This window comes from Mya arenaria, chromosome 1, assembly GCF_026914265.1.
Source record: "Mya arenaria isolate MELC-2E11 chromosome 1, ASM2691426v1".
NCBI lineage: Eukaryota > Metazoa > Mollusca > Bivalvia > Myida > Myidae > Mya > Mya arenaria.
In genome coordinates, this window is record NC_069122.1 from 49200779 (window position 1) to 49344957 (window position 144179).

At 34.1% G+C, this 144179-nt stretch overlaps 4 protein-coding genes, 1 long non-coding RNA gene and 1 pseudogene across 7 annotated transcripts; 5 read left to right on the forward strand and 1 right to left on the reverse strand.

Annotated features, from left to right (window-relative positions):
- The first annotated feature begins 27880 nt into the window (after window positions 1-27880).
- Window positions 27881-30854, forward strand: LOC128233937 (toll-like receptor 4). The gene has a single exon (XM_052947837.1). It carries the CDS (start codon window positions 27989-27991, stop codon window positions 30200-30202), a length of 2214 nt encoding a protein of 737 aa, XP_052803797.1. The 5' UTR covers window positions 27881-27988; the 3' UTR covers window positions 30203-30854.
- Window positions 30081-46013, forward strand: LOC128216950 (cell surface hyaluronidase-like). 2 transcript variants are annotated; one of them, XM_052923742.1, is made up of 11 exons: window positions 30081-30218; window positions 32601-32736; window positions 33467-33649; window positions 33963-34169; window positions 40584-40694; window positions 41411-41565; window positions 41886-42049; window positions 42493-42638; window positions 43556-43759; window positions 44092-44221; window positions 45907-46013. In XM_052923742.1, the coding sequence occupies exons 1-8, from the start codon at window positions 30216-30218 to the stop codon at window positions 42497-42499; spliced, it is 966 nt and encodes a 321-aa protein (XP_052779702.1). In that variant the 5' UTR covers window positions 30081-30215; the 3' UTR covers window positions 42500-42638; window positions 43556-43759; window positions 44092-44221; window positions 45907-46013. The 2 variants fall into 2 exon arrangements, with proteins under 2 accessions (XP_052779702.1, XP_052779789.1); XM_052923829.1 differs by lacking the exon at window positions 45907-46013 and adding an exon at window positions 44853-45109.
- On the forward strand, window positions 34661-37723 carry LOC128217177 (uncharacterized). The gene is made up of 3 exons (XR_008258202.1): window positions 34661-34766; window positions 35216-35332; window positions 37497-37723. It is a non-coding gene; the product is annotated as an uncharacterized LOC128217177 (long non-coding RNA).
- Window positions 46014-48363: 2350 nt separating the features above from the next.
- LOC128217066 (coadhesin-like) lies at window positions 48364-53005 on the forward strand. Of its 2 annotated transcripts, none has more exons than XM_052923957.1 (6): window positions 48364-48456; window positions 48667-48840; window positions 49812-49888; window positions 50180-50239; window positions 51804-51906; window positions 52789-53005. In XM_052923957.1, the coding sequence occupies exons 1-6, from the start codon at window positions 48378-48380 to the stop codon at window positions 52899-52901; spliced, it is 606 nt and encodes a 201-aa protein (XP_052779917.1). In that variant the 5' UTR covers window positions 48364-48377; the 3' UTR covers window positions 52902-53005. The 2 variants fall into 2 exon arrangements, with proteins under 2 accessions (XP_052779917.1, XP_052780000.1); XM_052924040.1 differs by having other exon boundaries at window positions 52792-53005.
- Window positions 53006-123907: 70902 nt separating this feature from the next.
- LOC128227687 (uncharacterized) lies at window positions 123908-126993 on the forward strand. Its single transcript, XM_052938453.1, has 5 exons — window positions 123908-124110; window positions 124763-124900; window positions 125177-125322; window positions 125778-125835; window positions 126297-126993. Exons 1-5 carry the CDS (start codon window positions 123908-123910, stop codon window positions 126991-126993), a joined length of 1242 nt encoding a protein of 413 aa, XP_052794413.1.
- A 660-nt stretch (window positions 126994-127653) lies between these two features.
- LOC128227695 (uncharacterized) lies at window positions 127654-132045 on the reverse strand (annotated as a pseudogene).
- Between the last annotated feature and the right edge of the window lie 12134 nt (window positions 132046-144179).

Sequence of the window (144179 nt, forward strand, 5' to 3'; positions counted from 1 at the left end):
GTCAATATCGGAGAATATAATAATAAAAAACGCTCAAAATGCGGGCGAAAAGTAAATGGTTACACCCCTAAGTTACGCCCCCCTCTCACATCAAAGCCTGGATCCGCCACTGGTTGTGTGGTTACAACGAAGTGATTTCATGGTTTATTTTTACCACATACTAAATACTTTTCCAGTACAGAAATTATTAGAAACTTGAAAGACTGATTCGTCAAGCAAAGGGTCGTGTTGACATTTCCTTTGAAGAAGACTTTGATTCATACACTGACTTAAAAACCCGGCGGTTTAAAACAAACGAAACCATCATGAAAATACCTTGGCATGCTGTCAAAATAACAAAGAGATAGGCCACCACGGTTTCATGAGTTAGTTGGTATATATATCCAAACAGCCAAGCAATTCCGGTTAGGGAAGACAGTTTTACAAATATCTTTAACGTACTAATGTTCCGTCGCGTTGAATGTGGTTTAACGCTTGAGTGTTTCGAAATAGTATACAACGCGTATACTAGCATCGCAATATTCATAACAATAATACAACCTAATGGAATAGCAGCTGTATACAGTATGAGAAACGGTTTTGCTATGAAACACGGTTGCCCACCATATCCAAGGGAGTTGTCATCTAATGTTATGTAACTTATAGAAATGTTGATAAGGACAACGACAGACGCCGCGGTTAACACGAAAATAATGTATCTCAGAAACTGTTTCTTGATACTTAAAGATACTGAAAAGCTTATATCAGATGTGACCATCAATGTGAAATGGAATGTACATGTGAGCATCCAGAATATGGACGCAAGAAAAGAGAAATGTAATGCAGCACCTAGAACTTGACAAGTAATTAAGGATATATCAAAATTAACAAAGCTTATCATAGCAAACACATAAAATAGAATCAGGCATGCTGATAACGCGATGTTGTTCAGGCCAGGAAGATGTCGCATTGTTGGCACACTCATGTACACAGCTATGGTTACAACAAGAGAAATAATCGAACAGCTCATACTGATAACTGTTATCCATGCTAAAGCATTCTGGTCTGAACTGGGGTAACTTGGTTTTATCGGAGTGCCAATTTTATTCTTGATGAAATCATCATAACATACGAGTCCACGCTTTTCAGATTTGTCTTCTTCGTTATATGCGGATAACAGCACTTCAATAGTATTCTCTTGGGTTTCACCCGAAAGGAGATTAATTCTTGGACATGTTGGATTCGGCCAGACTTCTATTTCAAGACTTGAAAAAGGTTGGTGATATCCGTAAGGGTCACCTTGCTCAAACACTAGTATGTCATTACCGTGTTCGTCAGCAAACGAGTTTTCAATCCCAGACCTAATCCATAAGGGTATTGATAGCATATCAATGTGATTGCGGCTTATGTTATTGTATGAAATTTGTCCAAAATCTAGGGCTGTTGTGTATTGCAAGTCAAATACAAGGTAAAGATCATCTGAGGCAGTATAAACCTGAGCCATACCATGCAGCATTTCACCGACTTCACTTATAGTTGGATTTGTCATCACTAGAATCGATACAGAAACATATGTCTGTTTAATGTGTGGCCAAATATCTTCATCGTCGGTTTTATTTAAAACATCCAGCAGCTCTACGACACTGGTGTTTAGTTGTGTATACATATAGAACTTTAAACCTGATATTAGAAACGGCAAAAACTCCAGTTTAGTGTAAACATCTTCTATGGCAACTGTCTGTAGCTTATAATAATGTGGACGGTTAATTGAAGCGAAATCTTTCTTCAAAGTTAGTGCATAGCTCAAATGAAAGTTTACCGCAATCGACTCAACTGCAGTTTCAAATGCCAACTCACATCGAATATTTGTTCCATCTTTCACAAGAATTTGTCCTTTGGCGCAAGAGATACGTCTACACACACCCTGTAATACAACAAGTAGGCAATACAACCTCCTAAGAAATATATATTTATATATCTATCGTTATGTGTATTAGTTAATACATTCGGAACTCCTCGGCCATTTTCAATCGAAAACAACCTCAGATGTATGCCGGTGAATCAGTGAAAGTATTTCGTAAATTTTAGAATAATAGTGTAAACTAACTGTAGTGTTTTAAGTTAACATGTTTGTTGGACATATATATATATATATATATATATATATATGCTATATTTAGAAAATTATAACGATTCTCAAGGGTATGTCATAATTAAAAAAAGTTAAATTGAAAATTGAAATTACTACCCGAAGTTTAAATGTAAAGATTTCTGACATTGCAAACCGTTCATATACATCTGAGGTTGTTTTCGATGGGAAATGGCCGATGAGTTCTGAATGGGGGTTAATGCTGGTAGGTACCAAGCGACATTAGAGCAAAGATGCTCTCATCTCATTTGGTTTATACACTTGCATCACATGTTTCCACATCGAATTCGACGTCATACAGGACGCCAGAAAAGCGTCAGATCATAACAGTTCTATTCGTTTTGTGAACTTCTTATTCCAACTTTGAAAAATAACTCAAAGAGCTTACTTATTACATATCAGACTTTATGTTACGTGTGACTTGCATTTTTAAATAGATTGTGCAAACGCTAAATAACTTACCTCAGTAGGATCTTGTATATAGCCCTGATCACAGTTTTCATCAGCCAACATTGCCCTTTCCGCTTGCATGGGTTTTTCAAGGTCATTAAAATCAAGGAACGAGATGAATGAGTACATTGGAGCAGGATCGGTACTTCCGTCCTGGTCAGTACAATAGGTAGAGACAGATGATGCATCTCCACCATTACACAAGAAACAATGAACGTTGTTGTAGTCATAGTAAACAGAACGGTATGACAGACAGGCTGCCTCAATATCGGGGTCATACGTCGTCCATCTTCCCGTTACGTTGCATCTGTTGGTGTATTCAGGGCAATATTCTAACCCTGCATTTAAATCTTTTGGTGGTTGGAAGAAAATATAGCAGTCCGTCCGGTCATCAAGAAGGGCTAAAACAAACGTTTTTGAACAGGAATCTTTTTAAACTATGTACATTGTATCGTATATCTCCCTATCAGATAAAAATAAAATTGATGAAATATCTATTTCCGAAACATATATTAAATGTAGAATATGTTCAAAAACACAAGCTTTGCTATTATTTATGCATATGTCACAATACTATTATAATATAATATATTTTCTCGATATCTTTTGAATCTTAATCTTAGTTAATACTAATAAATCGTTGCTTTCAAGTTTGATTCGCCCTATATATTTTTTATTTAAAAACTAAAATAAATTCAATTCATATCGTTACAAGTCTTCGGCGGAATGTTTGTATTTTACCATGTATATATATATTGAATATGTTGTAACTAAACCGTGCAGCGTGCTCGTAAATGAACAAGTGTTAAAACTGATTAAGTGTGAATTGTAAAGGGCTCTTATAACTTACATGGGATATCCGTAAACCTGTTCAATAACGCGTTGCCATATTCACATGCCAGATTCATACCCCATGGTATAAGATCACCATCCGTTTCCCCTTGACATTCTGCACAATACCTATTTCTGTACGTCCTATTAGTAAACCTAGAATACACTGGCACAAAGTACCGCGGACCTTCCACAAATTCATAATCGTCGTACTCCTGCATACATTTTTCACTCACGTCTTGGCTGTTGACCGTGCTTGGGCATTGTCCAACAAGCATTAAAGAATTATAGTCATAAATGTAACCATTTGCCGACTTTCTGTATTGCGTATGGACACACTGCCACTGGCGGGTCGCTTCTACCTCAGCAGGACCCATAAAGTCCTCCAGAACATTAGGACAGCAATCAAAGCCACAGTTGGAATCACATGAACAATCAAAACAACAAACGTATGAGCCACGAGGCGCCGACTCCTCTGCGGTGTGCCACTCCGGGGGAACATTGTAATATTCCATGGGATGCGAGTCATAGAGCTCATAGTTTAAATCCGGTATGCTAGAAGTGTTTGTAAATGCCACTGTTGATGCTGTACTAGTAGTAGTTGTTGTTGTTTTTGCTGTTGTTGTTGGTGTCGTCGTCGAGCGCGATTGGCATATCGGCGTTAGTGGGCACAATTCTTTAAATTCCCTTACTGCTCTTTCGGCCACCTCATCCCCAAACACAACACCGCAACGCATAATAAGAATAAACCACAGTAAAGTCATGTTTAACTTTGATAAATGGATTTCTTGCAAAATATTTACTTCATTCTTCTTAATCACAAATGTCTCGTGAGTTTGTAGCTCACGAATGTCGGAAATTGTGATAAATAAAGATTTAAAAATGCAACCAATTGCCTAAACGTATAGAAAAGAACAATTTCAAAAAGTTTACAAAAATACTCTCGCAGGCATCCTAGTAAGCGAGACCGAGCCACAATTATGATAAAAACGCGTGAAAGGAGTATTTAAACTGCGTAAAATGACGTATACTGTAAAGCGGTGTATTTCCGAAAGTTTTAATTTGCGTGTACACGTGTGTTGTCCTATACTATAAGTATTCAAATCAGAAAGGTAGCTAAATTTTTGGTGTCAGCTTGATTGACATTGCATTTGTGTCTGCTTTGGTCGCATTATATCATATGTTTTGGTTTTTCAATGCTTAACATCGCCTGCCTTAACACAAATTGTGTTTACGCTATGTATTAATCTTAAACAAAGAGAGTTGCAATATCGCAAATTTGTTTATTTTAGTTTTCATTGGAATGGCTATATCCCAGAACTAACGATTCGTTTAAACCATAACAAAGATGTCACGTAAAGTGACTAGATGTATTTTTCAAGTTCAATTATGTGATTTTATTAGGGATGGAAACCGGATACGAAATCGGTATCTGGATATTCGTCATTCGGAACTCCTCGGCCATTTTATCGAAAACAACCTCGGATGTATTTGGATGGTTTACACACTCAAAAAGTGGTACGTTTAAGTCCGCTGCAAGTAGATCGCGTAGTAATTTTATTTAGCAGTTAAACTTTGTGACTTAACTCTTGGGATTCTTCATTATGTTTGCTATAATACAATTCAATGACAACAAATTTAAACTTAGATCAATAAATACAACTCTAAAACACTACATTTAACTAATGATATAATTCAAAATTTTACGAACTACTTCAACAGATGTACCGGCATACATCCGAGGTTGTTTTCGATAAAATGGCCGAGGAGTTCCGAATGGATATTCGTATCAAGTATTCGAATACTATCCGGATACTCGTATCAAATTGTTTTCATAATAAGTAAATTTCCTATCATATGTCACCCACCTTCTGTTATTTGACATAATTGTCCACTTAATTTATAATTCGTCATATGGCAATTTCACTTTTTCATTCATTCTTTCTCAGTCTTAATAATTTATAATGTTATAATCAAAGCTAAACAACTCATTTTACGTCATAAAACTCATGATGAATACCACATAAACACCTCGCGAATTTGATAGTCACTTCGGCCGAGGTGGTTGCTTGGTTACTGCCACTTGCTTTCGAGTTTGTTATTTATCAGCAGGTTTCATGTTAAATGACGCTTTGATTATTTGATAGTCGATTGTAATTTTATTTCATAACATTGTTTGATTTAATGCAATACCTACAATTTCTGCGGTGTTTTGTAATGAAGGATATAATTGCGGAAAAGATAAGAAGACAAAAAGACGACAACACTTTTACCATCCTCGGATTTTGTGAAATACTTCCAAACACTCGAAGTCAATGTTGGAGGCATATTTCCGTAGTCATGATACAGGAATAACGATTAATTATTCAAAACACAATTACAAGATGCGAAAGGATGGACATTTGATTGAAAAGTGAAAAGATAAACAAATTTGTATTTATTGTTTAGATAGCAATAATTTCTTCATGCATATTCATCAAAAATACGATTGGTCATTAATAGCTTTGCACGACCCTTAACTTGTGATTGGACGATCAATTCCTACGGATTAATGATCAATCCGTTTAATATCAACTAGTGCCAATTAGTGTCTATTAAGCACATCTGAGATTATAAAACAACACTTGTCATTGTAAACAAGGTCATAGAACTTCACAGGGTGCTGCACTAGGACACAGGTACGTATACTATATTCAAGACGTACCATCGTTGACGAGGACAACTTTCAATATCACGCCTCCAACATAAATGACGTAACGCAATAAATCCAGGACTGGTCATGCGGTGACCCCATATTTTCCCATATTGGGTCACCGAATTTATATTGCACCAAAATGGCGTTTATTTTCCTATTCCGATGAATAAATGAAAAAAATAAACATGGAAACAAGTTGTTGACGTGATATATATGTAAATGGCTTAGTAGATGACCCGATATGGGATATACGGGGCGCAAGAAACCATAATATTCGGATTCGAGCTTCGCTCTCACCCGATGTGGTTTCCTTTGCCCCGTATATCCCATATCGGGTGAATTACTAAACCAGTAACTTATAATATATAGCATTCGGTATATAAGAACAGCTTTGTATTTTATCAGCATGCTAACTACTAAAGAGTTAAAATCGACCTGATTGTTACAATTCTGATATGAGAGTTAATGTACAGACCAAGCGATATGTGGGTTATTGCATAGACGAAACGATATGGGAGTTAATGTATAGACAAAACGATATTGGAGTTAATGTGAAGACCAAACGATATGGGAGTTAATGTATAGACAAAACGATATGGGAGTTAATGTATAGACAAAACGATATTGGAGTTAATGTGAAGACCAAACGATATGGGAGTTATTGTATAGACGAAACGATATGGGAGTTAATGTATAGACAAAACGATATTGGAGTTAATGTGAAGACCAAACGATATTGGAGTTAATGTGAAGACCAAACGATATGGGAGTTAATGTATAGACAAAACGATATGGGAGTTAATGTATAGACAAAACGATATGGGAGTTAATGTATAGACAAAACGATATTGGAGTTAATGTGAAGACCAAACGATATGGGAGTTATTGTATAGACGAAACGATATGGGAGTTAATGTAAAGACGATGATAATTGGTAGTAAATGTATACACGAAGCAAAGTGGGAGTTTATGTAGAAACGAAACGAAGTAGGAGTTAATGTATAGACGAAAGGATATGTAAGTTAATGAATAAACTAACGCCTCTAATCAATAACACTAAGTAGGTGTCTCCTGCCCTCTGGTAGCCATTTAAATGTATATTATATGACTAACCTGTTCTGAAAGATTTTCACTGCGTTCGGAGCAACGTTTTATGCACATGACGAGTTTTGGCGACTCTATCTAAACTCCCTCTTGAAAGATTAAGTTTATAACAAACATTTAATTTTCATTTAAGGATCAATAAAAAAATATTGGAACCACAAAATATTCCAAGTTACAGTAATTGATAGTCCACTCCATAAGTCGAACAGAAACGACAGAGATTTTATCTAAGGGTATAATGCAGATTGAAACAATTGTCTAGGGGGTAGTCTGGCGATCAAATAAATTAATAATTCATTGTGTTTATCCAATTTGTAAAGTTCATCAACGCAGGGAAACACAATAACGTCAATAACATGCAGACCATAGCAACATTTGTTAATGTGATATATGAATATAACTGTAATTCACAACAGCTCACATTGAGCTTCAAAACATGGGGACCACTAATGTAACAAAAATACCCTCTGGCTTAACGTCATCTAGAAAATTGGAAGCAATCATATTAATGTCATCCCATGTTGAATAATTAAAGTTTCAGGTATTCGATAGTCAATTATATGCATTTCGAATGGTCTTTGACTCAATATTAGTTTAGTATCAATTGAAAGCGTTATTATGTACAAGAAGAAACTATCAATTTATTTAAGAAGAAGCACTTCTATGTTACTAAAGAAGCCATCTGAAGTTCAATTTCATTCGAATAAAAAACACTAACACTACAATACTTTTTCTTTATTTGCAAATGTTAATTTAATTTATTCTTTTTGTTCTTCTCACGGGCCATGTGACTTATTGAACCTGTATTCAAAATAAACCACATGTATCTATCATATCTATTCCGTTTGTTCGCTATTTTATATAGCACATAGGATACAGCAGGCACTACCGTTTTATATGATACTTAAATTATATGGGGTCAGCACAGCTTCAAAATGAAACTTTATTATTTATAGAACTATTCGAGATTCATTATTAGTTTCTTTTTGGTTTTGATTTTGGAATATTACGATATTCTTTTTTTTACCGGTGAGTTTCTGATAAGTTTACATGTTGAAATACTCAACGGAACTCTCTTCGACGCGACCATACAAATACTGTTAAAAACGTTTGGAACGAAATTTAGACATATTGTTAAGGTCTAAAAACACTGCAATATAAGTTATTGCTAATTCAGTCATTAACACCGCTAAACTCTGCAAGTTTATGAATATGAAAAATGTATATTTCTACATCGTTTTCGTTTATTTAAGGATTAAAATTCGACATGTTGCATTTTATTGGGGTATGGTATGCAATGGGGCTGTTCAAAATGGAAAATTGAACTTTTGATACCCCAATAAAATGCAACATGTCGAATTTTAATACTTATATTTACATTCATTTAAATCTACATTTCTGCTAAAATAAATTGATTATTCAAGAGCATTTTCTCTTTTTTCTTTCTCTCGTTGTTCTCAACGGTGGGTAAATTAGAACAGCTATCGCAACCTAATTTTATATCACAATGAATGCACAGATAAAATAGTTCCTTATTTATATGATTACTTTCTATCTTTTCAAGGTCAAGAATATTATAAATACGTATTATTGCTTAAAATGTGTGTTTTCGGTCCGTTATCGTGGTGTATTAAAACGCAAAAACCCGGGCGTTATCGGTAGAAAACGTGCATTATTCAGTAAATTCACGTGCCGTTAATGCCCGGTTTTTTGCTTTACATATGCGCTATCAGGGCCCGCATCATAACAATGAAGGCTGAGCGACCAGGTTTTTGACCGAAAGTTGGTCAACGAAACTTTTGCACAAACATTTTTTTTAGCATATATAACGTAGCTGCATACAATTACCAAAACATGAAATAAACCACATATAACTTACATATTTTCTACTGAATTGTCTTTTCCTGGCAAGCTGATGTGTTCACTAAATAGTTTTTTCTGCAATTGTTTTGACTATTAAAAGCACTTAATTATGTCTAAAACGACTAACTCCTCCGAAATGTAGTTATTTCTGTCGATTTTATTCAGAACATACGACTTATATGGACATGATTCCATTACGTCGTATGCAATGAACAAAGAAATTTCAAATATGTTTTCTCTGATGCTGAAGATGCTGTTCATTTTATCAAGAACATGTTTACCAAATTTTCAGGCTTAAATTAGTTATCAAAACAAACAATGGTTAAAGTATGACTGAATAGGTAATTAATTGATTACCCAATAAGCATTGCGTGTAAATAATCCCAGTAATCCAGTCAATTTTCGAAAAAACAACACTTTCAAAACGAATGAACACTGCAAAAAATGGCGTCGAAACAAAATGCAGCTGCCGAGTTATGTTGCGGCCCGAATCGAGCTTAATGTAAAACTTTTTCAATGACATCACTCATGACGTCATACAAGCACCCGTCATAGAGGTTATTTTGAACTAACTGTTTTTGCATTTTCGTGACATTTAACAGCCTTTTTAAACACCAACGTTTCTTCAACTGTTCCATCCATCATGAAACCATCTACATTAAAATCAATCAAATTATCGTTGCTTATCTTTTTTTAACTGCTTTACTGCAGATTACAGTTTTGCATGTTGCCAATATTGGCAAAAATTTTACTACGATTTCATTGAAAAAAATAGATCCGTAGTAAATATGCCCCGCCCCTTGGTATTATTGCGCCCAATGACAGGACAGAAGTATCGAACAAACGCACGCGATATCGATGGGAAATGCCATTGCACTTTATACAGAAATAAAGTGCAATTGATAAACAACAACCATCGTTTAGGAATGAAGTGTGAATGTAAATATACCCTATTTGATAGTGTTTACTTTATATTAACAGAAGAAGAACAGACGTTTATTTCGACTTATGCAAAAAAGCATCTCGTCAAACAAATATATACAATTAAAAATAATATTCATGCGTGTGATCATTGTTACAAGGTACCCAATATCAATAACAATTCAAGAAATATGGAGAATGTTCACGTATAACAATATTGTGAATAATAATAGATATAAGAAGCTGTATATCTATTTATTAAGATACATTATGGAAATGCAGATGATTAGTGGTCACGACAGTGATTATACGGTTACGACTTAAACAATATCATTGAATAATAGGTTTCTTCTATTATTTGCCTGTACCAAAAATGTACATAAAATTTACTATAGTTGTTTTGTTATTACTGCTAACTAGTTAAGTAATTTTACACATGCCGGGTTTTACATAAAATACTTCTCAATAAAATTGAACGTCGAAACAATTACATCTTAAAACAAATGAAATTGATCCTCAATTTCCTGTGTGTGGCACAATAAACATAATCTTTCTTTTCTAAGCAGTCTGTTTTGTCCGTACCTGCCAGTTTCAATACGTAGCCTGTGTGCTGATACACGTAATTGAGTGAGGTATTTTGTATTAGTTTCGTTATATAATAAATTAATACGGGCTCTAAACCGAGCGAAGCTCGGCAGAGCCCTATTACGGTCACATATAGCACTACTTTCGTTCAAAAGTTGCGCATACTATCAGCCTGAAAAAAATACGTAAAGGTGATGGAACCAGTATTTTTTCTGCTCATAAACTATATTGAGCGCGTGCATGCCGGACACCAACGTCATCAGAGAGTGACGATACGGAAGAATGAAATTTAAATTAAGAGATGCGGCGAAATAGCGCCCTACTAGTTATTAAAATAATTCAAAATATGCTTATAAGCAATTACTATGAATACTTTTGGTAAACTCAAAAACACAAATAAAACATATTTCTATAGATTGTCTGATATATACAGTACAGTATACTTTGTTTTCACTTGTTTATTTAAGATATTCATACGCATTGTTTACGAAGGTCACACTTGACAGTTAGTAGTTGTCATTTTAGGCTTTACAATATCAATACTATTTAGATGTTTGACAGTTGTTGATCGGATAGAAATTGCGAAGAATTAATTCCTGTTGGATTACCGATTTAATTACGACCATGGATTATACCGGTACACATAGCAGAGCTTGTCACGTCAGCCAGGTACAGACTACAGTATGATTATTTTGTAAAAATGTAAAACCACTTTTCAGTAAATCATACAATGAAGATATCAATTTCATAAACTTATGACATGCGATTGACCAGTTCAGAAATAGCTATGGCTGAGCGAGATATTGTCACTGAAAAGATGGATGGGGTGTACCGTCTGTGAACCTCAACAATGGATGAGTGAGATGTTTTGACTGAGATCAAAGGATGGGAACACCTTTCAATTACCAACACGCTGGTTGAGAGATTGAAACTAAAAATATATACAGGAATTGTGTGACAGGTGAACTTTTGTGCCATGCAACACCACTTTTTTGTAAATTAAGAAGTTGGGCGGGGAGGATGCGGGAGGGGTATCCCCTCCTGCCAAGTGAAACCATGGCGGAGCGCAAGATTATGACTGAAAAGATCAATGGACGGTTGCGGTCCGACACCATGTGAATGATAAAGATTGTATGTAACATTAAAATATTTAATATGTAAAAATATACGACCAAAAGTGGATTATTAGTTTATTATATGTATCATAGAGTACACAGTGACAAACACATTTTTTATAATTCTCAGACCAAGAGATCACCCAAGGGACCGAATCGCCCCAATCAGATAGCTCGACTGGCCACAACTGCAGTCCAAATACCAGGTAACTGAAATGCAACACCACTTTTTTGTGACAGATGTTATTAAATTAAGAATTAAATTAAGAAGTTGGAAGGGGAGGGTGCGGGAGTGGTTTCCCCTCCTGCCAAAAAACCCATGGCGGAGTGCAAGATTATGACTGAAAAGATAAATGGACGGTTGCGGTCCAACACCATGGCTTTGTGAGCTATTGTGACTGTAAAGATGAATGGTTTTGCTTTGATCCACAGATTGTGTGAAAGATTGCAAATAAATAGTGCCGAGTGACCCCTCGTGCCAAGCAAAACTATGGGAGATGAGAGATTGTGACTGAATATGTTGAGAGGAAGGCTGACACCATAAGAGTGCAAGATTGTGATTGAAAGACAAATCGGCAAATGCGGGTTGATGGTTTTGCTGTGGGCCACAGATCGTGTGAAATATTGGAATAGTCAGTCCAGGGTGTGGAGAAGGCGAACCATCCTGCCAAACAACCTCCATGACTGAGTGAGAGTTGCCATACCCTTACAATGAAACAACATGGCTTTGTGAGAGAATCATCAATGTTACTAAAATACACTTACTTTACAGGTGCACCTGTATATTATCAAGCTGTGCAATTCTTTATTTATACGTTCTGTTCTATATATATTTTAAAACTTGGAGGTGCACCTCTTACATAAATACAACTGCACCTCTATATTTAAGATGGAGGTGCACATCTTTAATATACAACTGTACCTCTATATTTAGACCGTCATGCCTTTTCTTATTCCTGAACCTTAAAAAATTAGGTGCAACTCCATTTCTTCAATTTACATCAAACTGTACTGGCTTGCTCACACTCAATTTCATGGTCAAGTTTGTTATAATATTGCCATTGTGTCAAAATTTCTGCTTGTTAATAAGTAAAAAAGTCTAAATGAGATGCCTAAAGAAGTTTGTGTTGTTGACAGTAAATTCTGTAAACACTCTCTGCGATTAACTCAAATCTGCATGCGATAATGCACCAGTCAATTGTACCCCCCCAGGTCTGGGGAATAGTGGGGACTTTGACATTTGGTCCAGTCAACACTGCCAAAAATCCCCGCCCTGTTGGGACGAATAGATGGTAAGATCCCTGCCAAATGCCACTGCACCCCAGGGACCCTAGGTAAGGCCCATTACCCGTTAACTTTAAAGCGAAGACAAAACCACCGCATTTACCCGGCACTGAGGGCCACCTGAAAGGTAAACACACGGCCCATTTCCCCGTCTATCCCCTGTATACCCCCGGACCTTGGGGGGGGGGGGGGCGTGGTTACAATTGAATGGTGCATAAGACCCCAGCTTCTCGATAAATCTTAAGCGTAACGGACTTAAAAAGCTTGAACCTGTTATTAAATATTTCCATAAATTGGGGCAAAGAAACATGACATACAAAATAAAAAAAGTCATGTACATACAGTGTACTAATGCTCAATAGCAATATGTTTGGTCATAAAGAAGTTGTATTACTATAGTTTAGATTTCAGTGTAAATCACTTGTAAATGGGATATGTAAGATTAGCACAAATTACAGACTTTTTTGTATTTCAGAATGCATTCATGCCACCTGGTTTTTGACATTACTGCTGTGGACAGATTTTCAGCAATGCAGGTATTGCCATGTTATGTATTACTGGGGGCAATAAGTTTGGAAATAAACCAGACTTTTGTCAAGGTTTCCCTGAAATAAATTGCCAGTATGTTTCTTGCTCTTTGATATTAACATTCCCTTGTTATGAATTTCTTTCAGGCCGTTTTTGTTGCGGCTTTGAGATATTATCATTTTCTAATAAAACTGCTGACCTTTATTGGTCTTTGGACTGTATTGTGCATCTATTCGCACATTTTGTTTGCTCTTTTAAGCAAACATTGCATTAATTGCAAACAAGTATCACAACTTACTACAAAGGATGCAGAATTATGTTTCATTTAGTGTGCATATATATGATTTTTAGCTTATGAACATGAAAAACATCTACTTAAACAATCACAGCAACACAATGAGATCTCTATCTAAAGAAATATTGCTACTTTTCATTCATTCATACTGTCAATCATTCATGAATATATTCATTTACTTGAAGTTAATACATTGAAAAATTTGCATCTCAACTCTGATGGCAAAAGCAATAAAAAGTGAGCAGGGGGATTGAGATAAGTACCTTTTCCCTTTATGCATTAAAGAAAAAACCTAAATACACTCAAAATGCCTTAAAGGGTACACCAGATTGGCACCAAAAATATTATTTTCTGAATCTCGGTACAATTGTTTCATAAAATTTGATCAAAACGTTCAATCTGTGAGAGTGCAGTTTTTATAACAATATAACACTTTAACACTTTCGGTATTATTGCAGCCATCAAATGGAGAAAAGTTCAAAACAACTTGATATCGACGAATCGATAGAGCTGTCCAATATCACCATAACAACTGACGCCGTTTTAACCTTTGATCCCATGGTTGACATTGAGGTCAAGGCCAAGAATATTTACATAAACGGAGCAATGGAAATAGGTCACGAAGATTGCCATTACACGGGGAAATTGATCATTACTATAACTGGTTTGTAATTAAAGAACTAAAAAAAATATTATTCCATCAAATTTGTTATATATCAGGATAAGACATATGAATACAAATTAATACAGCTGTATAACGTATGCAAGCGAACAGAATCTCGATCTCTATTCAAATTTCAAATAAATTGCAAACTTTTCTGCTAAAACGTAGATATTTATGATGTAAGTACTCAATTCTTTTTTGTTTGTGCAAAGATATGACGACAGCCCATTGAAACATAATATACATTTTAGCAGTATACTCGAATATTATTTTTCAATCAAAATGAGCGTTTGCATTTTTTTGGAAATTTCTTGGCACAGAATAAACATGTTTCTGTGTCATAAAAGTCAATACTACCAAATCAACAATGTTTCGGGATTTTGAGATGATTGCAGCCATTTCAGGAAATATATTTGTTTTTGTTAAAGGAAAACAATTGAAATAAACACAGATAAATGCCTAGAAATTAATGCCAAATTTGTGTTCATACAGAAGAGTGAAACATAGGGTGCAAAGATTTTCATAGAACATAAGCATACCGCATGCCCATACGACGCTACTGAACCTTTGAATGTTTTTTCTTATACGGTAAACTGTACTCAAAATGGTAAGGTATCCGTAAACTACTTCAAACATTCAGTATGAGCATTGTTCTGCTGACAGTTCTTAAAATTATTTATTAATGGGATATTAGGATATTTTAATTTCTACGTTCTCTGTCTGTATTGTGACGTGAAACTCATGCCTGTATGGATATCGGTAAATTTGGGATTCTGGGATCGTGCCTTCAGTTTTCATTGTATAAGTTTAGGGATCCAATGGTCTTGAGTGTAAACCTAAATTTATACAATGAAAAATCTCTCCAAAATTTATTGACAGGTTGCAATATTTTGTTTTGCGACTAGTTATTATGGCTGTAAACATTACTGTTGACAATTGATTAGTTTTTTTTTATTATATTTAAACTGAATGGTTACATTAACAGGGGACACAAATGAGCACGCGGGTGAGGCGGAGCCAAAGGTGATCCAGGTGAACGCTGGCGGCCGACTCGAGATGCACGGGGAAAGGAAGAGGTCATGGACCAAACTGGCCACCACACTGGTCAAGGACAGTGACCGTGCCGTGGTGTTCGACCATAAGGTATGTGAAATAGAACGGTGTAGGTGTATATTTTATAGCATGGGTCCTAAGAGTTCATTTAAATCATTTAAATGACAACAGTTTGGTGTTCTTGTTAAATACTATTTGCCCTACATTTGGCCGGGACAGTGACGGTTTTGTGGTTTTTGACCATTATGGGCGCTTTTGTTGGTCACAAACTAGTTTTGGTTTTAAATCGGTATCACGATCTGTGTTTTGTTGTAATAGTTTCAAATAAATGAAAACCAGCTTTATCGTTTGGACGTTACAAGGTGAAATTTGATTGCTGGTTTGAAATTGCTCTTACAGATTTGGCAGTATCGGTCGGCAATGTTAAAATAAATTGTAGATTATAGATGATAATACTTATGCAGTACACAAATATATCAATTTGTTTTCAATATCATTAATGGATATTTTGACTTATGGGCTCTAATAAATGAATCATATTTCAATAACCTATTGGCTCTAATACAGGAATCCTTAAGGTAGCCTATGGGCTCTAATACATGAATCATTACAGTAACCTATGTGCTCTAATACATGAATCAGTAACAGTAACCTATGGGCTCTAATACATGAATCATTTAATAGCCTACGGGCTCTAATACATTAATCATTTCAGTAGCCTATGGGCTCTTATATGAAATCACTACAGTTACCTATGGGCTCTAATACATGAATCATATCAGTAGCCTATGGGCTCTAATACATGAATCATTTCAGTAACCTATGGGCTCTAATATGAAATCACTACAGTTACCTATGGGCTCTAATACATGAATCATTTCAGTAACCTATGGGCTCTAATACATGAATCATTTCAGTAACCTATGGGCTCTAATACATGAATCATATCAGTAGCCTATGGGCTCTAATACATGAATCATTTCAGTAACCTATGGGCTCTAATATGAAATCACTACAGTTACCTATGGGCTCTAATACATGAATCATATCAGTTACCTATGGGCTCTAATACATGAATCATTTCAGTAACCTATGGGCTCTAATACATGAATCATATCAGTAGCCTATGGGCTCTAATACATGAATCATTTCAGTAACCTATGGGCTCTAATATGAAATCACTACAGTTACCTATGGGCTCTAATACATGAATCATTTCAGTTACCTATGGGCTCTAATACATGAATCATATCAGTAGCCTATGGGCTCTAATACATGAATCATTTCAGTAACCTATGGGCTCTAATATGAAATCACTACAGTTACCTATGGGCTCTAATACATGAATCATTTCAGTAACCCATGGGCTCTAATACATGAATCATTTCAGTAACCTATGGGCTCTAATACATAAATCATTTCAGTTACCTATGGGCTCTAATACATGAATCATATCAGTAGCCTATGGGCTCTAATACATGAATCATTTCAGTAACCTATGGGCTCTAATATGAAATCACTACAGTTACCTATGGGCTCTAATACGTGAATCATTACAGTTACCTATGAGCTCTAATACATGAATCATTTCAGTAGGCTATGGGCTCTAATACATGAATCATTTCAGTAGGCTATGGGCTCTAACACATGAATCATTTCAGTTACTTATGGGCTCTAATACATGAATCATTTCAGTAGCCCATGGGCTCTAATACATGAATCATTTCAGTTACCTATGGGGTCTAATATGAAATAACTACAGTTACCTATGGGCTCTAATACATGAATCATTTCAGTAACCTATGTGCTCTAATACATGAATCATTTAATAGCCTACGGGCTCTAATACATGAATCATTTCAGTAGCCTATGTGCTCTTATATGAAATCACTACAGTTACCTACGGGCTCTAATACATGAATCATTTCAGTAGCCTATGGGCTCTAATACATGAATCATTTCAGTAACCTATGGGCTCTAATACATGAATCATTTCAGTAGCCTATGAGCTCTTATATGAAATCACTACAGTTATCTATGGGCTCTAATACATGAATCATTTCAGTAACCTATGGGCTGTAATACATGAATCATTTCAGTAGGCAATGGGCTCTAATACATGAATCATTTCAGTTACTTATGGGCTCTAATACATGAATCATTTCAGTAACCTATGGGCTCTTATACATCAATCATTTCAGTAACCTATGTGCTCTAATACATGAATCATTTCAGTTACCTGTGAGCTCTAATACATGAATCATTTCAGTAACCTATGGGCTCTAATACATGAATCATTACAGTAACCAATGGGCTCTAATACATGAATCATTACAGTAACTTATGGGCTCTAATACATGAATCATTACAGTAACCTATGGGCTCTAATACATGAATCAGTAACAGTAAACTATGGGCTCTAATACATGAATCATTACAGTAACTTATGGGCTCTAATACATGAATCATTACAGTAACCTATGGGCTCTAATACATGAATCATTTCAATTACCTATGGGCTCTAATACATGAATCATTTCAATTACCTATAGGATATAATACATAAATCATTACAGTTACCTATGGGCTCTAATACATGAATCATTACAGTAACCTATGGGCTCTAATACATGAATCATTACAGTAACCTATGGGCTCTAATACATGAATCATTTCAATTACCTATAGGATATAATACATAAATCATTACAGTAACCTATGGGCTCTAATACATGAATCAGTAACAGTAACCTATGGGCTCTAATACATGAATCATTACAGTAACTTATGGGCTCTAATACATGAATCATTACAGTAACCTATGGGCTCTAATACATGAATCATTTCAATTACCTATAGGATATAATACATAAATCATTACAGTTACCTATGGGCTCTAATACATGAATCAGTAACAGTAACTTATGGGCTCTAATACATGAATCATTACAGTTACCTATGGGCTCTAATACATGAATCATTACAGTAACCTATGGGCTCTAATACATGAATCATTAAAGTTACCTATGGGCTCTAATACATGAATCATTACAGTTACCTATGGGCTCTAATACATGAATCATTTCAATTACCTATAGGATATAATACATAAATCATTACAGTTACCTATGGGCTCTAATACATGAATCAGTAACAGTAACTTATGGGCTCTAATACATGAATCATTACAGTAACCTATGGGCTCTAATACATGAATCATTTCAATTACCTATGGGCTCTAATACATGAATCATTTCAATTACCTATGGGCTCTAATACATGAATCATTTCAATTACCTATGGGCTCTAATACATGAATCATTTCAATTACCTATAGGATATAATACATAAATCATTTCAGTAACCTATGGGCTCTAATACATGAATCATTACAGTTACCTATGGGCTCTAATACATGAATCATTACAGTAACCTATGGGCTCTAATGCATGAATCATTACAGTAACCTATGGGCTCTAATACATGAATCATTTCAATTACCTATAGGATATAATACATAAATCATTACAGTTACCTATGGGCTCTAATACATGAATCAGTAACAGTAACTTATGGGCTCTAATACATGAATCATTACAGTTACCTATGGGCTCTAATACATGAATCATTACAGTAACCTATGGGCTCTAATACATGAATCATTAAAGTTACCTATGGGCTCTAATACATGAATCATTACAGTTACCTATGGGCTCTAATACATGAATCATTTCAATTACCTATAGGATATAATACATAAATCATTACAGTTACCTATGGGCTCTAATACATGAATCAGTAACAGTAACTTATGGGCTCTAATACATGAATCATTACAGTAACCTATGGGCTCTAATACATGAATCATTTCAATTACCTATGGGCTCTAATACATGAATCATTTCAATTACCTATAGGATATAATACATAAATCATTTCAGTAACCTATGGGCTCTAATACATGAATCATTACAGTTACCTATGGGCTCTAATACATGAATCATTACAGTAACCTATGGGCTCTAATGCATGAATCATTACAGTAACCTATGGGCTCTAATACATGAATCATTTCAATTACCAATAGGATATAATACATAAATCATTTCAGTAACCTATGGGCTCTAATACATGAATCATTTCAGTTACCTATGGGCTCTTATACATGAATCATTTCAGTTACCTACGGGCTCTAATACATGAATCATTACAGTTACCTATGGGCTTTAATACATGAATCATTTCAGTTACCTATGGGCTCTTATACATGAATCATTTCAGTTACCTATGGGCTCTAATACATGAATCATTACAGTTACCTATGGGCTCTTATACATGAACCATTTCAGTTACCTATTGGCTCTAATACATGAATCATTTCAGTAGCCTATGGGCTCTAATACATGAATCATTTCAGTAACCTATGGGCTCTAATACCTGAATCATTAAAGTTACCTATGGGCTCTTATACATGAATCATTTCAGTAACCCATGGGCTCTAATACATGAATCATTAAAGTTACCTATGGGCTCTTATACATGAATCATTTCAGTAACCTATGGGCTCTAATACATGAATCATTACAGTTACCTATGGGCTCTAATACATGAATCATTTCAGTAACCCATGGGCTCTAATACATGAATCATTAAAGTTACCTATGGGCTCTTATACATGAATCATTTCAGTTACCTATGGGCTCTAATACATGAATCATTTCAGTTACCTATGGGCTCTAATACATGAATCATTACAGTTACCTATGGGCTCTAATACATGAATCATTACAGTAACCTATGGGCTGTAATACCTGAATCATTAAAGTTACCTATGGGCTCTTATACATGATTCATTACACTTATATATGGGCTGTTACAATACAATACAATACAATACAATACAATACAATACAATACAATACAATACAATACAATACAATACAATACAATACAATACAATACAATACGTTTATTTCGGCTTTAAACTTACAAAGTTTATAGCAGTGAAAAATAACAGATGAAAATGGGTAAACAGAACTTAACAAAGGGATGTTATGCATAAAAGACATATGCATTTGATGTTATTACATACATGTATATTATTCCAATATAACAGTACAAAAAGTAAGAGGAAGGTATAAATTCAGGTTCAATATTTAACTTAATATATTAAGTTGTTGGTAAAATTTCATTTCTTAATTTCATTGCAAAAAATATGTATTTCGCAATATTCATTTGATTTTTTTTTATTTGGACTTATTTAAAGTAGGCCAACTACAAAAGTAAGGTTTAAAATATGTTTTTTTTAGGTCTCTATATATTGGACAGACAAGCAAAAAGTGAAATTCTGTTTTTACAGCTGTCATTAAACGGACTTTACAAAGTCGTTCGTTTCTTGATGTATTATCATACCTCCCAGTCTCTATTGCTAGTGTATGTGCAGATACTTTAAATTTTGTTAAAACGACTCTATATGTTAAGACAGAAACATTGTCTATATAGTTTTCTAAGACGAAGGTTTGTTTAAACATACAACATGACTCTAATTTACGAGAGTTATTTATATCGGCATACCATGATTGATGATACATATCAAACAATCGCTGTTTTTTTTTCGGCATTGGTATATCTATGTCGTTTTGGTTAGTCCAAATATTCTCTAAGCCATGCTCTTGTAGGATAATTTTAACTTGGTGAGCCCAGTTGTTGCCACCATACGTAATATTATTGTCTGAGTCACATTTTAACATTGTATAAGTTCGGCGTATAAGTAAATTTTTGTCTGATTTTAGTATTTTGGCCCAATATTTAAGCATTCGGAGTTTACGGATAACTATCAACGGAAATCTACCAAGTTCACCATATAATGCGGACATGTAAGTTGATTTCTTAACATTTAATAACTTTCTTAAATATTTGGTATGAATTAATTCCAAATCCGGGCACGGGTGCAAGCCAATATCTTCACTCTCAAAATGAAGAATCGATGAAACTAGGGAGTCAAATAACTTCAGCTTTTGATTTATAGGTAAATCAACTTTATAACATATAGAAAATAGTCTATTTAGTGCATATGATGCATGCTGAGCAATTGATTTTTGTCTTCGGTACCATTGTATATTCTTGTATAAATTTAAACCAAGGTATTTAAACGTTTTTACTACTTCCAGCGTTTCCCCATATATGAAGAAATCTTTTTTGCTAAGGCGTCCCTTTTCAAATATCATTACTTTTGTTTTATTTGTGTTTATTTTGAGCCCCCAAATGTAGCAATAGTTTTCTATGTCTGTTAACATTGATTGTAACGACTGAGCTGACTTTGCAAATACGACTTGGTCGTCGGCGTAAAGTAAAAGGAAACGACGTAGTTCGTTACAATTGAAGATATCATCGATGTTATCATTAATATTTTCTATCAAATCATTCACGAACATCATGAAAAGTATTGGAGAACTAGGGTCCCCCTGTTTTACCCATACGTTTTAGTCGAAGAGGGACGATAACTCTTTCTTAAGTCGTACACCCGATTTTACTGAGTTATACATTGCTTGTAAAGCAGTCACCATGCGGCTATGGATATTTTCAGCCACCAGTTTATACCACAACATATTTCTTTCAATGGAATCAAAACAACGTTCATAGTCTACAAACGCAGCATACAGTTTGTCACCTGAATTAAGAACTTTATTAATTACTGATTGTAATATAAAAATGCAGTCTATAATTGACTTTCCTTTTTGGAACCCAAATTGGTTTTTACATATATTTTGGTATTTGTTTGACCATTTTTTCAAACGATTAAGCAACAATTGTGAATAATTTTTTGCAAGAAAGTTTATAAGTGTTATTCCTCTATAGTTTTCTGCAAGATCTGGGTCACCCTTCTTATAAACTGGTGTAATAATGCCCTTTCCCCAAGAATCGGGGTAGATTCCTGTCGCATAAATTTTGTTATACATACGCAAGAGGAGTGGAGATAAAATATTTTGATTAAAAACTACAGAACGCAATTCTTCCTGCGTAAAATCACAATCGAACTCCTCTGCGTATAAGTCACATTCGGGTAAATCATTCATTGTTTGGTAAGAGTCTGTCTCCTTACCAAACATATTTTTAAAATGTCTAAATAAGTCATCTAATTCTAAATTATTTGAATTATTTGTATTTGATTTAATATAGTCTTAGTATATAGTATATAATTTCATTTTGTATTAAAGTTTTGTTTTGCATCTCGACATTGAGAATTAAACCATGGTTGTTTATCTTTGCTATTCTGACCTTTCGCTGGCCGATATGTCATAGTAAATACCTCGATTACTTTTTCATTCAAAAGCGTAGTAAATTCACTGACTACGTGGTCAACGCCTGCCGTATCGACCAATGAAATCAAATTCTCCAATTTCAGACTGTCATATGATAGTAAAGTATTAAAGTGGTTGGGTTTCGACTCGTCCATTTTTATGTAGGTAAAACAAGTACTGTTATTGGATTCTGTGTTTACGGGCTCCTCATAAGTGTTTAAACAAAAATAAAGAGGAGGGTGATCAGAGAATTCATTGAACTCTAATATTTTAAAGTCCGATATGCATCTTAAGTTCTCAAAGTTAGTTAATAAATAACCTACAGTACTTGACCCATTTAATGAGCTATATGTAACTTCTCCCTGTAGATCGTTTTTATACCTCTCATTTACTATTTATAAACCTGTGTTAATGCATAAATCCAATGATTTTCTTCCATATTTATCGTTATTATTCCTTTTGGGGAATCTTATATCCTCCGCAAAAATAAAATTATTACTGATGTATCTATCAACTAATAAATAATCAATTTCATTTGACGACCTTCTGTTAAAGTCACCTGTAAAATAGACATTTCCTTGAGAACAATAAAAGTTATAATCAGTTTCCAGAATTTCAAACAAGTCAATATCAATATCTAAAACTTTCGACATAAATGGTGGAATATATGTATGGCATATATAGCTAGGGCAATTAGACAGAAATAAATCTGACGATAATTCAATCCATAAGATTCCCTCTTGCCTTTTATCAACAATTTTAATGAATGTTTCTAGATTTGACTTAAAATAAACTGATATACCTCCGCTAAATCGTCCTTTTGATGTACTTTTAGCCTTATTTCCATAAATATGATCACTTTTAAAACCATTTATATTTAAGTCACTTTGGTCGATTTACACCTGCTAACTGCGTCCAAGAATTTATATTTTTAATGGTCTTTTATTGAGTATCCTATAATGTAGACAATTTGACAACTTCGCTCATGGAGGCATTTGGACGACGAATACAGTCGCAATACTTTAGCACACAACATCAGTATTATATATCACTTGCCCAAACATGTCTAAAACTGCACAACCATGCAGCACTTTGTGATAACCTGCTTTCACCTCAGTTAATACGTGTTAATACACCATTTAGATTAATCCTTTGGCTTGCCCGGTTCTAATGTTGTATACACAATCACATCACATATTCTTGACACGGTTTCATTTACTGTTTTGAGTAACCATATTTTATGTACAGTTTCGGCTTTCTGAATCAATAGTATTCCTAATTAAAGACATTGCTTGTTCATTCTTGGTTGTCTTTTCCCCTCTGACTCTGTCTGTCACATTTAATTTATTTTTAAATTTTAAAATAAAACATAGTTAATTGTTACTCCCGTCCCATTTCGCATTTCGTTAAATGAAATAGTCACAGTTCCATTTTAAACTACATGCATTTCGTTGAACTACATACCCGTGTTAACAGCACTGGTGTTGCAAGGGGGATCCTTTATAAATATTATAATAACAAAATGCTAAAATTAATCATTGTACAATATGGCATTGTATCTCTGAGAACCATATGATATCACGTTCTGTTTCCACATCGGATATGCATTCCCAGTGAATATAGCCACGATGGAAAAAATAATTCAATCTGGCATACATTATGCTAGATGAGTCAAGGGACATTGATTTTTATTAGCTGAAGGCGTTACTAATGCTCTAAGAAAATTGAGTGTTTCTTCATAAAACATCCATTTTAGAACGTAAATGTGAAAAACTGCGATCTGATGTTTTGTCAACAGTCTTATATCACTGGTTCCCATTCATTGATAATTAACTAAGATAAATATATGTCAAAAGCGTTTAAGTAACATTAAATGTAAATTAAGTGTGATATAAAATAACATCGTGAATTTAATTCAAACATTGTACCTACATATATTCGTACATATATGGCAATACAATAGGACACGCATCGACGCATTAAAAGCATGATCATAGCAAAAATAGGATAATTACGTTATAATAACAAGAGCACTGATGGAAAGTTGAATAAAGGTGAATAGACCCAACAAAGCATTGGTTTACGCCCTTGTTGAAAAAAAAATTTTTTTGCATCATCTCTATTTGTGGGGAGTTAATTAAAGGACATTTGAAATTGAAGAAATAATCTTGTGAGAAACTTGTATCTTATAACATTTGTTTGTAACCATAGTTCGCATTTTTTAGTATGAATTTGTGATGATATATATTCATAGTCCTGAAACGTAAGTCCCATGTTTGCATAAGCATAAATCAGTCTAAATGTGGATACTTCATACTTCCTCCTCATGTTGATATACATACATATACAATAAGACTAATTCACTGGTCACACTTGAATTTGAGTATTTTCAAGCTTCCTCAATTGCATCTCTCTTCCTCTTCCTCGTTTAAACACGCACGTATGAGGGCGTGGGTTAACTTATAGCACCATTGAAGCAAGGAAATCAATGGTCCGTGTAAGGACTGTTAAAATTCGCTAGTGAAATTCACGTAGGAAGAATACTATAGGGTCTGACCTCTAAAAAGTACCAATTTGATTCAAAAATATAATAACATAAGCACTCACCTAATTGCATTATAAGATTCTGTGTTTCGAATCTGAATGGTGTTTAATACCGCTGTCTGAATAACAAAGTAGACGAGGTGGCATTGCTAAGCTTTTATACACGTACATATATCCTATTGATGTTGTTGCATACATTGTAAGCTGAATGAGTAAATATAACAAGTTTTGAGTTGAGTTGGGTCATTTTTTCTTTTCCATGAATTAATTAAGTTAGTGTATGCACATTAAGACCTGAACAATTTGTTTGAATGATTTTTTAAGAAAACGGCAAATTAAAGCGTTGACAACATGTTTCATTTATAACATATCTTTGTGTCACGCTAATATGATTAGTTATTTTCAACCTTATTAACGAAGATAATGTTCTTTATAATGTAATTTAACTGCACTGTGTAGGTATACAATGGAATGTGCACTCAATATAAAAAATACCCGTGCATTCACACCGGTTGATTTGTCAATAAAAGATTAAACTTAAAATCGAAACTAATTAATTTCATGTTCCATTAAAGACATGAGTACATACGACCGAGCTAAATATGGCAAGTTAACAGAGCTACACGAAACGATAATGACGTCACTGTCACTGTTGCGCAACAATTAGGCCCAGCAGAGAGTTTCGCATAAACATCAAGGTAAAATGCCAATTATACATCGTTAGGAGCGAAGTATTTTCAGACGTCATTTTTATAATGCTTATATATAGCGGCGGTGATTACTGTTTCAGTGTAAGACAGCAACATATTTCACCAATCGAACGTTAAAGGAATCGATCTTCATGCTGAATTAAGCTCTCTGTATATGCTTGCTGAATTAGTGTTTTCATATTTAGTAAATATCAGCAGGTTTCATGTTAAATGACGCTTTGATTATTTGATAGTCGATTGTAATTTGATTTCATTACATTGTTTGATTTAATGCAATACCTACAATTTCTACGGTGTTTTGTAATGAAGGATATAATTGCGGAAAAGATAAGAAGACAAAAAGACGATCTGATTTTTCTTTATTTACATGCGTGTAATTTTTTATTTATCAATAAACTAAACATGTTTACATATCGTATGAAAAATAAAATACACTACACAAAATAAAACGTGAATAAATACTAAATAGGAAACAAATCATTTATATATTTGATAATTGAATTAAACACTGTACAGACACTACTTTCAAGTCCGAAATGTTCGAATACTCACAACAGTTTTCATTCGATGTCGCACTTAATCGAACGCACGACATGTGTTTCATATCTTCGATAATTTGGTTAGCCCATGGTGGTACACCTTGCGCTGGGAACAACATCAAGGCTCCCGGGAACACTCCACCGTGGGCAGGTGGCGGGCTGGATGCGTAGAGTTGCGACTGGGCGCTTGGAAAACCAAATGAATTTTGCATATTGGTATCAGTTAAAATGTTACTCCAAAAAGATGAATTGTAAGCCGGGTTAAAGTTTATGTATTGCTGACTAGGATAGTTCTGAATACCATCACACGGTGTAATGGCGGATCCGTGTTCGTGATCCACGTGCACCTCCTGAGTCAGCGACCTGCTGTTTCTCTTCCGTCGTCGTTTTTTTCTTGGTTGTTGATTTTTAGGCGATATATCCAATATACGCATGAAGAAAATGTCTTTATCTGTCTATCCATACCAAATTTAATGAGGCTAAACGCTCACAGATATTTAAAATCCAAATAAATCCCAGACCACATGTTTTATGCAAACCACTAATCAAGAACGGTAACATGAACAATTACAGTAAGAAGGATCTAATGCGTGTCTTATTAAAGTAGTCTATGGGCTGTAATACGGGATCGTTAAAGTAACCTATGTGATCTTATACGGGATCATACCAGTCAATGGTTTGCTGCTACGTTTTCCCTATTTTTTTCCTTTGTACGTATTTCTAATGTGCGGTCCTTTTTGGTCAGTGTCATTGCTCACGCGTGTAAATTTGTACAATACAACAAACCTTCTAGTTTTCCCTATGTTCTCTTACCATTGCCACTCAAAACGTTCTCTATGTAATAGTCTCCCTTCATTATGGAAACAGTTAAATGATTTTATGCATAAATGCTAGCTTCTTTTGTACTGTGGTGACTTTGATTCATAGATGATCATTTAATAAATGCACACCCACCTGCAATGGAGTTTTAATAAAGGCTTTGGCGTAAATCTCCCAAAAATATGTTTAGTAGTCGTTTTACACTTCCGTGTAACGATCATTACGCCATTGTTTGCTTATCTTTCAAAATTGGTATAATTACGGCTTTTCAATGTAATAGATAACGTTCGTCGACCAAATCTTTACAAATAATATTTAATACGGAGGTATAGAGCGCTTTATTGCTTAAAGCATTCAGGGTTGAGTATTTATCAATAGAGCTCAATAAAAACTGAACTTTCTTTTAATATTTCGCATTTAAATTAAGGAAGTGTTAGTTGAACGAATGGCAACCAATCTGAATAAAATCATATTCTTAATACTCTCTGTGCAAGCGAGGAAGATCGAGGACTTTATTCAGATTGAAGTATTCACATCTTTAGACACTGATAATTTCAGTATGATGTTCATTCTTTACATGACGCTTTCATTAACCGTTGTGCAAGTAAGGGCAGGACCACCTACTTGCACCAATCAGACAAGGACGTGTTGGCACCAAGGCAAGGACTATGTGTGCAACAATATGATTCCTACGGTGTATTCAGGGAACGCTGGTTCGTTAACAATACAATGTGTACACAGGAATATAGCATTGGACAATAATACCTTTGCCGACAAAAGCTATCAGAAACTTAAAACGTTAATTATATACAGTCCTTACGATTATAAGATCACGTTTAAATCAAACTGTTTCTTGGGCTTGAAAGAACTATCTGAGTTACATCTGAGCGTTGCGGGAACTTATATACACCGAGGATGGCTTAAAGGACTCGATAACATTCGTGTGTTTAATGTATCGGAATGTTATACCATGTTGCCGGAAAATATATATGAAATGTATGAAAAAGAATCCATGGCAAAGTTAAGAGTATTAGCTTTGCATAGATCCGTCGGATTGAGACAGGGTTCATTTGATTTAAATGCTTCGTTTTGGCGCTTTGTCGGTTCAAGACCCGTCGAGGTGCTTGACCTAGACTTTTTAGAGATATCAACATTTGATGTACAAGAATTTTCAAAAAATTGTGCAAAAATAAGGAAGTTGTCTTTACGTTCAAGCAACATAAAGCAGTTCACAAATGTACTTTTAGATAAAACAGCCGTTTGTTCATTCGATATAATTGATGTTACAGGTATGATTTTGCCTAACAGGATAAGGCCTTTCTGCTTCGTGAATATTGCTAACAGGCAAAATTACATTTATAGTTTGGACGCTTATGCGTTTTTACGGCATACAAAAAAACTATTCTTAAATAATATTTGTAACAGCGGACATCCTATGATAATTAAACATGAAAGAAATATCAGTTTTACATCCAACTACGTGTGGAATATAGAAAATATATCATTCGAAGGTAACAACCTTCAAATTATTGATACTCAGCTTATAACTATCGCACCGTTAAGGAACGTTAGATCTTTTTCATTCAGCCGAAACAATCTAAAATTCATTCATCCGGATTTTTTCACCGTTTTTAATGATTTACAATCAATTGATCTGTCTTACAACGAGCTACAATCTATGAGTTTTAATAACAAATCGCTATTCAGTGTACTTTTCAATAGTCTTTTAAAGATACAGACTGTAAACCTTTCATCCAATCACCTTAATTATTTACCAAAAGACTTGTTCATCCACAACACTCTGCTTAGAAATTTAGACTTGTCACACAATTATTTGCGTACGTTAGATCTAAACGTAAAAACAGCAAAGCAAATACGATATCTTAACTTATCATATAATACCATAGAAACGTTGAATGATGAATCAAGAGACGTCATTGATGAAATTATACAATCTAAGCACAACAAAACAACACTGGTCGACTTAAGTCATAATAGGTTCCCATGTAGTGAATGCAATAATCTTCAGTCAGTTCAATGGCTATTGGATTTCAAAAGAAGAAATAGTCAATCAATAACATGTGTTGGCAAAGACGGGACGATAACAGTTATAGACGCCTCCGTTATATCATCAGTACAATACATATGTAAAAAACGAGAGCGAATAGGACTATGGATTGGGTTTGGCGTAGGAGCACCATTACTTGCGATATTAACAATCTGTGTCGTTGTATTGACAAAACGTAGAATAAACCATAAACAAAAGAAAGAAGACGTCATTGCATTACTTAAAGCAGGCGAAGATGAATTGAGGTTCGTTGTTTTTCTATCATTCAACAGTCAGGACGAGCCTTTCCTAAGAGGAAACGTGATCAATCCATTAGATCAACATCTGCAAGATGCAATTGGAATAGACAGAACAACAGTATGTATTGGAGATAGGGAATTTATACCAGGACGTCCCATCTCCGACGAAATTGTCCATTCTCTGCGGAAATCGGCCATGGTTCTAATATTATTGTCCGATGCGTATACCCAAAGCGAGTATTGCCGGCAGGAATTTGAACAGGCCCTTATAATGGATAAAGCGATTATATTCTTAGTGAAGGACACAATCCAAGAAGAGCTGCTGACACCTACAATGCAAGAATTGTACAAGAAAAACGTTCGCATAATTTGGACTTATGAGAATGGAAGGTATCTTCTTAAAACTACTTGGAACCATGTCTGCGCTTCTATAATAGACGTGTTCTCGAAGAAATCGGGACTTTAAAACTCCAAATCTAATGGTATGTCGTAGGAAGAATGGAACATTGAATAGCATTGTAATTAAGTGTGGAGGTTATAGATTGTATCATTTGCATCAATGTTATGTCGTCTCGCTTTTATATCATATTGTTAACAAGTGAATATGTTTCTTTGAATGTTGTATATATCTGACACACTTTGATGATATATAGAATTGTCCGATGCTTATACTCAAGGCGTGGCAGGCGCTTATGATTAATTAACAGATAGTATTCTTAGTGAGGGAAACACTTTATTTGAAGCTGATGACACCCGTAAAGAAGAATTGTAGAAGAGAAATGTTCGAATAATAAGGACGTTTGAGAATGGAAGATGACTTTTTAAGTACTTGGAACAATGTCTGTGCTTCTGTTATGAACATGTTTTCGCTGTTTTCGGGACCTTAATACTCCGTTAGTTATGTAACGTAGTATGAAGAATGTAACAACATATAACATTGCTATTACCTATGGAAGTGACTGTTTGTATTTTTTGTATTTTGTTTTTATCTCATCGTTAACTATTGAATAATTTAAAGGTTAATTGAATATCAGATGAATGTTTGCTATAGTACGTTAGTATGAACATATGTTAGCAGTTATGATCAAATAAAGCCATCGTATTTCATTATATAAACTTATGGTGACATTGTTTTGAATCTTCCTTATAAAGATATTCGGTAAATTTGTTATTTAAAGCCCAGCTCAATATATTTTGTGGAATATGTTGCTAATGTAAGATTGTTGTTCGCCCATCCCGATCGCCACTTGTCCTAAGGCCAAACGGAAGGTTGTGTTTTACGGGCCAAACCCAATATGGCGCGTACAACTGAGCAACACGGCTGTTCATACTAAAAATGATGGGGTTTATTCATTGTTTATCTATAAAATACAACTAGGAAGTGAAAAACTTATCAAAGAACGAGTTAAAATATACTTTAAAGTTTACAAAACACTTAACATTTTACATTGTCTAGGTTGATCCTATAAACTTCTTTAAATATTCACACGGTATAGGTTGATAAAAAAAAACTCTTAATATATTAACACTCAGGTTGCGCTTTAATTGCATTCATCGTTTGAATACCCACGGTACACAAACACCGCCGAAGGAAAATTTTGTTTAATAGTCTTGGAAGCGTTATTTTTGCGGATCTTTAGACTGAAAGTACCAGAGAAAGGTGTAATAATGATAATAACATTTTCTATGTTAGAATTGCTGTTCTTCAGTGTTTGAAGCTTAGTGTGTGGAAAATGGTTAAGTCCGAATCGGGAAGTCGAAATCGGGAAGTCGGACTTCACTGCCCGTGCACTGATCAAACAAACATCGATGAGTCGCCGTTCTGAAACATTGTATACTTACAGGAGGCGAACATTGCATTCATTTCCTTGCGGTTTAGAAATTTTAATAGCATTTCTCTTTTCTGTAACAATAAAATTAAATGCTATGTAAATTAGCCCTCAAGCTCTAATGGAATTTAATTATGTGGACATCAGAAGTAAATATTTAACTCCTGGCAACACAGCAATTATGCACTTATTCTGGGGTCAACTTTAAAAGCCCCCACGAATGTGTTTTAGGGGATTTTTAAGAGAGCTAAATATCCTTATAACTGATTTTGACTTATTTTATAACTTTATTTTTTATTAAACATGAACGATTTTCTGGACCAGTATTATCTGGTCTTCAGTAGATGTTCCTGAAAATGATATAGAAGGCGGTCGGTGGAATGAACATCATTTAGTCTTATATACGTATATATGAATGCCAGGGACATTTATAAACTAACATGAACAAGATGCCATGTATGAATAAATAATAATAGTACTTATTCTTTGAACAATATATATCAATAGAAGGTTATTTTTTTAAAAATATTTTTTTTAGAAAAACAACAGCAATCTGAGACAGACAATTATAAATACTTAATCTTGCCTTCCAAAAATATAAAAACAGATACAAAATAGAAAGGCTTAACAAGTGTAGAGGTCATACAAATACAAAACTATACAAAATTGAAGGGTTTTAACAAGTGTAGAGGCCATGCAAATACTAATGATGCTAAAAGAAGGATTGTAAGAACTATGCTGGTAACAGGAAGAGTGTAATAATGCAGTTGTGCGGGATCTGCCGTTGAAATAATCGGCAGTGAACATTTGACAACTTCGGAATAATTGACTACACTAGTAAAGTTATTTTAACAATGTACTATTGCAAAGGTGTACAATACCAGATAAACATGAAACAAAAAAGGAATGGCGGAAATCGGCCACCTTATATTTGTTCATGGGTCGGATGCATTTAAAAGCAATCAGTGTCGGAATCAGAACTATCTTTAGTTAGATATGTAATTATATATCTTGATGTTTATTTTTTTATATTAGCGCGACGGGTCGAATTATCGGCAATACAGAGATGGTATAGGTGCATACAAGTTCTTAGCGGATGGCACGAAATTGCAAGACTTTGACGTCTACCACGTTGAGTGGGACGGTAGAAAGCTCGCTGACCTCTTCAGTGGTAAGGGAGTAAGCTTATACAAGTAAATAGAAACTAAGTTTATGTTAATTTATATTACAACGTTATATTAAAAAATCTCGTCTTCACGGTGTTAACAATGGAGTACTCTGAGGAAACGGCTTGATAACCGCAATCCAAGTTGGGAGACACAAGTAATGTTAAACCTATGAGTGGATAGTTGTAAATAAAATTTAGTGCATAATAGAATGAATGATGGAGTGAATGTGTTAAAAAATTAATTCATGAGATCTCATGCTGGTATGTGCAAGTGATTGGGGGCGATTGAAGGTATTTGAGTAAATGTATGCTTGAATTAATCAACGACTGAATGCATTAACCAGACATTGGTCAAAAGATAAACTTTGGAATACTGTATACGGTTAGCAGGCCAGTTAATCTGCCGAATAACAATCTACTAATAGCCAAGTCCATAATTTGTCAGCAGACACTCACATATCATTGCCATCAACACATTGTGGTGAAATATGTTTTCTTTAATGTTGTCAATTTCCAGTGTTACAGAGACTGAGAACGGTAGTGTTTAGTTTACATAATCTTAGCCATGTTGACCCAGTGCCATTAAACCGGGTTTATGTTTGAACTTTTTGCTACTGAGCTTGTTTTTGTAGCTTTTCGCATAAATATTGTATAATTACAATAGTATCGTTTTTATTAGATCCTCTTAATCAAAAGAACTATACACAATGACACTCATAACTTTGCAACATAGGTTTGCAAGACGGAGAGATCCTGGTTTTGGCTAGTCAACGTCGCCGTGTTGCTAGCCCGACAAAGATTAATGTCAAGCTTGCCTTTGACGCCTTCGAAACGCTGATTTATGGCGAAGTCACTGGAAATGGTTTGCTGCGATCCGTACCTGACAAAGGAACATGGGCATGTGTCTATCAGAAAGGTATTGTAAAGACTTGAAGTTATAAACGCTCTTTAAAATGGTCCATTACTGTTCGATTATTTTTATTTTGGGAATTGTTTCTATAATTTGAATGCTTTTTATACGTTAATGCCGTGCTGATCGTTCTCAGTAAAGTAGCTGCCGATAATTTTCTCAAAAAAATGCTGTTTTCCTGGAATTACCTGATTTTGTTCAATGTTATCAAAAAAGACATTTAATTTGCAAAAACAAATAGAAACAAAACAAGAATAGCAGATTATATATTTAAAACTGGCATAGGCTTACTTAAATTTGAATATTCATTTTGTAACAGGAAATCCAATTAGCTTCCAAGAAGAGGTCAATGCTCTTGGCCACACATCGACCGCAGTTCTAGACGCAGGGAATGGTCTCTTATTTCTCGCAGAGAGTATAGGCATTTCAGACTACAGGAAACAGGAAGACAATTTCCGTGTAGGTGACAATGACGCTATCTACCCCAAAGTATCAGTGTTGGATGATGTTTCCACTTGGCAGCCAGGTAAGAAGTGGAAGCAAATGCAACGTTTTATAACGGACCGCGTGTTCGATACCAAGTATCAGTAAAAGTGTCACCATAGTTTTACCCATGAGTGGACTTATGTACAAAGGCAATCCACCATTTAATTTCATTTCCATCATTAAAATTCCTGATGTGAAACATCTATACAATTACTCCTTAGCCAAGACTCTGATTAAGAGTCAGACCTGTATATCACACAGCAAAGATAAAAGGCTGACAAACTTAATACGAACTAAATAGTAATACAGCAAACCTAGACGTTTTAATGAATAAACAGCATCGGTCAGCATGTTGGGCCGCCTTAGTTAAATTAAGTCTTCGAAACCTTAATTTTGATGACTTTGATACATATTTCCAAACGAATTTGCCTGTTTCATTTGAAATGAAAATAAATTTAACCGGATATTATTTAAATCGGTAAGAGTTTAAGTCGATGTCATACATATTCCCAAAAGTATTTACATTAATTTGTTTATTTTACGATGTCTTGTCTTGACCTCGTTACCACTGTGAGGGAGCAAAAAAAATCACGTGACCACAATGCGAACGACCACGGAGAAATTCAGACAACAAAACGTATGTTTTTGATGTTTTCTTTATTATTTTGAATCGAAGTAAAACAAAACATAGCCCACGGTACGCCGCATAATTTACGATTTCATGTGGTATACTGTCTGACATTCTTGGTGTCGTAGATAAAACGGCTAGTTTCACCTGATTCTTTACAAAGAAACACAAATTAAAGCAAATATATACCATTTAGAGTACCGTTACCAGGCGTATTGATATTTTTGAAGGCAATATTAAAATATAAAATTATGCGAACGACCACACTTTTTAAATTAAATATGAATTGGGTGCGAATAAAACCTCCGTGATGTCAATGTTGTTGTTTTTTCTATTGATAATAACATAAAATGGAACCTTTTGAACGATTGCATCTAAAACATAATAACTAACTAACTTTGTTTATGTCTTGACAGACACCATCAATTAACATTTTGCTTTTGAATAATACTTTTTAGATGGAACGTTCACATCAGGCTAGTTCTGTTTAAGTACTGCGGACACGACCGCATCACATGCCTGTACATATGAGCTATTCATGCTGAGAAAAGCCAGTCACGCTTGAATACACCAAGGTTTGTTTCAAATTACACTGATTATGTGCTCTTAGCACTACTGGGCAAAAAATACGGAATGCCGTTAGGGCCATCTCCTGTGAATGTGTTGGTCTGAAACACGATAGAATGGTATCGTCGTGTTTTCATCATCATACGGTCGCGGTTTCATCATCATCATAGCATTTTTACGATCTGCTATTATCGTAAATGTACGACCATAATTACGACCAACTTAATGACAAGAAACGTCTCGTAAACTCTCCACTCGTTTAGAACAAAAACACTAACAATAGCACAGCGGTCAAGCGAATGACACATCCTGAAGTAAGATGACGCCTTGTCATTTAAACCTAGGAAGAGCACCTGTCTGTTTTATGAATGAATAAATGACTACTACTGATTCTGCTACTGCCACTGCCACTGCCACTGCCACTACCACTACCACAACTACCACTACTACCATTCACCACTACTGCTGCTGCTGCTACTACTACTACTACTACTACTACTACTACTACTACTACTACTACTACTACTACTACTACTACTACTACTACTACTACTACTACTACTACTACTACTACTACTGCCACTGCCACTGCCACTGCCACTGCCACTACCACTATCACAACTACCACTACAACCATTCACCACTACTGCTACTACTAGTACTACTAGTACTACTTCTACTACTACTACTACTACTACTACTACTACTACTACTACTACTACTACTACTACTACTACTACTACTACTACTACTACTACTACTACTACTACTACTACTCCTACTACTACTACTACTACTACTACTACTACTACTACTACTACTACTACTACTACTACTACTTCTACTACTACTACTACTACTACTAAAAGTACTACTACTTCCACACTACCACTACTACCATTCACCACTACTTCTACTTCTACGTCTACTACTACTACCACCATACACCACCACTACAACAACTTACTACTACTACTATACTACTACTACTACTACTTCTACTACTCCTACTACTGCTACTACTGCTACTTCTACTGCTACTTCTACTGCTGCTGCTGCTGCTGCTGCTGCTGTTGCTATTACTACTACTATTTCTACTTCAACCACCAATGTAATATCTGTAAAATGTATCTGTAATATATCAGTCTTATACGTTGTACTCTTAAAAAGTGTCTAAAATGCTGCTGCTGCTGCTAATGATGATGATGATGATGATGATGATGATGATGATGATGATGATGATGATGATGTGACCTCAGAGGTATTGCATTTGGAAAACTGTTCGAAGATACTGTTTTGACTGGTTGGTTTTATTGTATAAAGGCAATTCATTATTAAATCTTTATTGTGTCAATCGTTGTTTAAACTTTTAATGAGCAGTATTTCAGTTCAATTCAAAATGCGTTATAAAAGCTTCAGTTGACGACATGATTCAATGACTTAATACAAGGACCACTGAAACCGACTTTTGTCCCATGGAGGGTCAATTCTTCTATGCGCATGCGCACCGGAAGGCGATAGTACGATGATGATAACACGACAGTAAGGTGATGAAAACGCGATAGTACGATGATGAAAACACGACAGTACGATGATGAAAACGCGATAGTACGATGGTGAAAACGCGAAAGTACGATGGTGAAAACACGAAAGTTAATCGCATTATCATCAACGTACTTTCGTATTATCGCGTTTTCGTTATCGTACTATCGCGTTTTCATCATCGTACTGTCGAGTTTTCACCATCGTAGTTTCGTGATTTCCCTTTTTCACACGTACTATCGAGTACTATCGAGTATCGCGTTTCAGATCAACACATTCACAGGCGATGGCCCTAACGGCATTCCGTTAAAAATAGTATTTGTTATATAATCTTACATGCGTAAAAAAATCTCAAATTGTTATGTTTTGTGTTGATATACAATAAATAAAATGGTCAGTTTTTCACTGATCAACGAAATAAATTGGCGTTGCAAATTTAAGACCCGCAAGCTTTCATCCAGAATGCAATTTAATCAAATGTGTTCAGACCTCGTCACGTGTTTACTTGTGGTCCAAATTGTTTTATTTGATATTTTGATAACTGACAATAAAATTTTGTCAATGGATATTGCAGCATGTTTAAATAAAATCATGTGATTTACATTAAACAAATTCATACCGTTTTTTCAGCTATAAAACAAGATGCGGAAGAAAACTGGGCTGAGACTTCACCGGAGAAAGAACAGACGGTCTGACCTTGTCCATGTTGATGTACCTCTAAACGTGGTCATCAATGCACATAATGCACCGAAATGGACGCAATCGAAAAGCAACTTCAAATGCTACTGGGTAGTTCTTTATAACCAGCGAAGGACATGTGTAGTCATTACTCAATTACAAAGTTGTTTCTGATTAAATATGCGTTGTGCCATAATTCTGTATTGACATGTCACTTAAATGGCAATAATTGTTATTATATGGCAATATTTGCTAAGATAAATCAAATAAAACTGATATTTGAAAACATGTATTGTGATTATTTTAAAAATACAAACTAATCACAATAAAGAATCACAGAGTATAAATCACATCAACATAAGATTGATATAGCATGTACTACTGATCAGCCTGTTTACATGCAAAACTTAAACATAAACCACAAAAAGGTGAAATGAATCACATTACAATAATCATTAATGCAAATCCATCGACTCAGACTAAAACAAAAGTTTACTTTTAAAGTTATGGAGAAAAAAAAATCACAAAAATGAAATTTATCACAGTATAATGATCTTTTATAACAAGAGCTGTCACAGAGACTGCGCGCTCAACTATTCCGTCGCTTTTAAGTTTGGATTGCAAAGTTTTGGTAATACATGCAAAACCTTAACCAGAATCTTTTAGTCGAATAATAAAGGACCATAATTTACATTATGTGCAAAATAGAGTTATCTTACTTGATTTATTAAGTCGGTTGATTGGATAGTTGGAATCATGTGTCTAAAGTTTCAATGCAATACATGGGTTATTTGCTTGATATATTGACTTAAATGTGGTTACCTGCAAAACCTAACCAGAATTTCTTAATCAAATTATAAAGGACCATAATTTGCATAATATGCAAAATGCAGGTATCTTACTTACTTATTTTAGCACGCTTGATCGTTGAGTACCATTGAATAAAGTATCAATACAATACATCAAGTAGTTGCAGAGATCGTAACCTAACTGTGCTTCTATTCAAAACCTTAACCAGAATGTCTATGTTGAATAATAAAGGGCAATAATTTGAATTATATACAAGATAGAGTTATCTCGCTTGAGTAATGAATTAGGTTGTATAGTTGAGAACACATATCTAAAGTTTCAATGCAATACATGTATTTGCTGAGAAAGTGACTTAAAGCTGCTTACATGCAAAACCTTAACCAAGGCTTGACGCAGGCGCTAGAGTGAGTAGTATAGCTCTCCTTAGTCTTCGAATAGTCGAGCTAAAAACTCATCGCCTCAAACAAAAGCAAGAATTTATTAGAACCGTACAGAAAATGCCTTCCTGGTTATGTACTTACGGCGATAACTTTAAAAAAAATATTGTTAGAACATACAATATGTTATTCTAATAACCATGTTACAACAGGAAAAGTAGTATTAAGATTAATCAAACGTAACATAGAGCATTATTGTAATTAATCCATGTTGCTTTTGTGAATTTTCTTATGCCTGGAAAGGCTGCTCCGGTGCCGAAACACTTTTTCACACTCAGGACATTTAAGGCTTGACTCCCCCCTGTGCATATCCAAATGTGCCTTCAGGTTTGACTTTTCTGAGAAAGACATCCCACATTCGTGACAGTTACACCCCTGCTTTTTCACGTCGAATATGCTTTTGAAGATCAGCATTGGTTGGAAACGACTTCTCGCAAAAATACAAAAATGTAATAAAATGGAGTCGGAGACCGGGTGCGAACCGGTGTCCTCAAAATTGCAGTCCGGTATTATTTCCACTGTGCTACGAAGGCTTACCCTATATACAATTGCAGTATTTAAGCAATATACCTAACTTAGTAATATCACGTGATAACATCGACTAGCCAATCAATCACGCATAAGAATGAATTATACTAGGTATACATACCTAGTAATCTTTTTTAATGGAAAAATACGAAAAAATGCGAAAAATAAATTAATTGTAAACTATGTGGTACTTCAGTAAGTTAGTTTCAATGCATTGTAAATCGATGCCAAAATTGTGTCAATTTTCGACAAATTTTTTTTTCGCTATTTCATCATACGGTGTATAACCCCTTTAAAGAACTGCAACACAAGAAAATAAAACACCGCTATATTTTTTTCTATCTAGGAACAAAAACAGCCACGCTATACATTGGCTCATTTACACTGGTAATACGCTTTGTGTAAAATATAATGAAGTTAGAGACACGGTTATGACGTTACGACAACAAAAGCCGACGACGAAAACTTTGTTTTTAAAACATTTCACAGCACATATAACCCTTGCCCGTTCCAATATGTGTTGTTTCCTGCTGTCGCAGTGTGGAAATGTTCGCAAGGACCTTGCCACAATATCTGCAGACCTGAGGTTGTCGACTCTCCATCTAAAAGATATACCATATATATTAACAAATGAAGTATTTAAAGCTTTATTCGCACTCCTATCAAAATGAGATAAAAAATAGTGTGGTTCTCGAGTGTGGTCGTTCGCATAATTTAATATTGTACGATTTCTTTCAAAAACATCATTTCGCCATGAAAAAGGTATTGTAACTGGCATATATTTGCTGTTTATATATCTTTTTGTAAAGAACCAGCTGAAACTAGCCGATGTATCATTGTTTTTGCAAAATTAACAAAATGTGTGGTCGTCTGCATCGCCGATTCCAAATTTGTTTTTGAATGCTCTCAAAAACTAAAACATCAAGAATGACAGACAGTATACAACGTGATAGCTGAAATCATGTGGCGTACCATGGGCTAGGTCTTGTTTTAATTTGATTCAATTTACTAAAGAAAATATTAAAAAACATACATTTTGTTGTGTCAAGATCGCCATGGTCGTACACATTTGTGGTGACGTCACAATTCTTGCTCCCTCACAGTGTCGTTACTAGCATTTCGAAATTTGTTCTTAATTTTCATGTTCCCTATTCACCTTACTTTACACGAAAATTAATTTGACAATCATTGACAATAAATACATTTTACACACAATTTTCAATACATCTTAGTTGGCCAGACTAATATTGTCTTCTTTCTTCAGGTGAGAATGTGGTGTTCGCGTCCACGGACTATGATTACGGACAAGCAGAAGAGGCCAAAGTGGTTCTATGTACTGATTGTGCTCATAATGAGTTCCGAGTGGATGCTAAAGGTGAGTTTAAATGTGGGGGTTAGCGCTCGTTAACCGGTTTAAACCTCCAGTGAGTTCGTCATTAGTTTGCACTAACTATGCCAAAGCGATTACTTCAGTATCTACCAAGGAAGATTCGTCTATGTTCATACTTGGGTAACTGTTTCTTGCAGCGTTGTGTCTCATGTTTTTTTTTTGTTTGGTGTTGATCCGTGTGCCTCTCAACAGGATCTTGGTTAGGTTTTAAGTCACTGGGTTGGCTTGTCCCTTAGTTGCCATTGTAGCGTTTATTATGTTGATGGATATGCTTTATACAACGTATAGCGCTTACCCACCAAAAATGAGGAGGAATCAGGTTACAGTTGTACAAAGAAAAAAATGTCTGATGAAGGCAAGACTTGTGCGGCTATTGGCTAAAGATTGCTATTAGAAATGTATTCTCGAATTATGAAAAATAAACCGGGACAATTTGTTTGACTTGCCTTGAGCCTATATTCTGTGAAGGCTTGAAACTAATATCGTTATAACTTGTAGCCTTACTCGTTTGTTATGTGTGTGTGATGTTTTTGTACGTGTATGTATAATTTGTCTATAAAATGTATTAATGTTTTCAAAAACGATTAAAACAATATGATTATAATAAAATAACCAAATTTTAAGAAATGTGTGGTTCTGAGTTTTCACCAGAAACTCATATCTTATCCATAATATATGTGTGTTTATGTTACTCTCATCAGATCGACCTCAGTATACACATTACGGTGGACTTGACTGTGCTGGTACTGTTGATATGAGGGGTGAAGTAGGCGCTTTGACTAGAAACATTGTTATCCAAGGTGACGTCGTAGAGGATTCTGATGATCTTCAAGATAAATTCGGATGTCATATCAAGGTATCTTAATAATGATATTGTAGAATGTGTTGGGTTTTTCAAAATTGTACAGACTTATATGTACAGCAATGCTAATAATGAACTGGTTTTCTAATGGTGTGTTACTCGCGTGATTATATATATATATATATATATATTATAAGATTAACTCAAATATTCTTATCGAAAACAGTATCAAAAGCTTTTATTGTAAACACATGCAGTTTGTGTTATGTACTTTTCGCTTATTTTAATGTCGTACAGATGGAAAAAGATTGAATGAAAACACATTGAATCTGTTAATTATGATTCCAATAATGTTTCCCTTATACCGTAAACAGATCTTCAACGGGTATGAACTCGTGTGTATCGAGAACGCTGAACTACGATATGTAGGTCAACAGGCGGTGAAAGGGCGCTACCCGATACATTTCCACCTGTGTACGGATGTATCATCATCCCCTCCGTACATACGGGAAAGTGTCATTCATCATTCTATTGCAAGGTGTGTAACGATTCATGGATCTACGGGTATAGAGGTAATCACGAAGTAATTAGTTAATGTTGAATTAACACACACAATCACATTACAAGCAGAACCCCTCCCCACAAAGCAGAATCAATAGTGTTGGACTTCACCCAATTTCATATACTTAAGTACAATAATACCAACTACACCATATTTTACGCATTGGTTACGAAGCAGATTTAAATAAAATAAATTTTGATATAAAAAAATCTAGATAAGAGTATATAAAGTATTAGACAGTCGTCGCTACTTTTGTTGTAGTCGTAACAAGTGATGGTTTACACGGTTTCTGATCTCATTCTGGAAGAGTTTGATAGCAATCCTTTTAACAGAATATTCAAACAACAAGGCTTATTCTGACGCGGGCTGTATAAAAACGCATTAGCGATAGTTCAGAGACAGGAATGATTTCATTGCAGATTGTAGACATTGTTGCTTACCACACAGAAGGCCACTGTTTCTTCCTTGAAGAGTGAGGTGAAACCTATAACGTATTGAATGGTAATCTTGCTATCTCCACGCTGAAAGGAACAAACCCTGAACCCTTGGACCCACAAGATAATGAGTATGATCTCCTAGATGCGTTTTAAGTTGCTCAAAATTTAATATATTTAAGCAGCTTATAACAGTCAGTTCAGAAAAACACTACTTAATTTTAGTTTAATAAAGTAAAGTAAAAAGTAAAGTGTTTGTTTATTATAGTGCCACCCCTTTTAGTTAAGGGCCAGCCCGTTGGGCTTATGAGACACCTACATTCGTGAACATCTTTACCCCGATTCCTTTATCCCAAATGCCAGGCGCCTGGCAGGAAGGCAATCGGTACCCCTCGATTTAACTAGCTGCTGGGTCGGCAACCGGCCATGTCAGAACAAGCCCCTTGTGATACTCGAACTTCGACCTCCCGCTCCGTAGGCGGACGCCTTAACGACTTATTTACTTATTTACTTATTTACAAGGATTGTAAAGGAAGTTATATTAACGTTTCTAAATCAATCTCGTTGGCACGATGTTTTCCGAGAGTGTGGTCTCAGGAAACATAAGTATCCGGAAATCCCCCGCTTGTTCGGTTTTGTGACCATACACCAAGCTCACGTACATCCTGTAATTGAACCCAAAACGCATTGGTAAACAGAGAGTGCCCTAACCCATGCACTAACCTGGCAATATATTTGATCGATCTTGCGTGCGTGCGTGCGTGTGTGTGTGCTTCGGAAATATGTTGTTCTTGTTTAATATTAGGCTGAAGCAGTCTTTACTTTAAACTTACTCTGTGTTTATATCAACAATAAGTGGCACTTTTCCCATATCTTTTTGGTATATGAAAATCGGAAAACGTGTTTAAATCTGTTACCGTTTTCTCAAACAAACAGTATGTACCCGCACCTTTCCTAAACAAACCAAAACAGTTGGTAGTTTCCCATTTTTTAGCAATAACTGCAGCAAGGCGTTAAATTTACTTGTATCGTATATAATTATTTACAGCAAACCATCGAGTTTTTGGATTACAAATCCAAGAATAAAGTCGTAAACAACGCGGCAGCTGGAGGACAAGGCTTTGGATTCTGGTTTATTTTCCCGGATAACCCGTTTGGATCGTCTGCGTCACTGGGGCTCATGGCCGAGGGGGAGAACAACCGAACCAACCACCGCGGGGTGTACAACAACGTTGCACTCTCCAATTTAAATGTATGTATGCAAGTAAAAGGCTTTGCTCTAAACTGCTTTCAATTTACAATGACTAAACAAACCGAATGCAGTTGAAAATCATACAATGTACACCATTTCAATTCTTGTGTTAAGAAAATGGTTGTCAGATAATTTGAAGATTCGTTCAGTTTGGGAATTTTTGTTTGTTTGGATTGGATTGGTTCACTGCTACAACATACAATTGAGTGTTAACCATAAAAATAAGGCAAACCATACTTACTCATACGAAGATAGATGTTGTTATATTCTGGTGTGGTTGTACATGTTTAGCTTGTACACATATTGCTTCAAACTTATGTCATTTCACTCAGTTCGGAATAAAATATGGTGGGATATTGCACCCAAACGGAACAACTGCCGGAGGTGGGGCTACTCAACCCCTAGCAGATCCAATGGACCTACAGTCTGAGGAACAGTGGCTCACATTTACAAACCTTACAGGTAATTTTATACTTATAGCTGTACGAGTATTTCACTTTACTATAAGATGTATTGAAGTATTGAAACAAACGAGTAAGCATGCATGCTTTATTTCACAGTCCGACTAAATGGATAGAAACCTTTCATCAAATAAAACAAATGATCACTAATGCAAAAAAGCAAATTTGGCGCTGTGTTTTGATTTATAAGGACTTGCTTATGCTCTTGGACCTAAAATAAGTTTTCCTGGTAATACATCAGTAAACATTAAATATTTTATCATTATTTTACTCTATATATGATATCGAAAATGCAGAAAAAATACAAAAAGGTGCATTTAAAAAAAGCATGAGCGAGTCCCTTTGAATTACGATATATCGCATACCGACTGTGACGTATCTTTTTAAATTAAAGGCATACAATATATTCAAAATTTAACGAAGGACCCGTGGGAAGGTATTCTGCAAAAAAAGAGAAATGTTCACATGGATTAAGTTTTCCATAAAAGTGTGGTTTCCATTGTGAGAGATGATACTTTTCCTGAAACGTTCGCGTACGTAATGCACCAGTCAATTGTAACCATGCCCCCCACCCCCGGTCCGGGGGTATACAGGGGATAGCCGTGGAAATGGGCCGTGTTTTTACCTTTCAGGTGGCCCCGCAGTGCAGGGTGAATGCGGTGGTTTTGTCTTCGCGCAAAATATAGCGGGGAATTTGCCTTACCTAGGCTCCCTGGGGTGCTGGGGCATTTGGCGGGGATTTGACCATCAGTTCGTTCCCGCAGGGCGGAGATTTAACCCGGGGTTGGCTGGACCGAAAGTCAAAGTCCCGGCTATTCCCCGGACCTGGGGGCCGTGGTTACAATTGACTTGTGCATGTTCTGACATGTTCTGTGTTTTACATTTTATTTTTAAACTACAGCCTGTATTAAAATAGTAATTATTTTTTGGCTTCAAAAATGAACATTTGGATAGAGGGAGGAATGGTGGACGTTTCGAGAGTCAGGTAAATATTAATCATTGATAAATGTGATAAAATTGTAACCTTTTTTGTAAGTAAATGATACAGTTTTAGTGTCAACAGCGACTTTAAAAAAACTTTAATGGTGTAAATCAAAGGGTTTCAAGGTCGAGTAAAGGTGAAGGTAAAGGTGTTCGTCTCTCATCAAGTTGCTATGGTTCGATCCCCACCAGGGCTACCCTCTCACGGCCTCTCATAATGGACTCCGGTACTGTTTTCTACCCAGGAAACGGAATTAAGCGTGACTCTATTAGAAGCCAGCTTTCGTCACAATCGAGCTAAAAGAAATAAGTTTAAACTTAAGTTTTCCTTTTTTTAACTTCATAATGAATAAGGTCGATTTAGAGTCAAAATGTTTATTCTAAACAGTGACTGTAACGGTGTTTATTATCCGCAGTGTCGTGGGTAGCAAGAACTAGAACATTCACATCTTTCAAACGGAAATGATAAAAAATAAGATATATTAATAGCAGTTTACATTGGGAGCGTTCCGTTATTTATAATAATTAATCACTAGATATCTCCAGACATTTTTTTATTTCTTCTCTCACCTAAGTTCAATGCAAAGTAAAACTCGTATTACACTGACATTAAATTTCTAAATTTAAATTAGCAGTTTGTATTATATACTGTACACATTCAGTCCAATCTTCTGAGAAAGAAAATACAGTAGAAATATTTTCCAGTGCCAATCTTAGGGCAAACTACAGCGGAAAGGCTTCCAAATTGGTAATTATTGGCAATAGTAACAACTTCGGCGATGTCACTGACCCTTCATGCGGGGATAACAGCCTACCTACACCATGGGACAAGTATGATATTGTATCTATAAGTCTCATGTAATACATACACAATAAAATAATACCATAATAGCAACACACGTTCGGATGAATCGCAGGTATAAGATAACATAGCCAGTAAAGTTATTCAAACACACATACAGTGTTGCCCCGAAATACTGAATTAAGATAGTAGTTCTTTCTTTCTTGAGAAACGGTAATGCCGTATTAAAAAAAATGCAGGTGGTTTAAAACATTTGACTTGAAAAAGTATTTTACATTGTTTTCTCCTATCGAAATAATATCAATCGCATTCACATCGCTGACAACATAAGCTACTGTTCTTATCTACAATTCCAGATCTGAAGTACAGTCAGGTCTCACACTATGGCAAGGTCCAGAGAAGTTCAGCGAAATTTACTTCGACGGCTTTCACAACAGCCCCTGTTATGACAGCGCCGCTGTTGCTGAACAGAGGGATACGGACTACTTTCTTTCTGTTCTGACAGAGCTGAGAGATGCACGCTTCAACTTCGATGACAAGGTACAAACTCCAAACCCTGGTTACTTCCCTTCCCTGTCTTTGCGCGTATCACGTGAACAGGATCAGAATTACATGACGGCTTTTTCAAAATCGTCAAATATTCATTTATTTCAAATGTATATGATATGAAACTTTGTTTTAGTAATAACAAAACAACACGCCAATAATATAAAACTTGTATAAATAACTTAAACTCTCAAAAACTGATATACAGCTAGTTTTCGTACGTGGTGGTGGAAATATTCTCTGTTTGCGCCAAGGGAAATTACTGCATATGAGATAAGACAATGTACACAGTCATGTACACAGTCATGTACACGGGATCACAGAATGTCTTTTTATGTCCTTTGTTAAGTACAGTTGTATTTTCATCATAGGAAAGGTATGGAATCAAAACTTATATAATTGAGGAACTTTCACAGAGCAAAATTTAATGTGGTTTGAATACCAAAACATACCTCTTCTCTTGTATGTCTTTTCAAGGTGTAACGAATTTGAAGAAATATATACAACTGCTCTTCAAAATTTGTGGACATTTTTTGAGAGCTATGCAAAATTTCTAAGCAATATGTATCTTTGGCTCCTAAAGAATAATAATAAGATTAGAAATGGTTTCGGGTGCCAATATCTTTGACATTCTTCAAACAACAATTATGTGTTGCGGCTTTGTGGTGATATTTTAAAAATATGTTAACATTTAAAAACCTTGAAGAAATTCTTAGTCACTAGTTTTCACTATTGTATTTAATATATTTCCCATTTAAAAATATATAACAAAAATGTTGAATAGCTTGGTTCTTTTTTACCTCAAACATTCTAACATTGTTTACCTCAAACATTCTGACATTTTTTACCTCAAACATTCTGACATTATTTACCTAAACATTTTGACATTGTCAAAATACTTTTCCATAAAAGGGAAAACGGAATTTACACAAATACTAATAAAATGTTCTTACTTATTTTGTCTTCCACCAGGACAAAATACATTGCATGTATATTTTACTCTCTCAAACATTTCACTACGATACTAAACTAAAAATAATATTCTGAACTTGTTTTGAAATATGTTGAATTCGACGAGGCCATACTGTTTTATTAAAATGAGTACTACTTCATGGATATTTACGCATATATATTTACATGAACTTGTTCCAATCTTTATTCATACATATTAAACTGTTAATATACCTATTTTTTTATTTAATCACGGAAATTGCCATTTACACATATTTTAACTGTTTTTTTTACTCAGCTCGGTGGAGGCCGATACACCGTCTCCGGCCAAACAAGCGATGCGGGTTGGGAAGGGAGCGAAGACGGTGAACTCATTTCCGGTTTCACCTGGTACCAGGAAATGGAGGATGGTTCCCAGCAGAAGTACCACGTGGTTCGACCGGACCATCTGACGGCGGATGCTCATGATTGCTACCTGCGGGAAGAGTGGCGTCTTGCGTTGTGTACTGCTAGATATGGCAATGTACGACTACTTCTTTATGTACAATTACCACGTTCATAGTCTTTATTAAAATCATTAATAAGGACAAACTATAATTCATACCTTTGAACCTTTGTTAAAACTAATATGTGTGTTACTGTAAATATTTTGGACAAGCGTCTTTAAGCAAATGAAGAAATTAGTAATGAATATAATAATAAAATTAATAACAGGATATATAATTTAAACAATAACAATAATAATAATGATAATAATAATAATGATAATGATAATGAAATGATGATGAGAAAGACGCCATATTTGTGCGCGACGACCTGCCCAGCGCTTAGCTCCAGTTTAGGATGGATCAGCCGACAGGGCCCCAAGTGCGTGTTGATGGCAGTCGGACGTACACGGTTCATTACACACCCGCTGTACCAAACAAAGTCTGATACACCACAAGTGGAATTGAAATGTAGGTGGCTGTGAGGGCGTACTTATGTTGTTATTGATCACAGCAAGTAGGAGTCCATGGACGATAAATCCACCACTGCATCGGTGGTCATTAAATGTCAATGCATATATGCGTCCACAAATGGGTAAACAGAATTGAACGTTTCACATGTATGATAACATAAATGTCTGTCTTGTTTGTTATCTTACGTTTCTTTCTCTAACATTTTAGTGGCGACTTACTGGTCATCGGAATCTGCTTTCCAAGTGATGGCTATTACTCCATCGAAGTTATCCAGCCATACCAACTCGACATGGACGCTCTGGTCTCCGTCGGTTCGCGGGACGAGCTTGAGAAGTCTGACAGTTACGACGGCAAGAAGTTCTACTTCGACTCCACAACAAAGTGAGCTGGGGCAGATTAATTCATGTTTGCCAATATCACAATACATGTATGCATTGTAATTTTGATAAGCAGCTACTAGCAGGCAAACTGAAGTTAGTCTCTGAGAACAAGTGAACACTATAGATTGTAAGATTTGTTAAGCAGTGTGCATTTAAGATGAGTATAAGAGATACAAGTTTGGCTCGAAATAGAGCTAAAATAATTTCATACAAGGCACAATTTTTTATAGTTAGATGCTCAAAACTGATCAAGTAGCCTTTTCTTTTCAATTCAGTAAAAAAAACATACAAATTTTAGACATCATTGTATTTCTTAGAAGAGGACCTTTAAGCGCCTCCTAACGTGTTTTGTTCCTAGATTTGTCAGTTCTTGGAGGAAGGGGTGCACGTCCTAAGATACGCCCTCGAAATGCACATGTTAACGTCTTATCATGCACCCGTCCCCGTTCAATGTGATCCTGTAACCATTTGGCGCATGAGTGAGAAGATTGAAGAAGGCTTCAAAGTAAAGCAAAGTTTATTAAGTAATTTATTCGTTAATAAGGAACCTAAGGGAGCGGAGCGTAGCGAAGCGACCGTGGTTTCTTAGTCACTAATAAATTACTTAAATATTCTAATCGACTAAGTGTTAGCCCTTTTCAAATTACATCAGCTTTAAAAGTATGCCGTGCGGTTGAAAAAAGACCTGTCAATCACTGCATGCCCCCCTCCATGGTAGTGTGACGTCACAGTTGACACTGAAATAGCGCCTTTGTATATGCAAACAGTAGGCATGGCTATATGCGCATGCGCACTAACAGCAATTGGCTTAATTATGAAGGGTCGTCTTTAGCACTAAGCTACGATTCTGCACAAACAACAAAACTTCAAGACGGTAATTGTGGTACACTGTATACGCAGGTCACGCTGTCACGACTTTAACGGAAGCTGTATCATACAGACTATGTAGGAACGTACCTTTTTACATTCCAGCATGCTGTGGTACAAATTTGTCAACACTGAGTCCCGGTCCCCGACAGAATTACGAGACTGCAATGGTGGTCAATCTGGTAAAGTAGTTCCTGTAGCATAAGAAGGAGTTACGAATATAGTGTGCTTTGTCATTGATAAACGCTCACGAATACATTTACAACGTCTTGTGTCTCAAACCAGTTGTGAACATAGTATAGTATTACATATATTTCGTTTCAATTATACAAAACGCATTAAAAAACACGCTCAAATTAGTTCAGACACTAAATACTATTATTTAATATCTTAATTATTTTCAATTTCATAAAACCTTTGCTATTCCTCAAATGTTTTAAAGAGATGCAAAATTATTCTTATTTTCATTACAGGGCCCCGTGCAGATCGACAATACACAAATATCATCGAACTGGAACGGAGACCCTCCATCTGTAAGTTAACTTTTGATTTAATATCCTGTCATATGTTAAATGGATACAATGTATTTAAAGCTGCACTCTTACAGATTGACCGTTTTGACAACATTTTTTTTTGTCTGGGAATGAGCCAAATCTTGCGTAAAGGTCTAATAACCGTAGATATAGGACAGCTGATAAAAGATCAGATCGCAATATTTTATTTCAACGCTCGAAAATTGATGTTTTATGGCAAAAAAGCGTTACTTACGCTTTAAGAAAAATGAAAATTTTGGCAGTTTTCCAAACAGTTGAGATCTGTTTTATTGAGTGTAACCTCTAATAAGACTGCTTTGGAAACACGGATGCCAAAATCAACTGATTCTGAGACAAAAAATGAAACATTTGTCAAATCGGTCAATCTGCGAGAGTGCACCTTTAAGGTTGAATTTGCTTCACATAGCCTAGCTGATAAACTACTGTTCCAACTGCATTTGATTATATTAAAAGCATAACTTTCATACAAACCTGCCAGGGAAGTATTGTAATAAGATGTTTTAAAGAACTAATTACGTATTCAATTACTTTTTCTTTTAAAATCATTTTTGTAATGAAAATGGCATTTTAATATCCACTGGTGAATAACATCAAGTCGTTAGAGAACCCTTTACATATTAAATTGGTGGTGTATATTAATGGACTGAATGGCCTTCAACGGTGGTGGACCGGGGAAGTCTTTGATCAGAGGGCATCACTTTTGTGGACTGATTTTTTGACATTTATATTACACTGCTCTGTATACTTTAAAGATAGGGACATATTTTCTCTGTATGTTTGTATGTTTGTATGAGTTCACAATGTGTTACATGTTTTGTAGACACCACAAATAATGGAATACAGAAAACGGGGGTGGAAATAAGAGGGGGAATTTCAACAAGGGGTGGGGGCATTTTCTATCAACCTATTTCCTCAAGTCAATTCCATTTCAAATTTACTGTTTCAAACATACGAACAAAACTTTGCAGTTTGCTGGGACATAGTATTAACATGTTTATATTGACAAAATAGTTGTTCTCTACGAGGACTTTGTCCGTCATCGGCTGGTGAACCATTTGGATCAAAAGCCTCTTCATATGAGTCATAACCATGGATTAATGGTGCACCGCTTTTCATAAATACTTCTTCAACATTATATTTAGAGTTGCACCCCTGCAGCTTTAAATGCAGCGATGTGTTTTTATTTCATAAATATAACTTTACTTCTATTAAGGTTGAACCACAATCTCATAAATACAACTGCGCCTATATTTTGATATCATCTCATAGATATAGTTGCACCTATATTTAGAGTACCTTTATCTCATTAATACAACTGCACCTATATTTGGAGTATATCTTAATCTTAAAAATACAACTAAACCTATATTTAAAGGTAAACGTCTATCATAAGAGATGCACCACTATTTCGGCACAAGTGTCGTCTATTGGCGTCTTGTGACCAAAATGGTACGTCATACATAGGGAGTTGGTGTATTATATCGTTGTGCTCCAAACCTTTAGAGTTCGTACTTGATGTTGAAAATATTGCTGTTGTTTTAAGAATTGGGGTGCAGGTTCCTCTTGGCCATTTGTGGACCGGGTGGCCATCAGTGGTGGATGGGGAGATTGGAGTGTTTGGTCCGAGTGCTCCAGAACTTGTGGAGGTAGATTGCAGTAATAATAGTACAAACATATGTATGTCGAATTTTTGAAAGTATTGTGATACTCTTATTATATACATTCAAGTTATTATATACCTTTTGATGAATGGCGATTATGATAAATATGTATTTCTAATAATTTCGTAAAATTAAACATTACCAATATTATTTTCGATTAAAACTAAGAATGATATTATAAGATTTGCCAAATACATGAAAATGAAAGCTTTTCTATTCGATAATATAATTTTTAAACTGTTTCATTAATGAAACTAATTGAGTAAAAACACAGTAGTACATTGATACAACATTGACAAAAATAACCGTCATTCACCGACCTTTGATTTGGGGCCTTTTTGTGGCCATACAGAAATGTCTCCATTGTACCATTTTTTCCGGTAGTACACACAGCAATAACAAAGTATGTGCGTGTTTTAATTGATATGAATATCGCTTCTTTAACTTAAAATGTCTTAAAGCTGCACTCTTACAGATATACCTTTTTTACATCTTCATTTTTTTTTTGTCTTGGAGAGACCAAATTTTTGCGTAAATATCTGCAAACCAATGATATAAGATTGCTGACAAAAAATCAGATCGTAGATTTTCATATTTCCGTTCGAAAATTAATGTTTTATGGCTTAAACCGTTACTAACGGTTTAGGAAAAATGCATAAAACATCATTTTTTTAACTCAAATATAAAAATCTGCGATCTATTTTTTTGTCAGCAGTCTTATATAACTGTGTTCCATGGATTTTTGCAAAAATTGACTCGTTCCGAGACAAAAAATAAAAAAAGTTGTCAAAACCTTCAATCTGTGAGAGTGCAGCTTTAATTATTGGAAAATAAATATTAAGACTAAGGCAGTTATTTTTTTCGAAGCAGGCGGAAGTCAGTACAGGCGCTGTGACAACCCACATCCGGCGAATGGCGGAGTGTCTTGCGAAGACGATTTCCTCCAGAGGGAAGACTGCAATACGCATGCGTGCACATAAAATTGAGAATGTTCTAACGCGTATAATGTGTTTAAAGTTTTAAAAACAAATGTTTGTAATAAAGCATAATGCATTTTATCAATATCATTTATTTTTACAATAAAAAGAACGGATTATGTTTTTTGTTTGATAAAGAGGGACACTTGACCGTATTTTTTTAATTGAAACATCTATCGATTATATGCGGTGAACATTTTCTTGAAAAACAACAACAACAACACAAACACGACAATTTGCCAAGCTAGAGATAATGATATCGAAAAAAAAAACATCAATTCATTGGAACAGTTCTAAACGTGAACATATTGTAGCAAAAAAGAAACTGTATTTCATCATACACTTTATTACAATGTAGAACTCAATAAAACGTTTATTTCCTTCTTAAATTACATGATAACATCCATTATGCACGAACTCGTTTATGATCAGTGCAGATGACAAAGAGGTTAGATCTACTTCAGAGGGTCCCAGCTCGTGCGTTTGATCACATTTTAAAGCTTGTTCGATTATTGAGCATCTCATAATAATCAATAAAACTTCTAATCAGTTATGACATGTACATCCCTGTTCGAAAAAGAGTTGCAATTCAGTTAAAGCAGTTTATACAGATACACCAGAGCGGATTTTATTTCAAAATTAGTCAAAGAGTTTTGATGCAACTTAAGGTTTAAGTGGGAATATATATATATATATATATTTATTGTAATTCGAAAGAGGGTAAACATAAATTTTAATATTTTAATAAGTGATTGAAATAAGTAGGTATTAAATAAAACATACTTACCCCCACCAGCCGAATGGCAGTCAGTAAGTCATTTCGCAGTAAATGTATGCGGGACAATTTTAGGAGATTTGTGGAAAATATTCCATGAAGTAAGGTTGATATATAGGTGCGTTATCGCCTTCTTTGAGATGTTTTAAGGTCTTTCGTCATGAGTGTTTTAGGGCTTAATAAGCTTAACAACCATGAATTAATCGGTTATTTCAGTATTAAGCTGCTGACTTGTACCCTGTGTTTCGTATCGTTATAATTCTCGAAAGGTATGCGCGTGATTATGGGGCGATTTTTCAAACTCAGTGCTTTCACTTGACAAAGGAAATATAACCACTGCGTCTGACCAGCGACCAGTCTGAATGAAAAGGCAATGGATATATTTGCAGATTATTGTTAAAGCCGTCGGACTATATCGATTGTTTAAATATTCACGGACATAAAAAGGTTCCTTTCCAACATAAGTTTAGAAAAGTTGAAAGAAATGTTATTTTGATCAGGATTGATATTCTAACAATCCAAATATATATCCATAGAGCTTTATCCACTGGAGATTGAACGCACTCCACGTACATGAATTCTATTTCTGAGCTTTTTAATATAAATTCAACTTTCCTGGCAGTCATGATTTGTGCATCAATATGTGATGAGCATAATATGTGTACATATTTTTAACCTCTGTGTTAACGTACAACATTAAACACGTATAATCATAAACACTTGCAATCATAGCTCAAGTATAGGTTCAAATAATAAAGATCTTGCAGCATTTTATTGATCAAATGAGCTCAGATCAATGGATAATTCTTGAAAATAATGTTACTCGGGAATATGTATTACACCGTCAAATTCAAATCATCACTTCAAAAAGCACCAGTGATTACCGAAATCAGAATATCTTTTAAAAAATGTATATTTATTAGTAAAAACAGAACAATCGATCGATCAAAATATGCATTAGCTTAACGTATTAATTTACTAAGGAATGGAAAACACGCCAATTTTACAAGCACATAGAGGCATTTCATATGATATGTATGTATACATACATGTGTTCATTGCGGTCTGTCAGATATTTAAAGTACCTAGAGGCACGTCCCACATGAATCGTACTGCGATTTTACGCAAGTTGATCTAAAAATACGCATTCATATGCAAAGGAGTAATTAAAGCCCTTGATTGACTAATTGATTGATTTCATATTTCATTTTGTAACACTTGTCTGAATGCCAACTAAAGGGGTGGGGTTTGTAAGCTTATTTATACTCGCACTCGGGCCTTGCCCATTCGGCGAGTGTTCCGTTAAGATTGTTAGTCACTTTAGGTTTTTGGAGCATAGTGCACAGACAGAATGTAACCCTGGTTAGAGCTACCCTGGTTCTTTAACGTGCACCAGTGTATAGCACTGTCACACGGGACCCCCATTTAACGTCCCTCCCGGAAGACGATAAGTTGTTTTTTTTAGTGATGCGACGGGGGATCGAACCTGCGACCCCTGGAATGATATTCAAGTGTTTTACCTCACGACCACGAATCCGCCACTGCCAAATAAGCCCTCTTACCTATCTTTATATGCATTTTGTTTCGCTCTCGATGACTAGTTCATTGGTCCATTGATTGAATAATTGATCCATTAATTGACGTCATGAACATACCACTAAACAATCAATATTAGATGCCTACCAGGAACACCGCCCCTCCCTGCCTTCCAACCTTTCTGTATACACAGTATAAAGTTGTTTTTTTCGTTTTGTTCGTTTCCATGACCATCTGAATGATCTATCTATCGCATGAACGAAAGAACAATTAATTGATGTATCGTCAGACAAAACAAATTGCACAGTGTCTTGTGTGTATACACTCGGAAACGAGTATTATAAATAATTTTGCGGTTAATGTTTTAGCGACAAAACAGTATACCTAATTCATTAACCAAACGAGTGTTTGTTTAAATGAAAAAAACAACTGATTAAATAACAACAAAGAAACCGACCGTGTCTCCCTACCCCCTCCCTCCACACACACACACACACACACACATACACACACACACACCACACACACGCGCGCGCGCGCGCGCACACACACACGCGCGTGCACACGCACACACACACACACACACACACACACACGCGCGCACGAACGCGCACGTACACACACACACCCGCACGCGCCCACGCACATACACGCATGCACGCATGAACGCACGCACACACACACACACGCACGCGAACACACACACACGCACGCACGCGCGCACGCACGCACACCTCATTTATATAGTGTGTGTGTGTGTGTGTGTGCGCGCGCGCGCGCGTGTGTGTGTATGTGTGTGTGTATGTGTGTGTGTTTCGGTTTCCGGTTTTCGTTTATTCCATAAACTATTACTAAGTCAGTTATGTCGTTCTCCATTTCTGAGTTAGCTTTCATCCTTGACCTTGTTATTGATTTCACACCTCGTTGATTAATCACAGGCTAACTTTGGAAAGACATTCTGAGGATGCGACAGCAAAGGTAGCCAACTACGCAATTTAAATTTTCAACCAAATACCATAAGTTACGAAAGTAATAATTGGTCGTTGTTTCGTGCACAAGCTAATAAATGTGTATGTTGTAAGGGTCAACGTGATGCGACTTCCAACGTCATGTTCTACTATCGTGAATGATATGTTGATATGAATTTGATGAGATTGCCCTAGAAACCTAACAAACTCATCAAGAAATGCACAATGGTTCAAAGTTATGACACATGTGGTCAGAGAAAAGTATATTGCTTTGTTATTGTATTAAATACTTTGCACTGCTTGTGGTGTCTAAAATGGCTAGGACCCTGTCATAGTTACCATTAATATGTCCATTTGCGGACAAGCTGTTGACTTGTTTATATCACTAATTGATCGTCTTCATATTTTTATTACCACAAAGTAACAAGAACACCAACAACTTTTGATAAACTGAATTGGAAATATCTTCATCTTACCACAATAGTAAACTAGTGACCTATTTCTTCTCTAAAGTGAGACCTTACAAATATTTAATTCCGTCTTATACAATCATTGCAAAGAAGCAAGTTTATGATTTTCTCGAAATTGATTCAATTATTATACAATAATGATTGAAAATATTAGTACGGACTTATATGTTTTTTTGGTGAATATGTATTAATAACTTGAACTGATTAAGTGTTCGAGAATATATGTTGTCAACGTACATAGCCTTTGTATAATTCTATCGATTCACCTGATAATAATGTATCGCAAATTTAAATGAATACTGTCATTCCATTGGATAACATTACTTTCGAACACTTATTGTTTATAAAACACTACCGCATAACCGATTTTGAAAACAGCATTATCATGTATAGTACAAATTGTTATGACAATTAAGGAATACAAAAATGTTTAAAAGTAAAGCGTTTGCTATTTTCAGTGTCACTCCTTTCAATTCAGGGCCAGTCCGCTGGACTGTTAACCGACTTGGTCGATGATTAGCTTTACTTATAAGTCCTGTCCTGTATGCAAGGCACCTGCTCGATTAGATCATAAGCCAAATACCAATAACAAACATTTGCAAACTACACATGTCAACAAAAACACTTCACATCGAAATCAATTAATGGTTTATTAGGCTCGCTCCACAGAGCGAGTCTTTTTAATGATTGGTTTATGAGATCGTACTTGAGACGGAAATGATTGATTTTAGCCTTTCGAATGCACATTAATTAAGAATTAGAGAATGATACTATTTTGACCTCTGTTAGAGTGATTTCGATTTATCTTTTGTAAAAATGTTTTTCTTTTACCTAATTGGCAAAAGGTGTAATGAAATAATGTAATTTGTCGATTTCGAGGCGTATAAACAAAGGCCCGGAGGTCAATAACTCCTTTCAATTTTTGAGCATGCGCAAAGAATGGTTGGGTATAAAAGACTGGTCGGACCGGACCAAATCCGGACCACCGGAAATCTCCGAACTGTTACGGGAATCGTTCGAAATTTTCCTAATTTTGAGTTGGTATAAAAAGACTGGCCGGACCGGACCGAATTTAAATACGCATTGCTATGTTTTATCTATTATAAAATATATTTTATTATGTCTGTCTGTGCGTCTGTTTGTGCGTCTGTCTGTATGTATGTCTGTTTGTGCGTCTGTACGTGCATCTGTATGTGCGGCTGTATGTGCGCCTGTAAGTATGCCTGTCTGTCTATATGTATGTCTGTCTGTCTGTATGTATGTATGTCTGTCTTGATAAAATTTTCCATGTGTCAGTACTGAAACTGCCCATTTCGCCCCCTCACAAAATACTAAATGTACATTGCTATGGATCGATTTAGGGCGAGCGTTTTTTGCTGGCTCGTACAGCAATTTTTTACTTGTAAGTATATGTGCTGCATTCAATTTTATTTACTTATAGTTTTAATACGCTCACGGAGTATTAACGCTTATGTGCGATTGTACATTTCAATGAAGCGCGTCGACCGTGTTTGTGCAAAGCAACGTCATATTTGCAATCTATAACATACTAGGGTAATGTTAGTACAATTTGTCTGTGGTGATCAATCCGGACAAACGGGTTTCCTGTAGATATTCTGCGTTTGAATGCAATTTTTTTCTCAATTAATTATGTTAAAATCTTCTATCGTGATAATTGCGAAGCTCTTTAAAACATATAAACATGTACGAACAACTGTTAGATTTATAAGACTTGCGAAAGATTGAACATTAAACAGTCAACACTTGGAAAATTCGGGCCTTCAGTTTTGACGATTTACTAATTGCCATCTACGCTTCCTTCTAGATCACTCTTTATGTCCAGAGTTGATACAACGCATGATAAAACATTTTTACCACAAACAATTTAATGTCAAACGTTGTCATAAAAATGACAACTGTATTGCATCAATACAAAACGTGTATTGCAAATGACGCTATACGAAATGAGATGTTTATTTATTACAATGTTAAAATTGTACGAGCCATGATAAGTAACCGAACACACAATGATAGTGTTAGTTGTGTCAATTGCTATTTTTCGTGGATTGTTCTTCTGTAAGATCCGTTGGCTCTATTTATGTTCACAGCTCGCCATGTAGTTGCCATGCAGTATTCACATTTAACACGTGGTCAGATTTATACATTCTGATATTGAATAAATGCTGCCATATGAGAAAAAATAGAATTCTGGATGTTGTTCCCTGTGACGCTTGTGATTGTTTTAGTAAAGATCACCAGGGGCCGTATTTATTAAGAATCTTAGTGAATAATTTCATCTTAGTGATAATTTCGTAATTTTTGACAACGATTATTTTAGATACCCGCTTTTCATTAGATTTATTCATATACATATATTGTTTAGACCATTTTCATGCTTATTGTCATATTTTTGGTGTACACACATTGTTCTTTTTCTAATAATTCAAATTAAAAAAACGCATTTTTTCACTAAGTTGAAAATTGTTACTAAGATGCTTATTGAATACGGCCCCAGGTCTTAGACGATTTCTTCTAATCCATATAATAGACTAGGTATCACCATATCATCTACAACAACAACTTTGGTTTCATATACGTGACGTTTATGACATGTGTTTAGTTTATCGGACAATAAAACCTGCACTTAAGGATCGACTTAGTATTGTAGTTCGTTCGCAAGGTCATAGGATGTGTAACAGTCGGTGATAAAACTGCCGCATGTCCATAGCCGGAATAAGTTTGCACTTTGTTCGCGTTCGATAATTATTATATCCATGGTTAATGATAAATATATAAATCTCCTCAAATTAAAGAATGAATGTTATATGTATCTGTTTTGAATAGTTGAACCATTATCGTTGCTATTCGGAAATTATATAAGTCTTAGTAATCCATATTATAAATCGAATTAATACTTTTAATTCAGTACAATACCTGCAATCAAAAAGCAAAAAAATACACGAATATCTCAGAGATTAATACATTTTTTTTCTGCTGTATTATAATTTTACTATTTTCCGGCCTAAGAGGACTGGAATACAAGAACAAAATACGTTCCTCAACTTCAAAGTGAGTGAACTATCTAAGGAAAAGTATGACATACCTTTTTATTGCTTAAATCGACTGAACATGAGCTGAATATTATGGAAATGCATGGTGGCCAAATATTCAAAACGCTTGAAATATCATGTTTTCCGGTCTAAACTTTGCCTTATTACATTGAACTGTATGGGAAAATTAGTAGTTTGTAACTGAATTAGATTTAGATGAAAAACACTATCACTGGACACGGCCAAAAGATCCAAACCTTCGCTTTACACGTGAATATAAATTTGGTTACTCACTCAATACGTGAGTAAACTAATTATTCACTAATCTCAAAATACAACAACACAAACAGTTTAGGAATTGGCAATGTATTTGGTGAGCATGTACACAGGAAAAGACAGTATTCGGATGCTGGAAGATTGGTAATAGCGTCTAAGCACATCTGGATCTTAACCTTTAAAGTCAGCAACAACTTTTAACGGAATCTTGGAAAACGCCATGAAGCAACTGGAACGAAACTTAATTTACGGTGAAACTCAAATCATACACGTAATAAATAAGTTACTAACTTATGTAAGACACTCACAGTGGAACTCTGTAAATGAAATAAATATACATATTAATAGAACACACGATACAGCAAATTCAACCTGAAAATAGGGATGGGATGGCCGGGAAATATCATTAAATTTATATCTTCACTTTCAGACATCATAAAATACCTTCTAATGTCACCAAATACAAAACCTCGAGTGACGAAAACAGAATAGTTATTCTCATATAACCAACAAAAACACGAGGAAATCATGTAACTCGTGTCCCGCCAAACTAATCCACCTGAATACTGAAGTACCACGGGTACTTGAACTAATCTCATGAAATCAATAATGTATATATTTTTCGAAACGTAAATAATTGTATTTAAATTTTGGCCTACCGTAGACACATTATATGTACCCTAAGTCGAATAGATGAGAATACTGTAGATTTGTTGAAACTTCATGCGTTAAAGTGCTTTTTTAAGTACCCGTTATTGGCCAAAATCAACCATTGGTTTAAACGTGTCATGTGACGATGGGGTCAAACATATCTAATTAACTTTTAAATTGTTGATTACAAAGAAAATGCTTAAGACTTTATAACAATTTACAATTGTGTGATAGGATTAAAAAAATGTAGGCCAGAGTGGACACTTAAATGTCCATTCAATGTTATTGAACTTATGATGTTTTACATTATGTCTGCAACCTATGAAATATAAAAGGTTAAGTCAAGCATTATATGCTGTAACCATGCATTTAAGGCAACATGTTTCACGAAAAAATCACATAAATCAGCTAGACAAAATATACTATGTAGACATGTACATTATGTAGATGATGCGAAATGTACTCACACCGACATGGCAAGGCCGGTACACTCAATAACCCTGACATGTTTGTGTCAATGGACTTTTATGACGTATAGCATTTCAATATAAAAATAATAAAGTGTTTCGTCTCACCAATAAATATGTCATCATATTTTATTCATTTAAAAATGCAAACAAATGCGTTTTTAACAAACCAATGTGTACACAGAGCTTCTCATGTCGTTATAATTCTTTGTACGCTAAAATTGATACATAGCGCAATATGCACAGTTTGGTAACTGTCGGGTGGCTCCTATATGTTTCCATACCATGAACAGAAAATGAGGAAGAAAAATCAATGGCTGTGTTTTGAAGATTGCTGATATATATCTTAGACTAATCAAAGAATGGTATCTCCGAAAGTGGTTTACTTTACACGTAACGCCAAACATGACTTATGTACGCGTACATGTCGACTCTATGTTTGTCACTGATCAGTATGTTTACAAACAAACTTCTTGCGGTTTTTGGAACACGTGTTTTTATGGAGAAACTTCCCGCTCAACATTCTTTAGGCAGCTTAATTAAAATGTATGTGAGAAACATGTTTTTAAGAACACTGCATTACATATTGAGTTTGAATTTACTTTTGGGAAGTGAACTTTCTGTTTATTTCCTCTCCGTCGTTAGCTATTTCCATAATGTTATTACTGAAAATGATGCCTAAATATGAACATGCGTTATATATTTTCAGCGTCATGTTTCATGTCGCCAGTAAAGTCTACAGTTTAAATGAGGTCAATCACATGTTGTCAAAATGCTTTAACTGGAGAAAGTTTACAGTCGAACCAACGATAGAATTATTCCTGAGGAAAGATTAAAATAAATTTAAGATATAAATACTCAATAAAAATATAACCACAACGACCAACACCAAGAAGCAGAAACAAAACCAAAACATTATGATAATGATATTGTAAACAATCATAATCATTTAGTACTAAATACTAAGAACTGAAAATGTCATACTTTGGTCAGTGCTTTTTGGATATACTATTATTGATTAATTTATAATGCATAACGACTAATTTTCCACTTATAATATATATTTGATATATTTCTTTTTCCGAAAACCTCACCCACCCATTGAACCACGGACCCACGGACAGCTGGTTTGTACCAGTGACATTAATCATAACACGGCCGCAGCACAATGACGAGACAACGTCAATTTCACGACCACGTACATCGTTAAACTGTCAAAAACTCGTCCCCGGATAATTCAACACAAAATTAAAGCCTATATAAAATTATTGTCATCGCTAGAATTCACCATTCTCATCGTCCGTGCGTTAGCTGTTACATCTAGGCTAAGCTTCGCCTCCCAACAACAGGTGAGTTCTTCTAGTATAATAGTTATAATAGTGCTTGTTATAGTATCATAATAAAATATACTTCTTATGTACATAGCCACATATAGGAATGAATAGCGATTCATTAAAATTTCGCGTTTTTTAGAAACCACCAACATGGAAAAAGAAACATTTCTTAATAAATTGCGTTTTTATTAGCCTTTTTTCCTGAAAGAATTATACATTGACAATTATAGCTAAATACTATATCACAAATGTTGCTAAGCATTTTAAAGCTGCAGAATAAGGAAATGCAATCAAGTTAACAAGTAGTTTATCGAGTGCCTTACTTACTGAAAGATTTAGAATTTCCTACCATTGTGTTCTTCAACGCCGAAATTTAAGCTTAATTATTTAATCTAATTATGTGGACAAATCGATATTCAATCATGTGAACTAATAATTTATCAAGTGACTTACTTTATAAAATATTTAGAATTTTCTACCATTGTGTTCTTCAACGCCGAAATTTAAGCTTAATTATTTAATCTAATTATGTGGACAAATCGAGATTCAATCATGTGAACTAATAATTTATCAAGTGACTTACTTTATAAAATATTTAGAATTTGCTACCATTGTGTTCAGCAACGCCAAAATTTAAGTTAAATTATTAAATCTAATTATTTGGAAAAATCGAGAAGGATCCTAACATTTTGTACATATTTCTGTCTTTATATTCAAAAGTGCAAAGCTGAATAAAGATTTTGACATTGCTCTTTAAGAAGCATTCATGTAGTAAATTGTTTAACATATTATAACAAAAATCATACACGCGTCATACAATTACTTACACATCTTTAAAATACTGTATTAAAGATATTTTTAAAGTTTTTTTACGCTGAGTGCCAAACTCTGGCTCAGTACTTTATAGTTAATTTACGTCTCATCAATGTACCTCAAATATACCGTTCATATCACTAATAATATATACATCCACGAGTATATTGCTACTCAAAGTAAAGTTATAGGAGACTTAATACAGTATTTACAAACTAAAATGTTTTAATGTCACCAATATCAACATTATAAGACGAATACATAAAACGTTAAGAACAATTAAAATTGTTTTTGTTACCTATAAGTTCATCAAAGTTGCATATGTAAATTGTTTTACTTATTAATTTATTAATCCAAAGCAGTACTTGAAATGTTAGGCAGTATCACATATTTTATATTTATGGATATTTAAAGTATAAAATATAAACATATTACTTATCTTATTATTTCCATATTAAAAGGTAGTACATGTACAGTTAAAAAGGAATATAAAACAGATCCATTAATGGCAAACACATTTCTAATTTAGTAGTATAAAATATTCTAACTTTTAACATATTTGGCAGTATATTTATAATTCTCTCATCAGATAGGAGAAAGCAAAGCTTTTCAGTATCATAACATGAGTTAAACATTGCATTAACACTACTAGCTTTTTGAAGCAGTAACTAGCGAATTTTAGTATGCAAATGAGCGCCGTGAATGAGTATCAATGAATTACAACGTTTCAGGTGACCACTCACCTTTAGTGTCCTAAGCGATACCAACCTACCGCGTAACGCTACTTAAATTATCATTAAATGTCGTTTGCTTGAAGGCGGTAAGAAATTGCTGTAGCCAGTTTATTGTGCCGAGAGAAGTGTGACGATGAGAAATAAAACAAGTTAAAACCACTTCTATCATTTACCAAACAATTATAATCTCTCCAGGCAACATTTTGTTTTCGCTTGCATTGAGGCAGTACCAATTGTTCTTGTCGATTGTTTGTTTTCTTATGTGAATCAAATATATTAGAGTTGTATTTAATCTTTCCTCTGAATTAAGTGCGCATTGAGATAGGTAGGGTAGCAGGAATTTCATTTATCATTTTATGAATGAAGATGCAAAACCATAATATTTGACCAGAAAGTCCACAAGAATGTATCATAAGAATACAGTAGTTTACTGTTGTTTTGCAATATATCTTTGTATATTGACCGATTTTCAGTATGTAACAGAGAGATTTGTTTATATAAATCACCTTAGTGCCATCCGTGATGTCACTGCAAATTTAATATAACAACATAAAGCTGTGTTTTAAAACACATACTGTCTTTTGCACTGTAAAATTGTATCTATTGCCAAAGTGAAACGCCAATCTGCTTTTTTGTACAGTATTGTCATTATTAATTACTATTTGTATATTATATGAATATCATCACGTGTGGTGGAAATAACGATAAGTTGAGTTGAGTTGAGTCATAAACTTTCGCTTATTTATTTTTTTGACCCCATCTGTGTTAACCGAGAAAAATGAGTCTTCTTTATAAGCAATGTATTGGATGCCAATTCTATATGTATATTTCACTTGTTAGACGCAAACTTATAGTGAGCAGAGGCAGTTCCTGATTTTCACGCTAGAAAACAAAACGCTTTATTTGGAAATTCAATAGGGGTTCGCGCGTCTGAAAGTGTTAGTGAAGAACATTGTGATGTGCTTCCGCCTTCTGGCATTGTGTATGATTTAATGTCCCTTAAATTGTAAATCTGTGTAGCAGTAAAATTGATTATCGTTGAAAAGTGTAATAAAAGCGCCATTTTGTAACAGAAATTGAACTGAAAAGAAGAAAAACACAAACCTTAATGTTTATGTTTTTAAAGCAGTATTGCGATGCATAATAGTCTGTATTTTTCGAGTTGTTGGTTCGAGTTTCGAGTTTTGAGGGTAGAAATACCATATTTAATGATCAATACTTAGTAGATCATACACTAGATCATTAGTTGTCGCTAATGAAAACACGATTTGGTATGCATTTTACGAAAAAAAGTACACAAGATGAATTCCGCGTCAAGGTAGTCATGTCAGTATTGTTATTCTGTCTTTAAGCAGTAAGTAAATAACTGGACCTCAGACTAAAGGGCTAATTACTTCATGTACGAATGTCAAATCTCTCTGCCGATATTTACATAATAAAACTACAAAAGATTGCGCGACTAATTGACACGTCAAAATTGTGCGAACTTACAGTCCCTCCCAGCGTTTAGTGTCGAATAAAGAATAAAAATACGTATACATTAGTTTTGTTTTGCAGTATTCAATGTTTCGCGACATATAGTATAGGTATCTGTTTTAGAAAAGGCATTTTAATACGCACTTATCGTGAGAGACTGTTTTAATAGATCGATAACTCAATGTCATACACTTGTATTTAAAACACGGTTTGTTTACTTGAGTTTGTACATGTATACCACGTTTGTTTTGTCTTTTTAAATTCTGGGATGTTTCTTCTTCTTTGTACAGATAAGCGAGGCAAATATTGAGCTAAACATATTTAGCTTGTGTGTTACATTTTTAATTATATTTAAAAATATAATCATGTACTTTAATATAAATTCTACTTCCACATTTCAGATCCATAAAGATGAAGGTGGTACTTTTCGTTATGCTCGGCCTCTGCGTTGCCTCACAGGCATTCATCCTTAACGATGGCATGCGTAAGTATAATATTCGTTTATTTTGCTTAAACTTGTATGGGAAACGTGTGGATTTAAGCCAATATACTAGAAATTGCTTCATTTATACCAGTTTAAAAAATTCGGTAACGGACTAGCAATTCGGTATTAACACCATATAAGCTTTATATACTTTAACACTTTCTTATTAAAGAGCGATATTCTTATAGAATTATGTATCTTAACCGCGTTTGTTATCATGTCATGTTTTGTGTTTTCATTGCATCTTTGTGTCGTTTGCGTACAGTATATGGTGAATTGGAGATTATCTTTTAAATAGTGCATTATATCATATTATCTGAAAAACAGCCATGAAAAACAATTGTGTGTCTACGTAATAAATCGGGCTCTTTGTTCTAGATTAAATAGAAAAAAAACACAAAAAAAAAAACCCATAAAACAAATAATGTCATAAGACCATAACTGTCTGTTTTGACGTTTTTAAATCTCATAAGGAAGCTTTTATATAAGCTTATAATGCTATGTTAGTGTTGACATATGCAAAAAGGTCAATCCTATAAAAATCACCTCATGTCGTTTGTTTTCGACTGCTATAGGTCATACACTACTTTAGTACGTTTTCGAAAATTGTTTTACTTAGTTATCTCTAACAAGGAACAGGTAACATTTATATAAAACAGTGTTCTTTTAACGGACATGCTTTTCTAAGTTTTAACCTGGCAAAGACAATTTTGTTTTTAATGGGAAATGATACTTAATTAAAAATATAACGATTTAGAATGCAGAACAAGAACAATTTATATTTACAAAAACATTAATACAAAAGTTGAAATAAAAAACGGCGACTTCAATTGGGAACTTTTTGGTTTTCATTTAAAGCTGCATTCTCACAGATTGAACGTTTTGACATTTTTTTGTCTTGGAACGAGCCAATTTTGCGAAAATCCATGGGAACCACTTATATAAGACTGCTGACAAACAATTAGATCGCAGATTTTTATATTCAAGTCCAAAAATGATGTTTTTTTTTGCATTTTTCTTAAACCGTTAGTAAGCCATAAATCATTATTTTTCGAACGGAAATATGACGATCTACGATCTGATTTATTGTCAGTAATCTTATACCATTGGTTTGCAGATATTAATGCAAACATATGCTCTTTCCAAGACAAAAATTAAAAACGAGTTGTAAAAATGGTATATCTGTGAGAGTGCAGCTTTAAGGAATGAATTGCGGAATTGATGTCATCATCTGGGTATGGAGGCAATTGGGCTTGTTGAAGTGTGTGGAGTCCGAAGAAACAACTCGCATGCGTCAAACTTGCACTTCAATTTATGTTCGGTTTGCAAGAAAGGGCAAGCCTCGTTACAGGGTTCCGCACGTGCCCTCGGATCGGATTTTTCAATCCGCCCCGCATACATGAAGAAATAAAGATACATATATTTAATTTTTAATATTTCTCTGTCTAAATATGTTTCCTTATCATTGATACTTGTACCTCTTTTTCAGTCTTAAACATTGTAACCAAACAAATGAATACTTCATTTCATCTAACCCCATCCATTCTTACAGAGAGCCTATACATGATGAACATGATGAGTGGTCGCTCCCCCTTAGACTTCCAGGGTCTGTTCGGTGGTGGCGCCGCACCTCAGACAAGAACAGGACAGACAGGCCAGCAGGGTCAACAGGGTGCACAAGGTGTGTGTTTTTATTTTTGTTTCTAACATCATCATCATCATCATCATCATCATCATCATCATCATCATTATCATCGTCGTTGTCGTCGTCGTTGTCGTCATCATCATCACCACCACCACCACCACCACCACCATCACCGTCATCATGTAATTAATTGCGTCATTTTTGTTGTCACAATAATAACTTGATTTTTATCATGCCGATTATTCTTAATAAATGTGCAAGTCATCAAATAAAATAAAATCACAACTATGTTTCTTCTTTATACTCTCCAGGTCAGGGACAAGCTGGTAGCCCGTTCAACAATATTTTTGGACTCTCCATGTTGGCTGAAGGCGGATTCTTCTAAGGCCTAGACACGTCCTCACACACTACTTACATCCATGTTCTGAATTCATCATTTTTCACCGGAACGTTTCCTCAGAGGGGACGGGACTGTAACATTTCATTAAACACTTATATGACGTAGTTTACGTAAATGGCGTAACTAACTTAATTAGCGTAAGAAACGCACTCTTCACAATGCACCATTAAATGACAGGAAATATTACAAAGGCGCACAAAATACTCGATAGAATACTAACCATTTAATAAAATGTTTCCAAAACTAGTATTTTCAACATCTTTATTTAAGATGAGATTAGTCATGTTACCTTTTTGTCTTTGTATATTTAAGTACGGGTGTTAAACTTCGTATTTCGATTATTTTTAATTGAATTTTTTTTTTGAATAAATGATTATAATGTTTGTACTTAATGTTTCTTTTTCCTGAAATAACCCAAAAATCGTCGACATGATACAATTCTTCAGAACTTTGTTCATGTGAACAACTTTGTTTACGTCATCGGTGTGAACTTTCAAATCTTCAATGTTATCAAAACTTATTTGTACACATGTGACCAGCAGAACCATCGGCCTACAGTCAGCATTTAATGTGTGATTTATGTATTATATGAAGTATATAATTGAATATATATGTCATAAGAATAATGTAATGGGTATTTTGATAGAAGAGCAAAAACAGATCGATATTGACTTTAGAAACTGATACACAAATTCTTTGATATACTTCAAATGAAATGTTTTTATTCGACCGTTCATAGAACGGGACGGATTTAGTTTCACCTGTGGTGGTCGGGTTTGCTGGGGGAACGCGCGTCCGTGAGACGTTCAGAAAGCTGTCCGACCAATAACTTGGTCAGAATGTGTGTGGGCATAATATCTCAAGTCATATCGTTTAAGTTACTCCAGAGTTATTGCCCTTGAATTATAGCAATAGCCTAAAATTTGCCTTGTCCGATTTTCAACTTTAGTAGCACTTGACCAATTATCACCACATTTGGTCAGAATGTGTATGGGCGCACGTTCAATAACCAAATGGACACTTTGTCCAGGCCATAACTCATATTCTATAAAATCGAATTGATTGAAACTTCGAGAATTTGTAGATGACAATGTCGCCATATTTATTTGAAGTTAACCAATTAAAAACCTTCGTTCAAAAATGCACCTTACCCTTGATGAAAAATGTGTAACAATTTTTTTCAACGGATATAAAAAAGAGTAATACTATGGAATTGTAATAAAGAACCAATAACAAATATTTTGGTTTTGATAAACAAATATTTCTGTTGAACATAATCATTTAGGAGATTAAAAGAATATAAGCAAACTAGATATAATGATTGTTTTGTAAATAAATAATTCACGGAATCGGATGAATATATAAATGTAGGCAATATTATCAACGATAAAATAGTGCACTGTTTTAGAAAGAAATCAGTATATACTAAACTAAACTAAAGCATCGTCATAAAAATATTCAACTGTTTAGAAAATGTTGTTTCTTTCTAAGTTGACTTTAAACTATGAAAATGAGCTTTCAGGTCCAGATACTAAAGGCATATGGATAACAAATTGATATAACATATATAAACATAGCCTGTTTTTTTTTTAAATATATGTTGACCGGAAAAGAACGAATAAAATCACTATATTCATTCTAAAACAAACCAGTATGATATTTCAATATTTTCGCTAGGTTTATTAGTTTCTTTTTCATACCATATGCACTACAGTTTTAATTTTTAAAAGTTTTATATGGGGTGGCATGCGGTTAAGGGGATAGACATTCTGAACAAAATTAAAAAATAATTGTCGTTTCCTTCCGCCGGAAAACAATACAATCGCCAACAGTGGGTATTTTTATTACCACGATTAGATTTTAAACATTTTGACGGCTGATTTGAAATTCACTCTAAAATCCCGTGCATAGCAATTTTAATTGCTTTCAGAGCGTTTTAAAAACAATTATATCAAAATGTGTACTTATTTAGTTAATTAATAAAGTATTCATTTTCACCGGAAACATCAATGATAACCTTTAAAATAAATTTACAAGAACGTTGATTAAACTTGTACATTTATTTTGTCTTTCTAAACGCTTAGAATTATCAGTAAACGTATATTAATTAGAATCACCAGAGTTATGTTTCGTTCCTCGTTTATTATTGGAAGGCCACACGTTCAGTTTATATCGAAAGCGAACCTCAAAAGTGATAAATTGATCTGAAATACACCAAGAGGCGGTTCGAAGTTGTCATCCTCAAGACGACATCCCCCGAGTGCAAATCGGAGACCCCCCCATGAAATAACGACATGTTGTACTTAAAATGCAAACACAGTACAAGTTAAAAATGGACTGTATATTGGGAGTTACTTTCTAATAGTTATGTTGTCAAGACATATATTACTCCTTAGTTTCTATTTTATGGAAAACGATGCAAATAACTGTATGTCTTTTAAAGGTGAATAATGGTATTTGATGGTTGCACAATAAGAGAAAATGTTCTAATGATTTATTCGATATGATCCAAGCATGATTATTTCCTCTGATACGTGTTTATCTAACGCGTCTTCGTACTTATCAATCACTCCCGTAAATCGTTCTATGGAAGCGTATAGCGTAGAAACGGTCGATGTTATCATGTAGTTTTTATAGACACTGGTCGTACTTTTCAAACCGCTATATGTTCCTATATAAATTGAAGTTGGATTTATTGTGTGTTGAAACAATCGAGAGTTGATAAGTGAAAAGTTTCGTTCCTTATTTTAAATATAAGTAAAAGTAATTCTTAATGTTCATAAAATAACATAAATATAGAGCATGAATGTAGTTCCTTTTTAAGATTTTCGAAGCTATCGCAGAATAAATGTTAGCTCCTTCTTATTTCGTTGTAATTTTGGGTGACTAACTGAGACCTAAATAAGACCAGATGGAATCATAACCCTCCGCATCGTGTTATTACAGCAAGATATTTCATGATAAAGGAATGGCAAATGTAATTCGTAGGGGCAATTCAATTTTATTTCTTTGTAAACCTTTAAAGGAGCTTTCGAAGTTGGCAATGTGTATTTCGATTTTTTAAATAGGTTGTTGTTTGTTTCTGGCTCGAAGACAAAAGCCTCCCATCCAGATGTCACTCGACGGAATTATATTTGGAATAGCCTAACACTACATGACCTTACAAACAGTTGTATAAGTCGGTGTATCATTTGGAAACAGTTTACGTTCGAGAAATGTGTGTAATATCAGTGTGTGTATACCACGTGATAAATTGCGTCATATGTGCTAGCATTTTACTTAAAATAAAGACTGTAAACATAGATAACTTTTTTTACTACACCATTTTAAATGAAACAAAGGACAGTCTATGCCGCTTAAAGAGCTACGCCTTCGTTGTATTATCGAAATTGGATATGGTGATTAGTTTCATAAAAGACTCCATCAATCATGTTTACAAAATATTGTTTTGAGAGTGCGTCAAAGCCGTAAGCGGCGTAGACTGCGCTATGTTTCATTTAAAATGGTGAAAAAATAATGAAGTAATCTTTGTTCAAAGTCTTCATTCGAGGCGTAGCATTTATGACGCAATTTACCACGTTGTATAAACACACTGAGTATAAGGCACATGATATTACAAAATCGATTTCTTGGGCCAAATAATATTGAAAACTGGCTTGTTACGTTTACAATATATCTTAAAAAAAAGAAAGCAACAACAACAACAACAACAACACGACAACAACTAAACACTTTATTCTACATTTTAAACTGTAATTGTGTCCATTCAATTTATGTTAATTTTAAAAATATAAATTTATTTTGAAAACAACATCGTTATTATAATAACGTCTAGTTTAATGAGATCCATTTTCCTGGTGAAAGATAATTTCAACCATAACGTTAGATGTGTCCATTGTTTTATCCATATGTCATATAAGCTAACATTCTTTTATGTGTATTTGGTTTCATAATTGTAGCCCCCTGTGTAGATAATGCCAAAAATATTACGACTCATACTTTTGAGGGATTGATGATCACCGATGGTCATTTTGCTGTTCAAACAAAAGTAACAAAGGCCCTCGGACAAATATAGCCTGGGACCCAAGTAACTTACATGCGAACTTGCACAAAAGTAAATCTTCTTCTTCAAACTTAATAAGGACACTGCACAACCAACACAAACCTTTAGTTCATATTTCTTCGTTGAAACAGATACAATTAACAACAAACTTAGAAAAGTCCTCGGATATAGGTAAACCTGGGACCAAGGTTACTTACATGGAAATAATGTATTTTTGAAGATGATCGTTGACTCTAATACTTGTTACCTTTCCATCGATGTATGTTAGACAATCTACATAAAAGTTACAAAAGTCCTCGGTCGTAATTCAGCCTGGGACCAACGTAACTTACATGCAAGTAATTTTCAAGATGGTCGTACTTTCCTGGATGAATACATTATTGGTCTAGTTACAATGTTTGTTTTATTATTTCATCGATGTATAAAATACAGTTTACATAAAAGCTACACAGGGCATCGGACATAATTCAGCCTGGGAAGTAATTTACATTTAAACGCTGTCTCCTTGTAAGATTACCGTTCTTGCTCATGAACAACTTGACAAGGCGTAGATTGTTGTATTTCCTTCGATGTACCTAAGACAGTTTACATAAAAGTTACAAAATTCCTCGGTCGTAATTCAGCCTGGGACCAATGTAACTTACATGCAAAAACGTCTAATTCTAGATATCAGAGATCTTTAACCAATGAAAAAAAAAAAAAATTCTTTTTCATGTATTCATGTTTTTCCATCGTTGTAAAAAGACAGTCGACATAAAAGTTACAAAAGTCTTCGGTCAAATTACAGCCTGGGACCAACGTAACTTACAAGCAAACATGTCTACTTCTAGAAATTCATAGAATTTCATTTTCTTTTTCATGTATTTATATTTTTCCATCGTTGTAAAAAAGACAGTCGACATAAAAGTTACAAAAGTCTTCGGTCAAATTACAGCCTGGGACCAACGTAACTTACAAGCAAACATGTCTACTTCTAGAAATTCATAGAATTTCATTTTCTTTTTCATGTATTCATATTTTTCCATCGTTGTAAAAAGACAGTCGACATAAAAGTTACAAAAGTCTTCGGTCAAATTACAGCCTGGGACCAACGTAACTTACAAGCAAACATGTCTACTTCTAGAAATTCATAGAATTTCATTTTCTTTTTCATGTATTTATATTTTTCTATCGTTGTAAAAAGACAGTCGACATAAAAGTTACAAAAGTCTTCGGTCAAATTACAGCCTGGGACCAACGTAACTTACAAGCAAACATGTCTACTTCTAGATATTCATAGAATTTCATTTTCTTTTTCATGTATTCATATTTTTCCATCGTTGTAAAAAGACAGTCGACATAAAAGTTACAAAAGTCCTCGGTCAAATTACAGCCTGGGACCAACGTAACTTACAAGCAAACATGTCTACTTCTAGATATTCATAGAATTTCATTTTCTTTTTCATGTATTTATATTTTTCCATCGTTGTAAAAAGACAGTCGACATAAAAGTTACAAAAGTCCTCGGTCAAATTACAGCCTGGGACCAACGTAACTTACAAGCAAACATGTGTACTTCTAGAAATTCATAGAATTTCATTTTCTTTTTCATGTATTTATATTTTTCCATCGTTGTAAAAAGACAGTCGACATAAAAGTTACAAAAGTCTTCGGTCAAATTACAGCCTGGGACCAACGTAACTTACAAGCAAACATGTCTACTTCTAGAAATTCATAGAATTTCATTTTCTTTTTCATGTATTTATATGTTACCATCGTTGTAAAAAGACAGTCGACATAAAAGTTACAAAAGTCTTCGGTCAAATTACAGCCTGGGACCAATGTAACTTACAAGCAAACATGTCTACTTCTAGATATTCATAGAATTTCATTTTCTTTTTCATGTATTTATATTTTACCATCGTTGTAAAAAGACAGTCGACATAAAAGTTACAAAAGTCTTCGGTCAAATTACAGCCTGGGACCAATGTAACTTACAAGCAAACATGCCTAATACTAGAAGTTCATAGGTTTTAAATCCAGAAATAGTTACTTTGTTCTATTTTATGATTCCTTATATTTCCATCGTTGTAAAAGACAGCTACACAAAACCCTCGGTCAAAATACAGCCTTGGACCAACGTAACTTACCAAAAAGGTGTCTTCATACAGAAATTCATTAATTTTAAAATCTTAAAGATGAAATTAATTTGGTTGTCGCTGTTGAAAAAAAGACAGTCGACATAAAAGTTAGAAAAGTCCTCGGAAAAAGCACAGCCTGGGACCAAGGTAACTTACATGCAAACGTGTCTTATTCTAGACAAAAAAAGAATTTAATATTCCTCTTAATTATAATTCGTCTGTTCAACATGATTATTTCACGTAGTTTAAAAACAGTCGACACAAAAGTTACAAAAGCCCTCGGAAATATAACAGCCTGGGACCAAGGTAACTTACAAGCCAACGTGTTTCTTAATTAGAAATACAACCAGTATCTTGCTTAACTACTTATTCCTTAAAGTTCTTAAATTTACGCTTTAAAGTTGAGCTTTAGACAGTTTACATAAAAGTTACAAGAGCCCTCGGACCAAATATAGCCTGGGACCCAGGTAACTTACACGCAAACATGTCTGAATCGACTTCATAACGTTATCTATTCATAATGAGTTTGCTTTCCTTTGATTTTTCTGTCCATGTGGTTTGTAAATTGAAAGTTAACATCAAAGTTACGTGGAACCTCGGATAAAATATAACCTGGGACCCAAGTAACTTACATGCAAAACTTCCAAAAATCTCCATATCGATGTTTTAATTGTGAATCCATTTCTATGACTCTCGTATTTCAAACGTCTCCACACAAACATGAGTTTACATATTTTTATATAAAAAATAGTTTCCAATGTCATTATCTGTTGTTTTAATGCCAAGGTGGGAGAAAATTACACAGGGCCTCGGAAACAAACGTTCCTGGGACCAGTACAACTTACAAACACCTGTGACAAGTCAATTAGTAATCCATTCTCAGAATATCCGAATCCTTCATAATCCTAATGTCTGCTTTATCACACTCCTGCGTTATCTAACTAATGTCGAATACAAATAAACTGAGCAAGTTTGGAGTTTGAATGCAATTCAAATATGATTCATCACCGTTTTAATATAAGTTTATTTAATTTACGTTGAAAAAAGACACCAATTTTATTTTAATGTTGTCATTCTTTTGTAAAATGTCCGCGAAAAATATTCTTAACAAAAACACATTTTCATAAGAATATTCCGATGCAGTATTTAATCCTATTATTCTCCACATGTCTATTGCTAGAGCACATGAGTGGAAATGATTTTTAATTTCAAAAAACATTAATTTATACCCGTAACAATTTAGGAAACGTTGATATAATTTTACGGAAGTCATAGGCTACACCTTACTAATTGACATCCTAAGGCAATTAAATGTCAGTTATCACTTTAAAGTGGCCCTTTTAATTGTCTTAACAAATGATAATATCGCACGTGAAATCAGTTACAAATGTCACTTATATGACAATATTGCACAATTTTATCTACTGTGATTAATTTTAAAGATGAAGCTAATTTTATTTAAAACGCATGTCAATTTTGATGGATTATATGCACCGAAATCTGTTTGAATGGCACGCCGCTTCCGTTTGTTCTGAACATGATATTACTTATTCTGTCAATATTTATTTTTAACAATTAGAAATTAGATTAAATTGTGACACAATTATTACGCAAAAAATAACTTTTAACACTATTGTTTGATAAAACATTTAAGAAATAAGATTTAAACAATTTAATATCAAATGAACAAAGCTAAAAGTAAAATGAGGTTTAAGTTAATGCATTCTTTGCAAAGATTTACCTTTTACATTTTTTTTCCTTTTAAGAATTATTAGGATAATAGTGAGGTATGTGCACGTAAACTGGTTAACTCCAAGAAAACTTACATTTTACTGACCGTTCCAAGGAACGGTCAGTATATATATATATATATATATATATCAGTATGTTATATGTATATAATATGCATGCAATGTGCTGTTTGTGGAGTTTTCTGCTGTTCTTCCATGTTTGTAGTTTGTGATTTTTTTTGTTTTTGTGTTCTATGTCTATGGCGTTTACCCAGTGCCATTAAACCGGGCTTTTGTTTAAACTTTTTGCTACTGAGCTTGTTTCTGTAGTTTTTTACATAAGTATTAAGAACATAATGTATACAAAAATACGTGAACTAAATAATATCATCTTAACATCATATTTTAAATATTTCTAAGAAGCTTTTTATAAATTCATTTCTTAAAGAATTTAATATCAAAATATGATACTTCGTCATCAATTCTTATCTTAATCTTAAACCTTAAAAATATGTTTTGTCAGTAAAAATGTTATTAACTGTATTGACTCAAACTAATACCTATTCTCCAATCTCAACTGCATTAAGTAATTTTCAACAGTTTGGTTTTTAAAAAGTTACGTTCCTTTTACGTTTAGTATATTTTTCATCATCATCATCATCATCATCATCATCATCATCATCATCATCATCATCATCATCATCATCATCATCATCATAATCATCATCATCATCATCACCACCACCACCACCACCACCACCACCACCACCACCATCATCATCATCATCATCATCATCATCATCATCATCATCATCATCATCATCATCATCATCATCATCATTATTATTATCAGTAGCAGCAGCAGCAGTAGCAGTAGCAGCAACATCCTTATCATCATCATCATCATCATCATCATCATCATCATCATCATCATCATCATCATCATCATCATCATCATCATCATCATCAGTAGCAGCAGCAGTAGTAGCAGTAGTAGCAGCAACATCCTTATCATCATCATCATCATCATCATCATCTTCATCATCATCATCATCACCACCATTTGAACCAAAAGTTTCACTAAATTTAAGAGCCTTTTCAAAATCATCTATAAATGTTTTTCCTTGGTTCTTTTGATTAAATGTTTCCTGAATATATTTCATATACTAGATATGGGTATTGTGAATTTCGTGCTATTTTATTATTAAGTTCATTAAGGAATTTTCCTTAAAGCTGCACTTTAGATTGAACGTTCTGACAACTTTTTTTTTTTTTTTTTGTCTTGGAACGAGCCATTGTTTGCAAAATCCTTGGAAACAAGTGATATAAGACTGTTGACAAAAAATTAAATCGCAGTTTTTTTTTTATTGCAGTTCAAAAATTAATGTTTTATGCAGTTTTCTTAAACCGTTAGTAACGGTTTAAGCTATTAAACATTTTCGAACGGAAATATGCAAATCTCCGAGCTGATCTTTTGTCAGCCATTTTTTATCATTAGTTTGCAAATATTTACGCAAACATTTGCTCTTTCCAAGACAAAAAATAAAAAAGTTGTAAAAATGGTATATCTGTGAGAGTGCAGCTTTAAAAGGACTTTGACTCTTTTACCACATTTGTGGTCAGGCATTCACCGCATATGTCGCAAAAGATTGTGAAATATGTTTTTTATACAGTTATAAACGTTATAGTTATTTTTATTAGAATAGAAACCTGTGTTACGCGGATAGATATGATACGATACGCAGTTGTTTCGGAGTTGGGTTTCATAGATGTCTGTCTAACAGGCAGAACAGCACCGTAAACAAACTAAGGATACCTTATTTAAGCTTTGATTTACGTTTCATATGAATCGCACCGGAAAGGCTTCAACACATTATTATGTTGCATTAAAACAATAATTCAGCACAGCTTTTTTATTTTTAAACATCAGTATGTTTAACTCATTTGATTTATATGATAAAAACATACGATATGTGCTTAGATAAACAAATAATAGCCTTTTTATATATGGCCGTTTATGGCTACGTGGTCACTAATTCCCCAGTTACCATATTTGATAGATGCGTTTTATTCCTCCAGTAACAGAGAACATAACATATTTACAAGTGTAATATAAAACATAGATATACAAATATTATGTACATAGCAAACGTTAATTTAAAAAAGTCATAGCGTACATACATGTACAATGTAGCATGGTAACAAGTTACACAAAAACGTCATGGATCACATAAGCCTAAAACAGGTAAGCATTATCAGAACATCACTACTGTTAGTATCAAGTATCTGATATTCACTCAACTCAAGCTTTCTTAACTACAATTAAGTTAATTAACGCCTTAGCAATTGGGTGAAACATCAAACAATTATGAGAATTTGTTGCTGCACATTGAAACACCTTTGTGCACTGGCCCTTTATGAGGTTTAAGTATTAGACACTTAAAAGCATCCACGCCACAGCAGTGAATTATACTATCCCACAAGGCCCTAAGTTCTTCTCTTTTGAGGTAAAAGCAAATTAAATGTTCAGTATGAACTTCGACCATCAGATTACACGCTTTACACTCAGTCCGGAATGAAACTAACGTACCCGTTTAGTTCATAAGCGTCGAACATGGTTTCTTGAGACGAGGGCAACTTCTAACAACAAACCATAGCGGCGAACATTTGTACTGCGTAATGATGTTTCGCAGGACCTCGCCACTAGACGATTTCGTCATGTTATCATACATTATTGCTTTTACGCGCATCATAACATTTCTGTGAAGGATCCTTTTCCAGGATACCTCATTTGGGAAATCACCATTACAAATATATACGCTTAGATACTCAACGAGACTGTATTTTTGGAGTAACTTATATATGTCCGGTAGAAATCCAGTCTTCTGTTTATCACCGTTCATGAAACGTAAAAGTGTACGAATAATCTGTTTCGCCAGATAATTGCATGGTAATAAGTACAGTTGGCCTAGAAATGGAAGTTTTCGATACTCAATTATTTCAATTGGTGTCATGTCTAGCGTACAAAGCGCGAAGTTCGTAGACATATATTTGTGAAAATGTTGCATATGTTTGATAAAAAAGCGATGGGCAAGTTCTAGTTTATGAATTTCGTCCTTAGAATAAACACTCCACATTTCGCAGCCGTATAAGGCTTTTGGCAGGATTACGGATATATAAATAGTTCTCAGGGTTACCGCACTCATCATGTCCGGATGTATCCCACTGTTAATAATACTGAAGTATATCCCACGGAGTTTCACACTTGCAGTATGCATCAATTCCTTACAAGACAATGTCTCATTGCAGTCTACACCTAAATGAGTATATTTATTTACTTCGGCTAACATGTTTTGTCCGAGAAGAAATGGTTGATGTCTAACCACTTTTGATATGTTAGGTAACAGCGCAATTTTGGGTATTGTATGGGAATCGCCATTTCTTTGAGTATTCGCAACATATTCTTAGCATATTGTCCATCCCTATTTTTTGAATAGGAAATCAAAACCATATCATCTGCTACTGTAGGGGAACTCATTTACATACCGTATATGCATATTCCGTTGCCACTATCCTCTAGTTCTTTAATGAGACCATCAATATACAATAAATACATGATTGGAGAACTATTCCCTCCTTGGCGGGTCCCTTGCAGCACTGTAAATTCCGCCGACTGAATGCCTTGATGGCGCTCCTTACTCTTTGCGCCAACATACATATTTCGTAGGGCCACTAACGTGTTGTTATTAATACATTTGTTGTCCGGTATATGGTCATCGGATTTGAGAGTCAGGAGTTTATAAAATAATCCGTCATGCCACACACTGTCAAACGCCTGACGACTGTCAAGAAAACACAAATATACAGGTGAGTATTCCCGGGAAAAAGGTAGTGATTCACGGAGAGAAAACGACGTCATCAAACAGCCAAGTTGTTGTTGAAATCAACCCTGCTTTACAAAACATAAAAGCAGAAATACTTGAGTGTAGTAATGCGATAGCAAAATTCACGGGCTCGTCTGTTGATACTATGCGCTCACTGACTAGCGCTCTGGTAGGCCGTGTAACGGATTTCGAAGACAGAGTGAGGCACATGGAATGTTTTCTCGATACAGATCACCTTGTAACTGTTTCTAACCTAGTACCGGAATGTGATAATCTTCTACTCTGCGATATAAACGATGCAGTGCAGAATCGTGGCAATATCGACGGCGGTATTACAGAAATGCCTACAGAGGCTACATAAGATGTCACTACAGACGTTGACATGGAACCTATATCACTTTGGCAATATAATGATAACGCCCGGGAACCCAATTTTCGTGATTACTTGTGTAAAGGATATTGAGTCGGATGGCTTCAAGGTTGTTCGTAAGAAGCACCACACTGAACGGTACTGTGTGTTTGGTTTAAACAGTAATTTTAACGCAGAACTTCTAGCAACTGTGGTCTCAAAGAAAGGCCTGGATGTTAAATCCATTCAGGTGTTTCCTTTACGTAAGAATCCTGGGAATGTGTTCCTAAAACTTTGCCTGTCGGCCGACGACAACTCGAAACTAGTACTTTCGGACGGTTTTTGGCCAAGCTATGTGACATGTAAGTCTTGGCGTGCACATTTTCCTTCATTCGGGAAACGGTTGCCATCGGGTAGTCATGGTTACCATACCACGGGTAGCCGGCAACGAGATGTGCAAGCGAGGTGGCTCGGACAGGACGTTCCACCTAGGTTTCGTGCGGGAGGAGCGGCGAAGACTGCAGACCGGGACGGCGGATGGAGCGGTGGCCGGAAGGAGAGATCACGGGACAATCGGTTCAATGTCCTTCGATGTGTGCTGATTTATGATGTATGTCTGTATTATTGTGTTTCTGCGTGCTTATGGTTATATTCAACCTCAATCTCATTACATGGAACGTTACAGGCATTCCAGTGCCGGATATTTGGATGAAATCCTTACACACGGTGAACTAGACAAATGTTGTATATCCGAGCATTGGCCCCAATTTCCCGAAACTTCTTAAGCTTAACAGGCTTAAGTCGCTTGTTTCAATGAATCAAAGTACATACTGAAAATAGATTTTGATAAATGATAAATGGCGTACCGTCATTATCATACAGAATATTTCTACATTATTTCTAAAAACTCTTTCAGAAGTAAATAATACGCATTTTATAGAACAACAAAAATAGTGATATTAGCATAATCGTGTTATAAAAGACTTAAGAAGTTTCGAGTAATTGGGGCCAGCTTATCACCGAAAAATGATCACTTTCTAGACTCGCTATCGAGTGAATTTAAGCACTACACAGTGTGTGACAGTGATAATCGGCGTCAAGGTGGTGTTTCCTTATTGTATTATAGACGATTTGATCATTTAATTTCCTCATTGCATGTAGATGATGATCGAATTGGTATCCAATTGCAGATAACATCGGGTCAATATGTGTATATTTTCTAGGTTTATTTACCGTGGAGTAATCATTCCATAGGAAAGTATGATGAATATGTTACAACATTGTATGATCTATTTAATGCACATTGTGCGATTTTAATGGCGAACTTAGTGCACAGACCCTAAATAACAGGGACAAACGGTTGCTCAGTTTTGTAAATGATTGTAATTAGTGGGCTTGCAATTTATTGAACAATTGCAAAGGGTGTAACAACACATTTGTTTCATATGACAGACGGTATACATCTACATTAGACTATATTTTTGTTCAAAGTAACACTCTTATTCAAAATCAACTCATACCCATGTATAAGAAATATACATTTTAAGCGATAAACCTTTAACTACTTACTAAATAATACATATATGGAAAGTATAACTTACTGATAGCACGATTGTTATCGTGTATTTAATGGCTAAAAACGCAAAAATATTAAATGATTGGTGAATGCTAAAAGATTTCCTGTGATTAACAATAGTTGTATCAGGTTGGAATACCGTGTTTTCTGCAACTTTCTTTCAAATTTAACTCGGTATCCTTCATAAGAACCATTGTTTTGACATTTATTCATCCTGTTTGGTATTTTTAAACAATCGTATAAGTCATGGTAAATCCTACATGGGTATAAGAGTGCATCTTCAACATGAAATGCTTGACTGTATTGTTCATTGTGAGATTGCAGATGATTGTTGCTTGAATGCTTCTATGCACAGGCCTATTTTATGCTTTTTGAAAATCATAGTTAATTCCCCATTACATGTTAAGAATAATGGCGAGCGGGAAAACTTTATTAACTGGAAAAAGGTCCGCTCAGAGCATGTTGAACGGAATACATCATCACTAGAAAGTGATATAGACTCGGCATAATGGTAAAGTTACTAATGAGGACATTGATACTATGTATGACCGTTTATGTGAAAAATTAATTGCATGCTCAGATAAGGCTCTTCCAAAGAAAAAAGTTTAAGGTGAATTTGAAACCGTACTGGTCAAATGAACTTTCATTTCTCCAAAATGCAATGTCGGGTGCGCGTGATCGATGGTGTCGGGCTGGTAGGCCTCGTAATGCCAACTGTAATGAGTACGTTTACTATAGGGTAACCAAAGCTCTATTTAGGAGGACACATAGGCGGGTAGTCAATGAGTACATGATGATGCTTGATAAAAACCTAGAACTAGCTACTTAAACTGATATTGTTCGATTTTGGAAAACAGTAAACTCAAGGAAAAACAGTCCCAATCTAAGATATGATGCGGTTTGAAAATCGGGGATAAGGTATGCTTTGGCAGAGAAAAAAAATGTTGAAGAGTAGGGAGTGTACCTCAAACACCTCTATTCACCAACCTAATCGACCGATCTTGATAAAGTATGGAAAAGAACAGTAGAGCGCACTGTGGAACAGACATTTAATGATATTTCACTAGATACTTGTGTTATAGTCTCGCCTGAGGTAGTGGCATCATCAATAAAATCCCTCCCTCGAGGTAAAGCCTGTGGGCCAGACAGGATCACACATGAACATTTGTTATTTGCAAACTACATTGTATCCCCGTGCCTTGCACATATATTTACTATTATGCTGAGGTCCGGACATATACCAAATATAATGAAACGGGGAGACATAATAACTTTACATAAGGGAGGCAACAAAAGTAGAGAAAACCCAAATACCTACCGCGCGATCACTTTATCTTCATCGGTGCTCAATGTATATGAGATGGTGTTGCTGGACAGAAGCAAAGAGAAAATAATGTCTAATCTCTGCATGCTGCTACGACTTGTGCTTAGATAAACAAATATTAGCCTTCTATATACGGCCGTTTATGGCTACTTGGTCACTAATTCCCCAGTTACCATATTGCTTTTTTGATATGTACACAAGCCTTTTATTTTTTTGCTTTCATCATTAAAGTCAGATGCGTAAAACGTAATGATGCAAAACTATTTTTTAATGCATCAACTTTGAGTGTGCCCCTTTAAAGCTCAATCGGTGGAATAAATTGCCACACTAATCAAATATCTAAGGATACTTCACGCTAAACGAAATAATACTATAGTCGTATGGTGGTGCGACTTGCTTTATTCGTTCATTCGTTAATATGTGTTTTAGACTATCTGCGCATGCGCGTAGTAGTGCTTCAAAAATCTCAATTATAAGGGAGATAACTCTTGTACCTCTAGTACCTTTCATTCCTTTTCGGTAATTCTTCGCTTGATTTCCTTAATTTGGCGCTCACATTCATTGTTAGAATTTAAGTCGCGGGACCGGTCGTCGAATATTTTACCGATGTATAAGAATGATACATCTCCGCTATGTACATTTGTCGCATATAGTAATATGTGTAATCTAATCCAGCAAACTCATTAGATCCTTGGTTTATTGTCTAAGAGTCTCATTCTTTAGTTCTGCTTGATGCAAGTAAGCTTGACAGAACCTTTTAAATGCATCATGAAACTCACTTCTGTATTTGGAGCTTCTGAGTATACTTTACATTCTTTTAAACTTAACGTCGTTAAGTTTACTTTAAGTGTGGAGTTTCAGGTGAACTTGTTTGGCAACTGGAAATCGGACTGCTATTTACGTTTTTTCTGATGAATCTTTGATTCAGGCCATTAGACATGTAGGTCAATTTTATTTTATTTTGGCCGCGTTTTTGTTTTGGATGATTTGGCTGCTATTGTTCTGTATCATATGTGTGTAATAATTATACATCCTTTTTTTCGGCCAAAATAAAATATATTTTCATATCAATTGTTTTAATTATTCCCAATATAATTAATTTGGTATACTAGTAAATTTTATTATCATTATTATTATTATTATTATTATTATTATTATTATTATTATTATTATTAATTATTATTATTATTATTATTATTATTATTATTATTATTATTATTATTATTATTAATTATTATTATTATTATTATTATTATCCAAATTAAAAGAAAAATCAATCTGTATATAGTATGCCCCAGTATATTTTTGTGATGTAGTATTGTTTTAGAGATGTAAACTTAAGTTTCTGTATGCATATCAAAATGACTTCTAAGAACCTTTTTCACATTTTAGACCCAAGACCCATTACGAAGTTTGCATATCATGTGACTTTTTAATATCATTTGCTGTTCAGTTTATAAAGATGTGTCCGTGCCCTGTAATGGCTGCATTATGGTTTGACCTCGTCACATCCCCAAGTTTGACTTAAATACAATTTTAAATCCAAATGGGGAGTTTTTCCTCCAACGGTTGATGGAATATTATTCGCCATAGGAGTAATTGTATACCCAAAATGCCGCAAGACCTGCGATGAATGACATCTAGATTGGTCCAACAGCTCAGACAATTATATATTGTATTATTTTTCTGGTCTTAATGTAGTAATGTAAAATATACTATAGGTTGATCTTAGTTATGGTTTGCATTGTCTCAATATATTCAGTTGTACTGTCATTCTTGTCGAGAATAAATGTGTGTAAAGCTTATGAAATCTTACGTTATTATATTGGCGACGAGGATGGGATAATTGTTGTGTACGGAAAAATAAAAGAGTTTTGCTATGGGAATGAAGATTGGAACGAGCACATTGAAAGATTTGAATATTATTTTATTGCAAACGAAATAATATTCTAATCTCTCAATGCACTCGTTCAGAGACCGTACCGTATGCTATGAAAGAAGGTATTGACAAAGAGCTTGAACGTCTACAAAACGAAGGAACAATAACCCCTATAGAATTTTCTGAATGGGCAGCGCCGATTGTACCGATTGTCAAAGGTGATAAATCAATCAGGATGTGTGGTAATGATAAAGTAACAATAAATCAGTGTTCAAAGTTTGACAATTATCCAATTCCCAAAAATTCCAGATATCTATGCTACACTATGGCGGGAAACAGTTTTCGAAATTGGACATGTCACAAGCGTATTCAATTGGAACTTGAATAAGAATCGAAGAAATATATATTTTATCATATGTTTCTCAAGAGCATATCACAGATTTTGACGCCGTTACATGCGTTACTTGTGAAAAAGGCAGCGTGGCATTGGGGCGAGAACGAAAACCAGGCATTTCTGCAATCAAAGAAGCTCGTGGCGTTTTCAGATTTGTAAATCTTCATGGCTTCATTTTACTTAAAAAAAACCATTCAGTGCTTTTCTAAACTGGGAATCCATTATGCGCTATTAATTAAATGGGAAACTCATATTAGTCAGGGACATGGTCGTTACTTTTTTTGTTTTAATCATGTAAATGATGAATTTTCGACCTCATACTAGCTCACATTGATAATTCCAAACTTTTTTTGAGGAAATACAATATTTTTCGATAGTAGGATCATCTGGCTTCATGAAGGATCTTTTTAAATGAAAAATATCAGCATTGTGCAAATTATCAAAATCTCCGGAAGAGAATGTATATTTATCTTATAATTATATATCGATGGATTATAAGTATCTTCCATGGCCGAGGGTGTAAGATTGGTTCATCCTGACCCGAGCGTAGGGTTGGGATGAACATATCTTACAAGAGCGGCTATGGTAGATGCTTTTTTTCCCAGCTCAGTCAAACAAAATTAATTAAAATGTATTGTTTTTGCTGGAACTCTTTTGTGTGTAGTGAAAATAAATTCGTATGAATGTTTAATGATTCGTGGTTGTCATGGATATGCGCGCAGTGATTCAAATTATGTTAATAGTGAAATCCGTCTTAAATAGTTTTGACGGGGAGTGAAGCATTATTTCTTGTAAGGTGCGTGAAAACTTTTTATGGTGACATTCGAAGCGAGAAATAATTATTAAGCTTTCTAAATATTGCCATCCATAATGCTACAGACGACAATCTTCAACAAGGGAGGTAATTACAATGTGATGACCATTAAAAAGGGGTTCCATACGGGTGTTTTATCCTTTCCTGCGGGCAAGATAAGAATAATTAGCATGGTTAATTTTGTGGATCTACTTATCTGAGGTGGGAGAAAATTCGCTGTCACTTTAATATTCAATTAATTTAAATTCGACCGGTACAACATACGACAAAAATATTACATCAGAATGATACAGAATACATGTTTAGAATTAGTGCGCAATATACAGATAATTTTATCATTTAGAATATTCATAAGATAAAGAACAACAACCAAAGCACATTCGTTACTATAAAAAAGGCACTCGTATATGAAAGTCTACTACTAGTAACACAAACTATACAGCTCATGTAATCAAAGAAAGCATTACAAAAATGTGAATCATATTAGGCTATACACACCCGGGTCGTCACATCCTGTACGATATCGTGATTTTTTTTTATATTCATTACGTCATATGCTGTTAAAACATATAAGGTACCGAACCGTTTTTCACGAAATCAAGACGTAAAACCACGCTCTTCTTATAAGATATAACCTACTGTATTCAAATTAATCTTCAGTATAAATACAAGATGAGAAATAAACGAATGACTTGCTGGAATTATTTTTACAAAAAAACAATGTTTACAAATATGCAGAGTGATACATTTTTTGATAAATAAAAATAGAGCAATAATAACACATCCGTAAAACATTTAAAAAAATAAACTATCGATCATAATATAATACAAGACGTTGTATCAATAACGCTTAATCAATCCATTAATGAAATCAAGTGATGGTACTGGTAGACAATCCCAGGTAGAGCCAGTTCATATTTACTATTATCAAATGTCCAGATAATTCTAACTCAACTCAACTATACTTTATTATAAATAAAGGCCTCCGGCCCAGAATACAACATAACATTGTAAATAGTATATAATAGAAACAGTTCCCCCTTGCTATCACGATTATCTATCGGTTTTCAATAGCAATCATTATTTTTGAAACATAGTATGCTACTTGCTTTAAGGTGTATGCATCTTGGGAACTCATTAAGTTAATAAATGTTGACTGACATGTCTGACCATTGAGTCAATTAAAAAGGTAATTCGTTCTTATTTCCCCGTATTGAGGACACTCGAAAAAGGCATGATACTCATTTTCAATGATCTGTATGTTCAGACGTGTGAGACAATAAAAACAGATGCGATCATTACGCTGAACATTATAATGTCTGCCTAATTCTATATTTAGTTTATGGTTAGAGCATCTAAATCGCGCTAGTGATCGCCTTATCTGAAATGGTATTTCAATGAATAAGTACGTTTCAGGATTCAATAACGATTTAAAGCATTTATAAGTATCGCAGCGCGAAGAGCTATCGATATCGTTATGCCAACTTTGCGCCATACAGTCTGTAACGCGCTGTTTGAACGAATATAAAAACATGGTCATGTCCCCGACATCTTGTGTAAACCAAACATACCCAAACCCAAACTTAAACAGCAAATCTTTAATACAAGTTGCCCATGTTCGTCTTCCAATGTCGTCTAAGGATTTCAACATTAAATAACAGTTTACTGGAAATCTATGGTTTGGCATTTGCAGCAATGTACACCAATATTTGATACATTTATAATAATATATAGTGCAAAGTGGAAGACCTCCGCATTCACCCAATACAATGCTATTATTTATACTAGAATTAACACCCAAAAAGTATCTGCAAAACTCTACATGTGATCGTTCAATTATTTCACTGTGTTCATAGCCCCATATTTCAGACCCGAAGGTGAGTATTGGGGTGACCATGCTATCAAACAATTTAAAAATATCGGAATGGGTAAAATATCCAAATGGTTTTTGGTATTGTCTGATAGAGAGGCTAGCCTAACGAGCCTGTGATGCCAATTTTGTTTTAGCTGCGGTCCATGATAATTTTCGTGTAAATAATTAGCCCATGTATTTACAAATTGACACAGTATGGACTTCTTCACCGTTTAAAAACCATTTCTCGTAATTGCGCAATGGCCCCCCATTCCTAAAGACAATAATTTCTGTCTTTTTTAGGTTTACTTGCATGCGTATCATGGCAAAAACTTGAAAATGCATTGAGTTGTAATTGAGGGTTATTTGCTGTATCCGCACAGTTCGCTATATCGTCAGCATACATGAGACAGTAAATATCTGGAATATTATTGGTAATGAAAATGCCATTCCTGCATTTTTCTCATATATATGCAACTAAATCATTAATATAAAGAGAAAATATTATCGGAGAACTCAAATCACCTTGTCTAGTGCCTATATTACATAAAAATCCTTGAGTAATAGTATTTATGTCAATTTTAACATGTGCACGTAGTTTCGAATACATGGATGTCAGTATTACTAATAATTTCCCATTCATACCTTTCCCTGCCAAACTAGAGAACAACTTAAAGTGTACTAATGAATCTAACGCCTTTTTAAAATCGACGTAAAGAACATAGAAACAACCACGTGGCCGTGTAATATTCTTTTGAACCATACTTTGTAGGCAAAAAAAGTTATCCACGACCGAATACCCCGACCTAAATCCCGCCTGTGATTCCTCAATAATATTCTGAGTATCCGCCCAAGCATATATGCGGTCGTTTATTATACTTGAGAATACTTTGTACATAACATTTATTAATGATATGCCCCTATAATTGTTTGGGTCTTGCTTGCAACCTGATTTAAAGATCAGAACAATAATTCTTTCACTCCAAGAATCTTGAAATTCACCTGTGTCTAGAATGCGATTGAATAACATATTGAAAATCGGTGTTATACTAGGGATAGTGGTTTTATAGAATTCTGCCCCTATTCCATCTTTACCGTGTGATTTGCCTATTTTTAATTTCTTTAAACTTTTCTCTATCTCGTCATTTGAAATAGGACGATTTAAATGGTCGTTGACGGCAGCGGTCGCGTTTGGAATACTATCAGAAATAATATTTTCAATCGGTACCTGATTTTCCTTGTATAATAACGATTTAAAGTACTTTGTCTATTCGTTGGATGAAATAACATTACTCTCCAATGAATGCACTTTTGAGCATTTTACTAACCGCCAAAATGTCTTAGGATTATCTCTAGACCGTATAAGTGAGGCGCGTTTATCTTATAAGACAACTTTTTTACCGTACATAGATTTTTAAACGATGTTCTACGCGCCTTATAATTAAGAAAATCTGTATTATTATTCGTCCATCGAAAACGTCTCAAAGATGAATATTTATCCCTCTTTGCCTGTGTACAACTTAAATCCTTTCTTTAACATTCTTTTAATACAGTTCTGCCAAAGCAGGGATATGGAGCTCTTCATGAATAACATCTGTAATTAGGAGTTTAATGGGCTTATTTATCAAAAGGGCCATTTCAAATTCCTGCCGAAAATATTCGATTTGAGCATAGGAATCGGGCAGAAGTATCAGAGCCACAGCAGATATCCGCATAGAATGGACCATTTCGTTGACGATAGGACGTTCTAAGCTGTCTGAATTCACTGTACCCAACAGTACTGTTCTGTCTTTTTCAATTGTATCTTGAAGATGTTGATTAAAGTTTATTATCAGAAATTATTCACCCGACATAATAAAAGCGAAAAATACAACAATTTTATATTCAGTTTCACCAGTCCTTAAAACGTTTCATCCTTTTTTTGTTAATGGTTGACGTTGAATTTTAATAGTATACAGGTATATGAGGATGCTCATAGGTCAAAACAAATCCTTGTTCCGAGACGAATCGCGCTTTCACACATAAATTGTTGTTCAGAAACGACGTATAGTAAGGTATGGAAAAGGTAATGAGGATTTCAACTTCCAGCGTATTTTAATAATTCGTTTGTCCAACATGGTTCTTTCATGTAGTTTAAAAGACAGTCCACAAGAAAGTTACAAAAGCCCTCGGACATAGCACAACCTGGGACCAAGGTAACTTACATGCCGAGGTGTTCTTTAATTAGAAATGCAACCAGTATCTTGTGTTACTATTAATTCCTTAAAATTCTTAATTTTACGCTTTATAATTGAGCTTTAGACGGTCTGTATAAAAGTTACAAGAGCCCTCGGACCAAATATAGCCTGGGACCCAGGTAACTTACACGCAAACATGTCTGAATCGACTTCATCTCTTTATTCTTCATAAATATTTTGCTTTCAATTTATGTCCAAATGAATTGTAAATTGAAAGTTAACATCAAAGTTACGAGGAACCTCGGATAAAATATAACCTGGGACCCAAGTAACTTACATGCAAATCTTCCGAAATTCTTCATTACATTGTGTAACAGTTGTTAATCCTATTTAATGTCTTTCAAATTTCCAACGCCTCCACACAAATAAGCTTTCAATATTTCTATAAAATTTGGTTTCACGTCAGTATCTGTTGTTAAATGCCAAGGTGCGAGAAAGTTACACAGGGCCTCGGAAACAAACGTTCCTGGGACCAGTGCAACTTACAACCACCTGTGGCAAGTAAATTCTTAATCCATTCTTAGAATGTTTGAATCCTTCAATATCCGAAATTCTGCATTATCACTACTCCTGCGTTATCTTAGTAATGGCGAATAAAATTAAACTTTGATTAAAGTTTGGACGTATGTGTGAATGCAATTCAAAAGTCTTTAAGTATGATTCATCACCGTTTTAATACAAGTTCAATTAATATACTTTCGAAAAAATAAACATTTCATATGAATGTTGTTATCATTTCGAAAAAAGAACTCCGCGACAAAAATACTTAAAACCCTCTAGATTTTTTAAAATATTTTTCTAAATGCATTATTTTCCTATTTTTCTCCACATGTTTATTTCTAGAGCACATGACTGTATATGATTTTTAATTTCAAAAAAACATTAATTTATACCCGTAACAATTTAGGAAACGTTGATATAATTTTACGGAAGTCATAGGCTACACCTTACTAATTGACATCCTTAGGCAATTAAATGTCAGTTATCACTTAAAAGTGGCTCTTTTTATTGTCTTAATAGATGATAATATCGCACGTGAAATCAGTTACAATTGTCACTTATATGACAATATTGCACAATTTTATCTACTGTGTTTAATTTTAAAGATGTAGCTATTTTTTTTGAAAACGCATGTCAATTTTGATGGATAAAATGCACCGAAATCTGTTTGAATGGCCCGCGCCTTTCTTTTGTTCAGAAATGATACTACTTATTCTGTCAATATTTATTTTTAACAATTAGCAATTAGATAAAATTGTGGAACAATTATTACGCAAAAAATAACTTTAAACACTATTGTTTGATAAAACATTTAAGAAATAGCATATAAACAATTTAATATCAAATGAACAAAGCTAAAAGTAAAATGAGGTTTAAGTTAATGCATTCTTTGATAAGATTTACCTTTTACGTTTTTTTTTTTTAGAATTGTTTGGATAAGAGTGAGGTAACAATCCTTGATAAACATACCTATTTCTTTATACAGTATGTATACACTGTGCTGTTTGTCGAGTTTTGGGCTTTTCTTCCATGTTTGAAGTTTGTGATTTTTTTGTTCTATGTTTTTGGAGTTTACCCAGTGCCATTAAACCGGGTTTACATTTTGCTACTGAGCTTGTTTCTTTTGTTTTTTACATAAGTATTAGAAACATAATGTATACAAAAATACGTGAAATGAATAAAATCATCTTAATATAATGTTTCTAATGTTAATAAATATTTCTCATCATCATTATCATCATCGTCGTCACCATCATCATCATTATCATCATCATCGTCGTCACCATCATCATCATCAGCATCATCGTCACCATCATCATCATCATCATCATCATCATCATCATCATCATCTCAACCACCATCACTATCATCATCATCATCATCATCATCATCATCATCATCATCATCGCCTTTCGAAGAAAATGTTTCACTAAGGTAAAGAGCTATTCAAAATCATCTATAAATGATTTTCCTTGGTTCATTAGATTAAATGTTTCCTGAAAATATTTCATATACTAGATATGAGTATTGTGAATTTCGTGCTATTTTTTATTAATTTCATTAAGGAATTTCCTTTAAAAGGACTTTGGCTCTCCACATTTGTATTCAGGCTTTGCATATGTAGCAAAAGATTTTGAAATATGTTTTATACAGATGTAAACGTTATAGTTATTATTATTAGAATAGAACCCTTTGATACGCGGATAGATATGATACGATAGGCAGTTGTAACTAGTGAGGGGCCGATGATCGCCGATAATCGATTATATCGGCAGACATTCGTAACTCGATGATCGGCGACCTCATCGTTCCATAATCGAATAATCGAAAAAAAAAGTTTGCTTTCAAGAGTCTAGTAAATTTCCAACTTTATGTAGCGCAGTAACAAAGAGCTAAGGGAACTAACCGATACTTTGAGTTTTAACAGTACTTTCATTTAGTTTTTCTTTGCGTTCAAATCGCTTTATGATGGCAGACTGTCAGGGGGGTCATCGATCTCAAAATATTTGATTACCCGGGTAATCGGTCGTTTAGGTGCTGGAAAAGTGCAAATTATTCCAGCGAAATGGTTAGAGTCATTCAAGCCCAGATTTTTATAAAACTAGGCTTGATCGACCCCAGCTGTGCTCACACATTGAAATGAACGTCAAGATCAGTCGATGTAAAACAAGAAATATGTGAAGAATGGAAATGTTTGCCGTCCAACTCCGAAAATACGTGAGAAAAGTTTTGGTATTTTAATTTCCAATTACTCGTAAATTTTATAGCTAATGTCATCCAAAGCCAATTTGCTCTGTCTCATTTTTCTTCAATTTAAATTTCAAAACCGGATTGAGTCATTGACAAATTTGTCCAAATGACAAAACATATGTATCATACAGGATAAGACCTGGTTGATAATTGCCCCAGTGAAAAATAACCAATGGGCAATTATTCTTCGCACTTACCAACCAAAAGCCATGGTCAACCATGTATTATTTTATAAATAATGTAATAATATAATATTTTAATAATATTAATTCATTGGTCAACTTAAGTAAACCTCGCCATGAAATGTTCCCTTACTTCATAAACTTTGAAATATTTATTTTTTTAATTAGAATTATTCAATATGCCAGAAATAATACCTGTTTACCGACTGAAGCAAATTAGAAATAAAATACACATGAAAACTAAGGTCCTTATTGATATATAAACCAGAAAATGATGCTTTTTTGATACTGTCCGATTACAGCCGATTGATCGGATAATCGATCGATCAGGGTCTCCGATTAATCGATTATGAAAATCCAAGCCGATTGCACATCACTAGTTGTAACGGAGTTGGGTTTCATAAATGTCTCTCTTATAGGCAGAACAGCACCGTTAACAAACTTAAGATACATTATTTGAGCTTTGATTTACGTTTCATAAAAAACACTCCGAAAAGGATTAAATGCATTATTATGTTGTATTAAATTCAGCACAGCTTTTTTTATTTTTAAACATCAGTATGTCTAACTCATTTGATTTAAATGATAAAAACATACGATATGTGATTAGATAAACAAATATTAGCCTTTTATATTTGGCCGTTTATGGCTACGTGGTCACTAATTCCCAAATTACCATATTGCTTTTTTGAAATGTACACAAATCATATGTTGTTTGTTTGCTTTGATCATAAAAGTCAGATGAGTAAAACGTAATAATGAAAACATATTGTTGAATGCCTCAAAGTTGAGTGTGTCCCTGTAAAGCTCAGTCGGTGAAACAAATTGCTACACTGATATATATATATATATTCAAATATCTTAAGATCTTCACGCTATACGATATATTACTATATTATAATAAGTACCTTATATACGTGTGTCCCTTCTTTGTGTATATTTAGTTGATCGGTCCGTATATCAAAGTATTTTAATAAAAATCGCGTTTTTATGACGTCAGCGGTCCATATCATGTTTTTGGCCGGTCCGGACCTTGCCAAAAATAATATGGACCGATGACTTCATAAAACTGGTGAGTGCTGCTTGTAATTGTCACAACGACATCTTTTTTCGCAAGTAAACATTATTAGAATTGTTCAATAAAACGCATCAAAGGCACTTATTAGTAAGTGGTAAAAAAATGTTTCGGTATAATATAAGAAATATAACACACCACCTCAGGCCATATGGCATTATAAGGACCGGCCAGTCAGGCCCGGAAGGCTAACGCCTCGGTCCATATATAACTTCAAGGTCTGACTGGCCGGTCCTATAATGTCCCTAAGTGGTGATCAATATTTCTTAAATAATCGTATGGTGGTGGGAATTGCTATATTTGTTTATTCGTTAATATGTTATTTGTATTGTACCATTATTCTGAAACATGTTTGTCGTAATTGTATGTACACTCATTGGAATTTAAAGTTGTCCAATTTGGTAAACTATGCTGGATCTGATTGCTACGTTACAGTGACAGTGATGATATAACCGATAAATGTAACGCTGTCAACGTGCCATATTTAGCACGTTCGTATGTGTATCATGCTGTTTATTCTTTTTAGGCTCGGTAAATGTAATGCCACAACCACATGTCATATTCACGCATGGTTTAAACTTAACCCATTCATTAAATGTTTTACATAAGAGACATTTAACAAACCATTTGTTTCCCTAATGCATTGTACCTTAAATTTTGTATTTAAAGAATGTATTCATGCACAAGGTATACGCAACCAGGTGTTGGTATTCTAGTAATTATTATCATTATTATTATTGCCCAAATTAAAAAAAAATATATATATATTCAGTATAACTGTGGTGCTTGTCGAGAATAAATGTGTGTAAAGCTTATGAAATCTTAAGTTATTACATATGGCGACGAGGATGGGATAATTGCTGTGTACGAAAGAATAAAAGAGTTTTGCTATGGAGAAGAAGAATGGAACGAGAACATTGAAAGATTGAAATATTATTTTATTGCAAATGAAAGAATAGTCCAATCTCTCAATGTACTCGTTCCAATACCGTGCCGTATGCTATGAAAGAAGGCAGTGAGAAAGAGCTTAAACGTCTACAAAAGTGGTGATAAATCAATCAGTATATATGGTGAGTAGAAAGAAAAAATAAATCAGTGTTCGAAGTTGGACAATTGTCCAATTCCCAAAATTCCAGATTTGTATGCTACACAATGGCGGGAAACAGTTTTCAAAATTGGACATGTCACAAGCGTATTCAATTGGTACTTGAATAAGAATCGAAGAAATATATATTTTATCATATGTTTCTCAATAGTATATCATAGATTTTGACGCCGTTACATGCGTTACTTGTGAAAAAGGGAGCGTGGCATTTGGGCAAGAGTGAAAACCAGGCATTTCTGCTATCAAAGAAACTCTGTTTTCAGATTTGTAAATTCTCATGGCTTCATTTGACTTGAAAAGTGTTTTAAAAAACTCCATTCCCTGCTTTTTTAAACTGGGAATCCATTATGCGATATTAATTAAACGGGAAACTCATATGAGTCAGGGACATGGTCGTTGCATTTATTGTTTTAAGAGAGTGTAATATTGGTTCATCCCGACCCGAGCTTTGGGTGTTTTGCGAAAACGAGGTTTACCGAGTTTCCGCAAAACACCATGCGCGCGTGTTGGGATGAACATATTTTACAAGAGCGGTTATGGTAGATGCTTTTTCCTCCCAGCTCAGTCAAACAAATTAAGTAAAAATGTATTGTTTTTGCTGGAACTCTTTTGTGCGTAGTGAAAATAAATGCGTATGGATATGTAATGATTCATGGTTGTCATGGATATGCGCGCAGTGATTCAGATTAGGTTAATAGCGAAATCGGTCTTTAAATAGTTCTGAGGGGAGTGAAGCATTACTTCTTGAAAGGTGCGTGGAAACCTTTTTATGGTGACATTTGAAGCGAGAAATAATTAATAAGCTTTCTTAATATTGCACCAAGACAAGGTTTCTATAATGCTACAGACGACAGTCTTCAACAAGGGAGGTAATTACAATGTGATGACAATTAAAAAGGAGTTCCATACGGGTGTTTAATCTTTGCCCGTGGGCGAGATAACAATATCTAGCATGGTTAAATTTTTGGATCTTCTTATCTGAGTTGGGAGAAAATTCGCTTATACAACGAGTGATATTTGTTTACATAATATACAGTTTTTAACATTTAGTGCTGATTGACTTTGTTTTTATTTTAAATACGAGTGTAAAATATTACATAAGAACGATACAGAATACATGTTAGGATATAGTGCGTAATTTACAGATATCATTTAGAATATTTATAAGATAAAGAACAAAACCAAAGCACATTCGTTACTATAAAAAACCCGTATATAAAAGTCTACTACTAGTATCAAAAACAATACAGCACATGTAATCAAAGAAAGCATTACAAAAATGTGAATCATATAAGGTTATACCACATCAATACACACCCGGGCCGTCACATCCTTTACGATATCGTGATATGTTTATATATTCATTACGTCATAAATAAATATAAAGCAATGATAACACATCCGTAAAACAGACAAAACACGTCATATACATATTCAACTAAAAAAAAGTATGTCATCTAAAAAGTTGAATTATCGATCATAAATTAATACTAGCCGTTGTATCAAGAACACTTACATAACCCATAAATGAAATCAAATGATGGTATTGGTAGACAATCCTAAGTAGAGCGACCTAATGAACAGATCCGTGCATAATCCGCCAGATGTTTTCCTCGAACATTATTTAATGAGTAGAAGTCATAAGAACCACCATCATTATGCAATACAAATATCATGGCTTTCTTAAGATCTCATCTATACTAGATGCAAACACGTGGTTCCAGGTTGTTTTCAGTTCATGTTTACTATTATCAAATGTAGGGATAATTCTAACATTCTTCTTATACAGTTCCGGCAAAGAAGGGGTAAGACGCTCCTCGTGAATAACATTTGTAATTAGGAGTTTAATGGGCTTATTCATCAAGAGGGCCATTTCAAATACCTGCCGAAAATATTCGATTTGAGCATAGGAATCGGGCAAAAGTATCGGAGCCACAGCCGATTTCCGCATAGAATTGACCATTTCGTTGATAGCACGTTCTAAGCTGTCTGAATTCACTGTACCCAAGAGTATTGTTCTGTCTTTTTTTATTGCATCTTGAAGATATTTATTAAAGTTTATTATCAGAATTTATTAACCCGGCATAATAAAAGCGAAAAATACAACAATTATAGATTCAGTTCCACCAGTCCTTACAACGTTTCTTCCTTTTTTGTTAATGGTTGACGTTGAATCTTAATAGTAAAGAGGTATATGAGGATGCTCATAGGTCAAAACAAATCCTTGTTCCGGGACGAATCGCGCTTTCACACATAAATTGTTGTTCAGAAACGACGTATAGTAAGGTATGGAAAAGGTAATGAGGATTTCAACTTCCAGCGTATTTTAATAATTCGTTTGTCCAACATGGTTCTTTCATGTAGTTTAAAAGACAGTCCACAAGAAAGTTACAAAAGCCCTCGGACATAGCATAACCTGGGACCGAGGTAACTTACATGCCAACGTATTCTTTTATTAGAAATGCAACCAGTATCTTGTGTTACTATTAATTCCTTAAAATTCTTAATTTTACGCTTTATAATTGAGCTTTAGACGGTCTGTATAAAAGTTACAAGAGCCCTCGGACAAAATATAGCCTGGGACCCAGGTAACTTACACGCAGACATGTCTGAATCGACTTCATCTCTTTATTCTTCATAATTATTTTGCTTTCTATTTATGTCCAAATGAATTGTAAATTGAAAGTTAACATCAAAGTTACGAGGAACCTCGGATAAAATATAACCTGGGACCCAAGTAACTTACATGCAAAACTTCCGAAATTCTTCATTACATTGTGTAACAGTTGTTAATCCTAATTTATGTCTTTCAAATTTCCAACGCCTCCACACAAATTAGCTTTCAGTATTTCTATAAAATTTGGTTTCACGTCAGTATCTGTTGTTAAATGCCAAGGTGCGAGAAAGTTACACAGGGCCTCGGAAACAAACGTTCCTGGGACCAGTGCAACTTACAACCACCTGTGACAAGTAAATTCTTAATCCATTCTTAGAATATTTGAATCCTTCATTATCCGAAATTCTGCATTATCACTACTCCTGCGTTATCTTAGTAATGGCGAATAAAATTAAACTTTGATTAAGTTTGGACGTATGTGTGAATGCAATTCAAAAGTCTTTAAGTATGATTCATCACCGTTTTAATACAAGTTCAATTAATATACTTTCGAAAAAATAAACATTTCATATGAATGTTGTTATCATTTCGAAAAAAGAACTCCGCGACAAAAATACTTAAAACCCTCTAGATTTTTTAAAATATTTTTCTAAATGCATTATTTTCCTATTTTTCTCCACATGTTTATTTCTAGAGCACATGACTGTATATGATTTTTAATTTCAAAAAAACATTAATTTATACCCGTAACAATTTAGGAAACGTTGATATAATTTTACGGAAGTCATAGGCTACACCTTACTAATTGACATCCTTAGGCAATTAAATGTCAGTTATCACTTAAAAGTGGCTCTTTTTATTGTCTTAATAGATGATAATATCGCACGTGAAATCAGTTACAATTGTCACTTATATGACAATATTGCACAATTTTATCTACTGTGTTTAATTTTAAAGATGTAGCTATTTTTGTTGAAAACGCATGTCAATTTTGATGGATAAAATGCACCGAAATCTGTTTGAATGGCCCGCGCCTTTCTTTTGTTCAGAAATGATACTACTTATTCTGTCAATATTTATTTTTAACAATTAGCAATTAGATAAAATTGTGGAACAATTATTACGCAAAAAATAACTTTAAACACTATTGTTTGATAAAACATTTAAGAAATAGCATATAAACAATTTAATATCAAATGAACAAAGCTAAAAGTAAAATGAGGTTTAAGTTAATGCATTCTTTGCAAAGATTTACCTTTTACGTTTTTTTTTTATTTAGAATTGTTGGGATAAGAGTGAGGTAACAATCCTTGATAAACATACCTATTTTTTATATAGTATGTATACACTGTGCTGTTTGTCGAGTTTTGGGCTTTTCTTCCATGTTTGAAGTTTGTGTTTTTTTGTTCTATGTTTTTGGCGTTTACCCAGTGCCATTAAACCGGGTTTATGTTTAAACATTTTGCTATTGAGCTTGTTTCTTTTGTTTTTTACATAAGTATTAGAAACATAATGTATACAAAAATACTTGAAATGAATAAAATCATCTTAATATAATGTTTCTAATGTTAATAAATATTTCTCATCATCATTATCATCATCGTCGTCACCATCATCATCATCATCTTCATCGTCGTCACCATCATCATCAGCATCATCATCATCATCATCATCATCATCATCATCATCATCATCATCGTCGTCGTCATCATCATCATCATCATCATCATCATCATCCACCATCACTATCATCATCATCATCATCATCATCATCATCATCATCATCATCATCATCAGCATCGCCTTTCGAAGAAAATGTTTCACTAAGGTAAAGAGCATTTTCAAAATCATCTAGAAATGATTTTCCTTGGTTCATTAGATTAAATGTTTCCTGAAAATATTTCATATACTAGATATGAGTATTGTGAATTTCGTGCTATTTTTTTATTAATTTCATTAAGGAATTTCCTTTAAAAGGACTTTGGCTCTCCACATTTGTATTCAGGCTTTGCATATGTAGCAAAAGATTTTGAAATATATTTTATACAGATGTAAACGTTATAGTTATTATTATAAGAATAGAACCCTTTGGTACGCGGATAGAAATGATACGATAGGCAGTTGTAACTAGTGAGGGGCCGATGATCGCCGATAAGCGATTATATCGGCAGACATTCGTAACTCGGCGATCGGCGACCTCATCGTTCCATAATCGAATATTCGAAAAAAAAAGTTTGCTTTCAAGAGTCTAGTAAATTTCCAACTTTATGTAGCGCAGTAACAAAGAGCTAAGGGAACTAACCGATACTTTGAGTTTTAACAGTACTTTCATTTAGTTTTTCTTTGCGTTCAAATCGCTTTATGATGGCAGACTGTCAGGGGGGTCATCGATCTCAAAATATTTGATTACCCGGGTAATCGGTCGTTTAGGTGCTGGAAAAGTGCAAATTATTCCAGCGAAATGGTTAGAGTCATTCAAGCCCAGATTTTTATAAAACTAGGCTTGATCGACCCCAGCGGTGCTCACACATTGAAATGAACGTCAAGATCAGTCGATGTAAAACAAGAATTATGTGAAGAATGGAAATGTTTGCCGTCCAACTCCGAAAATACGTGAGAAAAGTTTTGGTATTTTAATTTCCAATTACTCGTAAATTTTATAGCTAATGTCATCCAAAGCCAATTTGCTCTGTCTCATTTTTCTTCAATTTAAATTTCAAAACCGGATTGAGTCATTGACAAATTTGTCCAAATGACAAAACATATGTATCATACAGGATAAGACCTGGTTGATAATTGCCCCAGTGAAAAATAACCAATGGGCAATTATTCTTCGCACTTATCAACCAAAAGCCATGGTCAACCATGTATTATTTTATAAATAATGTAATAATATAATATTTTAATAATATTAATTCATTGGTCAACTTAAGTAAACCTCGCCATGAAATGTTCCCTTACTTCATAAACTTTGAAATATTTATTTTTTTAATTAGAATTATTCAATATGCCAGAAATAATACCTGTTTACCGACTGAAGCAAATTAGCAATAAAATACACATGAAAACTAAGGTCCTTATTGATATATAAACCAGAAAATGATACTTTTGTGATACTGTCCGATTACAGCCGATTGATCGGATAATCGATCGATCAGGGTCTCCGATTAATCGATTATGAAAATCCAAGCCGATTTCCCATCACTAGTTGTAACGGAGTTGGGTTTCATAAATGTCTCTCTAATAGGCAGAACAGCATCGTTAACAAACTTAAGATACATTATTTAAGCTTTGATTTACGTTTCATAAAAAAACGCTCCGAAAAGGATTAAATGCATTATTATGTTGTATTAAATTCAGCACAGCTTTTTTATTTTAAAACACAGTATGTCTAACTCATTTGATTTAAATGATAAAAACATACGATATGTGATTAGATAAACAAATATTAGCCTTTTATATTTGGCCGTTTATGGCTACGTGGTCACTAATTCCCAAATTACCATATTGCTTTTTTGAAATGTACACAAATCATATGTTGTTTGTTTGCTTTGATCGTAAAAGTCAGATGAGTAAAACGTAATAATGAAAACATATTGTTTAATGCCTCAAATTTGAGTGTGTCCCTGTAAAGCTCAGTCGGTGAAATAAATTGCTACACTGATTCAAATATCTTAAGATATTCACGCTATACGATATATTACTATATTATAATAAGTACCTTACATACGTGTGTCCCTTCTTTGTGTATATTAAGTTGATCGGTCCGTATATCAAAGTATTTTAATAAAAACCCCGTTTTTATGACGTCAGCGGTCCATATCATGTTTTTGGCCGGTCCGGACCTTGCCAAAAATAATATGGACCGATGACTTCATAAAACTGGTGAGTGCTGCTTGTAATTGTCACAACGACATCTTTTTTCGCAAGTAAACATTATTAGAATTGTTCAATAAAACGCATCAAAGGCACTTATTAGTTAGTGGTAAAAAAAATGTTTCGGTATAATATAAGAAATATAACACACCACTTCAGGCCATATGGCATTATAAGGACCGGCCAGTCAGGCCCGGAAGGCTAACGCCTCGGTCCATATACAACTTCAAGGTCTGACTGGCCGGTCCTATAATGTCCCTAAGTGGTGATCAATATTTCTTAAATAATCGTATGGTGGTGGGAATTGCTATATTTGTTTATTCGTTAATATGTTATTTGTATTGTACCATTATTCTAAAACATGATTGTCGTAATTGTATGTATACTCATTGGAATTTAAAGTTGTCGAATTTAGTAAACTATGCTGGATCTGATTGCTACGTTACAGTGACAGTGATGATATAACCGATAAATGTAACGCTGTCAACGCGCCATATTTAGCACGTTCGTATGTGTATCATGCTGTTTATTCTTTTTAGGCTCGGTAAATGTAATACCACAACCACATGTCATATTCACGCATGGTTTAAACTTAACCCATTCGTTAAATGTTTTACATAAGAGACATTTAACAAACCATTTGTTTCCCTAATGCATTGTACCTTAAATTTTGTATTTAAAGTATGTATTCATGCACAAGGTATACACAACCAGGTGTTGGTATTCTAGTAATTATTATCATTATTATTATTGCCCAAATAAAAAAAAAAAAAAAAAAAATATATATATATATATATATATATATATATATATATATATATATATATATATATATATATATATATATATATATATATATTCAGTATTACTGTGGTGCTTGTCGAGAATAAATGTGTGTAAAGCTTATGAAATCTTAAGTTATTACATATGGCGACGAGGATGGGATAATTGCTGTGTACGAAAGAATAAAAGCGTTTTGCTATGGAGAAGAAGAATGGAACGAGAACATTGAAAGATTGAAATATTTTTTTATTGCAAATGAAAGAATAGTCCAATCTCTCAATGTACTCGTTCCAATACCGTGCCGTATGCTATGAAAGAAGGCAGTGAGAAAGAGCTTGAACGTCTACAAAAGTGGTGATAAATCAATCAGTATATATGGTGAGTAGAAAGAAAAAAAATCAGTGTTCGAAGTTGGACAATTGTCCAATTCCCAAAATTCCAGATTTGTATGCTACACAATGGCGGGAAACAGTTTTCAAAATTGGACATGTCACAAGCGTATTCAATTGGTACTTGAATAAGAATCGAAGAAATATATATTTTATCATATGTTTCTCAATAGTATATCACAGATTTTGACGCCGTTACATGCGTTACTTGTGAAAAAGGGAGCGTGGCATTTGGGCGAGAGCGAAAACCAGGCATTTCTGCTATCAAAGAAACTCGTGATGTTTTCAGATTTGTAAATTCTCATGGCTTCATTTGACTTGAAAAGTGATCTAAAAAACACCATTCGGTGTTTTTTTTTAACTGGGAATCCATTATGCGATATTAATTAAACGGGAAACTCATATGAGTCAGGGACATGGTCGTTGCATTTATTGTTTTAAGAGAGTGTAATACTGATTCATCCTGACCCTAACTTTGGGTGTTTTGCGAAAACGAGGTTTACCGAGTTTCCGCAAAACACCATGCGCGAGGGTTGGGATGAACATATCTTACAAGAGCGACTATGGTAGATGCTTTTTCCTCCCAGCTCAGTCAAACAAATTAAATAAAAATGTATTGTTTTTGCTGGAACTCTTTTGTGCGTAGTGAAAATAAATGCGTATGGATATGTAATGATTCATGGTTGTCATGGATATGCGCGCAGTGATCCAGATTAGGTTAATAGCGAAATTGGTCTTTAATTAGTTCTGAGGGGAGTGAAGCATTACTTCTTGAAAGGTGCGTGGAAACCTTTTTATGGTGACATTTGAAACGAGAAATAATTAATAAGCTTTCTTAATATTGCACCAAGACAAGGTTTCTATAATGCTACAGACGACAGTCTTCAACAAGGGAGGTAATTACAATGTGATGACAATTAAAAAGGAGTTCCATACGGGTGTTTTATCTTTGCCCGTGGGCAAGATAACAATATCTAGCATGGTTAAATTTTTGGATCTTCTTATCTGAGGTGGGAGAAAATTCGCTTATACAACGAGTGATAAACTTAGTGCTGATTGACTTTGTTTTGATTTTAAATACGAGTGTAAAATATTACATCAGAACGATACAGAATACATGTTAGGAAATAGTGCATAATTTACAGATATCATTTAGAATATTTATAAGATAAAGAACAAAACTAAAACACATTCGTTACTATAAAAAAGGCACCCGTATATAAAAGTCTACTACTTGTATCACAAACAATACAGCACATGTAAACAAAGAAAGCATTACAAAAATGTGAATCATATAAGGTTATACCACATCAATATACACCCGGGTCCTCACATCCTTTACGATATCGTGATATGTTTAAGTATTGATTACGTCATATGCTGTTAAAACATTTAAGGTACCGAACCGTTTTCACGAAATCAAGACGTAAAACCACGCTCTCCTTATAAGATATAATCTACTGTATTCAAATTAATCCTCAGTATAAATACAATATGAGAAATAAGCGAATGACTTGCTGGAATATTGCCAGTTAAGCATTTATTTTTACAAATAAATGTGTTTATAAATATGCGGAGTGATACATTTTCTGATAAATAAAAATAAAGCAATGATAACACATCCGTAAAACAGACAAAAACACTTCATACATATATTCAACTAAAAAAAAAGTATGTCATCTAAAAAATTGAATTATCGATCATAAATTAAAACTAGCCGTTGTATCAATAACGCTTACTCAACCCATAAATGAAATCAAATGATGGTACTTGTAGACAATCCCAAGTAGAGCGAACTAATGAACAGATCCGTGCATAATCCGTCAGATGTTTTCCTCGAACATTACTTAATGAGTAGAAGTCATAAGAACCACCATCATTATGCAATACAAATATCATGGCTTTCTTAAGATCTCATATATAATAGATGCAAACACGTGGTTCCATGTTTTTTTCAGTTCATATTTACTATTACCAAATGTCCGGATAATTCTAACATTCTTCTTATACAGTTCCGGCAAAGAAGGGGTAAGGAGCTCCTCGTGAATAACATCTGTAATTAGGAGTTTAATGGGCTTATTCATCAAAAGGGCCATTTCAAATTCCTGCCGAAAATATTCGATTTGAGCATAGGAAACGGGCAAAAATATCGGAGCCACAGCCGATTTCCGCATATAATGGACCATTTCGTTTGATGATAGGACATTCTAAGCTGTCTGAATTCACTGTACCCAACAGTACTGTTCTGTCTTTTTCTATTGCATCTTGAAGATATTTATTAAAGTTTATTATCAGAATTTATTCACCCGACATAATAAAAGCGAAAAATACAACAATTTTATATTCAGTTTCCCTGTCCGTTGTATCTTAATAGTAAACAGGTATATGAGGATGCTCATAGGTCAAAACAAATCCTTGTGCCGAGACAAATCGCGCTTTCACACATAAAGTTGTTCAGAAACGACGTATAATAAGGTATGTAACAGGTTATAAGAATTTCAACTTCCAGCGTATTTTAATAATTCGTTTGTCCAACATGGTTCTTTCATGTAGTTTAAAAGACAGTCCACAAGACAGTTACAAAAGCCCTCGGACATAGCACAACCTGGGACCAAGGTAACTTACATGCCAACGTGTTCTTTCTTTAGAAATGCAACCAGTATCTTGTTTTTCTATTAATTCCTTAAAGTTCTTACATTTACGCTTTATAATTGAGCTTTAAACAGTCTAAATAAAAGTTACAAGAGCCCTCGGACAAAATATAGCCTGGGACCCAGGTAACTTACACGCAGACATGTCTGAATCGACTTCATCTCTTTATTCTTCATAATGATTTTGCTTTCCTTTCAATTTATGTCCAAATGAATTGTAAATTGAAAGTTAACATCAAAGTTACGAGGAACCTCGGATAAAATATAACCTGGGACCCATGTAACTTACATGCAAATCTTCCAAAATTCTTCTTTTCGTTGTGTAACAGTTGTTAACCAATTTTTATGACTTTCACATTTTCAACGACTTATTTAATAAATAAATGCATTTAGGTTTCACGGTCAGTATCTGTTGTTAAATGTCAAGGTGCGAGAAAGTTACACAGGGCCTCGGAAACAAACGTTCCTGGGACCAGTGCAACTTACAACCACCTGTGACAAGTCAATTCCTAATCCATTCTTAGAATATCTGAAGCCTGCATTATCCGAAATTCTGCATTATCACTACTCCTGCGATATCTTAGTAATGGTGAATAAAATTAAACTTTGTTTAAAGTTTGGACATATGTTTGAATGCAATTTAAAAGCCTTTGAGTATGATTCATCACTGTTTTAATACAAGTTCTATTTGTATACTATTTTATATGGATGTTGTTATCCTTTTGAAAAAAGAAATCCGCGACAAAAATACTTAAAACCCGTCAGATTTTTTAAAATATTTTTCTAAATGCATTATTTTCCTATTTTTCTCCACATGTTTATTGCTAGATCACATGACTGGAACTGATTTTTAATTTCAAATAACATTAATTTATACCCGTAACAATTTAGGAAACGTTGATATAATTTTACGGAAGTCATAGGCTACACCTTACTAATTGACATCCTAAGGCAATTAAATGTCAGTTATCACTTAAAAGTGGCGCTTTTAATTGTCTTAACAAATGAATATATCGCACGTGAAATCAGTTGCAATTGTCACTTATATGACAATATTGCACAATGTTTATCAATCGTGATTAATTTTAAAGATGTAGCTAATTTTATTGAAAACGCATGTCAAATTTGACGGATCAGATACACCGAAATTTGTTTGAATGGCCCGCGCCTTTCTTTTGTTCAGAATATGATATTACTATTTTGTTAATATATATTTCTAGCAATTAGCAATAAGATAAAATTGTGACACCATTATTTCGCATAAAAAACTTTAAACACAATTGTTTGATAAAACGTTTAAGAAAAAGCAATTAAACAATTTAGAATCAAATTGACCAAGCTTAAAGTAAAATTAGGTTTAAGAATATGAAGTATACACAAGTACGTGAAATTAATAATATCATTTTTAACCAATATATTAAATAAACTGAAATGACTTCATGCTATACAATATATTACTATAATCGTGGTGGTGTGAATTGCTAAATTCGTTCATTCGTTTATACAAGTTTCAAATTTTTCAAGTTTTGTTTATAATAAACCAGAAGGTCGAAGACCCATGAGGCATAAAGTGCACAATGTTGACAAATACATAATATGTACTTGTGCGGTAACATATTAACTAAATTTGATTATAATACTAGACTGTTACAAAATGTCTATTCAACATAATGTGAAAAGCTTTTTAAACAAATGCACTCAAATTTTTCAGTGTTCCTTCATTTTTAGTGTTGATTAACTCTATAAATGTGTGCATACTAGGATGTCGTAGATAAAAGGATGGCAATAAAGATTTTGAAATATCATTATACAATGGACATTAAATAACAAAATGTTATTACATTTTCTCTCATGTACGGGAAATGATAAATGTCTAGCCCATCTACCAGTCTCTATACATAGTCTATGTGAGGAAATATATATGTTATTTGTATTGTAGCTTTATTCTGAAATATGCTTGTCGCAACCATGTGTATAATCAGGGGAATTTTAATTGGTCGCATTTCGTAAACTCTCTGCTTGGTCTGATTGCTTCGTTACAATGACATTGACTTGAGGACAATATACCAGTGTGAATTCCTTCCAAAAGCGTTATATGGATGTGAAATGTGGAATCAGCACTCGGCAAATGACATGAGAAAGTTAAAAGTTGCCCATCGTCATAGTATTAAGCACATGCAAGGCTTCCACAAAAAAATGTCATCAAACTTCTCACTGTTTATATTGCATATGACAGATATTGTAACAATGATAGATTGTCGAACACTTCAGCTATTTGACCAGTTATGTCGGCTCCCGTGGAAGTTTTCAGCCAAAGAGTTATTTGTGAATATGATAGTGCGGTATCTAAACTTTCTGATAAACAGTTTGAAATTATACCTTGCGTTTACAGACTATTAACAAAATGTTGTACTATTTAAATACATATGTAAATGATGTTATATTTCCGTCGAGGTTTGCACGGAAGAAGTTACTTTACAATAACGTAACTCGACCAGTAAAACATAAATTGTTTGTGGATATAATGAGCGTAGGGGGTAACCTAGCACTTGAAAATGTTGTGCAAGAAAATAAACGCTCCCCTCTTTGGAGAATCGCCAGAAACAGTCCAAAAATTAGGCCATTATGTGTAAAAATCCTAAATGCTATCGGACACGTTACTTCACGTCCATATCCACAGCGATGTAACTTGTGCAGTTTATTGACTGAAAACATGACTGAACATGTTCTTGGTTTTTGTCGTATGAGAGACAAATGGCAAAAAAAGAATTATGGAACTATATCATTAAAGAGTATGGTATTTGCAAGTTTAGCTCATTTATGCCAATGCCCTATGCTTAAAAATGTGTCAGTATTTGTTAAGTGTTGCTTCGGCTAATAGTTACGATTGCTTAAATAATTATGATGTAATGGTTGCATGTGCTATGTGTCATGCTTAAACTATAGCGCCTTATTTGAATGTACTTCTCGAATGCATGTAAACTAGTATGCGATGTACCATATTACATATTAATAATGCATAACAGTATTTTGTATTATAAATTGTGATAAAATTGCATGATTATCAACCGTATTAAATTGCATATATAATTATTGAACATCTGAAACATGTGCTTTACACATATATTATATGATATCATTGTATATGTTTATCAATTGAAAATACAATTTGCTCTTCATATCTTCATAATTAGAGTAAGTATATATATATACCGATAAGTGTAAATCCGTCAACTCGCCATATTCAGCATGGTCGTGTGCGTATCATGCTATTTTATCCCTTTTACGCCCAGTAAATGTATTGCCACAACCACATGCCATATTCGCATATCGTTACCATTTCATGGATTGTTTTATTAAAGGCATGAAATACATTTAACAAACATTTATACTTGTTTCATTATGGATTGTACCTTAAATTTTGTAATGAACATAGTATGTATGAATGTACAAGGTATGCACAACCAGGTATCAAAATTAACTTAAAGACTGTTCATCATGTGGTATACTAGTAATTATTATTATCATTATTTTTATTACCCAAAATCCTGACATTGGAAGACTTAAAGAAACAGAGGGATATACAAGGGATCCGGGTGCGATACCCTGGATCTTTGCGAAGCGACATCTTAGTTCTTTAACGTGCTCGGTTTAAAGCACTTATGCACGGGATACAACATTCCTGGGTAGAATCAGTGCTGAATACACCACTTTTGCAAGCACTACCATTTAAATGCCGAGCGCCAGGCAAGGGAGCTACTTGTACCAATTTTGAATGTCTTTCTGTATGAAACGGCCAGGTATCGAACTGACGTCCACCCAATCCGTAGGCGGACGCAGTAACCACTAGGCCACGAAGACGGTACGATCATTTGAATGCCAATTTTCTATGTTGCTTTAAATAGTAATGCTTTCCGTTTTTTTAATCCCAGTAGTTACTTGTTTAAATATGTTTATAAATAAAATAATAAAACTTCAACTTCATGCTTCCATGACTTGCAAGGTGTTCGAAAAAAAACATTCTGCGCTTTTTAAAAATGAAAAACAATTATGCTCTATTGTTAAACGGGAAAACTCAGCTGAGACAGCGACATGTTGCGTTTATTCTTCTTACCATGTAGTTGATGTATTGTCGGCCAAATATTAGCTCGTTTTTACAATTGAAGGATTGTTTCGAGGAAACAATGTCTTTGCTGATTTATGAACTATCTGGTATCTAGTCCTTTAAAAAATAAACGTCAGAAAGGAATATTTACATTGAGTTTCAAATGATGTCAAGTTTCAAATATAATATAATGATAATGTCAAGACGAATCTATTCAAATTAGAAATATCAGCATAATGCAAGTTATCAAAATCTCCGCAAGAGAATGTATATTTATCCAATAATAACATATCATTGGATAATTTTCCTATCAAATAAATACAGAAACGAGTTATAAACGTTAACAAAATATAAATTATAATATAACCTAAGTTTGTTTTTTTTCATTCTCAGATTATGATCAGGTAGATAAAGTTTTACAATTCTACCGTTCTTCATAGCATTTCAGCGCCGTAGCAACACTGAGGCACTACGAGGCACCTGCCTCGGTTAAAATTTAGAGTGCAAATAAATAATATAAATAAATTGTTCAATGAAAACTGTTACATTTAATTATCAGAATTATCAGAATGCCGTAGCAACAGACACTGAGGCAAACCGAGGCACCTTCTTTGTTGTCATTTAGCACTGCCGGGACTCTATACAATGTATCAAACCCTACAGCAATGCTTTTATTCTCGCGCACTGACGGCAAAGTCTGTGTATTGAATGGAACTCCGTATCATTCAATTGATTCTGCATGAATTTCAAATACATTATAAATATAATAGCCTAGACAATATAAACACATTTTATTTTAAACATGCTTAAAGGTGCACTCTTACTACCAAATAAGATTCACCACAACTAATAATACTGTTTTAATATTCCAAAAAAATTGAATAAATGTCGAACACAATGGTTCTTATGAAGGATACCGAGTTTTATTTGAAAGAAATAAGCATACAACACGGTATTTTTACCTTATGAGACTTAGTAGACCACAATGAATATGTTAGCATTCACCAATCATTTAATATTTTTGCGCTTTCTGCTATTAAATACACGGCTCCAATCTTGTTATCAGTAAGAAGTATATATCATAAATGCATTTTTAGTAAGTAATTAAAGGTTTATCAGTCAAAATGTATATACTTGTGTGTGTATTGATTTTGAATAAGAGTGTTAACAACTTTCTTTCTTCACAACTCCGCAAAATACAATTGCCATGTAAAAAAGCAGTGTCTGACCTTTCAGCCGACTCAGCACAGTATGAGAAGGAAACGAACATGTCATATTTCAGATGACTTCAAAAGGCCAGCACTTCCTTTTCTCTCTGTTACAAGATGGTTTTCAAAAAAGGATTCCATTAGCACCCTGTCCATTATGAAATATTAAAGATAATTTGAATGAACCTGATGCGGCAAGTTATTTGAAAACAATTTAATAGAGGTTCATTACAGGTCAGTTACAATATATACAAATAATTATCATTGCCAGGGAAACCATACAAAATCAAAGGAATAATGACGGTGTAAATACATCAGTGATGGACCATTATAAGCTTAATTACATCTATTCATTTTTTCAATCATGTTTACTCAAACCAATAATACAATCAAATGATGATGCTGGTATAGACAATCCCATATATAGGCAACTACTGAGCCGATCCCTGCATATTCTACCTTAAGTTAAGTTTTCCTCGCACATTTTTCATGAATGGACGGCATTAGAACCACCATCATTATTCAAGACAGCTATCATGGCTTTCTTGAGAACACATTCATTATAGATGGAAACATGTTGTTCCAGTTTTTCTCAGTTCATATTTACAATTCTCAAATGTCCAGATAATTCTTACATTCTTCTTAAACATTTCCTGCAAAACTGGGGTAAGGAGCTCTTCGTGAATAACATCTGTAAATAAGAGTTTAATGGGCTTATCCGTAATAAGGGTCTGTTCAAATTTATTCCGACAATACTCGCTTTGAACATGTGCATCAGACAATAGTATCAGGGCCACAGCCGATTTCCGCAGAGAATGGATTATTTCGTGGATGATAGGAAGTTATTGTCTGAATTCCCTGTAAACAACAGTACTGTTCTGACTATTCCAATTGCATCTTGGAGATGTTGATCTGAAAGTTCCACTACATTTATTCTCAGAAATTATTCATCGGACACATTAAAACCGAACAATACAACAGTTTTATATTCAGTAACACATGTCTTTACAATGTTTCTTCCTTTTTTGGACGGTGCCCCTCAGGGCCCGTCCTAAGTAGGCACATCAGCCGATCCAACTACAAGCCAAAGAACATCAGTGCGCTCAGAAATAGTTCGTATCATTGTTTTGAATACACAGCTGACATAAAGTGGCTGTTTCATAGTTTTTTTTCTAAAATATCTGGGCGAATAGTGAGAGAAGTGGGTCATGTATAATTTGTTGACAATTGGTACTCAAATCAAATATTTATATTGATAAATCCTTTCGCTAATATCGACAACTACATGTAAATAGTTCCACTACATTAATATCAAACTGCATTCGGAACTCCTCGGCCATTTTATTGTATCGATAAAAATAAATCCGTAAATGTTTCGAACTGAATACTGAAGTACATTGTTGCTAAACAGAATTAATTCAATACTTTGAACTATCGAGATATCTTAAAATATATATCATATTGTAGACTCTTTAAGTAAAATCATCAAAATATGATGTGTTAATGGCATGACCCAAAATGACCCGGTTTATCCAAGATGGCGGACGAATCACCACATGTCCATGGGATTTCCGATGTCAAATGGGATTTATGGCATCACACTAGAGTTTTACAATAGATTGTTAGTGCTAAAAACGAGAATCAATCATAATTAATTGAATAACATCATCACCTTGTGGTCATATTGGCTGAATTTAACGCAATACAATTAATGACTGAAATACATCTGGTGAAAGGTCACCCACTACTAAAAGTAAGTTGCAGTAAAACACGGAAATACAAACTTAGTGAAAATCCAAAAAAACAATAACGTCGTTTTGCTTCGTGCCATTAGTAGATGTTAATAATTGTTGCAAATATTGTCCCCGGGGTGCAGGGATTTTACCAACTGTTCGTCCCCGCATAGCATGGAATTTAGCCGGTGTTGGCTTTACTGAAAGTCAAAGTCCCCGCTATTCCCAAGATCTGGGGGGGGGGGCGTGGTTTCAATTGACTGACCAGTGCATAATTTGGTTCCCTTTATGCCATGTTGATCTGATTCATACCATAGTAAAATATTTTCTTCAACTGTAACAACATTTCAATATTAAACACTGCATTGCAAAATAGAAACAGGAAAGTTTCACATAATTTATCTTGAGCCAATATCATTGTTTGATCACACAAGTGTGTATAATTACACAAGTGTTTCATTAAACACTTAAATTCTGATCAGCTTCTGTCAACATAGCATTGCCATTTTGGAACTATCTAGCTGATGCGCGTCATCTTGAAGCTCAATATACATCAAGTCGAAAATTATAGATGTGTTCACTACGTGACGTGCCATATCAAAAATGGTAAAAAATCATTCAATGTACAATTATTTGAACTAAATAAACTTAGTGCTTGAAATGTAATTCTTGGCTAGGAGAAAAAGTTGGATGTGGACATGAAGACTAGCCAAAACAAAACTTGCCAAAGACTCTGAAGTTGCTGTTTATTTGGACTAGTCAAGTATTAAACTTTTCAACAAGATAAAGTTACTATAAATGATCCTGGCATAAGGACACGGAGCTAGCCTGTCTGTATTATCTGGACGGTGCTAAGCAGCTGTTAAGCCTTAAATGCCTTGATTTGAAATCTGCCACTTATTATTCTCTATCATTGACTACATATTTTTCAGGTAAGTGTAAATTACAGTATTTTTCTTGTATGCTAAAATTAACAATGGTAAAAGATAATGCATAACTTAATTGTGCATGCTGGGGATATCAATATTGTATACATGTATATAGCTTTACGGATATTTACAGTGTTTAAATAGCCCAAAAGGGTCTTACTCAATGAAAAAAAAATCAAAATACTAGAATGTAGACAAGATTTTGACATTTTTGGCATTTAATTAAATTCAAGGGTGTAGCCAGGCTGTTCTAAATGTGAGAGGCTATTGGCTGGGGAATCCCTTTAACCGCAGGAGGTTAAGGGGGGGGGCTGCTCCCCACGGAAAAATGGAACTAATATGTTTAGCATTGATTTGTATTTGTCGGGATTTATAGCTTCGAGGCCGACGACTGTAGTTACCATGTGATTTCTAAGGCTCTGTTAGCTATCTAGCACAGAGAAACAATGCTTTCTATAGCTGATCTTCCCTTTGAGGTTTTATTCTGATGTCAAAACATAGCTTAACCCTCGATTTTGATGCCAAGTTTGGCCAATTTTTTTCATTTTTCAGATTGATGTTACGCATGTGCGTAAGTGTGTAACGCTGGCTACGCCCTGAAATTTTTCTGTTGCAATTTTGGGCAAATTATTCTCATTGGTAATCAAGCATCAAACATGTATGTCTAAAAAAGATCAATAAAAACAAACCATATTACTGAAATGTTCAAGGCCAACAGATCCCTTCAGAGAAAATCATGCATTACTCTTTTATATACATATATTTTTTCTCTAAACAGAGACCTGGTATGTTAATTTGCATATTTAATCCAGGACATCCACATACTATGAATGCACTTCCCCCTTTGGCAGAATGTTACATTACCCTTATTCGTTATTTCAATTAATTTCTGAAGACAGCATGAACTTTTATAGAAAAGGAGTGTCAGTAATTTAGTCTGACAGCCTGTGATTTTTTTTTCAATCAGAAGGAAATTTTGCAATTTTAACATTGCACAGTGTGTGAATTGTGATCAAAATTGTGCTTGGTTAATTTTGTGGTAATGCGTATATCTTGGACTTGACATATTTCTTAGTTACCGCATGGCCTGTTCCAAAGGATAAAGCATTTTGAAATGTCAGTTCAAACCTGACAAATATGAAATTCTTTTCCTTTATTCAATATTTTCAAAACGCCCTCTTTTTTAAAATCTTGTTTTAATAGAAGTTTATGGATAAGAAGACGCTTAATTTGAACATCATCTTGTTAAGACTAAGAAATAATGAGCCCTTAAAGCTGCACTCCCACAGATTGACTATTTTAACAGCTTCTTTTATTTTTTGTTTTGGAAAGAGCAAATTATTGCGTAAATATGTGCAAACCAATAATAAGATATCTGACAAAATATCAGATCTTAGATTTTCATATTTATGTTCAAAAATTGATGCTTAATGGCTTAAACTGATACGAACGGTTAAAGAAAAAATGCATAAAACATCAATTTTTGAACAAAAGAATAAGAATCTATGATCTGATTTTTTGTCAGCAGTCTTATTTTACTGGTTTCCATAAATTTACGCAAAAAAATGGCTCGTTCTAAGACAAAAAATAAAGAAGCTGCCAATACTTTCAATCTGTGAGAGTGCAGCTTTAACAACAAAAATAGAATAAACCTACAATTAAGCAAATGAAATTTCAGATAGGCATAAATGAAGTGCTATCCTTAATCATTAACAATTTCATTCTTCAAGTTTGGATTTCCTCAGCCTACTGTCACTCACCTGATGCACAATCCCTGCGTAAGATTTTACGTCGACAATGAATTAGACAATGAGGTTGTATTCTAAGTCAATTTAATGACCTAAAGTAACTACCTTAATGATTAAGAAGGGCTCATTATCAGCAATCACTCCACCCATTCTTAGTAATGTTTTTTCATAAAGAATTTTGTTCGTGTTTTTTTTATTTACTTTTATACTTTATATCCAGTTAAATACAGCCATCACATATTTTTTCTCTCCTTAATACACATGGGGATATCAATATAACATTGGTCTATTTCTATTGGTAAAAAAAAATCACGACTCCAATGTTTATGAAACACCGCTGTTGGTCAAGGACAGGTGACGCGGTGACACCACATTTTTCCATTTTCCAAATTTATATTACACCAAAATGGCGTCTTTAATCGGAATTGGTGAATATTTCAATGAATAAATAAAACATTTAAACAGGGTAACAGGTTGTCAACGTTATACTTACATTACAGGGTTAGTAGGTGACATAGTAATGGAAATATGGGGGCAAGAATCCATATTTAGGTTCGAGCTTCACTCCACCGCAATATGGTTTCCTTTACATTGAATATCCCATATCGGGTTACCTACTGACCATGGAACTTATAATATCCTTCCACATGTTTTTAAACAAATTCATTGACAAGAATAGTTTTTTCAAATGTCAATTTGTCATTTTGTATTCATTGTGATGAAAAAAAGGTAAAATTAAATTTCCAACCAATTCTTAAGAGGAAAATGTGATATTTATCTTATCTCCTGATAAAAACTTTCAATCACGTTGGGTACTGAATGGGGTACTATATTGGTTTAAATAGGAAATGACGTCATGATCACATAGTAATCTATGACTTCATCCTACCGGTGACCATTATGATGTCACAATTAAAAAGAGTTTAGTTTTTTGTTGTTATTCCCTTCTGCTGTACTTGATATCACCTTTATATGTATTCTTTTTACAAACAGTGTGAGAATGATCGCATGATTTAAAAATTTTCCTTATACAAAATTTTTGCAATGCATGCATGAAGTGCAGAGAATAGCATCGCTTTAATTGTATCCTGTTTTAGCTCGACTATTCGAAGAATATTGAGAGCTATACTACTCACCCAAGCGTCGGCGTCGGCGTCACACCTTGGTTAAGGTTTTGCATGTAAGCACCTTTAAGTCTTTATCTCATTACATCATGTATTGCATTGAAACTTTAGATATGTATTCCCAACTATCTAACCTATTAAATTAATGAAGTTAGATAACACTTATTTGAATTTAATGCAAATAATGGGCCTTTATTATTTGACTTAGAAATTCTTGTAAAGGTTTTGCATGTAAGCACACATAGGTTAATATCTCAGCAACTACTTGATGTATTGCATTAAGATTTTATACAATGGTACTCAACCATCCAACCTTCCTAATTAACCAAGTTAGATAACTCTAGTTTGCATTTAATGCAAATAATGACCCTTTATCATTCGACTTAAAAATTCTGGTTAAGGTTTTGCTTTATTATTTGACATATAAATTCAAATACATCATGTATTGCATTGAAACTTTTTACACAGGCTCCCAACTATTCAACCTTCTTAATTAATCAGGAAAGATAACTCTATCTTTTATATTTTATCATTTTTGCCCCTTTATTATGCAACTTAGAAATACTGGTTAAGGTTTTGCATGTTAGCACACATGGTTAATATCTCAGCAACTACTCATGTATTGCATTGAGACTTTAGACAATGGTACTCAACCACCCAACCTACTTGAATAACCAAGTCAGATAACTATATTTTGCAAATAACGGCCCGTTATTATTGGACTTAGAAATTCTGCTTAAAATTTTCCATGTAACCACATCCATGTTTCGCCAAAACTTTTCAATCCTTACACTGAACAGCGGCGTAATAGTCGAGAGCGCAGTCTCTGTGACAGATCTTGTTTACTAGAGAAATAAAACAGGTTGGTTGTTTTTGCTGTCTTTACTTAAAGAATATTTCGATAAAAAGATACTAAGACTCGTCATCATATAATAGACTGTATTATACAACTCGTCAAGGATATATGTTAGTAAGCTCGACAAAGGCTAATTTATTTACACATTTCCTGAAGTTGTTGAATGTGTTTTTTAAAGCTACATCAATGAAAACTTGACATCTGTACTGTTTTGAAAACAAACATATATTTATATATGTCACTCTCGGATGACCCTGACCTTTTTGACCTATTATTTTTTAGAGCTATAGCATTTTAGACAGTTTTGAAAACAATAGTTAATGTTGTCTTTTGATGACCGAGATTTTGGCCTTTTGACCCACATTTAAATTTGAAGCTTCAGCCATAAAACTAAGACCATTTATTCGAAATCAAAAATCAAAATTGTGCTTGGATAAACTTGTCCTTTCGACATACTTTCCTATTTTTAAGTTACTTTAATGATAGTTTTTTAGTACAATTTTCAAAACAAAAACAATGTTGTGCTTTGATGACATAGAATATAATTTTTTGACATACATTCTATTTTTGAAGCAACATCAAAGAAATTTAGACCATGTGTATTACTTTTAAAACAAATATCAATATTATACTTGGATAACCTTGATAATTACCGTTTGACCATCTTTTCTATTCTAACGTACTGCAACGAAAGTTCAGTAAGTTTTGCTAAACAATTATCAATGTTGTCCTCAGATCTCCTTTACTGTGACCCTCTTTCATATGTTTACAGATTGGACAGCATGTACTGCTTTAAAAATAATTATAAATGTTGTGCTTGGCTAACCATGATTGTGACATTTTCACTTACTTTTTTATTTGTGTTGCCTCTGCAATAAAATGTTGCTATGTTTGGAAAACAATCATCATTGTTGTTCTCGGGTTACTTTAAAGGGACTGTACACCAGATTGGCACCAATTTATTTTTCCTGTAACGCAACTCCGGACAATTATTTAATAGAATGTGTTAAGCTTTGAATCATAATTATAGAGAAAGGACCAAAATGTAAAAAAAAAGCAGTCCAGTGTTGTATCCAGTGTGCTACGAAGGCTTACTCCAAACAGGTGGTATATTTAAGCTATATACCTTGGTAGACATACCCACTAATATTTTTAATGGAAAAATACGAAATAACTGCTTAGCTAAAATAAATTGTAAACTATGTGGTACTTCAGTAAGTAAGATTCAATGCATTGTACACATTAATACCAAGTTAATGTCATTTTTCGACAATTTTGTTTTCTTGCAAATTGATCATCTTGTGAACAGTTCCTTCAACTAAGGCCTACGTTTTTAATTTTGAGTACAACATTGAACTTAGGACCATGTGTACATTTTTAAAAACATCTGTTAATGTAATGCTTCAGTTATCTTGATTGCGTCCTTTTGGCGTATTTGCTATGCAACTGGAATGGAATTTTGAGCATGATGTAGTTCTGCAAACAAACATTAACGATGATATTGCCAGGTGGCCTTTTCATCAACTTTTCAAAGCTACAGCATTAAGATGAATAATTATGTTTGGAAAATAAATATCAAGCTGAGATATTTGGTTTGAAGCATTGTCTTATTGTCCTCACCTAAGAGTGTTCAAATTATGCTCCTATATTCAAGATTAAGTCCCGATGATTTTCTGTGTTTATAAGAGAAAGGACTTAGTTCTATACTTGCAGCAGACCGAACAATGTCACCGTCCATCAGCACTTTCAGTGCTTTGATTGTTGATGGTTTCGTTGACGTTAAATCTTAATTGTATACACGTATATAATTATGGTAACTAAGGATGCTCCTGCGTCCAAACAAATCCTTGTTCCGAGACGAATCGCGCTTTCACACATAAATTGTAGTTGAGAAACCACGTATAGTATGCTATAGAACACGTTATTAGAATTTCAACTTCCAGCTTATATTAAACATTCTTTTGTTCAACTTGGTTCTTTCATGTAGTTTAAAAGACAGTCCACAAGAAAGTTACAAAAGCCCTCGGACATAGCACAACCTGGGACCAAGGTAACTTACAAGCCAACGTGTTCTTTTATTAGAAATGCAACCAGTATCTTGTTTTTCTATTAATTTCTTAAAGTTCTTAAAATTACGCTTTATAATTGAGCTTTAGACAGTCTATATAAAAGTTACAAGAGCCCTCGGACAAAATATAGCCTGGGACCCAGGTAACTTACACGCAGACATGTCTGAACCGACTTCATTTCTTTATTCTTCATAATGATTTTGTTTTCCTTTCAATGTATGTCCAAATGAATTGTAAATTGAAAGTTAACATAAAAGTTACTAGGAACCTCGGATAAAATATGACCTGGGACCCAAGTAACTTACATGCAAAACTTCCGAAATTCTTCATTTCATTGTGTAACAGTAATTAATCCTATTTTATGACTTTCACATTTCCGACGTCTCCACACAAATTAGCTTTCAACATTTCTATAAATTTAGGTTTCACGGTCAGTATCTGTTGTTAAATGTCAAGGTGCGAGAAAGTTACACAAGGCCTCGGAAACAAACGTTCCTGGGACCAGTGCAACTTACAACCACCTGTGACAAGTCAATTCCTAATCCATTCTTAGAATATCTGAAGCCTGCATTATCCGAAATTCTGCATTATCACTACTCATGTGTTATCTTAGTAATGGCTAATAAAATTAAACTTTGATTAAAGTTTGGACATTTGTGTCATTGAAATTGAAAAGTATTCAAGTATGATTCATCACCGTTTGAATACAAGTTCAATTAATAAACATTTTATTTGAATGTTTTTATCCTTTTGAAAAAGAAATCCGCGACAAAAATACTTAAAACCCTCCAGATTTTTTAAAATGTTTTTCTAAATGCATTATTTTCCTATTTTTCTCAACATGTTTATTGCTAGTGCACATGACTGGAAATGATTTTTAATTTCAAAAACATTAATTTATACCCGTAACAATTTAGGAAACGTTGATATAATTTACGGAAGTCATAGGCTACACCTTACTGATTGACATCCTGAGGCAATTAAATGTCAGTTATCACTTTAAAGTGACCCTTTTAATTGTCTTAACAAATGATAATATCGCACGTAAAATCAGTTACAGTTGTCACTTATATGACCATATTGCAAAATGTTTATCCATCGTGATTAATTTTAAAGATGTAGCTAATTTTATTGAAAACGCATGTCAATTTTGACGGATCAGATACACCGAATTCTGTTTGAATGGTCCGCGCCTTCCTTTTGTTTAGAATATTCTGTCAATATTTATTTCTAGCAATTAGCAATAAGATAAAATTGTGACAATTATAGCGCATAAAATAACTTTTAACACTATTAACACTATTGTTTGATAATACATTTAAGAAATATCATTTAAAAACTTAAGTATCAAATTACCCGAGCTAAAACGAAAATTAGGTTTAAGAAAAAGAAGTATACACTCGTACATGAAATGAATAATATAATATTTACCTAATATAAAAATATTTTTAAGAACCTTTCAATAAATCTATTCCTTAAGGATGAAAAATCTAAAAAAATTAAGAAATGATAGTTTGTCATCAATTCTCATCTTAACCTTGAACCTTCAACAGATATTTTGCCAGTCAAAATGTTATTAAATGTAATGGATGAAAACAGGTCCATACTGTTAACTGAATTTAGTATGATCAATAATTTGATTTATAAGAGTTACGTTTCTTAACGTTTAGTACGTTTTCATCATCATCATCATCATCATCATCATCATCATCATCATCATCATCATCATCATCATCATCATCATCATCATCATCATCATCATCGTCATCATCATCATCATCATCATCATCATCATCATAATCATCATCATCATCATCATCATCATCATAATCATCATCATCATCATCATCATCATCATCATTCACATCATCATCATCGATGATATAATATAAATGATTTTCATAGGTTCTTTAATTCATTTTCATATACTGTATATGGTAATTTACAAAGAATATTAAGTTCCCTTAGTCATTTCCCTGAGAAGGACATTACTCTTTCCCAAGATTTGAGTTCAGGCATTCACTGCAAATGTCGCAAAATATATATAAAAAAACCTGTGCTAGGTGGATAGAAATGGTTTGGTAGGCAGTTGTATCGGAGTTGGGTTTCATAAATGTCATTTTCATTGGCAGAACAGCACCGTTAACAAACTTAAGGTACCTCACTATGCATTGACAATAATTTAATATAAAACGCTCCAGAAAAGCGTAAACAGCTAATTAAAAATAGAATTCCTTTAAAGCGGCACAAAATAGCTTGATGTAAAAAACTTTTTTTTCTTCATTTTAATGCATAAGTATGTTAATACAATTGGTTTATTGATAAAAACATACGATATGTGTTTAGATAGACAAATATTAGCCTTTTATATGTGGCCGTTTATAGCTACCTGGCCTCTTATTCCCGAGTTACCAGTAAATAATTGCCAAAATATCGCTATATTTGATATGTACACAAATCAAATGTGTTTGTTTTGCTTTGATCATAAAAGTCAGATAAGAAAAACATAATCATGCATAAAAGTTAAAAATATTTCTTAATGCATTAACCTATTGTGTGCCCCTTTTAAGCTCAATTGTTGAAATAAAATGCGAAACTGAAACAAATATCTTAAGATTCTTCACGTTATACGATACATTACTATAATTGTGTGGGGGTGTGAATTGCTATATTCGTTCATTCGTTAATATGTTATTTATATTGTACCATTATTTTTAAATTATGTTTGTCGTAATTGTATATACACTTATGGGATCGTTAACTTTTCGAATTTGTTAAACTCTCTGCCGGATCTGAAAGCTACGTTAGAGTGCCAGTAAAGATATTACCGATACGTGTAACTCTGTCAACGCGCCATCCATATATAGCACGGTCGTATTTGATAGTTTATTAAAGTCATCAATACAATATGTATACATCACACAATAAATACACCTTGAAACATGCATTGCCACTCAGTGCATGAGTTATAAGAGATTATAGCACACACAAAATAAGACTATACATTACTTATACAACATCTAAAAACGATATATATACAAACCACATAGCATTGCACACATATTGGATATCATATATCTATTTACAAGTAAGAAACTAGAAACCAATGCTAATCTTGTTTTAAAACTTAGTTAAATCAAACTTAATAAAATACTAAAAACATTAACGCGCACAATCGTGCATATTTAAGAAATGGGTGCAACAATCTATTATCACCCCAGTCAGACCGTAGATGAACTGATTAGCATTTATTTGTAGCTATGCATAAAATACCACAATAATTTAAGTTTTTAAAATAACAACAACAGTACTTACACAAAATAAAACATCCTATAATTAAGAATATCGTTGCAGGTTTTGGCACTAAGTCTCGACAACATGTTGCTTGCTAAAATATAAGACAACGTATCTATATCGGACATACTTTGCAATAATGGATTAATTATGTTCGCCTTTTCTAACAATGGCATTCGTATAATATTTTACAATCTACAATAGGATAAAAATTAATTTTTGATTCAACAGAGTTTCAAAAAGGGCAAAGACGATCATTTAGGGCAAGTTTTTCATATCGGCCCGTTTCCACTCGAATAGCGGCTACCACGCATCTAAATTTACTTAACGCTGCCCATTGTTTTGGCGGCATAATCATACTTACAATAATTTTCATAATAATAGTTAATTTTATTTTTGCAATACATTCTTAACTTATTTGTACCCCTTCCACGTATACCTTTTGGTATATTTATAGAATCGTGCCAATCATTGACATACGCTTACACCATTTTATCATATAATTGGCTAACAACGGTGGATTTTGGTACATTGTCATTCATATTAGTACATATATCTAAGTCAAGGCATAACATTTTCTCATTTACATAATAAAACCATTTTTGTATGCACTACATGCCTTACTATTTGCTCAAGGAGCTGTTTATTTATTGATACATGACACATATGTATTACACAACCTAGACCAATGTTCCATTAAAGACTTCCACTAACGGATAATCGGTGGTACCTATGCCATTTCGCCCTTAACAGTATCATTACGGTGTGTATTTCCCAACGCCGAGAAAGAAACGTATGGCTCTATTTTTCACGGCGCTGATTCAGGAAAGCGCTTTTACACCCCAGATTGATGCACCGTAACTTATAATCGGCCAAACAATAGAGTCATATAATTTAGTGTATGCGTCATACGGCATACCACCAACGATTTTACATTTAGCAATAAGAAGCCCGAGCGCACGGCTAGCACTCTAAGCAACGGCTTGAGCAGTCACATTATGATTAAGAAATTCATTGATAACAATGCCAAGGTAAGAATACTTATCAACTGCAAATAAACTGCCATTGCCACATATACGTTGTACAGACTGAGGACTAAAGTGAACTATATTATTCTTTGTTTTATTAATAGTCATGTCATTAAAATTTACACCAATCAGCTAAAGCATTTAAAAGTACTTGTAAATCAGCTTCGTTTGAAGCTAGTAGAACGATGTCACCTGCATATAGGGCGCGTAAGTCTCGTTTTACTTTCACTTTCGGTTTCGGACTTCCGGGTACATCATCGCCATTTATGAAAATGGTGTATTGTTATGCTTTTGGCTGTACGCATCGCACTGGGGGCAGACAGGCTTGTGGAATCTACAGGTTTCCGACTAATGACAAGGACCGAAAGAAATGGATTGTCAGATGCAGGTAATTGCAACATTTTAGTCTACAAATACTAATTGTGATTAAAAAATGTTCATTTTGTCAATCGATCAGACGATGTTGCTGACATAAATGACCTTTGCTATTTATCACTGTTCATCAACAGTTGAATTTAAGATACATGATATGTTTTGTACTTTTTCCATGCTGATTCACCAATGGTGTGAATACTACGAGATAACTAAGGTAAAGCAAATTAAACAGAACCGTCGTCTATCTGTTATATCATTACCCCACCCATCTCAATTAAAGAGACACGTTCATAAATTTGTAATGTACATGCAGTATGGTGGCAAGATTTTATAAATTTTCATTGAAAAGTACATTTTGTTACTTGATTCAGTTACTTTACTTAATTGTATTAACAAACATTAAAAAGTTACTGACAGAAGTGAGATACTCAATTGTACCTAAATGTGTATGGCATAAACTCCACACGTCATGTACTGTATTGATGTAGTGACAGTACTGGTTGAGTTGTATAACCTGAGCAGTTTATGTCTTACTATTGTATATCTACATATTTAAATAATTGTTCTTACATGTACGCCTTATCACTGTTTAAATGTTCAACTGCTTGGATTGTCCCAGTATTTTCAATAGTATGATTATAAACGTATGCATGACAACATTTCAGACGGGCAGACAGGCCATATAACAGCAACGACCGGATATGTAGCTGTCATTTTGTTGATGGGAAGAAGGAGAATGGTCCAACCATCTTCAGCTTCAGTAAAGATGTTGTCAGCCTTCCAGACCTACCAACCCCAACAAGGTAAATCTAATGAATATGTTGTGTAGTGTTATTGTTTTAAAACTTTTCACAGCTTATGCTAGACAGAACTTCCTCGTACGATAATAACACTATTTGTTGTCCAATATCCTTATAAAATCATAGTCACTGTGATTAATATCACAATCATAATGTGCTCTTTAGTAGTTTCAGTATGATTAAAATAATTAGACTACAGTTACTAAACTGCAACAAGGTCTGTAATTGTTATTTGAAATGATATTTATACATTTTCTTTATTTATTTATTTTTATCCAGACGTAAAAAACGCAAAGTGGAAGAGGCTGTGGAACCAGAAATTGACGTTCCTGATACAGCCACTGGCAGCAACCATGACCATAGCTACATAAAGCAGCCATTGTCAGAAATGGATGATATGGGAGGCTCTACAGCGTGTTCAACTGGTACATTTTTTAGTATTCATACAAAAATTACAGACTCAAAAAAGAACGCGGTCAATCCAGAGATCAAACCCAAGATCCCCTTGCAATACAGATGCTCTTACAAACTGAGCTAACCGACCTCAATAAGTTTCATACTCTCTGACCAGTACTATGTCCTGAACCATTTGAACATACATGAAGACAAACTTATTTTTGCTGAATATATTATTTCATGTGAAATGTCACAACAAAATTCAAAGATCAATCCCTGCATCATTTTACTTTTATGTTGCCCTTTACTTTGTCCACCATTTACAAGTATTTTAATAAATTTGTTTTATACAGAATGTTCCAATTTGTAATTAATATTCGTTTTTCTTATTTTTTTGCCATTTTCGGGCATCTTGGACAAAAAACATTTTACTCCCAGGTGTCATAGGCAGTTTTAGTTACTTTTGTCATACAAAATGTTTCAGTTCCACAGCTGGAGGAGCAGATTGCAGAGTTAGAGAATGAAATCAAAACTCTTAAACTGTAGAAACCAAGGCTGACGCTGCAAGATATAATTCATGATACAGATAAAGTAAGTTTGTTTACTTCAAGAGGATTTGTTCAGTGACATATTAAATTTATTTAATCAAGTGAACATCTAAAGTAATATTTTCACGAGTGAAAATGGGAAATGTTTGTGTTGACAATATACATTAAGATTGATATCTCGATGAAACAAAACAATTGTTTTTATCATATGGTCAAAAGGACATTTACCAAATGATAAATATATAAATAGTATGAATACATATATTGCCTTTAAAGTACCTCTTATTGCCAAAACAATTGTGTTGTTTACATTGGTGATAAGCATTTTTACTTTTTGACAGATACTCAGATTTCATATATTGATATGTCTACTGAATGCCCAACATAATTTATGGTAACATAATATACAACAGTCGCATGGAATTAACTGATAGTATTGTTTCACTGTTTTGCAGATGCTGTTGTACACGTCATTCCCAACAGATGTTTTTTCAAGTGCTGGCGAGCATGGTTCAGAGGATGGCCCTATTCAATTATTATGCTGGTTGGACAGTCACATGCTTTAGCATTCAGGATCAACTTCTGATGGCTTTGATGAAACTACGGTTGAATTGTAAGGACCTAGATTTAGCTGTCCGGTTCAATACCAGCAGGGCAACTGTGTCTAACGTTATCAACACCTACATATCTGTATTGCATGAAATATTACATGATGGTGTTTTAAAGGCAGTAGGAATTCCAAGCCAGCTGAAATGCAAAGGCTTCATGCCAAAATCATTTGAAGATTTCACCTCTGCTAGAATCGCTATGGATGCTACAGAAATCATACAAGATGTGCCATCAGATATGAACAGTCAGTCGCTGTCTTACAGCAGCTACAAAAGCAGACACACTGTGAAGGCTGTAACCTGTGTTGCTCCAAATGGTGCACTTGTTTACAGTTCAGATTTATACCCAGGTTCCACATCCGATGATGCAATTGTCGAACATTGTCATGTTCTAGACCAGCTTCAGCCTGGATATCTAATTCTAGCAGACAAAGGATTTAATATATTTGATAAACTTCCAGCTGGTGTTTCATTAATATTCCACCATTTTTATCCAGTAAAGGACATTTTACTAAGGAAGAGGCTGAATTGTGTTTCAAAATAGGAAGAAGTAGAATCCATGTTGAAAGAGCAAACGAAAGAATAAAAAAATCTGATATTTTAAATCATATTCCTGCTCAGTATAGACATTTGTCAACCAAAATATTTCAACTATGTTGCTGTTTGGTTAACCTTCAGGCACCATTATTGAAGGAAATTGCTGATAAATATGAGATTTTGGAGTGAAACATATTTAACAACTAAATGAAAAGATCTTTCTTTTACTTCAGTTTGTGTCCTGTGCATGATAATCAAACACCACCTGTATGAAATTTAAAAAAAAAAATGACAAAACAAATATAACACACCAAATTTTTGTGCATAAGGTCAAATTAAAAACGAGAAAAAGGTCAATTGTGCATACGCCATGTGATCCGGCTTTTTTGTACAAAAAGAGTTTCTGTAATGATCGCAGGACTTCCCTTTTGTTTAAAATAATTGATTCAATTAACAAATTTTCAAACTTTAAAATAGTTTTCAAAGATGACAGAAATTTGTTAAAGCAGTGTTTGATAGTTAACATTGAATGTGATACACACTACTCAATCTCTTATCTTTTATAATGGCAGTGTCAAACTCTGACAATGGTCCATTTTCAGTGTAAGCTATTACATTAGTATATTCATCATTTTCATGAAGAAAATAAACTCAATAAAGTATATCTTCATTTAAGAGATGGTAAAAATGTCAACATGTAAAAATAAATAATAGAAGACATATTAATTGCCCAAGAATTGTCTTTTAACATTTTAACAATTTGCATGTCTTTCGTTGTCCAAAAAACAAAATCACAACATTGAGTGCCAGTAATATGAAGCTGTCCCTGAATTTGGTGCCAGTAGTCATGTGAGCGTTTCAAGCACATCCTGCCATCTGGAGATAGGTCTGGAAAAAAACAAAGTCGTCTTTTGATCATGTCTTATGAACAAAAAATGCTTGTTTCATTTTCATTTAAAATGATCACTTAAAGCTGCACTCTCACAGACTGACAGTTTTGACCTCTTTTTTGGTCTCAGAATCAGCTGATTTTGGAATCAATGCCTTCAATTCAGTCATAAGAGGTAACTCACTATAGAACAGATCTCAATTGGTTGGAAAACTGCCGAAAATTACATTTCTCTTCGAGTAATTTTAACGCTTTTAGCCATAGTACATCAATTTTGAAAACGTAAATATGAAAACTGCGATCAGCTCTTTTGGCAGCATTCTTACATCACTCGTTTCCTGGCATTTATGCATAAATTGGCTCATTCCAAGACAAAACTAAAATAATTCAAAAAATCAATCTGTGACAGAGCAGCTTTAAGTTAAATAAATAATAGTAGTTGATAGTTAACTGAAACATAATGGAATAAGCAACCAGCATCAACATCTTCCATCAAGCGATAAGATAAATCAAGTTAACAGTTTGTGATATGTGTTTACAGTTTATGTCCACCTTTTTCTGTGTCAACAATCCAGAGATAAAATTATTATTTTTCACTTATATTGAAAATCATCTTATAGAATAAAATGAGTGAAAATACCTAAGTAGAAGTCTTTGTTTGAATGACATGCCTCCGTAATAGTCATGTCCTTGGCCGAGAAAGGGCACTTCACCTCGATGATGTCTGGTGACATTACTGGCTGTTCTTTATCTTGGAGGTGAACGCGGCCACAATAATCTCCTTGAACAAACCCGTCAGGTGAAGCCCCAAGGATGCCTGATTCATGAAGCCAAATGCCTGTACAATATTAGATACACATAAACAGTCATCAGCTACAATATGGTTTAACGACACTGGTCAATTAATGAATGTACCCATACTGGGGCTCAAATCACAAACCTCTTGATAACAAGGTTGATGCATTACACACAGAGAGCTAAATCTCTACTTGTCTATTTATCAGCAAACTACAAATATTAAACTTCAATACTTTACAATAAAACATTCTCGGCAAGTAAAATGTGTACATTGAAATGAGCTTTGTAACACAGATGAAGATGAATCCAATTTTGAAATTAAATATTCATATCACATTATCATTTGTGCATTGTGTAATATATTAACATGCAGTAACTGGTTGATGTCATTAGGTACCAAATCACATTAAAATGTTCAAAACTTTATGGTACCTTACAGCATTAAGCATTTTCAATAATAAGTATCATTGGATATTTTTCATGAATCAGAAAAAAAGACATTTAAAATATTTACCAGTTTGTACCAATGTCACCCCTCCAGTTCTGCAATATGCATCTAACCCATTTTTCTCATGAGTTATTCCCCACTGGATAGGCGCCCTCTTCTGAAGATTGTAGGCGCTCAGTAGCCGTTTCTTCAGGGATGCACATAATCTGTAAATACATTATCATACTAAAGTGACATCACACATGTTATTAACCGTTGTATATAACTGAATACAAAGTATATTGCTATCATAATGCTTGGATAAAAGGGAAAAATAATAATAAAGATAGTTTTACAAGAGACCTATTGCTTAGTTTATCATCCATAGCTTTACCGATTGCGTTTGGAAGCAGCAATTATTTGTCCAAAGTTGGAGGCAGTGAATCGCAGCTTTCTGGCGGCTGCCCAAAGGGAGTTTTCCCTCTGCCTGGTTGTCATGAAGACTATCTGGGTTATCTTCTCCTGAGACAGAACAAATGATCGCCTAAAATATGTGCGTGGATCTTGTGATGATAGGTACCCTGGGCTTACTAACACATCTTCAATCAGTGGTAATGGAAGTTGTGGCGGCTTGGGTTCCTCCAACAGAATCCAGTGTAAAGCTACAAGTAGATAGTAAATAATAATTTTCATTAATTAAAGGAAAATTGCAAAAGTTAACTATTACATATATAACATGCATACAATGCACAATCGTGTGAATAGGTTTACATCATTATTTTACAAGATCCTTGTTTATCAATATTAATTTAATTATTATACTAAACATTATTATTTTGTCATTTGCAATTTCAGAATTTGTCATTTGCAATTTCAGAAAATTTTATCAAAGTTCAGACCAAATATTTTGAATGCAGAACATTTTTTATCAGAAGAAACAAATGAAAGTATCAAAATATGGTAAATAATAAACATGACAACGTCAATGAACAGACATATTATTCAATCCTAACTGTACAACAGTAACAAAAATCAACATTTAACTCCAACAATTTCGCAACCTGTGAAACGCCCTAACTGCCCTAGGCAGTTATATAGAAATGATCTGTCGTCTGCTGTGACAGTCCTCTTAAGAGCCCTGGATAAAAATATTTTTCAACAGACATCGATACAGACTTCCAGCTTTTACCAGACCAAAGATTTTTTTTGTCAACTTGGTTCTTTGTTGTTGTAAATTATGCAAGTTTTTTACCAGTCGTGCTCAAATCATACCAAACATGACTGATGGGTCAGGCAGTATCTGCAAATCGTGGTATTTAATCTTAATTGTTCTAGTTAATCAATAAAAGTTATGTTAGCATTTCATATTAATAATGTAATTATAATATTTTTACCTGTACTCTTGTTGCCTTGGGGGATATAAGTCAGTCATTGTAACTGTAGTCTTTGGAGGTGCTGACTATGGATGTTTGAGCCAACTGCATTTTATATCTGTTTTGCTAACTCTCTTGTACCTGCAAATAAATGTACAAATGATGACCACATTTGAACAACATTTAAGAAGCAGTTATTTTACTATTGGAGACATATTATTGTACTTCAAAATGATAAATCACTGCTATGATTTCCGTTCAACAGTAAAAATGTATTTTTAGTCTCAATTAGTAATGTTCATATAGCCTTAGAGTAAAATAATCTGTATTTGTCCTAGATATAGCAAATAATAATATCATTGAAAGTTAAGAGCTTTTTACGTGTACATATGGATATTTCGGATAAAAATTTAATTATATTCAAAATATATATCACAACTGGACAAAAGTGATTAAAATATTTACCCAAACAACAAGACTGCTGCTACATGATGGCATTTATACTCAGCCATAGGGCATTGGCAACGCGTAGACTGCACTGCACCATTGTTTTCTTGCTCTAGGAATATCTGGGGGAAAAACACAGAAGAGCCTACTATAAATGTAATACATACTATATAGGGTGATTTTTGCATTACTAAATGAAAACAGTGAAAACCAAAAAATAAAGTCTAAGTGAGCTTTGCAACCATAACAGCAAGTACAATATAAATCATTAGGATACATGTACAACATTATACATTTTTTGTCCACAGGGGGCAGAAGCAACTTTTTTTTTTCCTAGCCTATATATATATTAATTTTTATACATAGAGAGAGAGAGAGAGAGAGAGAGCGAGAGAGAGAGAGAGAGAGAGAGAGAGAGAGAGAGAGAGAGAGATTTACTCTCTATATATACATAGTGGATAGGAAAGCTTACAAATAGTTTGCTTCTGCCCCCTGTGGTTTTGTCTGTCATCTGTCAAATATGTTTTCATCTATATTTAAATATGTCGATGAACATTAAAAAAGTAAATTTTTGATAAATACACAATATTTTATAGATGCATAAGGGTAATCATATATATACATGAATGGACAGGTGTACTTCACCCTCAAACTCAACGTTTTCAACCCTAAGATGGACAGAAGAGAAGATATGTAATACATCACTATAGTCATCAATAAATACTTGTTATTATTTAAAACGTAGTTCTCCACACATTTTCGTTTGAAAGTAACTGTTCCGGGATATTAACCAAGGCAGCAGGCACTATGAACCGGAATGAATCGATTTTTTGTTGACTGTACAGTAATGTGTAATACACAAAATGATGTGTGTTTACCTGGACAGAATACGACTTACCTCTCATGGATGCCTGAACATTTGCCTGTATCACTCTCAGTTCATCGATGGAAAATCGTAATACTCTCCCGCTTTCTACCGCTGCTTCACTTTTTCTTGTAAGCTTCACATGACCGTCGACGTATCTCGACCAGTACAAAATTGATAGCGCCATATTGTAGTTTGTTTGTACCCGGAAGTGCAAACTCTCGTTAATTCTCGGAGGTCACATGACGTGACTTACATGCCCTATAATAAAACACACATTTTCTCATCTTCAATAGAAATCCCAACATCTAAACTTTTAACACGTACACAGGAACTGACGGAGGAATAGAGCGACATAACAGACTTAAGCATTTTACCAGATAAACCCAGTCCAAATAATCTTGTCCACAACTCATCCCTAATCATAAAATCATAAGCTTTTTTAAAATCAATAAAAGCTGTAAACGCGACAGTTTGCGTTTGTTCCTTGTATTAATAATGCTAGTAAGACTAGAGATTTGGTCTATTGTACTTTGTTTGGCGGAAACCGCCCTGTCCGTCCTCTAATAACTTTTGATTTTCAACCCAATAACCAAGCCGATCATTCAACACAGTACAATAAATTTTATACACTGATGACGAAAGACTAATTCCTCTATATGATAACGGATCTCTAGGGTCCGTACTTGATGACTTCGGTATTGGGTTAACTGTACACTTATTCCAAATACTTGGCACCGTACTAGGATTGAAACAAATGTTAAATAAGGAATGCATGAAAAAAATTGCAAAATCATTTTTTTAAAGCTTCACAATATATATTGTCCGCACCAATGGCTTTACCAGAGATATTTGCATTAAATGTAAAATGAGCATCATCTTTAGAGTATTAGTGTTAAGCGCAGGGACATCATAATTATGCGTATTTTACAAAGTTATAACACTTGTTTTCCATTTATCAAGTACAACGTTAACGTCATGACATAAAGAACCATCATCAAGTTAAATTTCCATTGGAATACGCTTCTTCCTTTCTTGGTTAATTCCTATTTTACCAATAGATTTTCAAAACCTGTCTTTATTTGTAACAGCCTCGTTTATGATTACATTTTGCATATTGTACCAGTAGAATCGTTTAGCTCTCTGTACCTCTCTGTCAAAACATTTTACAGCAGAAATTTAATCAGTCTTTATCGGATCATATTCAAGCGTCCAAATGATCAGGAATAAATAAAAAATGAACAACATTCAAAATTACAATGAACGAACATTGTTTATAAAATTGTTTAGTTGTTTACTCTACGAAACAATATTTCAAAATGACAGTTTTTCATACTGAAATATTATTGTTCGCTTCATTTATATGCATCAGAAACCACAAATAGTAAGTTATAGAACCGTTTTTCAACTTCTAATAATAATAATTCGTTTGTTCAACAAGGTTCTTTCATGTAGTTTAAAAAACAGTCCACAAGAAAGTTACAAAAGCCCTCGGACATAGAACAACCTGGGACCAAGGTAACTTACATGCCGAGGTGTTTTTATTAGAAATGCAACCAGTATCTTGTGTTACTATTAATTTCTTAAAGTACTTATATTTACGCTTTATAATTGAGTTTTAGACAGTCTATATAAAAGTTACAAGAGCCCCGGGATAAAATATAGCCTGGGACCCAGGTAACTTACAGGCAGACATGTCTGTATTGATTTCATCACTTTAATTATTCACAATGAGTTTGCTTTCCTTTCATTGTTCTGTCCATGTGGTTTGTAAATTGAAAGTTAACATAAAAGTTACTAGGAACCTCGGATAAAATATAACGTGGGACCCAAGTAACATACAAGCAATACTTCCAAAATTGTTCATTCCAATGTTACAGCTGCAAATCCATTTCAGATATATGTCATTTGTATTTCCAACGTCTCCACACAAACATGCTTTGCACATGTATATAAACAATATAGTTTTTAAGGTCATTATCTGTTGTTTAAATGCCAAGGTGCGAGAAAGTTACACAGGGCCTCGGAAACTAACGTTCCTGGGACCAGTGCAACTTACAGTCACCTGCGACAAGTCACTTCTTCATCCGTTCTCAGATCAGAATTCCTGCATGACCCGAACTTCAGTAGTATTACAACACCTGCGTTATCCGAATAATGGCAAACAAAATTGAACTGTGCTATTCTTTACATTTTTGTGAATGCTATTAAAAATGAGATTTCATCACCTTTTTAATTAAGTTCATTTAATACACTACGAGAGAAACTCGTTTCATATTTATGTTGTCATTCTTTTGTAAAATGTCCGCGACAAATATTCTTAACAAAAACACATTTTTATATAAGATTTTTCCAATGCGGTATTTAATCCTATTATTCTCCACATGTTTACTGCTAAAGCACATGGTTTGAAATAATTTGCAGTTTCAGAAACATAATTTATATCCGTAACAATTTAGGAAACGTTGATATAATTTTACGGAAGTCATAGGCTACACCTTACTAATTGACATCCTAAGGCAATTAAATGTCAGTTATCACTTAAAAGTGGCCCTTTTAATTGTCTTAAAAATGATAATATCGCACGTGAAATCAGTTACAATTGTCACTTATATGACAATAAGCTAATTTTATTGAATGTTGATTGATAATATACACCGACATCTGTTTGAAGGGCCCGCTCCTCCTTTTGATCAGTATATGATACAACTTTTCTGTCAATATTTATTTCTAACAATTAGCAATAAGATAAAATTCTGACAAAATTATTACTCGAAAAATAAACAACTTTTAACACACATAATGTTTTCATTCAAGAAAGAAGATTTAAACCAGTTAGGATCACGTTAAGCAAGCTGAAAGTAAAGTAACGTTTAGCATATGCTTTTAAAGAACATAAAGCTAACAAAAAGTACGTGAAATGAATGATGTTTTCTTTAATGAACCTCCCCATAAAATTAATCCATTCTTGATGAATGAAATATTTAATAAAATATAAGAAATGATAGTTCGCCATCAATTTTTATCTTAACACTTAACCTTAAAGAGATATTTTGCCAGTGAAAATGTGATTAACTGTAATGAGTGAAAACACGTACCTACTCTCCACTGCATTATGTAATAATTTTCAACAATTTGATTTATAAATGTAACGTTCCTTAACTTTTAGTATTTTTCATCATCATCATCATCATCATCATCATCATCATCATCATCATCATCATCATTATCATTATCATCATCATCATCATCATCATCATCATCATCATCATCATAACATTTATTATCATCAATGAGATGATGTATATGATTTTCATAGGTTCTTTAGATCATTTTTCCTGAATAGCTTTCATATACAATATATGCTTAATGACAAGGAATATTAAGTTCCCTTAGTCATTTCCCTGAGAAGGACATTACTCTTTCCCAAGATTTGTGTTCAGGCATTCACTGCAGATGTCGCAAATGATATTATAAAAGAGAAACCTGTGGTAGGTGGCTAGAAATGGTTTGGTAGGCAGTTGTATGGGAGTTGGGTTTCATAGATGCCTTTCTAATAGACTGAAAGCACCGTTAACAAACTTAAGATACCTCATTAAGCATTGATAATCCTTTAATATAAAACGCTCCAGAAAAACGTAAACAAATAATTATTTTGTATGAAAACACTAATTCATCACAGCAAAATAGAATTCAAGTTTCCTTTTAGGCGGCACAAAATAGTTTGATGTAAAAAAAATGTTAATACATTTGGTTTATTTGATAAAACATACGATCTGTGTTTAGATAAACAAATATTATCCTTTTATATGTGGCCGTTTATAGCTACGTGGCCACCAGTTACCAGTAAATATATTGCCTAAAGCTCGCTATATTTGATATGTACTCAAATCAAATGTGTTTGTTTTGTTTTGATGATTAAGGTCAGATAAGAAAAACACTTTTTATGCATAAAAGTTTTTTAAAAATATTATTTAATGCATTAACCTATCGTGTGCCCATTTTAAGCTCAATCGGTGAAATAAATTGCAATCAAATATCTTCACGCTATACGTATATTACTATAATTGTGTGGTGGTGTGAATTGCTATATTTGTTCATTCGTTAATATGTTATTTATATTGTACCATTATTCTGAAATATGTTTGTCGTAATTGTATATACACTCACGGAATTTTTAATTTGTCGCATTTGGTAGACTATGCTGGATCTGATTGCTACGTAACAATGACAGTGACGGTATTACCGATAAATGTAACGCTGTCAACGCGCCATATCTAGCACGGACGTATGTGTATCATGCTGTGATATCCTTATTTCGTCCACTAGATGTAATTGACACAATCACATCGTTTAAATCTAAACAAATTCATTTAATGTGTTATTAAAGACATAAGAGGCATTTAACAAGCATTTATACTTGTTCCGTTATGCAGTGTACCTTAAATTGTGTATTTAACATATGAATGTACGCACAGGGTATACACAACCAGTATCACTGTAAATCATTTGGTATAGAAGTAATTATTATTTTCATTATAATTATAACCCATATCAAAAAAATCAATCCGTATTTAGTATGTTTTAGTTGTGTAGTATTGTTTAAGGGGTGTAAATTTGTTTTATATGTATATCCAAATGACTCTTCTAAACCTTTTCACATTTAAGACCCCAGGATGATAAAAATGCATTTATCACATTAACAAAATGCAACAAAACTCAAGGTAGCATCTAAATTTAGCGCGCACAGCGTCAGTACGAAATTTGCATATCACAATAGGTGTGCCTGCGCCCGTTCATGGCTGCATTATGGCGTGACCCCGACAAATCCCCAAGTGCGAATTAAATACAATTCAAAGAGGGAGTGTTGCCCCCGTTGGTTGATTAGACGTACTTAAAATGTCGCGAGACCTACAATGAATGACATATAGAGTGTGTGGCCTAGCATCTCCGACTAATGGGTATGGTTTTATTTCTCTGGACTTAACCAGATGTAATTTAGAAATATGACTTTAATGCCTATTATCTATGTTGCTTTATATAAAAAATGACTTCAATTTCTAACTAGGAATTTATTGGTTTACAAGATTTTTTAACAAATAATCAGACTTAAAATGAATTTTTCATAAAGTTTATTATACTCAACTGAAGGAGAAGGAGTTAATAAGACAATTGTCAATTTTTCACTTTACAACATTGACCATTTTTTCATTACAAATGCTTGCATCATACTTATTTCAGAATCAGGAGCTTAACCTTTCTTCATTTTATTAGAACATGTTCTCTATCTATCATGTTCCGCCCATTTACCTCAATAGCACATAGTGAGTCAGTGGTCAATTTAGTTTTTCCCTTGGTATTCACCATCCATTTCTGTTAAATAAAGCAGCATGTGAACCTCGGAGTTTTAATCAAACATTATCTGAGACTTAATCAAAGTTATATACGCACCTTACTTTTTTCCCTTATAATTAAAACCTAAGCACTGCTTCTTACATAATATATATGTTTATCTTTGTACTAATGCTTTAGAAATGTTAGTTTCAAGGTGACTTATAGGCCCGATGGGCCGGGTGCTGTTATTGTTTATAGTTGTATTGTTAATACCATTTATACAATACATATGCGTCACTATTATAAACACCTCACTAACTAACAGCCCATATGCTATAGTACTTCGGATGTTTTAATAAGATTTCAAAGTTTTAAGTTTCAAAGGTTTTCCAATGCATAATTTACAAACATGTGTTAATTATAAATACAAAGCATAAAGAACCTCTATGAAGGCATATAATGAGATATAAAAAAATAAAGGTTATAAATGCCTGCCCCAATTTCTCGAAGCGTCTTAAGGTGGAACGCGACTATGATTTTTTTTTCGAGTTACTGTCTGAAAATTGGTATACGAATAGAAGAGCATATGCCCAATTAAAGACTGTTTTTACATTTTCAATATTCGGAACAGTTTTGAAACTATGACTCATCAAAATATACAATTTCGAGATGTCTCTCATATTTTTGCGTTCCAGCTACAATAACCGATCGTTTCACCAATTCTTCGTTTACAGCTATGAAATTTAAACCTCAAGTGCGTCTTGTGAAAACGTTCACGCACATATATTTTTCTTTCTCTTGTTTTACGTTATTTATTTAAAATTTGTCTTTAACGTCATTTTTCGCGGGAAAAACGGCGTCGTGTTTCGCTGAAAAAAGTGCGCCTTTCTTTAATTCTTGGAAAAACTGCTCGTTTAATTTTTGATTTTTTTAAATACATGTATTCAATGTTTTATTACAAATCGCCTGATATCAAAAAAAGGGTACCTCACCGACTTCGTTTTTGCGCAGTATCAAATAATCTAACCCCTATACCTGTTTCTTTTTCATTACGTATTGTTATAAAACGTTTAGCATGACGTAAATCGAACTATTATTAACGCTAATAAAAGCTTAGTTTTGAATAAACCACTGATCAATAACATTTAACAGTTGTTGTTAATTTTAGTTAAATTGATAATTCATTGTTTTCTTCTGTTAAATTCCGAATAGTTTAACATTATTAAATCATTAAAGCACTGATTATAAATGAACTATTATAGTTAAAGTGACATGCTTATCCAAAATCCATGCATAAACATGTATAACAAGATCAATTTTGTCTAATAAAACTTTAACTTCTTACTCAATTATGCATTTATGGAAAATATTAATTACTGGTTACAAGATTTTAACCGCGTGTTTAATAACAAAATGCACAAAAACATTAAATTATTGGTGAATGCTAAAATATTAACTGTCTCATAATGTAAAAATACCATGTTTTATGCTCATTTCTTTCAAATCAACTCGGTATTTCTCATAAGAACCTCTGTTTTCGACAAGATTTCTGCATCCAAGCGTCAGATCACACACGACCTTACTATCATAATAGTCAAATAGACTTATTTTATTTGCATGTAGAATGTAAGCTTTTTATTTATACTTATATATATATAGCTATATCCTACCTATATAAATATTTTGACAACAATATGCTATAATTTTAAACTTTACTATTATTGTATATAATATTTTTTGTGTTCTATGTCTATCAATGTTTGGATATATTATGATTATGTCTTACCATGGGGAAAATTAAGATATTGAGTTGAGTTGAGATGGGAGAGTAAATGTGCATCTTTAAATATTAGTAGTTACTATAAGCTCATTTTGTTAAGGGTTGTTATAGCTTACATACAAACTCACGCACAAAACGTACACGTACGCGTAAAAACGCACCCCCACCATACCACACTCAAGCACGCCTGCACACACATGCATAAATGTGCACGCGATCGCGCTCCCGCACACGCACGCACGCACGTACGCACGCACACACACACACAGACGCTCATACGCACGCCCATACACACGCATGCGCACACACACGCACACACACGCTCTCACACACATGTATGCTCTCACACGCAGACATGTATGTACACACGCACGCCCGCACGCACGCGTGTACAATACGCACGGCAGGGACATTGAGTGCGGGATAAGGTAGCTATGTCGGCTTCTGTATCATGGGCATTGAATGCATCGCCGAAAGTTGTCTCATGAATTTGCTTGAACGCACGAGAAGCTTTGATTGCGTGGTAAAGTCAGGAAAACAAAATAACTCGTTATGGATTAAAACAAACAATGCATTGATTAACAAAATTAAACATTTTACTGCACTAAAAACATTAACTTTAAGATCATCATTTGAGCCATTTGGAACATATATGTGATCATAGCGTGTGTGTGCGTGTGTGTTTGTGTGCACGCGTTCGTGTGTATGGACGTGCGTGCATGTACGAGTATGTGGGCGTATACGTGCGTTCATGTAAGTGCATTTGTGTGAACTATAACAACCCTTAATAAGATGAGATAATAGAAACAATTCAATGGGATCATTTACAATCAGTGCAAACACAAGTATTAAACACAAATACGATTTACCACAACTTATACTATAAGAATAAATACATGGCGAAAACAATGGTTCTTAGGAAGAATACAGAGTTTAATTTGAAAGAAATAAGAGACCATAGTAAATCCTTTAGCATTCACCAAATAAAAAATGAACTTTTTTGCTTTTTCTACTATTAAATAAACAGTTACAATCTTGTTATCAGTGAATAATATTTAGTATGAGTTTATTATTACGTAAGAAGTAAGGGTTTATCAGTCAAAATAAATGTTTGTTATACATGTGTAATATTGATTTGAATAAGAGTTTCACTTTAAAATGTTAGTGTGTTTTAAATTAACGCCGATTGACCCCGTTATATATTGACCACATGAGTAATTTTCTTTCTGTTCAAAGAATGATCGTCATTTTTTTAACGTCAAGAACTGACCATCCCCCACCCCTCCCCAAACCGTTGCGTAACAAATGACCCTTGTTAAAAATGTTCAAGGGTTATATTCACTACCAAACTTAGTCAATAATATGGTTACCAATATAAGTGGAATTTATTAATTGTATATGTTTTTATTCAACGATAACCGATTGACTACATCAAACTTAGATTCAAACACTGAACTCTATAGTCGCGTATTTTATAGATCTGTATACTATTACATTTTTCTCCGATAGTGACATACAGAAGAAAAAGATGATTTTAAGGGGGAGGGGGGGGGGCTGCACCCCCTCTACTGCCGGGATCCGTTTGTGCTTATTACAATGCAGATTTCGGTCGATTATAATTTTTTGGCTTGTTAGTTATATTTTGTGTATGAAATGAGTGTCACACACTGGATTTACTATGCTTTTGCTTAGTTTAGAGCCTTATAACTGCAGATCTCTACTGATACTTATTAAAGAAATTGGTAACTAATAAAGTAGTAGAATCGTTTATTGTTCTGTTATTTCTGTAGATGTATAATTATATAAAAAAAAGCACTAATCAGCATAGTCACAGCTCATAGCATAGTGACTGGAACGATTATTGATGTGTATAATCAAAATATTATAATTCGGCAAATGAAATTGCTTAATAATTAAGAAAGCCTCTCATTAAAATAGCCGCCAGATTTAAGTCATTGATTCATAAAGCTGGTTATTCAGCGCCCGTCTTGTGTGGAATTAGATATTTTGTACAACAACAATAACAAATATCCCTAACAAAAAATTGATCAGACGCTTTAAGATTTCTATTTTTTCCATTTAATAAACAAAAGCAATTCGATTAACGTCATGCTAAACGTTTAAATACACTACGTATTGAAAAAGAAACAGGTATAGGGGTTAGATTATTTGATACTGCGCAAAAACGAAGTCGGTGAGGTACCCTTTTCTTGATATCATGCGATTTGTAATAAAACATTGAATACATGTATTTAAAAAAATCAAAAATTAAACGAGCAGTTTTTTCAAGAATTAAAGAAAGGCGCACTTTTTTCAGCGAAACACGACGCCGTTTTTCCCGCGAAAAATGACGTTATAGACAAATTTAGAAACAATGACGTTCAACAAGAGAAAGAAAAATATATGAGCGTGAACGTTTTCACAAGACGGACTTGAGGTTTAAATTTCATAGCTGTAAACGAAGAATTGATGAAAATATCGGTTATTGTAGCTGGAACGCAAAAATATGACAGACATCTCAAAATTGACGTCAGTGGTATATTTTGAAAACTCGTAGATTCAAAACAGTTCCGAATATTGAAAAAGTAAAAACAGTCCCTAACTGGGCATATGCTCTTCTATTCGTATACCAATTTTCAGACAATAACTCGAAAAAAAATTCATAGTCGCGTTCCACCTTAAGTTCTTTAAAACAGGATGAAGCTAAGATCACTATTTTTGTTTTTAAATTATTTGCATAATATTTACTTAAGAGTGTCTATATTAAAGTCAGGAATTATCGTTATGATAACCACAATAAACCATTCTTCATCTATCAGAATTCAATTTAAGTACGCATTTTGGCTAATTGAAAAGAGCTATTTAAGCTTAGTTGTCTCAAGAAGTTTTGAGAAATGGGGGCGATGATACAATTGCATGACAAAATATGTCAAAAACTTACATGAAATTGAAATCGTTGTCTACAACACATTGAATCTCGTTTACTAATGTATAACGACGCTTATTGCACATGTATCTTTCCTAGTTTTTGAGCATTTTTCCAAAATTTACTGGTGTTGTCAACCATGTAAATCACAGTAATTTTCAAATAAAGCGTCGGTATATGTACCTGTTGTCATAACGTGCCTTTCACTTGCTAAATAAACACACTTCATGGCTTCACATGACTTGCAAGGTGTTCGGAAAATTCAACGCTTTTTAAAACTAGAAAACCTTTATATCTATTTTAAACAGGGAAAGGTAGCTGAGATAGCGACATGATTGTTGCGTTTATTCTTCTTATCATGTAAGATGATGTATTATCGGACTCGCACAGACAAATGTAGGCTTTTTTGTGGAAATAATCTATTTGCCGATTTCTGAACCATCTGCTGTCCAGTCCTTAAACAGTTGTCAGAAAGAAATTTATATATTGAATTTCAATTGCCGTCAAGTTAAAAAATATAATTATAATAACGTCAGAGGAAACTATTCAAACCAGAAATATCAGCATTATGCAAAGTATAAAAAATCTGCGGCAGAGAAAATATATATTTATCCAATAATAACACATCATTGGAGAATTTTCCTATCATATGCATACATAGAAACGAGCACCAAGAAGCAAGAGTCGGCACCGAGGCCATCAACGGAAGCAGCAAAACATATCAGCGACCATGGCGACATACAGGCGCCCGCCGTTTCGGCTACGAACATTAAGGAAAGGTCACAAACCGAACCACCGGCACAAAACGATCGTGTTAATGCGAATAAAAACAAAACAGACTCGGCTGGATTCATCTCTGCCAAGCGCAAGAAAACTATTTCTTACTATATTGGAAATATTGATGCAGAAGCCACCGAGAATGATATTTACAAATATTTCAAGGACAACAAAGTGTACGTATCGTATATACGCGTTTTCTATGGCCGCGAAGGGTCATCAGCTAAAGTAAACATCCCAGAGGACTTAGAAGAGATCATTGACGATGAACACTTCTGGCCTGAAGGCATCACGTACCGGAAGTGGATGCCCAAAGAGGACCACCTCAAGGAGCGTAAATCCAAACGACGCGCGCTCCAGCATGAACGTTACAATGACAGCGATCGTAACCAGGGTACCTACAATAGCTACGATAAGGGCACCCATCGTAACTTCAGGACAGCTCGTAATCGTAACGAGGGCACCTACGATAACTGCGATAAGGACAGGCATAGGAACTACAATGCAACTCGCGGCCGTAACGAGGACGCTCACGGTATCTACAATAAGGGCAGCCATAGTTACTTCAGCGCGGCTCGTGACACACACAGGGGAAACGAAGAGACTTACCGTGACCACAGAATACAACATACTGAGTATGACAACTGTGCTCGTTACCAGGACGGCAGTTATAACGATAATGAAGACTCGTACTGGAATACAAGGGAACCGGAAGAGGAGGAGGACGAGTGGGATCCCTCGCGATATTAGGACTGTTACACACTCTGAAGCGTTATATATACCTCTTTACTGCATATTAAATCATGTTTGTAATGTGTGTAAAATTATGGTTCATCATCAACATTTTATATATGGCTCTAAACTTTTATTGCTGGAATTGTAGGGGTATTATGTCATCTTCATATCCCTTAGCTAATATGTTAGATCAGTATGATATAGATGTCGCTTTGATTACGGAACACAAACTCTTGCCTAGATCAACATTATTCTTTGATAGTATTCACTCTGATTACTCGAGTATTGTTAAGTTTAACGAGAACGTTGATAATTTTGGTTCTTTAAAATGCGGCAAAGCTGGCACGGCAATTATGTTTAAGAAATCTTTATCTTGCTGTATAAATCAATTACCTTTCAATGAAAATCATCGCATTGTTGGAATAGAATTGAAATGTGTAGATAGAATTCCTCTGTATATATTTTGTATTTATATGCCTGCAAGTAATGATATTGATTACTATAAGAGTGTTTTAAGTGAAATACAATCATTATTTGCTCATTACACCCAGGTGGGAGATGTTATGATGGCGGGAGATTTTAATGGACAGTTGATAGTAAATCACGGACGAAGAAATGTCAATGTTAAATCCCAGCTCCTGGCTGAATTTATAACGAACAATAACCTCGTTTCATTACAACATGCAATACACGGTAATGGTTATAGGGGCACATATGTCCCAACTGGGAGTGTGATCGATCACGTGCTAGTCGAACAATCTTCTCTTAATATGTGTACAAACTTTGTTGTCGAAGACAGCTCAAATATAATGACGTCAGATCACTTACCACTAGTGTACAGT

Excerpts from the sequence above, each read along its gene's own strand:
- LOC128216950 (XM_052923742.1), top strand. Across the intron at positions 33,650-33,962 it reads GGCATGTGTCTATCAGAAAG|GAAATCCAATTAGCTTCCAA; the intron begins GTATTGTAAAGA and ends ATTTTGTAACAG. Across the intron at positions 40,695-41,410 it reads GTTCCGAGTGGATGCTAAAG|ATCGACCTCAGTATACACAT; the intron begins GTGAGTTTAAAT and ends TACTCTCATCAG.
- LOC128227687 (XM_052938453.1), top strand. The coding sequence starts at position 123,908 with ATGTCACCTGCATATAGGGCGCGTAAGTCTCGTTTTACTTTCACTTTC. Across the intron at positions 124,901-125,176 it reads GACCTACCAACCCCAACAAG|ACGTAAAAAACGCAAAGTGG; the intron begins GTAAATCTAATG and ends ATTTTTATCCAG. Across the intron at positions 125,836-126,296 it reads GAAATCAAAACTCTTAAACT|ATGCTGTTGTACACGTCATT; the intron begins GTAGAAACCAAG and ends ACTGTTTTGCAG.
- LOC128217066 (XM_052923957.1), top strand. The coding sequence starts at position 48,378 with ATGGCAGTCGGACGTACACGGTTCATTACACACCCGCTGTACCAAACA. Across the intron at positions 48,841-49,811 it reads TACTTCGACTCCACAACAAA|CATGCTGTGGTACAAATTTG; the intron begins GTGAGCTGGGGC and ends TTTACATTCCAG. Across the intron at positions 51,907-52,788 it reads GTGCTCCAGAACTTGTGGAG|CAGGCGGAAGTCAGTACAGG; the intron begins GTAGATTGCAGT and ends TTTTTTTCGAAG.
- LOC128233937 (XM_052947837.1), top strand. The coding sequence starts at position 27,989 with ATGATGTTCATTCTTTACATGACGCTTTCATTAACCGTTGTGCAAGTA.